Genomic DNA, 144,179 nt, shown 5'->3' with positions numbered 1-144,179 from the left:
CACAGGGCATGCTCTGAGATGTATTTTCTGGTTATCCAGTGAAGTAGACAGGACTTACAGTGTCTACTCCCTATCTATAAGTGAATATCAGGAAGCATATACAATTTGAAAAACTACTGTTTTCTTCGGAATATATATGTCTCCAGTACTTAGAAAAATCAATAATGAAAAGTTTATAAATCTGAACAGTTCAGTAATGGGAATAGAAATAAATTTCCTGCTGTGTGATAAAGAGATAAAACTACCACTGCTTTGTGTCTATGGATGGGGAAGATTATTGGTATCTCTTGTTCTGTTTTGGGCAGTTTCAAGCAGCTCTGCTGTAGGAGGAAGGTGGCCCTGATCAGTGCTCATGTGACTCCATCAAGGTCACTTTGTAGGCCAGTCCTCAGGCCTCTTTCATTTAGCAGTATAAGCACAGATTCTAGATATAATGCCACCTCTGACTTGAAATTGCTGCTAGGCTCAGTAATGACATTAGTCTAATTATACAGAGACAAAAAAGTCTGATGCAAACCCTAGTCTAAAGAACAGCTCCAAATGATTCTATTATTGAAATACTGAATCAGCAATAGCAATAGTGATAAACATATGGAGGCAAAGTGTATGGTAGACAAATGACAAAGACATTTTACATAGTCTAAAAGTACTTGCCAACTAAAAATAGGCCCAGACACTGCACTTGGATCTCTTTGGGCTGACTCTGGCATCCATGCGGAATAAAACTGTCTTCAGATGCCTCCAAATTACATCCATATAAGTTCTCTTTCTTTCTGAGAACTGTTTGCAAATTCAATGGGGACTACTCAAGCACATAAATTATGGCAGAGATGGAACATACTGCAGAAAAGAATGCTCCCCAAAATGCCTTGCAATGCTCAATGATACTCAGAAGCTGTGGGAAAAAAAATTGTGAAGAAAAGACAAAACAGATGTGGGGCTGTGATCCAAACTGCAGTGAAGATCTGGGGAGCACCTTCTTTCATACAGAAGAAAATCTGTAGGAAGGAACAAAACAGGGGGCACTGCTTTACAAGCAGAGATCTCCAACTATTTTTTATTCACCTTTATTAATTCTGTGCTCAGTCCAAACCACTTTCACTAGAAAATGAAATGCAGTATCTGTACATTTGGTGTTGTCATATACATTTTATTTTTATATTTGATAAATACTGTTGGAAGAATGATTTTTAAGATCTCTCTCACAACAGACTTGATTGACAGCCCCTAAGTGCTGTGCCTTTTACAGCATAACATAAGTGACAACCCTCAGGTACCTAGTGCATGCACTATACAGAATGGAGTGTATTCACTCAACATTTGAAGAAAAGTAGGTGAAATCAAACAGCTGTTCTTATTATTAGCTTTTAAAAATAAAATTGTTTGCATTTAAGAAAGCATGACTTCTGTATACGTCTGCCTCAAGGTTTTCATTAGTGATAAAAAAAATCAATTCAATACAATTTTTATGTCAGAAAGCACACATATGCCATAAAATATCTAGAAATCACTTAACTGGAACAGAGTTAAAATACTGCAGAATTCTCTTCATTTTAACATGCATTTTGTTTTATTTTCAACCACATACTGATCAGCTTCTGAAAGACAAAGCTTTCTGCCAAGTTACCCTTCTCCAGTGGTCTCTTGAGCTGAAACCTCCATTTTTTTGCTGAACACCGGATCTGGGTGCTCCTAAACTTCACTGGGTCTAAAGAGAAAGATTAGGCTCTGAGGAATGTTCCCACCATGCAGACTCTGATGCCAAACCACTCAGTCCCTGGACGAGTGTTGGTGATGTCTGTCCCTTTTGGTACAGGTGCCCCAGTACTTCAGCCTAAGGAAGAAAGGTACAGGTGAAAGAGAACACAAAGTAGTTTCTAAGAATAACTTTACTTTAGAATTTGAAAACAAATCTCCTCTTTTGTTTCTGTTTAGGGAAAAGCACTAAAAAAAATGTAGGCATTTCTTCAGAAGTGGATTTAGATTATAGCATCCTGAGTTTTAACTCTTCTACAACTATTTGCTTTGTCTTCCAATTCATAGTCCCACCCTCTCTGCTGCAGATCAGCTTGCTCTGTTGCAAGGCAGCATATCCTACCACACCTTCCATGAAGTCCTGCCTTCTTCAGTTTTTTGTAGATCTAAGCCTAAGATACTGCTTTCAGCTCGTTGCAGGTCAGGACACATTATCAGGAAAGTATCTCTGTATGTCTGCCCTTTCTACTCTTCCATAAGCATCTGTCATTGCCCAGTGGTAGAATGAAGCCATCAGGCTAAACAGACCAAATTTGGTCTGACCAAATACTGCCATTCTTGCCATCTTTTTGTCTGCATCTATGAAGCAGTGAGATGGAGATTCATACATCTCCATCGCTTACACTAGGATACCTGTTCCTCAAGCAATTTGTATTCACGCTATTCACAGGAGTAACCTGAACACATCTATCTACATTCCCACCTCTGATTACAAAAGGACATTCCAAATCTCACTGCAGGACTGTCTGCATGTAGGTTGGTAATGTGAGAAATAACAAATTTGGAGTGAGGCTCAGCCTTAGGTTTGTGCTCAAGAGTTTGCACACACTACAGATGGGTCCCTCAGGCTGTCCCCTGACCCATGCACGTGGCAGGCACAGCCTGGCTTCCTTATTTTGCATTCAACAATTTTTCACTTCAGAAGCACCATTTTCTTAATGTCTGGCCATCCTTCAAAGACAGCACTCCAAAGCTTTTTATCATCCCAAACTACACGCTTTACCCTCATTACCTAAGTCTCAAAACAAAAGCAGGTAATGCACCACAGGCAATAGTCCCCAGTTATGTGACTACATACAGCATGATTGGGAAGTTACTTGAGTATGTGAGTAATTAGGTTCACAATTTGATCACATTCTCAGAGTTGAACATTGCCCAGCTAGGTTCAGGAGGACATTCCTGCCACACAAGAGACTAAAGATCTGCAGAGGGCTTAGCAAAGCATCAGGATAGTTTGCATGGATTAGGTAAGCATCTACAGTCTGTCAACTAAATGCAGAGATAGAAAGAGAAGCCCTTTGGAGTTAATCTTGGGATAAGAAGATTAAACACAGTTTTCTTGCATTTCGCTCCACCTCAGTCTTAATAAACTTTTGACAGAGGGATGGGGATGCAAGGGGTTGAGCATGTAAATATCTTCCACTTATTTTTATCTTACCTTGGCTTGTGCCAAAAACTGATTTTGAACTGGCAAACCCAGACTTCTCCTATTTGAGGAAAGGTGGCAATTCTTCCACTAAAATGAACCTTTCTGGGACACATTAGCTGCACCCACCATAGAAGTATCTTTTCTTCAAAGTATCCCAACTAGTAACTACATGCACTCACATTCAGATATAGGATCAGTCTAAAAATCAGTCACCCAGGCATCTCTGTGGAAGTGTCTTCCAGTGACAAGCAAGTCCAGGTAAACTCTTTGGCGGCAGCAGCAGGATGGTTGGGAAACATAACTAAATGAAACGTGTACAAAAATCTTCCACCTTGAACGGGCAGCCATTAATTTCTAAGGAAAAAAATCTGAAGACCCAAGAGAGACACAACATGGTCCTTGTCATTAAATGCTGAACTTCACCTATACCATAGTCTCCATTCAACAATTTTTGAGAACAACTTTGTACCCTCAGACATGAACTCTCATGTCATTGAAAACATGCTTCAGACTGCAAAAGTGCTTAGGATTTTTTTCACAGTGGGTACAGGAGCAGACAAATTTAGGGAGTCAAGTGAGCTGGATTTACATCAGTTTCCAAGTGTAAGTGGATGGCATTTTATAGGTGGTCCTGCTCCTCAAGTTTAATTGACAATTAATTATATGTGGGGAATGAAAACTGTTCACTTCAGAGGCACTTTGTTTCTGTAGAGCTCACAAGGATGAGAGATAACAATTGCTCAGAGCGGTGAGGACTGAGGAGTTCCTCCACTACTGAATAAAGCCAAGGTGTGGGGCAACAGATGGCAGATGAGATTCACCACGGGCCTTGGAGCAGGCCATACCATCTCCGGCTTTCTCTGCTGCTTCAGCTCTGCTGGCTGCTCCAGGAGGTGGGTCAGTGGGACTGTGACCCTAACCAAGTCTTCCTTCTCTTTTGGAGAAACAGCTGGTAATCAAATGCCACCTCTATGCATTCTGTGCATGAAAGCATGGCTGTAGTTCCCAGTAATGGGCCAGATGTACACAGGACAGAGCAGCTCACTGCTCTCATTTGATGCAGCATTGCTTGCATTCACTTTTATGTATCCATGCGAATAAAACTACCGATGTTTTCATTTTCACTGTTAGTAACTGTGAGAATAAATGCACCTTTCTAGGCAGCTTCTCCTTGACCTCCCCCCAAGGGGGACTTCCCTTCCCATAGCCAGTTTTCTTATACCTTATTTTATATGCTAGGGAGGAAATGCTATTTACATGTGGGGAAGAAGCAAGAGCACCTGTGAAAAAATGAAAAGAAAAAAAAAATCCAGAAAACAAGAGATTTACTTTCTGACTTTCCTCTCAATTAATAACTGCTCCTAGAGAGAATAAGGTCCAAGTAAGTCTGAAGTAGAACGTCTAGAAATTAAGTTTTAATTTAATTTTCACTTTTCCCGTGGTAGAAAACACTACTACCAAAATCTGATCACCTCTAAGGGCATATATTATGTAACTTGGGGGAATGATGAAAATTCTCAAGTTGTGAAGGTTCAGCATCCAGACTCATGACACCTTGGAAGGTGACAGTATAGATACCAACACCCCCTAGCAAAAGACAACAGCTGCACCTACATGAAAGGAGATTGTAGAGGGGGTTGCATAGGTCTCTTCTCCCAAGTAACAAGTAACAGGACAAGAGTAAACGGTCTCAAGCTGCACCAAGCGAAGTTTAGGTGTCATATTACCAAAAGTTTGTTCACTGAAAGGGTTATTAAGCATTGGAACAAGCTGCATGAAAAAGTGGTTAAGCCACCATCCATGGAAGTATTTAAAAGATGCGTAGATGTGGTTTAGCAGTGACCTTGGCAGTGCTAGGTTAATAGTTGGACTTGATCTTGAAGGTCTTTTCCAACCTAAATGATTTTATGACTCTATTTCTAAAAATTTTTTTCCCCACTGATAAAACCCCTAGTGCTAGCATGAAACATACTTTTTGCTGCAGCTATCTAGGGTAGTGATGTTGCACGAGAAACAGAATCATAGAATGGCTGGTTCCAATCTGCCTGCAGTGAGGTGGGACATCTTTAACCACATCATATTGCGAAGGGGCCCGTCCAGCCTGACCTCGAATGTTTCCAGGAATACCTGCAATTTCCAATGCTACCTGTGTAAGCACGAATAACAACTTTAGCCTTTTCCTTCAGAGGCGTGTTCTACCGGAGTAAGAGTCCATCTCTGGCGTCAGGCACACGCTCGGGGCCTACTGCTGACCTGGTCCATGGTGCGACCATACTGCAAGTTATAAAACGTAGTTTTAAAGATTAGTGTGCATTTTAACAGCACCGCTGTGATTTACGTCCGCGACCAGCCACCCTCCCAAAACACGCCCCCACGGCGCCAAGAGCCAGCCCAGCTGCTGGGCCAGGCGCAGCGGCACCGCGCACAGCACAGTGGGGGTGAGCGCAGCGCGCAAGCGCGCCTCCGGCTCCGCCCCTCTAGTCTCCCTCGCCAATCGGCGGCGCCGGGGCCTTCGGTGGCGAGCTGCCCTGCCCTGGTGGCCGGGGCGGACAGCTGAGGGCATGGCGGTGGCCGTGGCGCGCGTGCTGCGGCTGGGCGGCCGCTGGAGTGCGTTGGCACCGCCCGGCGGCCTGCGCGCCCAGGTGAGAGCCAGGCTTGGCCCTTTCTCTATGGCCCTCCGTGGTCCAGGTCCGCGGGCTCCGCTCTGGGGCGGGGGAGTGGTTCTCGTGCGGTGGCAGGACGCAAGCGCGGAGGCTGCGGGAGGTGGAGGAGCGGGCAGCTATGGGGCGGATTCGCGTGTCCGCAGCTGCTGCGGAGCAGGGATGTTCATGACGAATTGACAGCGCGCTCGTTTCGGAGTCCCGGGTTGTGGTGCCGCTTCTGGGCGGCCGGGCCGACGGAGCGGAGGCCTACCGGGTGCCGGCGGTGTGTGCGCGGGGCTGGCGCCGAGAAGGGGCAGCACTGGGACGGGGAATGTAAGAGCCGCGTTCAAGTCAGCACGTTTTTGAGCAGCGTTTAATGTAACGAAAACGCGTAATTAAACTCTGATTTATTGTATATGTATCACTAGAACAGAGTCCGCCTTGGTGAGATCACTGGGAATACTGGGGCTGCTCTGGAGCCCTCAGCACAAGAAAGACAAGGACCTGTTGGAGCAAGTTCTAGAGGAGGGCCACAAAAACGATCAGAGAGCTGGAAACATATATGTGAGGAAAGGCTGAGAGTGTTGGGGTTGCTCTGCTTGGAGAAGAGAAGGTTCCAGGGAGACTTTATAGTGACCTTTATACGTAAAGAGGGCCTGTAAGAAAGATGTGGACAGCCTTTTTAGCAGGACCTGTTGTGCTAGAACAAGAGTTAATGGTTTTAAACTGAAAGAAGATAGATTTAGACTAGATATAAGGGGAGAAATATTTTACAGTCAGAGTGGTGAAACACTGGCACAGGTTTCTCAGAGAGGTGGAAGATGTCCCCTTCCTGGAAACATTCATGGTCAGAATTCTGAGCAACTTGATCTAGTTGAAGATGTCTCTGCTTACTGTAGGGAGTTGAACTAATGACCCTTAAACGTCTGTTCCAACCCAAATTATTCTGTGATTCTACTTTAAGATATTTTTCTAGGTAGATCGTCTTAAATTGTGTTTCATCAGCAGGTAAGTAGATAATGAAATCTCCCAGTTCCTGCAGTGGAGAAAGAAACGTGCTCCACAAGTGCTGTAACTTCTGATTGAAGAGAATTACCAGTTTGTTTTGAGAGATACTGGTGTTCAGCTGATTGCTGTTTAATTAAAATGCTTAGCTGCTGCCAGTATTGAGGACAGCCACTGTTTGTGGAGTGGTATTTGATACACCTGTATGTATATTTAATCAGTGAGCAGCAAGTGAATAAAAAGGCATTCTAGTAACACTTTTAAGTTACAAAGTAATTTAGGATAATAAGGACTGAAGAACTGTTCAGTGACTGAACTAAACCAAACCACGAGGTAAGGGAAGATAGATGTAGCAAAGAAGTGAAAGGTAATACTGGAAGGGGCAGTTGGAACTGTTCATAATGGTTACTTGTAGATTAACTTTACCCATCAGGGATAAAGAAAGACCTGGTGCCCGTGTGAGCAGTTCTTTTTGCAGCAGCCCGAAATAAGTTGTCCAAGGAATGAGAATAAGTCTGAAAATAGTTGTAATGCTTGAATTCATGTTCTCAGTTGGAATAGTTTCTGTTGCTTTGATTATACTGTATCAAAGGTGTGATTATGACTGTGACTTAGCTTTCCTAGCCAGGAACTTTCTTGAGTTTGAACTCAAAAATTGATCTTGAAGGAGGAGCCATTGTAGATGGTAAGGTTGGAAGAGGCCTTGAGAGATCTGTCATCAGTAACTAAGTCTATAGCTATATATTAATCATCTAACTGTCTGAACCAAAGGATATGTAGGGAACTAGTGGAAGCAGGGCTCAGGAAACTTAGAGACTCCTCTTTCCATAAGTTGCAGTTAACCTGTAAGACTGTTTGATGAGGATATTCAGGATACTAACCACTTATGTGAATTCAAAAAGAAATTTAAAAACCTTGGAAGGCAATTCCACTGAGGACTGTTAAGAGCAAGGTGTCAGCATGTCTCTGAACCACAGACTGCTGGAAACCCGGGAAGCGTCCCTTGAAAATTATCACTACTTGTTTGTACTCTTCTTGTGCCTTTGAGACTGGCAGCTGATGAGGACAGAGTACTAAGTTGATGTATCATTGTTCTGACCTGCTATAACAATTTCTTACATCAAGCACTTACCTGTCCTTACTGTAAGGGAACTTCTTTTATGATGCCTGCCCTAGAAATCTCTTTCTAGAATTTAATTCATTACTTCTTGTCTGTCTTTGTCAGAGAAACAGTTTTATTTCTTGGATTGTTTTAATGTATTTGAAAGTATCTCACGTTGAGATTGTAAATGAGAGAGAAGCTTTGTAATTCCAGTACCTCTTAGCTTTGACTGAAAAACAGGTTTAGTTTCTTGTTCTTCTGATAAGCAAACTGCAGAGACCAGAATTTAGAAATTAAAAAAGATCTAGCTACTGTCAATCACTTATGTGACTGAGTATCTGGTATCAACAGAAGAGTTCAGAGTACTGTGTATGCTATTTAATTTGCTTGGGTTGGGTACCTTTTCTAAATCCCTGAGGATGATGTTAATACTGATATCAGAAGGTGATGATAGCACTTCGGTGAATCAGAGCTAAATGCTTGGGAGCAGCTTTTTTGTGCAGTTGAAGAGCCTGTTGTTATTCAGTAACTTGTGTCTCAAAGCAACAGGGTCTAAATTTTCTGTTTCCTGTTACACTTACCTGGCACTCGCCACGTATCTGTACATTTAGAGCTATCTTTTATTTGCGTAGTATACAGTGTGAACAAAATTTGATATGCAAGTGTGGTCCAATATGCACAGAAAGTAGATTTTTCTGGGTGGGGGAGATGCAGTTTTAGAGCTACCTGTCAAGAGACTTTGTTTTGGCAAATTTATAGCTGATTTCATGAAGTATTTAATCAGAAGAAAAAGTAGTATAAAAATCACTTATGTTTGTTTGCTGACACCTTGTGATACTTTCTGAGATGTTTTACAAATTGCTTCTTACATCATAAACCTGATACTGGTTCACCTAATTAGTTGGTAGGCCAATTGAAACCTGAGGTAACATAAATGTTGAGTAAAGTAATTAAAACACGTTTTTGTAACCCAGCACATTATAAAGCCAAAACTTGCCTGTTGAACAGAAAGTAATTCTGTAGAAACTTGGGATGGGTTCGAGCACTTGCATTCTGTATGACTATGACGTGTGTTTTCTTGTGTGACAAGTCACCAGAGGACAGTTGTCTGTCTTGTACATCTGTGGGGTTCAGTAGCACTAGCTGTGCCAATAATCTGATCAAGGAAGACAGGGCAGCTTTAGTCCTTCATGCTGATGTGGTTATACAGCTCGAGGTCCACGTGTCCTAGTGAAGTTCTATTGTGAAGATAACTTTTTAATACAAATTTGTTTATGCGCTGCGTGATTTCAGAAAAAGAGGTGGTTCAAGTCTGCCAGCTTAAAGCCATGGAAGCAGCATGAAAATGGTGTAACCATGCATGCCACATCATTTGGTGTCTTCTTCAATCCCTGTAATTGTCATGTTGTCAAACAGACAATATTTTCTCTTGAATTTAAGCCTCCTGTTGTTGATTCTGCTTCTCTCCCATTCCAGAAGTACCAGAAGCTTGATTCCTCAGTTAATGACCTGTGTTGATTTCATATCTGTATAACTCCAGTGAAGCAAATAAACAGGATGAGTTAACAGAGGTGTTCTTTTTTCCTTTTTTTTTTTGTTGTTGTTTAGTTGTGGTTTTCTTTTTTTTTTTTTTTTTTTCCCTGCTGAAGGAAAATATGCCAGAGAAGTTGAAGTTGTCTAAAAATGCCCTCCTCCCCCTGCATTTTTAATGAGGCAAACTTTACATAAGCTGATTTCCTATAAATTTAAGATCCCCCTGGAAAGTCAGGATTTGCCAAACAGCATTTTAGTACTAGGTTTCCTGGGAAGGAGTTGGGAGGGGATGGTTAAGACCAAGGAATTGTGTCCAGAGATAAAGGCTTTCCTTTCTCCCTTGTCCTAGTGGAAGAGTCTGTTATTTCAGGAGTACTGCTAACCATTATTCTGTACAAAAACTGGTGAGGCTCCTATCTGCAGTAATGCTTTCAGAAATGTGTATAGAAGGAAATGCAAACCTTGGTGGTTTCCTCTAGGAAGCAGAAGAGTGTGCTTTCTTGATTGGCTGAAATGCTAGAAGCATTTAGCTGTGCTTTGCAGTTCTTGCCTGTATCACCCATGAAATGGTACTCTTATCCCAGAAGAGGTACCAATACAGTAGATAATAATTTGCATAAGAGGCTGTTTTCTAATTATGAACAGTTTGTGTGTCCAGGGACTTTTGATTAGTGCCAAACTGAAGCTAGGGAGGAATATGAATAGCTTGAGGGAAGAAGGACAAAAATGAGAAAATTACAATAGAAATTGACAGAAATAACATGGAAGGTTAGTGGGGGTTCTTTTTTGTTTGTTTGTTTTGTTTTGTTTTTTAAAAAGTTCTGTTTAAAGCATATCAGAGAGAAAGCAATTTTGGCCAAGTAATAAGGAATCATATGTTCGTTACTATTAGTACTATTAAGTAAGACAGGAGATATTTTTTTTTTTCTGAGGAGTAACTAGGAGAGACTATGCAGTTACCTCTGCTTTCCTTAGTGTTAGATTCTAAGAAATCACCAGAGCACTGACTATGGAAAATGTGTACATTTAACATTTTGATTGTCTTTTAATTCTGTATGTGTCAATGTAACCTCGCAGAAAATAGGAATGTTTTATAAATAGACAAAAAAAGGGAGGACAGACCAGGACTAGCATTGCATATGATACATACAAACTGTGTAGACTACAAACCAACAACAGATTTTTCAACACCAAATTCTACTTTGGAGTTGGTTTTAGATCTTTCTTGGGAGAGGTATTGGTGGTCTTTCTGAGGTACGTACCCTGGAAGGCATATCTTTATGCCACATTGTAAAAGGAAAGAGGGTCAGTTCTTTCCATCTCAAGTGAGTTTGTTATTCAGAGATTATCTTGCCTTCTGTATCGAACCATATTGAATTCATAGGACCTGTAGTGCATCACAGGCATGTGCTATACATAAGCTTAAGGCACAGTACTGTAATCTTTATTCCAAATAAGTAAGTGGAGGTGTTATACGTTGAAACTTGAGACAGCCATGGACAGGTAAATTGATCATGAATAGCTTTACAAATTGGTGAAGAAAATTGGATGTGTTGCACTGGTCCATACTAGGCTGCCAGATGTCAAGAATACCAGCTAGGCTCTGAAATTATAAGAAAAGCTGTGTTTCATTTCCAGTTCATGTAGGACTTGACCATGTAATATAGAACATCCAAACCTTCTAGTCACAAGAGTTTGTGTAAGCCAACTCCTGTTAAGTAACAGAATGTGGAACACTCTTGTGTTTGTCTTGCATCTTGTCAGCTTGTTTTGATGAGATGTGTGTTTCTGTCTTTGTGGTTATAACTGTCTTTGTGGTTTTGAAGGTTAGTGTTGTATTAGTTACAGAAAGATAGCAAGTATTTTATGCTATTCATTACCTCACCTTTGACTGGTAAAATCCATCAAAATAGTCAGCATGTCTAAATTGTAGTTGCGAGAAGACAGTTGTTTTCTCTTGGACATTTAATCATTTCAATCATGTTAGCTTTATTCCATTGCTCATAATAAGAATGCTAACTAGTTCACTTCGCTATGCATGTTTGAGTTTTAATGTTTGGGTAAAGGTAGACTGAGGCTGCAGCCCCAGGAGCAGCGGATGCAATTTAATAATTTGCTCAAACAAATGAAGATAAAAAGAGGACTTTGTTTCTACTTCCCCACTCCCGGTTGTGTGGTTCAGATACCTTTTCAGGTCACTTTTGGCTCTTTTCACTGTCAAGTTACTTGGGCTTACCAGTTCAGGTTATAACTGCCCACTTGTTGGGAGGATGCAGAAGCTAGTGTTTTGCATTTCAGGATCTGAGCTAGCTTGCAGAAGGGTCTGGTGCCAGAGTTAGCACTGGACAAATGAAGGAGGTGGAGGAAAAAGGAATTGCAGGGCTGGACTGTGAGATATGCTTGCTCTGCCTTGTGAAACTGCACTGTCTACTCACAAACCCAAACTGTGGCATGTTGAAGAGACCAGAGAGAAGTGTCTTGATGAATAGAACTGGGTATTTTTCTGATTCAGAAATTATTCTTTTTCTGTCTTTGTTTTTCTGGCTCACACACCCTTTTTTCTTGTAATTCCATCCCTCCTCCCACCCACAAAGACCAGACAAATAATTGGTTCTCATTCAGTTTCTGGAATAATTAAGATGTAGATTTCTGTGATACTAATGTTGGAGAGACAAAATAGTGCATAATATTGGCACTAGGCCAGATCTGGGACATTTGACTCTGTCAGTGAAGCTCCAATTTGTATGGCAGAGAATTTGATGGAAATCAGTCATCTTAACTCCTGCTTGTCTTAATAGAAATAGAAGCCAAAGCTGTATCCCACAAAACTCAAAAGGTAACTGTACACTGAGTTATGACTTCTGAGCATTGGCTCAGTAGTACTGGCTGGTGAGAACCACCTTACCAAGTTTCTAATTATTCTACCTGAGTCAGGAAAGTAGCTTAAGAACCATTCTGGCACTGTGAACAAGGAAGGAGTGCACCATAGTCTTTCCAGACAGAGCCTTTAGTGGTATTTGTGCAGCCACATGTTTCTGAAAGTCTCTAGAGAGCTGCCCCGCAGATCATTCTTACACTTTGTTGTGGGATACCTTTAGGTGAAGGGAAAACCTGCTTATATGCTGATAGATTTATTTATTTATTATAAATTAAAAATAAAATCTTTTAAGAATGCATCAGTTGGGTCAGTGCTGTTTTGCTTTTGCCGGATGTGCCTGATATGATACTACATTGCTTTCCATCAGAAAAATCATCTGAATTAATTGTACTGTGAGAAAATGCTCATCTTTTAGAATATGTTTATCTGTTTATGGGAATTACGAGATTGGAAGATAATGGTTTCATGCATAATGCTGTCTTTTCTAATTTATTACAATCATGTGTTCAATCTTGTAATAGGTATGAATGGTTTATTATATTATTCATTTTATTTAGAGCTCACTGTGCCAAAAATACAAAATAAATCTCTTGCTTTTCTCTCTTTTGTTCTGGTTAGAAGTTAAGGCTAATCTATACCACTACAGCAGTGCAGAGGAAAAATATAGGAGCCTCAGGACCTGAGAAGTACACAGAAGAATTTATTGAAAAACAGATTGAAGAGTTCAACCTAGGAAAGAGACATTTAGCCAACATGATGGGAGAAGATCCAGAAACTTTTACCCAAGAGGATATTGATGTAAGTACAGTTGCTCTGTTGGAGAAGTAATTTACTGTAGAGTTTCAGATATTGAAAGCACTTTACTTCAGCATGAGCCCCTCAGCTCTCTGTGAATTTTAATCAAACTGTCAGAATAAGAAAGAGTGCAACTATACATTGCAAACATTCAACTGTGACTGTGAATAGAGATTCTAACCCTGGTACCATGTGAGGTCAAACATTACGGTATAGACCTGTATACCGTATCTTGCTAGAGCACAGTAGGTTGTTTTTAAAAGTACTAATGGATAATCTCCTTGATCTGAGGTTTTAAGAGGCACTGTAAAGCTTTGTGTAGCACTTTGAAATGTTTACCCACAATTTGACCTGCTGTGTATATTTAAGTCAGGTTTTCTTGTGTGATACTGTGATTGCTGGTAATGGAAATTAAATTTTATAGATAGTTTTATAACTAGTGCTGTGGTTTAACTTATGGATTTTAATACAGATGTGAATTTAAGCTTGTATCAGTAGCTCCATTTCCTCTGATAATTGACAGATGAGTGGCCTCCTCTTTCTCTGTGTCATTTAGGCTCATGTATAGATACGCTCCCTTTCACTCAGCAAAATGTTTTGTTGCATGTATATATTTTTTTAATGTCCCACCTGGTCTTCACTTCTGTCATTTCTGTCTTATTTTATCATGTCAGAGGTAGGGAGAAGAAATGTCATTTGGTGACATTCATTTAGGTGAAGCTGTGTGAAGTCTCATAGCTGAAGTGTTCTCTGTGCAACAGCAGCACTATTACTATAGGCATGGCAGCACAGTGTATCAGCAGGGCCCTAAGGGCAGATGAAGTAATGTGGTATGTGCCAAAAGAGATGTGGGTTTAGTTTTTTTTCAGGGCAAGATGATTGTTTGTTACCCTTCTCAATAGCAAAATTCTGTCAGTGTAGCTATGTCCACATAAGAGGTCTTGACAGCGTGCTTATGCCAAGAAAGCACTGCATCTGTAGGTGGTGATACAGGCTGATTTCAAACACATTTGACAGGCTTCAAAACTAAGTTCTGAAAACTTCTCTGAAAATAGCTAGCAAAGTAGAGGAGAGACTCACAGTAAATGGCCTGCTGAGAAAAAGGCTGAAATAAAACTTGATTTCAGGTATCAGAAAATCCATAAGGGAAGCTTGAGTTCGAGTCACAAATCCATAGGAAATCAAGCTTTGGGTACAAAGCTATGCACTGATACCATGACTACTTTCATTCAAAATATTAAATACCACCACATTGCTCTTCTACAGACAAGTGCTAACACTGAGACCCTGCCAGTGCCAGTGTAGAGGGGATAAGGTCCTGACAGCAGTGCAAGTATTCATCAAGGCATCTGGGTCAGCACTAATAGTGGCTTGTTTCTTTACATTGGCTTTCTTATTTCTGTACAGACTATAGAATTTCCTCCTTAATGTACTTTTCAGATTTTTTTTCCTTACATTTAGTGACCTTTGTTTTGGAGTTACTTCTTTGTATTCATGCATTGGCCTGCGATTAGAATACCTCTCAGGTTAGTGATGATGCTAATTTCCAGTTTACCCAAAAGGTTAATTGTGGGAGAATGCATTAGTCTGCAGTCTGGCTTCCTTCCTTGATAGGTTCTAGGGTGAAGGCTTACAGACAGTAAGACTGCAAGAAATGGAAAACAACCATACCTAAATAGTGGTTTATGTGTGAATCCACAGTACTATGATAGTTTGCACAGATTAACTGAGCTGCATCATTAGTAAAAATAGATTCATTCTGAAAATTAGCATTTACACATGCAATGCAGGGGACTCTGTCTTGCAGGCTGTTTCTGAAAGGAATGAGAACTGGAGTCAGAAGAGCAGTGTTCTGTTTGGTGACACCAAGTATCTCTGGTACATTTGATTTTTTTTTTTTCCCTATTTCATCAGGTGTTGGAAAATACTTAAGAGTGTGTAATAATGTCTGCTATGCATAATTAAATTTCTGTTATAAAAATATAAAAGCTGCTTAAGCACTGGCAGGAGAATTATCAAGCTTTACATTTCGAGCAGTAATAATTCTTTCTGATGAGTGCTTATATACCTCCATGTCTTCTACCGTTAATCAGTCTGCAAAGTGTATTTCAAAAGTAGACATCATGGGATTCTGTCCTTCACTGGAGTCTTAGGTATAGTTTAATAAAAGCTAAACCTTGTGAAATTTCAAACAGGAAAATAAGTTGACTTACTTGCTAATCCTTCTGGATGTTGTGGAAGCAAAATTGCCTCTTACTGATGCTTTTATTTAGGAATGAAAAGTTAAGCTGTGCATTACAACTGTATTTCTAGAGGAGAAAAAAAAATCCAGCAAATTGATATATAACTCTTCAGAAGTCTACCAATTGCTTTTTAATTGGTATTATAGACCTCACTCTGAAGCTAGGATGTTTTATTTCTCCTATGCGTGCATATGTGCTATGAAGTTTTTCTAATTGATTTGCTTTGCCCATTCCATTTGATGTATCATTTTTCACAATATTTCATAATTTGTGCTCATTTCTAATGAACAGAGTCGTTAGGACAGGCATGTCTAAGTACAACTGACAGCTAACATTAGGTGCCAGATGCAGTTTATAAAGCTATGTAGAACTGCAGAGAACAGTTTAAATAAATTAGCACCTGTACATTAGTCTCACTTGCTGGTAATTTATAAGCGAATCAGTAGAGATGACATTTAGGTAAGTCATTGATCAAGTTAACAGCTGCATACCCACTGCCCAGCTGGGATACCTAATTAATAGAGATTGCAGTCCTGACCTAGTGCTTTTTCCCGGTTGAGTCTGTAATCCTTTTATTTGGTGATTTAACTTTAACTTATGGTTGTGGTAAACAACCCAGCTTCATTTTCCACTGTCAGTTCTGTGATATTCTGCTTTAAAGCCCAGAAATCTAAGTAAGATTAATATAAGAAAAGCATCTTAATCTTCATGACCTATTTATATACCAGTATTTTTATTTTTCATTTTTATGCAGTCTCTAAATGCTTTCCCAGATATGAGCTCCTCACAAAGCGATACTCATTCCCCATAAGAGTTAGTAAAACTTAAAAGCTAGAGACCTATGTTATTGTTCTCTTGTTGTCTGCCTTGTGACCTAATAGGTTGTTGTCAAGCAGATGAAATAATTTGAATCTAAAATAACACATTTGTCTTCACTAGCATAATATAGTTGTAAAAGTACCAGTGAGGTTCTTGGCTATGAAAATTTTAAATGTGGAAAAACTTCATTCCTCATAGGGTATAGTTTTTTTTTCAGTAAGTTAAGACTACTTTAATAAAAAATAGGATGTATTCAGTTGCTTTTAAAAGTGCCTCAGCATATTTGATTCTAAATAACATTCAAATTTTAGCAACACAAAGTGTGAGAAATGAGTGAATATTGGCATATGTAAAATGTCAGGAATGTTATTCAGAACAAAATGAACTTCTGAACTTTGTTGTCTGCAAGAAGAGTGTGCTGTCCAGCATTGTTCTTACATGAAATACTCAATTTTATATTGTCTTTTTTAAATAGCTGAAGCTGGAATTTAAAAAAAAAAACTTTTTTTTTTTCCCCCTGAACTCTGTATCAGTGTTTTTTGTGGTCCATCTGAACTAAAAACTGTTGGTGTGTTTCTGTGGTGTGGCATTTTTTTTTCTTTGGGGGGTGTGTGTGCAATGTTAACTCAGTATTTGGTAATGTTTTGGAAAGTTGAAATGAACATAGAAATTATGACTTTCATAGTTTTTTGGATTTTCTTTTTGCTCCACAAGATGACATAACTTTTAGATACTTTTTAAAAAAAATTAATATTAAAAAGGCAGTTTTCTTCATATAATGCTAGTGGGTGGCTTGGGTTTTTTTGCCCAAGTGGTGAGGTTAAAATGCTTCTATCACTGTGAGCTTGAAGTTTCTTTTTTGTCTAAGCTAAAATTCAGCTTTAGTTAAACACTGACAAATGATGGGGGTGGTTTCAATAAATTGTAGTATTTAGTTGTTAGAGGAGGATTTTGGTTTACAAGGTAAACTTAGGTGTGTCTTTTTTTTTAATTATGTGGTTTTGTTAGCTTTTCTGTCTTGATTAAAAAAAAATATTTCAGAGTTAACATTTCACATCCCATTTTCTGTTTCCTTCATTCCTGGTTCTACCTCAAATATTCTGAATTTTGAATGCTGAAAACTTTTGAAGAATAAGTATCACTTCTCACCTCAGTGTTTTGGTGATTAAAGTTTAGTGTATATTTTAAAAGGAATGATTTAGATTCTTGAGCCCTCTGACAAAAAGAATGCTGCTGCAAGAGAACCCCAAGGTAAAGGTATTTTATATTGTATTTTAAATTTTTTTATTATTACTGTTTTCTACAAATTACCTTTTCTCCCTGGTTGTTACTTTTTGCACATGATTCAAGGAAGCAAAATTAGTGTAATGTTTTGTTTGAGCTATGGATTCAGCAAAAGTGTGGGAATACACATGGGCAACGTTGATTTGGCCTGCCAAACCTCTCTCATTTAGGGCAGGTTAAGGACTGAATTGTCTCAGTCTCTTTCCCCTATCCCAGTATGACTCAACTCTATTTGAATTGATGTACTGAATTCTTCTCAATACAGTGGGGAAAAAAAAATCCTTGTGGAGATAGCTGATTGCTTGATTCAGTTAGCCTTTGATGCTTGAGAAAGTGAGTGAACAAAATGTCTTGGCTCGTAGATAGATAGGAAGGGAAGGAGGGTCAAAAGTCAGCATGTGCAACATATACAATGAAGAGGGAAAATCAGTGTGTCGGAAATATGCTGAATTTGCATGACATGCCACATGGATTGCTGGACAGGTTATTTTTAATGAATTGGTTTGCATGTTTGAAGATCTGCCGTGTATGAGGGCTTCTTTTAATAAGGATGGAAGCTTGTTCTCTACTCCAGCTGGCTAGAATTCAAACTTACAGCTGCAATTGAAAGATACTGTGGTCCTATGAGTAGTATGTTGAATCATCTGATCCCTCAACAAGTGATGATATAACAGAATTCCTTCTAGTTTGTTATAGGAATGTTAAGCTTGCCACCACAGTTCAAGAAATAACCTGATATAAACTATTTTGTTGTTAACACATTTGTGATGGTCTGCTATTTTTTTAAAATGTGATTACTGTGTGGGATTTTTTTCTTTCCTGTGTGGATCAACAGTAGAGCTTAAAAACAAACACTTCCAAATCCTGGAATGAAATGGCTAATTTTTTTTTTTTTAAGGAACTCATAGCAGAAGCAGGTTGTATCCATTTCATCTTTTTTGAATAGCTTAGGTAATTATTTTTTTGGAAATACCATTGTGTTATTAGGTACCAGGGATTTTTAATTGTTTCTGCTGAAAATAATTACAGGATTCAGAAAGCTGTGTTTTATGCTGTTGCCATTGTCTTCGGAAATGATTTCACAAATAGCAGTGAATAGTAGCCCAGAACCTATGGAGGCTAGAGTGGGGTGAATGAATCCTGTATAGCCAAGATGATGGCCTGAAGAAAATAGTTCGTGGTCATATTCAGCATATTCCCTTTCTCATCTAGAATTCAAGTCGAATTAGGCACTAGAAGGAAGATATAGACTATGATCCTTAAGCTGAAAACCACATCTGGAATGGAAAACTGTGATTAAATCTTCGGAGTTCTTGGGAACTCTACTTCTATCATTTGAACTTTGATTATAAAGTTTTAAAGATATTCTACCTGTTCAGGAAAATGTAGAATGTGCAGTTAATTCTCTCCAGGATTTTGACATAAGAGACATGGAGATTCCTGAAATGAAGCCTGTGTTCCAAATCTGAAGGCATTGTCAAAAGATTGCAGGAAAATATTTCATGGTTATTCATGTGCTCCAGCTACAGTATGGAGAGCCTAATTCTGATGTCATTCCTAAGGCTGATGTGCCATCTTTATCACTTGTACACAGCAGTGCTGAGAATTACAGCTTTTCTGAAGGACTCCTTTTCCACAAGAGTGAAATACTTGTTTAGACAAAATCAGCTTCTATAAAATTCTGAGAAGGTGACTGACTTACTGGGCTAAAAGTAGTCTGAGAACACAGCTATTTAAAATTTATCAGAAACTTGTGAATGAAGTTGGATACAGTTGCATCCCAGTATAGTTGGTATCAATGTAAAGCAAAGTACCCCATCCTTGATTACATTGTCACAAAAAAAGGGAGATGGCAGGAAGACTATTTCTATTTTGGAACAACAGAAAAAGCAAACTTACAATGTGAACTGTTATTCTTTGTCTATTTGTTGTGTGGAGAGCTAGAAACAGGTATTAGGATTTCTTAGTGCAGAGTTTGTTTATGCTTTAGCGTGAAAGACAATAGAAAATAAACTTCTAGAAGTAGGTCTCAGCAGCCACTATTCACTATAAATGTTATATTTGGCATTAAGGTGTCATAGTTACAGTAATGGACTGAGAATCTGGGAATGCTTGTAGAAAGACTGTCTTAAGTATATATGCAGTCAGTATCCTGTAATAAATTATTTTAATATATTATATAATGTGTTTGTTTAACATCATTTGGCTCACAGCAGATTTCTGTTGTCATCATAATTAATCCCCATTTGTTCATAAATAGGTGTTCACCTACTGTGTGTATGCATAAAATGCCCATTGACTAACAAATGGGAATACAATAGTCACTAAGAGAAACAAAATTACCATTTCATAAAATCAAGTTAAGCCTTTTGTTTGCTTCAGAATTCTCAAAATTTCTGTTCAGAATGCCAGTAGGGGATTAATGAAAGTAATAGGTTAGGTCTTTTTACACTCCATGCATATTAAATCAGTTGAAGCACTGACAAACCACTCCATGTCCATGGAAAAAAATATCAGCAAGTAATAGCCCTGAGGTAGCCTAAGCAACGAAGAGCCATTTTTCTTAAGAGAAGATTTTAAACCCTGATTTTATTGTAATTCTACTGTCCCATACTGTCTAATGGAAATATAAATGAGACCACTGCCAGAGGGGTTTATTTGGTTCATCCATGTTACTGTGCAAGCACAAGATTTCTACCATAAGCTCTGCTACCCATAGTGTGAAACTGACCACACTTGCCAGACCCTTAAATCTGGGGGATTTTGATGGCTGGGTTTTTCTGGTTTGTTTTTGAAAACAAATGGAAATAACTCCCATAAATGCATATTTTTGCTTTATTAAATTATGGGTTAGTCATACTGAAGTGGGAGAGGAAGAAGATGTTGAACAGAAACATATGTCATTTGGCTTAACTTTTTTTTTTTTCCAAAATGCTCTGTAATGTTGGTGTACCTTCTTTTTGTGGGAGGCAAATGATAGTAACTTTATACATTGCATGAATAGTGGTAGGTAGTTTGCTTTTACTTCTGTGTATCTTGTACTTAGTAAAAAGAGTGATAAACGTTGAGTGTATAATGAATGTCACCTTCTAAATTGTTTTAGCAAACCCTTAGGTATCAAAGGAGAAGAAAGATGGCATTTGAGAGACCTTCTCTCTTGAGTGGTTACTTCAAGTTCATCAAGGATTGTAGTGATTCACAGTTGTTTTCAAAAACAGTGATGAATGAAATTCTTGTTTAGGCTGTGTAAAATATCTTCTGCTGCCACAACAAACATTGCTTTAGCATATAAAACTGGGATTCTAAATATTTAAAATTCTGCTTTGTCCATTTGCTTTAAATAAAATTTCCGTGCTTGGTCTGTCAATAGGCACTTAACAAACACTGACATTTTCAGAAAGATAACTTAGATGTAGTTTCTTCTAGAAGTCACAGCACTTGAAATTTTAGGGGGAAGATCACTATGTATAAAGGTGGTCTTTGTGCTCGAGTAGTTTTGGTAGGTTATGTTAAATGCATACCATAAAAACTAAACTTCACAGAAGAAAGTTCACTCATTCTGGTATAGTGGAGTAGAGGCTTCAAAGTGAGATTTTTGCCTTTTCTTATGATTCCTGTGGAAATGATCTGCTTTTCTGCACAGCACCTGTAGCGCTCTTTCTTACTGGTTTGATTGCGTACTGTACAAGTGTTATGCTGTTTTTCTCTACATGGAAGTACTTCCAATGTTTTGATGATGCTTTTGTGGAAAAAGTTACATATATGATCTCTCTTTTTGTTTTCAGAAAGCTATTGCCTATCTCTTTCCTTCTGGCTTATTTGATGAACAAGCCAGGCCCATGATGAAGGTAGGATTTTTTTTTTTTGGTTGTTACATTTCTGAATAGCTGTAGCATGATATTTAAAGTAACGTTTTCCTTTTGCTGATACTTATTTGTTTATTTACAGCATCCTACTCAAATTTTTCCAGAGCAGAGGAGTAAGTATTCATAGATAATTTTTAAAATTTTTTTGGAGTTCTAGATTTTTTGCCTATTTAAAAATGCTTATTTTTACAGTTTTTGTCCCTGTGTTCCTATTAAGTACTAAGACATAAGCAGTGAAAGCCTGGTCTGATAATCTAGTTTTCAGAAAAAAAATACTGATGGATTCTGGAATATCAGTGGTGTCTTTTCAGGCATATTCTTAACTAGCTACAGATAAATGTTTTTCATTGTTTAAAAATAAACAATAGGTAGGATGACGTGCAGAATCTGTTGAAGTCATGGGAAAACCTTTTGTTGAATTCAATAGTTTTTTTGTCAGAGCTGTCTATCTCAGCCATAAAATATTCATTAATACTATTTTAAACTAAAAATTTCCATTGTAACTTAATTGCTCTAAAAGCTTGGAAAGTACAGCTTTGAAATTGCTAGCAGAGTGAATAGGGAGAGTGAAAAGTCCCCTAATCATGCTTCAATTTTGATCTGAAAGCCCTAGTTCTGCACTTGTCCATACTCTCTTCGGTGTTGCTCCTAAGACACTGTGTGAAGTCCCAGTTCATACACTGTTGGTCAGTGAGAACTTCATTGAAATTGCTAAATTAATTTTAAATAGGATATTTAAAAGATCTGTCAAAGTGTTTTGTCCACTTTTACTCACATTTAGTATGAACTGGTAATATGAGTATGAAATTTTAAATTCACTGAACTGTCAAATCCCAGTTATGGTTATCAGTGAAATCTTAGGATTTGCCATCCTTTGTCCTTCCTTTTTCTGTTCCCGGAATTAATTGTTACTTGATGTTTTTAGGGCTTTGTGCCTGTTACAAAGCTGTCTTTTACAAAGCTGCCTTTTACAAAGCTGTCTAAATTAATCTGAAATTTTGGAATTTCGGCTTTCAAATGGTATCATGCCTTATTTTTAAGTTCACAGTATTCTGAAATGAAAAGGAGAAAGTGAAAACATAGGACAAAGTTAATCATTATGCAATTTTAAAATCCAAGGGCTGTTTTATGTCACAACTAAGATACTGTTCTATGTGCTTTCAGGAGTAAAGAATTCTTTGAAAAGCTAGCTGTGTCTTGGGGAGTTTAAGAACTAATTAGTATAAATGCGTATCTTTGTATTTACATCTAAAAGTAACATTTTCAATAAGTTAATCTTTTAAGGCATCTTTATTTTTTCTATAAATTACATCTTTGATAACTTTGAAGTACAAAACCATACATTTAAACTTCAGAGTGTTTCCTGAACATTTCAACAAAATACACTTTCACAGCTGTGTACATGGAAATTCACACATTCCACTACTAGTATGCATAGGTAAAAGCCCTGTATATTACTTTTGTTCTAGTAAGTTTTGCATCTTTACATTCAGCTCCTGCTGCATTATGTCTCAATGTTCCAATGTATTACATTTTGTGCTTAGCAGACAGGTTTTTGGAGTCATATTTTTGTCTAAGTCTTAGCCTTATTCGAATTTCAATGGATAAAATGGCTGGTAGTTCCTCAGCATTTCAGCTTGTAAAATGCTCTCAGGGTTTTATTGTCGTCACTGTTCTTATTTGGAAAAGATACTTTTCATGTTATATTTAAGTCTTGACCCCTCCCCCTGTTCCCCCCTCAAGTAGAAATGTATTTGTCCTTAAATATTTTTTTTTAATTAATAAAATAAACTGCATGTATTGAATTACATGCAACTTACGTTTTCTTGTAAACTATAGCATTAGTCTTTGTATTTAAATGTCACAAATGTATCAATAAGAACAAGTCCTAACATCACCCAAGTTCTGAATACAGAAAATTGTACGAATACTTGTTTCTTTAGTAATAGTATGTCTAAACTAAATGTTTCCTCAAGGTTTAAAGCACTATTTTTCAGAGCTGTTAATCTTTAATCTTTCACAATCATTATGTAGATTTCTGTTGTCTCTTAATTAATACTTCTTTCTATTCTAAAATGGATGCTTCTACCTGTAATACCAACTGTACAGTCTTAGAAAGTTTATTTAAGGTGTGTATAAGCAATTGCCTTGTGTAAACAATATTTAGACACATTATATTAAACTTTGGGTTTTAATTGCAGATGGAGCTGGGTTTTAACAATGTAGTCTCGTTCATTAGGTTTGCAGATAGGTTGAACATCCATAAAATGTCTTTGTTCTCTGGTATTAAAAAAGGTAATCAGTATTGTGAAAGAAGTTTATAACTGCTATTAAATACAAGGGTTTTTTTCAGTGACTGTGTATTGCTTTCCTGTCTAATCTTGCCTCTCATTAGAAATCCAGTGGGGAGAAGATGGCCGACCGTTTCACTTTCTCTTTTATACTGGCAAGCAGTCATATTATTCATTAATGCATGTAAGTATGTTTGTTCCCAACCAACTACATGTCATTCTAGAGCGTATCAAGAGCTCCTGAGTTTTTTACTCGTGTTTTCACAGTAGGCTGTAATGCCACCACGGAAGCTAAATGCAATAGATATTGTTATGTGACCAAATCTATTACTGGGGGCATTTTTATGTGGTATTTAGAGAACAGACCACATAATAGCTCTTGCTTTAATTATTGTCCTATTTTACAATTTTGGTGCTGGACAGGGTTTGAATAGTCTGAATGCCTTCTTGTAGGCTGAATCTGGTTAGTAGTGTAAGTTGAGAATGCATTTATAACAAGAATGACTAGTTCTAAGAAAATTCATTGTAGAATAAAACAGGATTTTTTTTTTCTTGAAGGGCAAAGCTATAGGAAATGTTATTTGTGCTGACATTTAGTGCGAAGAAAATTTGCATTTAAACTGCTTAATTGATTTTTCTAAGACTGTTCCATTCATGCAAAGTTAAGGCTTTTTCTGATTAGAATGGTTCCAGGAATAAAGGATCTGTATCTATTTACCTGTATGAAAAAAGCTGTGTCCAATAGAACATCACTATTGCTAGGCCCTGAGTTTTAACATGGATTATGAGCAGGTGTTTCATATTTATGACCATTAATGGTGCAAACATTATCTTACTCTTTAGAAGAATTTATAGATATGCCTGTTTCTTAGGTGTTCTTAGAGTAAGAAGACAAAAGCATCAATAACGTGTGCAGAAATATTTAATAGGATACTCATGTCAGATTTTGTTTCCTCAATAGTTCATCTTAAAAAGTTAGTTCCATGATTAGTCTGTCAGAAAAAATATCTGATGCTATCAAGTTGAGTGCACAGCTTTACTAAGTGTGCAGTGTTTTTACTAGACTTACCTGATATTTATTTGCGTTCTGCGTGTCCAGAGGACAAAATCCCCACTTGTCAGGTACATTTATTTCTTTGGGAGAATAAAAAACACACACCCCTCTTTTTTTTTTTGTTGTTGACCTTGGGCAAATGAGCTTCTTGCCCTGGCAGAAATGAAATGAATGATAAATGTAGAGTGTGTCTTTGCTGAGTAATGGAGCTGCAGCATAGGCTTTCCACAGAGGTTTTCTCCTGTGCAGCCTGAGGCAGCCCGAGGACCCCTGCTGTTCATTTAAATAGGTATGTCAAATCTGCCTCGAAACGCCGCTGGTTTGATCTGTGGTAATATTTGTGAAGGTTCCATATGGACTTGAGCCCCCTGCAGTGCTAAGAAATAATGTACAACGCTTCATGGTGCAGACGCAAATTTTCTCTGAAAAGGGATGCAATGCTGCGTTTTAGCTGTCGGAGAGGATGATGGAGCTGACGCGCTAGGCCTGTCAACTTGTTACACGGATGGGCTGCACGCAGCGAGGCTGTGGAAAATCTGTGCCTTTTAACTTTTCTACTTAATCACGGTTGTAGCATTGCCTTTAGACTGTATGCTACATTAATTCTCTTCCTGCCTTCTGCCTTTCATCCCAAGTTTCACGGAAAAAAGTAAAGCATGCAGGTCTTGTAGAGGAGCCTTATCAAACAGCTGTCATCTGACAAGCCATTTGCATTTGTTTTGGCTGAAACAGAGCAACCCAAGGGCAAGATGTTTTGTTGCATTCCATCATAATGAAGAAATTACAAATTTTACAAGTTTATTTTTAGCTCTTCCTCGCAGTTGGAGTATGCAACCTTGCCTTGGAAATCTCTGAAACAATAGGGTGCATCTTTTTTCTAACAGTGTGGCAACCACCTTCAAACAAATTGGTTTGACAAATGCATTTTTCATTAGTATAGAATACTTCAGTGTTCTGCAACGGTTTCTGAATATTTTCATAAAATAGGTTTCTGTAAACCTAAATCCATTAAGTGAGGTTTAACAGGGCTTTTTTTAGTCTGCCAAAATCCGCATGAAATTCCCAACATTTGTTTTAACAACTCTTATTAAACTAATGTGTGTTTAAGAGCTTTGAGACTTAAAAAACACGTTTCATTTTATTTGGCTGCGGAAGAAAAAGACAACTTGTATGTTAATATAGTGTAAGTAATAGTCCCGTTTGAGGATGTCCATTAAATTGCTACTTCATTGAGTCAGATAAACATAATATTTAGCTTAAACTTGTATGTCATTAATTACCACATGCTCACGTGGAACTTTAAGTCTATTAATTGCTGGTAATATAACTGGTCACAGCATTATTTGTTCAGTTAATGCTAATAAATAATATTATCCACTTAAACTGTGCTCGTATGTATTAAAACAGCCTATACATATGTAGTTAGGATAACTTGAATAGTAAGTGAATTTTTGTAAAGTGTATTTGCTTTATACTCCGTTGTTGTCTTTGTTCTGCTTGTTGAATAGTAGGGAAATGGAAAATTTATTTTTCTTCTGATACAGGAAAGAATGTTTATTGCATGAAACATCATTTCACAGATATTGATAGTATATTTAATCATAATTTAAGTTAAAAGTTGTTCAGAATAATATTTTTGTAATGTTCAGAACAAAACAAAGTGGTCTCTTTATACGATTTTAATTGTGCTTCTTACATTTTTCAACATATCAGAGTTTGTAGATCAGCAGTAGCACATAACAATAAATCATTTTCACTCCTAAAACCCCTAGAAATCTAAAAAACCCCAAAGATTATGCTGAAGTCAAAACTCCATAGGAAGCAAAGAAAAACACAACCTGCAATGTAAAGTATTGGCTCTGCAGCATATTTTAAACAAAATATTTTTTCCCCCCATAAAAGCCTCTTCTAGTGTTTCATTTGCTAATATTTTATGCAGGATAAGAGATTTTTTTTTTCTTGAATCTTTAAAAGAGAGCATCCTTTAGAGATCCAAAATTTGATCTCTCCATTAGGAATGGAAGCATTTCAGTGCATAGCCAATCCTGTAAAATCAGCTATTTTGATTGTGTAATAGCTGAGCTTACAAGACACACAGATGTTTACATTCATGAATTTGACCATTGAATCCTGAAGTGATTAGTAAAATCCTCACCTGCCAGCTTTGAAAAAGCAAGTGTGTTTTCAGAAGCTTTCTTCAGCCATTGGGGAGTGAAGATTTGTCAGATAAATTATTGTGCATTACATGTGATTCCCAATTTTTGCAAAGGCTCATCCACATACTGTACGTCACATGTGAGTGGTTCTTTTAATCTGTTGACTTCATCACTCTACAGGGATTAAATACATACATTAATTTTTCTTTTAATGCTTCAGACTAAAATTTTAGTTCATAAGAGATGCAAGTCCACTTTCATTGCCAGAAATATGCAGGAAATTATATTTAGTGTGTCTCTTACACTTGGAAGTATTTTAAAATATGATTTTTTAATGTTGTTTGACTTCATCTCAGTAAAGGGTTCTTTGTATAAATGGACATGATTACTGTAATTTAACTAGAACAGTTTAAAGAGGTCATTTTAACTCTTAGAAGTGTGCATTGTTAGAACTTAGGCCGTGGAGTGTGAGTGTTCTTTTGGAGCACCTCGAGTCTTCAGTAGAATTTTGCTATTTCAATTATTGTAAAGCTTTCTTTGTCATTGTAACAATGAATTTCCAAGGCTAAAAACTAGTGATTGGCAACGCATATCTCATTTTATTTGCCAGTGCTTATCAGTAGTTTCTGAATATGATGACAAAAATCCTTAAGTCATATTAGCTGAAAATACTTTGATTGCTGCTTAGAAGCAATTCTGACAGTAGCCAATCTGTCCTAAGGTAACACTTGTGATTCTCTTCCCCATCCCTTCTTTTAAGACCTGTGATATAGTTGTGTTTTTGATGAGCTCCTGGTTCATGTGTGTTTTGCTCACTCTTCCAATACATAAATGTATATGGCAGAGTGTCATGAAGGTGATGGGTATTTCTGAGGAGGCAGACTGGAGACTGCTTTTGCCAGGTAGGAAGGTGACACTCTGTGCCTGATGAAGCTAGGAGGCTAGCAGTAAAGTGAAGTATCTCCTTATGTGTCTGTATTATCTAGTAACCCAGTAGGTCTGATCATCTAACACCAAAATACCTCCTTAATGCTTGGTTTGGCTTTTTCCAAGTACAGGAACTTGTGGCTCATGGAAATGTCTAAGTTTGTTGAGCTTATTGCAGCTGAGCTCTCCCCAGATAGCTGAGGGGCGTTCACAGCCCTCCTTCCCCTTCACTTTCCTTGCTCTGCAGTCCAGAGCAGAAGCCTCTGTACTGATTGTTGTTTGTGTCTAAATACAGATGCCTAAAAATGGCTTGTTATCGGGCACACCTCATGCCCTCTAACCCAAACCACGTTTATGCTCTTAAAGTATAGTCAACAATTTTTGCAGCCAACAGTCAGCTCTGTATGGAGTCGTTAAGGTGATTAGTGACACGAATCATGCCCAAAGTAGTGCTACCATGTCTTCTTATCTTGGAGATCTACAGATTTGTGAGGCTTGGAAATACTTAAAACTGTGATCTATTGTGCTCTTTTGCGTGATGTGTCCTGTGTTTGAAGATAAGTAGACATTTGTAAGTTGAAAAAAAATTCCTTGTTCCTATCAGATACAATTATCAGTATCAAAAATAAAGGATTTCTGAAAGGCATACTACTATAATATGTGAGTGTTTATGCTGTCTAAAAGAAAATTGGACAAGTTTGTACTGCAGGATTTTATACTGTCGACTTACTACAAAAATACTTTTGTTCCACTGTCCTGTTAGAAATGGCACCAATGACCTGCATTGAAGACTTCAGTGAATTTCTTCTATTTAAATGCTTTGAGTGCAGCTCAGTTATCAATCTGTTCATAGTTCATAGACTTGTGCATTTTTATATTAGTGGATAGGTCAGCTTGAACAGTTGGTGTTTATAACTGAGCAAAGTTTTCTGTTGGTTTGGGGGTTTTTCAGAATGTAAATTGCTGCAGAAATTTTATTGCATACTGTTGCAATTCCCAATATTGTGTTGAGAATTGGTGTTTCTTTGGTTAATTTCTGACAATTCGTTCTGGGTTTTTTTTGTAAGTAATACAAAAATCATTTGTTTTTGATTGTCCCCACTATTTCTTACAGTTTCTCCCTAATACTCAGAGTATATGAAAGTGGTTATAAGCTTTCTATTTTCAGTTGTCAATGGAAGTAAATTATGTGGCATATAAGTACTTTGTAGTGTAGCCATCTTGTTTCAGTATAACTATTTCTCCAAATATTCCTATTTAACCTGTGAATTGGGTCATTGTTGTAGTTCAGAGTATTAGTTGTTGTATTTTAGAGCCAAATACTGTCAGAAAGTTTCTGAACTGAAAGAAACAGCCCTGAAAATACTTGATTAAAAGTGTTTCTTTTGTAATATTGTCAGTATGACTTTTTGGAATATCTTTATCCTTTTGTTTTTCTGAAGTGATAAATCACTGTCACAGCATTGTTTAAAAATAAAATAGCATAGCTAAGACTTATGAGAAAACTGCTTAAAAAAATACTGAAAACTCAGAGTAAATATATCTGTAATGTCTGTTAGAACATGAATTCTGATTATGGTAAATGTACAACTTTGTGTGTCCCTGAAGACAGGCTTAGATAAGAGGAAGTTCTGGCTGATAAAGACTATCAATAAAGCTGACACTCTAAATGTCCAAAAACCTAACTCAATTAAATTACTTAGTCTTAAACCTTGTCAGTAGCTTGAGGAAGTCAAACTGAAATGTGGATGCACTGATGAAATTATTGTGCAGTATGTTTTGGAGTTACATCTGTTATACTAAAGTAGTTGCTTTTCTGTATACAGTTGAGAATTTCTTTTTTTTACAAGCATATGTCAGAAGATGACAAACGCTGTTGAACTAAAATAGCAGAAGTCAAAATGAATTACTTGAAGCTGCATATGAAAATACACTGTCTAAATGTCTGGTTAGATTTAACTTCTTTTTTTTAATTGTCATTGCTGTACTTATGTACAGTATGTATGTCATCATACAATAATCAGTATCTCTGCATTTTAAGAGTTTAGAGAGTAAAACCACATAAAATGTGTTTTTATAAATACAATTTAAATAGTAAAAGGAAAAATGCATTTATGTACTTTTTCTATATATGTTTTAGGAAACATATGAAAAATTCCTGAATGTTCAGAAATACCAAGACCAACTGTTAGCTCAAGACCTTCTTCCTCAGAAGGCAAAAAGGTAAGCTTCCATTTAGAATGAATTTTGATACTACTTTTCTTAAAATGCTTCAGTACGTTGTTTTGGAACTTCTTGTAGTTCCCCACCCTATCTGCCTTTTATTTCACAAACATTTTCAGGCATTTTCCTTATTGCTTGTCTAACATTTGTGTGGTAATTTCAGGTTGAAAAGTCTTACCAGTGTTAAATACCTGTGGAGTGCTCACTTCTCATTACTAAAACAGGAAAACCCAACCTGTTCCTCTTGCTCTTTAATCTTTCCCTGCTCTTTTCAATATTCACTCCTACATAAAAATTTTGAAGTGTAATTTGAATATAAGTAGAATATTCAGCATTCTGTTTCTGAATATAAAGCTTTCTAATTATTTAATTAATAAAGGTTTTTGAAAAAGGAGCTAAACTCTTTGTAAGAAAACAGGACCTTTTAAATACCAAATAAATTGCTTATCTGTTGAAAAACCCTGAGGTCTAAAGCTGACCTCTAGTAGTCTTTTATTAATTGCAGTTTTAAAATATTTTTACTTAGAAACATTTAAGGTAAAGAATATTAAAATACTTCATTTTGTTATTTTCCTTTATGGGTTTCAAACAGGTAAATAATAAAAAAACTAATAATTTTAGAAAAGTTTATTTGGTTGGATTTTTAAAAGATATCATCATTAATAGTAATTGAATTTAGTTTCTTTAATTTTTCCTCTAACTTCTGTGACATGCACAGCAAGCTATTCAGCCAGTTGGCCACTGGACAGAAATGGTACCTGTCAAACAGAAGAAGCTACGGGAGATGCTACTACGGTTGTCAGTTTCGTAGTTTGTACAGTCAGGATTATTTTTGAAGTGGGTATATGCTGTAAGAGCTGTTCACTTGGGCTGGATTTTTGATTTCCCATTTTGAGATTTTAGCAAGGAATTTGATACGTTGGATTATTAAATGTAACAAGTCTATGAAACAAATTGATAGAGCTGGGAAGTTTGGGTTTTGGCATTTAATACTTTTCCATATGGCTACATCTTACTGTCCAAGTTGTTCTTATCTTTGTTCTTAATGTATATTTTCTAGCCAAATTTATGTGCTGTTCCAGTTGCCCATCATGTTGGTTTGTCATTTTGTAATTTCAGCCATTTGTTTTTGTTAGGAACAGAAAGGATTCATTTGCTGAGATTATTTCAACTTATTTAATAACAAAAGTTTGTTTCTTCATAATACAAATAGTGTCCTATGACCCATGGAATGTTTTATCATTGATTCGTGTTAGCTTTTTAGCAGACGAGAAAAAAATGTATTTAGTTTCTTGGTGTATGCTGCTGAAAATAACCTCACTCCTTACAGAGTGCAGCGAGTGGATTTACTGATATGAAAAATGACCTAAAACTAGGCAGAGTTAAAAGGTTTTTTTGTCTGTCAAATTTGTGAAAGCCCAGAGAACTTAAAGGATTTATGAGACTTAGTATTTTCCATCCTCTGAGTATGATACTTCCTCTGATATTAGCCTGGATAGTTTATTTCCAAAGTGTAGGTAAAGGGTGGGTGGGAAGGACTGTAGGTTGGGTTGTTTTGTTTTTTGTTTTGTTGTTTGTGGTTTTTTTTTTGTTTGTTTTTGGTTTTTTTTTTGGTATTTTGTTTAGTGGTTTGTTTAGGTTGGTTTGTTATTTAGGTTGTTTGGGGACTTTTTTTGGTATGCGTGTGTATTTGTTTTGGTGGGGTGTTTTTTTGTGTGTGTTGCTTGATTGTTTTTTGTTGGGTTTTTTTGTGTTAGGTGGTGGGGTTTTTTGATTGGTTTGGTGGTGGTTTTTTGTTGTTGTTTGCTTTTATTTCTTGTTTTGTTTGGGTTTGTCCCCCCCACTCCCCGAGAAAATCTATTGTGCTATTGTGTGCAGGTGCATATTAACTGTAGGGTTTTAACCTAATCTTGAACTACTTCAAGTTTATAGTTCTTTAAGTTCATTGACTTGAAGTAGCAGTTTGTAAATGTAAGTATAAATTTAATTCTGTCAGGATTGGAAGGTCTATAAAATTACTGTTAAAACTGGCACTGTTTCTAAATAAATGTTTCTCGTACCCTGACTCAGAAAAGCATTAAAATACATACTTAAGAAGTACTACTTTAAAATCACTTTAAGAAGTGATTTTCTGAATCACAGCTTCCTTAATGCTGCTGAAAACATTCATTAAAATTGTTTCTAAAAAAAAAAAAGAAGAGGTAAGAAACTACTTAGTTTTGCCTTGAATTTACCTGATTATGTTGGCATGTGTATTTATGGTGGTGTTTTGTTTAGTTGGCTGCTTTATGTAATACATATTTCACAAAGATTTATTTCAAATACTGTTATTTCTTTGTGCTAGCATCTCAATGTAACTGTTTTCTTCGAAATGTCTGCTTTTGCTGTCATCAGTGCTCTTTCTGTGCAGAGTGGATCAGGATTACACAGCAGATAGAATACAGTGTATCATTGCTGCATTAGAACTTGGACTATGCTTACTGCTAGTGGAATTTTGTGTATCAATCAGAAAAGTAAAGACCAGAGGCAAAATTCTGTTATTGTAGACTTTGATTTTAAAATTCTGCCTTTGGTACAATTCTTTGCTGCTTGTAAACCAAATTTTTTTAGCAGCAGGCTTTTAAAATTAAGTCCTAAGTTGTGGGGAAGATTGCTTACTGTTACAGTATTACTCTAGATCAATCTCAGACTTCAATAATATGAATAATGCATAATTGATACTCATAAATTTCAGGTGGTTAATTCAATACATGAAGTTACCATCCCTTTCAAAAGTTAAATCCTTTAAATCAGCGTAGGCCTTCTTATGTTTACTGTAGGAATATGATCTACATTCATTTGTAATGGAAAATGTATTTCTGAATGAAGACTGACTTTGTGTGATCCTTTGTGATGTAACTCTAATTGCATGGTTAATTAAAGGCAGAATATATGTGATATTTTAAACAGAAACCTGGCTGGCTGCAGATGGCTGACTAAGATTGAATTGGAAGAAATGTTGTTAGAAAAACTGTCAGATGATGATGTAAGTAATTAATCTTTCTAATCTTAAGGAGACTTGTGTCTTAAAAATATGGACTTGGGGTGCATTTTTGGATACTGAAAAGGTACTATATAGAAGCAGGTGCTCTTCAAAAGAATTTTCAGCGTTCTCATAAAGTCTAAACATGCTCACAGTACTGTCACATTCACGTCTTGGGAAGTGACCTGTGTTGTGTTTTTCATCTAGCGCAGTACAGAACTACTAAGGGTTTTCCATTGTAACTGACATGGCTTAGTTTGTCTCCTGGTAGCATTGTGAGGCCTAGAGATCTTGTTCCTTGTCATCTAATGACATAGTCAAGAATCGAGTATAGAAACACTTGATAATAGAAATAAATAGTCATGTATTCTCATTACAGATGAAAACCAGACAGGGCTAGAAACTCTGTTGCTGATTGTAGAGAAGGGGTATATGTTCAAGATGGGAAACATGATGGATTTGTGTAATGGTAAACCATAGAATTTGAGTATTTAATCTTAAGGAGGACATAATAATGATAGAGAAGTCACAGAGAAGACTGATCAGAAATAAGGAGTCCTTTTTCTTATCAATTGGCTACAGAATCAAATATCAGAAGCAAGATACAAAGCTACATAGATCTGTGGTCTGATACAGGTATCTCATGTTATATTTTTGATATGAATGTGGTGGGAGTGGAGGGTTTTGTATTTTCCCCAGTATCTGCAAACTGTCACTGCCTAGTCCTCCTTTATCTCTGGGAGTAATACTATTCATCCTGGTAGTTGTACACTTTTCTTCTCACTCAGAGCTTTTTCCTACAGCCCCCTAAATAGCATTAGGTTTGTGATAGCAGATTCAGGCCAGCTTCAGTTTTCTTTTGGGAGTTTAAGCCTGAATATGATAGTACCGGAGAAAATTAGACTATTTGTCTAATCAACCCAGATATTTTCTTCCATAGAAACAGTGTTCTTCAATATTGTGGACAGTGTCGTTGCAAAAATACTGTAGCAGCAGCAGCAGCAAACATGCCCTTTGCTCACTTGCTGTCCAGCACAGTAACATGTGGTGGCTTCCTTGTCTGTGGGCAATGTGAAAAGGTCTTCAGCAGATTGTGGTTTGTAAGCGTAAGTTAAAAACGCTTGTTGTAAATTCTCCATCCTGGTACAGGCAGAGGAAACTTCCTGTACCTTGCTTGCAGTAGCAGCAGTTGTGACTTCAGTGTTTTCAGGAGCTCCTGCACACAAAATGGCTGGTTTTCCTTTCAGAGTGACAGGAACTGGTCTAGTTACACAACCAAACGGTTTGGTGGTGCTCACTGCTTTGGTTTCATACACTCTTAACATCTGTAAAAACAGAGTGCAGTTGACTAAAAACCAAACCACAAGAAAAAAGCACTCCTAAAACCCCAACAACAACAGCAAAATAATCAAACAAAAAAACCCCTAACAAAACCAAACAAAACTCCAGACTGTTTTACGTCCTGGCCTTTCACATGTGAAACCACAAAGCTGCAGCCTAGGAGCAAACATTGTTTCAGAATATTTGAAATATCTAAGTATAAGCTACCAGTTTTACCTGTTCAAATTCTTACATTGTTCCACTGCAGAAGAATTTTATGTGATGTTTGCATTATTAAACAAAATCAGAGCTGTTGATTATTTTGAATCCTTTTGGTTTTTCGTTCTGCAAAACTGTTGGAAGTTTTCTTCACACATAGCCTCTATAAAGTTTTTCTTTTTTATATTTGTGCTCTTCAAAGCCTTTACCACACATCTGTGTGGTATCGTATTGTTAGAAGTAGCTGTCTTAGCGATGTTGGAGTTCCAGGGGCTATTGCTAGCTTACAAGGAAAATACTAATTTTGTGCAGAAGGTGCTGGTACCAAAGAGACAAAGCTACTTTTAATAACAGCTTGTAAGTAATGGTTATGATCAAAAATAAGGTTATGATGTCTACATATAAAATCCATTTTGGATGATAGCACACCTGGTGACCAGGTAGTCTAGTGCTGCTGCCAGTAACCTCTCATAACAGGACATCGCAGCTTTTAGCACAAATGGGTTAACGTGGTGGTGTTTACTCTTTAATCACATGTTAAAGAACTTTGAAGGAGGGGTGTAAGGGGGAAGGAGAACCACACAGTAGCAAAGGATAATTTATTTCAAGAGGTTGCCCTTTAAGTCAAGTATCACTTGAATTTTTAAATAGCTTGATTGTTCGGTTTTAAAGGAAATCATAAACATTAAAATAACTCGGCTTGAACAGCCAAAGATAGATAGATAGGTATTTCCTGTATATATTATGAAATATAATCATTTGAGAGGTTCAGTTTAGTGAAATAAAATTATTTCCAAGTCAATGAACATGCTGACTTACTGAAAATGAGTTGAAAATCATTTCCTTTTGCCATTTTATTGAAACAGTAATAAAAGAATGAAGACCCCCTCAATGTTTTCTTTTTAAAAACGAAATGATCTTCCTTCCAATACAATAACCCCATATTACAAAGGAGGTGGCTCTGTTTTGAATTAAAATTTCATTGTTCCTTGAAGACAGAACCAGGTATCTTTAGTCACACAAAAAAAGATGCATCTGCATGGTGTTCTTAAATCAGCATGTAGGTGCAAAAGTGTCATCTTGTCAGAAATCATCAATAAAAGTGAAGTAGGAAGGATCGTTTATACAAAATTAGAAAGTCCTAGCAAATGCAATTACACCTGCATCCTTTAAGGAAGTCTTGTTGTCTACAGTATTCAAGATTTATTCAACTCTTACAAAAACTGGCGACGCTGCCGTGTGGTGACATCGAGGAGAAGCATATACAAAAGTTTTCCAAAGAAGTTCCTGCACAGTTGCAAAAGGTAGTTATTGAGCCCTTGAAGTATGATGAGCGAGGAGTGGCTTTCAGCACTGGTGAAGGTAAGAATTTCAAGTTGGTTTATAATGAGGCAGAGATTTTTTTTTTCCTCTTCACACTACTTTCTTCATAGCAGGTGCAACACTGTTGAATGTGTCACTATATCTTATATGTTTATGTGCGTATCACATGTATCATTGTTAATTTATGGCATGCTAAGTTATGAGATGAACTGATAGTAAAATGGAGGTTCGTGGCACAAGGTCTATCAATTGTTAGTTTTTATCTGTGTTTTTATGGAGTAGGATCTTGGCAGAGGATCCTCTTGTGCTAAATGTAGGATATAAAAAAGGACTTCCATTGCTGGCAAGAGTTTACTGCTCGACATAAAGAGCAGAGGACTGGGAAATCATAAATGCATAAGGAGAATTCTATGGATGTTGCTCAATATAAAAGTGGCACACTTAGGCAACTAGATAACCTTTATCATCACTGTTGTAGGCAGTCCAGCAAAGGAGAATTTTGAAGATGCAAAGCAAAGAACAGCAAGGCATTTTGGTGTTTACAAACAGCCTAGGAAAATGGAAAGAGGGAATTCCTTTTTTTTTTTTTTTTTCTTTTTTTAAACAAATGGACAAAAGATAGCATTACGGGGCAGAGACAGGAATCAGTCATTGGTACTGAGGCAAAAGGGATGTTAGAAAGAAGCCATGAAGGTCCCTGTATCTTCTAAACACAGGCTGCTTACATTTTTAGATGGAGGGACGCTTAGTGGAAGAATGATATGATGTATATGTTGTTTAGAAGAAATAATGTAGCAACAGCACACATAGGAAAGTCTGCAGTTCTGGACAAAGCATATGGGCATGCACACACAGTGCTGTGTATTTAAGAGGAATCTTAGTCAGAAATTACTTGTGTTCTTAGGCAGCAAGCAGCAGGTAAGAACAAAGCTCACAGAGAATTTAAGGGGCAAAATGGCTAGAGACTTTGGTTTCTACTTTGACTGGTTTCCAGATGATGTGAGAGCACCAAACTGGGATTTAATCCACACTTTTTTTTAAATACTGTTTTCAGAACAGTGGTTATTGAAGTCTGATAAACTTGAAGTCTGTGCTATTTGAGATTTTTTAAGTTTAAGAACAGTCTTGATTTAACTTGAAGCTAAATAAACTTCCAGAGAAGTAAGTAGTAATTTCTGAGGAAACTATGCTAAATGATGCATAGGCATTGCTTATACCAATATAATTGAAGTGTTAACCTTTTCCAGGTGAATATCTTGAACTGTACTTCTTCTATAATTTCATTCAGTATTTTAGTATTGCTAGAAATCGAACTTATGGTAAACGTAGGTTTTTGCAGGTAACAGACTGCTTATTTTTCATACACTGTGACATCACATTTCTATAGGTGTTGATCTGTTAGAAGGTAGAAGGGATCTCCAGAGGGACCTTGACAGACTGGACAGATGGGCAGAGTCCAACATGATGGCATTCAACAAGTCCAAGTGCCGGGTGCTGCACTTTGGCTACAGCAACCCCATGCAGAGCTACAGGCTGGGGTCAGAGTGGCTGGAGAGCAGCGAGGTGGAAAGGGACCTGGGGGTACTGGTTGACAGTAGGCTGAACATGAGCCAGCAGTGTGCCCAGGTGGCCAAGAAGGCAAATGGCGTCCTGGCCTGCATCAGGCATAGTGTGGCCAGCAGGAGCAAGGAAGTCATTGTGCCCCTGTACACAGCACTGGTTAGGCCACACCTTGAGTACTGTGTCCAGTTCTGGGCTCCTCAATTTAAGAAGGATATTGAGATACTTGAACATGTCCAGAGAAGGGCAACGAGGCTGGGGAGAGGTCTCGAACACAAACGCTATGAGGAGAGGCTGAAGGAGCTGGGGTTGTTTAGCCTGGAGAAGAGGAGGCTCAGAGGAGACCTTATTGCTCTCTACAACTACCTGAAAGGAGGCTGTAGACAAGTGGGGGTTGGTCTCTTCTCCTAGGCAACCAACACCAGAACAAGAGGACACACTCTCAAGCTGCACCAGGGAAGTTTAGGCTCGAGGTGAGGAGAAAGTTCTTCATAGAAAGAGCGATCTGCCATTGGAACGTGCTGCCCAGGGAGGTAGTGGAGTCACTGTCCCTGGAGGTGTTCAAAAAAGGATTGGATGTGGCATTTGAAGCCATGGTTTAGTTAGTCATCAGGTGCTGGGTGATAAATTGGACTTGATGATCTCTGAGGTCTTTTACAACCTTGTTGTTGATTCTATGATCACTAGGTCAAGAAAGGCCCTGATCTGCTAACATTACGGGGAGTAGACTTCTACATCTGTCTTCTCCCAACAGCCCTCCCACCCCCAACATGGATTAAAATGTATCAAAAACTAGTAATTAATTGTATTTATTTCCTCTTAATTTTTAACTTATTTTCCCAAGGAGAAACAGCTGGTACTGTATGAAATGTTGAGATTTGCCTAACCTCTTGGGCAGTTGAAGTTCTGTAGAATGTTGAAGGCTCATAACAGATTGGTTTTAATTATTTTAAGGTAAAAGACAAACTGCAAGAGCTACTGCAGTAGTTTATGACAATGGGACTGGAAAAATTACGGTGAATGGAATAGATGTTTTACATTATTTCCCAGTGCTGCAGGACAGGTGAGAGCGCCATGAAATGTATTGTTACTGTATGTAAATTATCCACTAAAAGTTGTGTTGTGAGTCGATGCTGTGTTCTTATTTCTCTGTAACTGTTTTGTGAAAATTTGGTCTTGCTTTTTTTCCGAGTTTTCAGGAGTCATTAGTTTAAGAGCTGATAGGGAAGCCTTCCTCTGTGTTTCTTGTTTCTCCTTTTCTGAAGGGATGCAAAACCGAAGTGCACAGATTATTTGGATAGCTCAAATTTTGATCCCCTTAGAAAGGGCTTGCAGTTATTAAAAAAAAAAAAACCAACAACACAAAAAAGCAAAACCACAAACAAACAAAAACCAAACCAGTTTGTGTTTTAAGAGTTTCTGGAGAGATTTGCAGATTGTATGCAGGTGTAATTACTCTGGCATACATTAACACAGTGGAAACAAACCAGGTGAGACTCTTTATATAAAAAGCTTGAGATTTTGGAGCTATAATTTTTGCAGATGTGATCTTTATTTTGTATTACACTTCGAGTTCAGGAACAAAGTGAGGGATTGCTTAGTTTGAATACCCAGAACTGAGGGATCTTCTTGTCAACAAATAAGCAGTGAAACAAAAGCAATTGAAAAACTGAAATTGAAATACATACCACTGGTAGCTAGTTTCCCATTCATTTAGTTGATATCAGTAGGAAATTAGAGATATGAATGCCTTTTTGGATCTCTGCCTGAAAGTTAACCTTGGTTTTGTCTATATATTGTGGTAAGAAATATACATACATGTGTATAAAATTACATGCTATATATTCTTACTGTTATGATTTTTTTTTTTTTTTTTTTTTTTAGGGAACAGTTGTTCTTCCCTTTCCAGTTTCTTGGTAGGGTTGGAAAACATGATATGATTTGCACAGTCTCTGGTGGAGGAAGATCTTCACAGGCTGGAGCAATACGTTTAGCGTCTGCAAAAGCCTTAAAGAGTTTTGTGACAGAAAAGGAGGTGGAGTTCATGAGGCAAGGTAGGAATTGACATTATTTCAGTGTTTAATGCATCTCTGGTAATTAGTGGAACTAATACAAGGATCGTTAAGGATCAGATAGATTATTTACTCAAATGTGTACTCAGTGAAACCTTGTATGCTGTGTGAAAGGGATCTGCATTTATTTATTTCACTGGTTTCCTAGCATCCTTTGTGTACATCTCTGGTGACTTGAGCATTTTTTCCATCTCTTCCTGACCTCTCTTTGGTCTATTTATCAGCTTATATTGCCTTGGCATAGAATCACAAAACATGCATGTATGTTCTTTATAACAAATATCTCTCTATCACACATTAGTGAACTGTGAGGTACTAAGATTGTATTTTGTTTTACTTGGTTAATCTCAGCTTCTTCATGTTGAAAAATGTTTTAAACACTACTGGAGGGTTAGCTTTGGAGGGGTAGTAGTGAGTGTGAACATATCACTCACAACAAGCCAGACTGAAGGAGCTTGCTTTGTATAGTGTTCCCCAGTTGCCTAAGGTAAAGTAGAATTAATCTGAAGAACTGGAGCACTCGATGCTTCTCAGTGATTAGATGCCATCCATACTGTTTCAGCAAATACAGAATTGCAGTGAGCTGTTAACAGTGTGCTTTCTGGACTAGCAGGGAAAATACCTGCATGTATGACTCGCACAACTGTCATTTTTTTTGTCTTGTCTCTTGCCATCTGTAGAAGTAGAGCTATCTTCATGCTAGTATCTTTGCAACAAGTTTTTGGCTTTTTTCAGTATTGATAAGTAAGACCTGCCAGGAATGCCCATGTAAACCGCAATTGAAATGTGTTGTGTGTCTGTAATGAGATTTGCATAATTCTGAACATGTCTGGGCATTGCCAAATATACTTTGAGAACACTAAGTGCACTTCAGAGCAAGGGTCTCAAGTGGGGTGTGTGCCTCCTGGTGTTGTGCAAGATGATCTGTTGGGTTGCAAGAAGACAGTCTTAGAATTTCACTAGTGAATAGAATTATAAATTAATTATGCATCTATTGGGAGTGTATGCTCAGAAGTATTTTACTAGTAGGAGTGTACAACCAGAAAATGTTTTGGGACCACTGCTGTAGAGACTTAAGAAATATAAAACAACGTGGAATTGTTTTAGTGGTTAGTTAAGTTAAATGCAACGAAAGTTCCATTAGTAAAGAAAAGTTAAAATATTAGAGGGGAATCTGAAATTCCTTTTGGTGTATTATACCAAATCCTTCTAGATATTACAATTCATATTCAAAGTTAATTGGCTATGTTGAATCTACCATATGTAGTATTTCTGTACTGTTTAACATCCATTAAACAAATAGATGTTCTTTTATGTTTTGTAGCTGGACTACTAACCTATGACCCACGTGTGAGGGAACGAAAAAAGCCTGGTCAAGAGGGAGCCAGACGGAAATTTACATGGAAAAAGCGCTGAGGATTTAGAGAATGACAGAATGCTCTGGGAATTTCGAAGCATAATGAATTGTGATTTAAAACTACTGTATAAATGTATTTAGTAATAAAGACTTTTACAACCACTGTTTTGTCTGTTTAAAAAGCAACTACTTCCTTTAAATTTATTTAAAATTGTGGGATGTTGGGCTGTCATTTCACAAAATGCTAAAGTAGTCACTTGTGTGCCAGCTTTGCATCTTAGCTCCACTGAAGTCAAAAACAATTTATAAAACTGTCCATGGATTACAACTTTCAAAAATCAGTGTGTTTATTTAGTGGCTTCACTGTCTAAATTCTGGAATTGGGCAGCTCCCGAATAGGTGTTAGGACAACTTTGGTGTACCTCTCTTTTTGCCTCACTGGTATGAGAGGGTAAGTGACAACTTCCTGTTGTTCTGCACAATAGTGCAGAAATGAGTGAGAATGGCACTGGCAATTGAGCGATGTTGAGAGAGGAACAGTCACAGGGAATAACCTTTGCCTGTGGAATCAGTTGTCTTCAGGATGCCTCCCTGGGTTAAGCTGAGTGATTCAGAGCAAATACCTAAATTTAGGTGCTCTGAATCACCCTCTGGAGGAGTTTTTCTCTTCCCCCAACTGCAGAAAGAGCTGGAGGGATTAAGCTGAAGTTAATCTTTTAGAATACTTGTCTCCACCCCCTAAATCTCCAGAGGCTTGATGAAGGAGGCACGTTCTGAATATGGCTAATTCACAAAGATAGCATTGGACTCTTTGCCAAATACAGTCATATCTTTTCTTTTTTGAAATCAGAAGCAGGAGGTGATGACAGTGCTGCCCACCTCCTGTCTATAATTATAGCCATCCAAAATAGATGAGTGCTTACAGCACTCACCCAAAAGCATAAGGTTTTGGTTTACTGCTAACTTCCTGGGACAGGTCAAATACATACAGCTTCCAAGGAAAAGCATATCCTTCATCTTCCCTGTAGAAACTGGGCTAGAGCAAAAAAGAGTATAAGGTTCATATCACCAGGATAAAGTGGTTAAGAAAAAAATTCAACTCAGTAATTTTAACAACAGGACACATTCCAACTTTCCCTTTCCCTTAGAAGACTTCAATACTTGGATTTTTTTCCTCCTCAGATACTGTTTTTCTAAGTGCTAGAGTACCTGCCTTGCTTCTTATTTGCTGTACCAAAAATACTACACCTCAGAGGTAACAAAGTAAGCTATCAGGTCATTGTAGGTGGTTTGTATGGCTCATTATTTTCCTAACTGCCATTAAAGGGGAGGGAGCAAATAAATTAACCTCTGGAGCTGAGTGAAACAGAAAACATTTGAAACTGGGTATGCGTTCTTGACTGTCTTCTGATTCCTTACTCCCCCAAACCATGCTGTTCTTTTTAACTTGTTTCATGAGCACACTCAGTAAACTTGGGCAAGATTTTCCCATGCTAAGTTAGTTTCAATCAAAATACGTGACTCCAGCTACTGAAGGTTGTAGCATGGTGGGGATAGGACAAGAGGAAATGGCCTCAAGTTGTGACAGAGGAGTTTTAGGTTAGGAAAAATTTCTTCACAGGCTGCCTACAGAAGTGGTGAAATCATCTTCCCTGGAAGGTGCTTAGGGACATGGTTTAGTAGTGAACTTGGCAGTGCTGGGGTAAATATCGGACTTGATAATCTTTGAAAAACAAATGAGATTACATGAGACATGTTTTACACTAAGGTAAATACAGAATGGCTTATTTAGCATTTCTTATAATTGAGATTGTGTGTAGCCAAATAACTCCGTATCATGTTTCACAGCAATAGCTGTGACTTGTAATAAAAGTAATTGGTAAATCCCCATGCTGGGACAGGTACCTTAGGGTTCTTGTGTTGTGCTTACATAACAAAATGTATGTAAGCAGATGGACTTAAAGGAAGCTGCTGGCTGAAGAAGGTACAAGAAGATTAAATAGAGTTTTTATCTTGAACAAAAATTGATCAGTTTGATCATATTAGTTTTCCTACCTCACTGTTAGACAATAAAGCTATAGGAGTGCAACAATGTATCAATACTTAAAAAACACACTTTATTTTTTTTAAAGGATTTCTTAACATTTTATGTTCCAAAAAAGTATAGGCACAGCCTTAAGTGTTTCGACCCAGCAAAAATTCTGGGTAGGGTACTTTTAGATTTTTATCACAACATTTCAGGGAAGTTCCTGGAAATACTAGTGAATCTTGTGCACCCAGGTTACTTGTTTCCTAGCTACATGCTCAGTTTTCCAGTTAATTCTGAAAATGAGCCAAAAGAGAAGTGGTTTTTGAAAAGAAAACCAAAACCAGAGCTGTATGTTTTTGGGTTTGGGATTTCCCCACACACACACTTGTATGAAGTTCTCATCATCTGCAATGCATGTCAACATTTAGGAGTCAGGAGATCAAATCTCTTAGGAAGGGCTGGTTTTGTAGTGTTAAAGCTGATCAAAAGCAGAAACTACCACTTTTTCACAGTCGTTTTTTACAGATTCATCAGAACTGAAGTATCTTATGGAAGAACCAAGCAAAGAATTTGAGGCTGTTAATTTTGGTTTGTGACAGCAGGGGCAGAATCAATTTATCATGTTGAATAACCTGTTTTAGGTTCCCATTCTGGCCATTGCTTTGCATTCCCAGGGTGGTTGAAAAGATACAGTTCTGAACACCTACAGTAGCTGTAAGCCAGGCTCTTCAAGTTTTAATTTTGAACCACTTGCAGTGGTTCAACTGCAAGTGATCTTGCCAACAGTATTTCAGAAAGGTGTCCTGAATGTGACAGGTGCTTATGCTTTAAGTATTAAAATATTTTGTGAATGTGAATAAAGAGAAATAATTAAGCTTTCTAAGCTTTCTGCTCACTGCATGTAGTGATTCATCCACGCTCTTTTTTTTTTTTTTTTTTTTAATGCACCACACTGAAGTTCTGCTTTGAGTTAAAAGAGGCAATTTTGTCATAAGACAAGTGGAACACATATATATGCCATCGATTTCTGGCAATTGAGACATTTCTTGAGTGCAAACCAGCTAGTCAGCCAGAAGGGCAAAGCTGCCAGGGTGTTTCTGTGTTGTATTAATGCTGCTGTATTACCACAAGATGGAGCAGTTTGCAATCTAATGATCGAGCTATTTTCAGAAGTGGTATGTAGATACTTGGGGGGGTAAAAGGTACAAATCTTCCATATAAGCAGGATTTTTAAAAAAAAATTAAACAGTAAATTAATATGAAAATAAATGTATTTCGTTTCCAAAGGGTAGATAAAGATTGTGTTTCCAGATTTTTTTTTTTCCTGAGGAGAAATATTATTTTATTGGGAAACAATGTCACAGAATCACGGAAACATCAGGTTGGAAAAGACCCTTATGATCTCCAAGTCCAAGCGACAACTCTACAAGGTTCACCCCTAAAGCATATCCCCAAGCACCACATTTAAGTGACCCTTAAACACATCCAGGGTTGGTGAGTCATCCACCTCCCTGGGCAGCCTATTCCAATGCCTGGCCACTCTTTCCATGAAATATTTTTTCCTAATGTCCAATCTAAATAAACCCAGTCATAGTTTGAGGCCATTCCCTCTTGTTCTATCACTAATGTCCTGTGAGAAGAGACCAGCACCAGCCTCTCTACAATGACAAAGACAGCAATGACGGGTCCCCTCAGCCTCCTCTTTTTCAAACTAAACAGACCCAGCTCCTTCAGTCACTCTTTGTAAGGTTTAATCTCCAGGCCCTTCACCAGCTTCCTTGCCCTCCTCTGCGCTCACTCCAGCACCTTGACTCCTCTCTTGTACTGAGGTGCTTGAAACTGGACACAATACTCAAGGTGTGGCCTCACCAGAGCTGAGTACAAGCGGACAGTTCCCTCCCTACTCCTGCTGGACACAGCATTTCTATTACAGGCCAGGATGCCATTGGCTTTCTTGGCAACCTGGGCATACTGCTCATATTGTTTGCCAGTTAGAACCCCCAGGTTCCTTTCTGCCAAACAGCTTTCCAGCCACACTTCCTCAAGCCTGTAGCACTGGTCGGGGTTTTTTTGACCCAAGTGCAGGACCTGGCATGTGGCCTTGTTGAGGCTCATCCCATTAACACTGGCCCATTGATGCAATCTATTCACATCCCTCTCTAGAGCCTCCCTACCCTTGTGCTGATCAAAACTCCCAACAAACTTGGTGTCATCTGTGAACTTACTGATGACACACTCTGTCATCATGGTCATCAATAAAAGTGTTAAACAGAAGTGGTCCCCACACTGAACCCTGTCAGTTAATGCTTTTTTTTAGCAGTCTAATTTTAATGTATAAGTAACACCTTCAAATTAGTATTGCAGTGTTATGCTAAGAAAAGCCAGCTGATGTGTGAGGCTTGGAAATGGTACAGTCATCACAAAGTTAAAATCATACAATCACAGAATGGTTTGGTTTGGAATAGACCTTCAAAAACTGTGTAGTTTCAACCTTCCTGCTATGGACACCTTCCCCTTGACCAGGTTGCTCAAAGCCCCATCCAACCTGGCTTTGAACACTTCCAGGGATGGGGCATCCGCAGCTTTTTTGGGTGACCTGTTCCAGTGTCTTACCACCCTCACTGTAAAGAATTTCTGCCATATATCCAATGTAAACTAATTCTTAGCAACCTCATTGTATACATAACAAATATTTACCTAAGATGCCAGAAACTGATTTTGGTCAAGGGGAGGGGGATTTGTTATTGAAACTACTTTTTATCTGTGCTGTTTCATAAAGTTGTGTTTGAGGCAAACGTACTTTTTGTGCTCTGCTAGCACCCAGTGTGTGTTGGTTGTATCAGCTTACTAAATGCCCTGTAAAACATTTGATCACAAATCACTGCCCATGTACCTGCCCACAAAAGCAGTGTGAGAGAAAAACAAAACATGCAAACAAATGCTTAGCATCTCCCCTCAACCCTTGTTAGCAAGCATATTCACTGAAGATTTCAATATTGAATAACTGAATATTGAGGTCTTTCTGGTGGGCAATTCCATCCCTACCTTCCATTTCTCTCCTAGTTACTAGCCATGTCAGCAGTAATGGGTACTTCTCTAGCTGGCTTTTTTGGAAGGGAGAAAGTCTTGGGTGCTCTACAGAGGAACTCTGCATTTCAGTAAGCTAAATCGCAGAATAACAGAATGGTAGGGGTTGGAAGGGACCTCCAAAGATCATCTAGTCCAAATCCCCTGCCAGAGCAGGTTCACCTAGAGTAGATCACACAGGAACATGTTCAGGTGGGTTTTGAATGTCTCCAGAGAAGGAGACTCCACAACCTCTCAGGGCAGCCTTTACCAATGTTTTGTCACCCTCACAGTGAAAAAAGTTTTTCCTTATGTTCACATGGAACCTTCCATGCTCCAGCTTGCACCCATTGCCCCTTGTCCTATCATTGGGCATCTCTGAGAAAAGCCTGACTCCATCCTCCTGCCAATCACCCTTTACATATTTATAAACATCAATAAGGTCACCTCTCAGTCTCTTCCTCTCCAAACTAAAGAGCTCCAGCTCCCTCAGCCTTTCCTCATAAGGAAGATGTTCCACTCTCTTAATCATCTTTGTGGTTCTGTGCTGGACTCCTTCAAGCAGTTCCCTGAGGTCCTTCTTGAACTGAGGGGCCCAGAATCTTTAGGGCATTCAAAATGTGTGCTGACTATTTATATTTCCAATAAATGTCATTTTCAGATGGACAATACCGACCTCATAGATCAAGTAAGCAGCATGGGGTGCTCTTGCCACAGGTCCTGAGCAGGACAGTACATCATGGAAGCAATTTCAGATTAATGGATGACTAGCAGGAGACCCACTAACACTTCCTTCTGAAAGCGTGACTTGCATCCAAGACCAACAAAAGCAGATTTTCCTCTGTTCCAAGACTGTTTTCTGATACTTCCTGCTTTCCTGGTTACTGCTGTTTCTCATAAGACATAATGATGTCAAGATAAAGATGATTGCACCAGTGGTGCAAAATTCCAGCATGCCTTGGTACAGTTCTTTCAAGTCTCAGAGCAGCGCTGCAGGATTTGGGTTGGTGGTGCCAAAATGTTGACCTTACATACCTTCCACCCTGAGTGCTGGATCAATACAGGCATTGGCAGCTGGAGTTCTTTCTAGCTGGTGGAGGTATCAATGGGAATTGTTTTGTTTAAACCTATGTTCATACAATGTGACTGATTTTAGACTGTGCAAAGCAAGAGAAGTGTAAATGAATCATTGTGGACAGTAAGAACATTATTATAGACAGTAAGAATATTGTTATACATGGCTTAACAGAGGAAGAAGAGATTGTTGCTTTATAAAGGACCTTTGTGAGTTTTATATACTGCTTTTCACACTGTGGCTGAGCATCACCTACCCATCTCTGCATGTGTGGTTAGCCATCAAAATCCCCACTGAGTGCTCTTACGCAGTGTCACCAATGCTTGAGAAGGCTGTGATGTGTACTGAAAATACCATGTGAGACAAAACGTCTGCTTCATTCGACTTCATCACCAAAAGGAGAACACAAGCACAGGGCTGGACAATATTTTCCTTGCTCAGCCCACATAGAAAATCATAGGGCAGCTGCAGGGTCAAGATCTTCCAACTTTCTGCTGCCTGCCACCTTTCACACTGGAACTGGACATCCTCATTTCATTAAGCAACTTTGCGGACAACTAAGGAAACTGCACTAGCAGCTGTCACAGTGGTGCGTTGCAGTGCCAGGCACTGTGCTGTCTGTTTACTGCAAGAGGGAAGAGAAACCAAAAGATCTCTCTGAGGCTGTCAAGTTGTGGTGGGTATAGACCCCAGCATTGCTAAAGTGCAAGGGCTGCACTTGCTCAAATAGGTGTGACAGCTAGGATATGTTATTTCATGTCAGTTCACCCATGGATTCTATCACCTGCACGGCAGAGAGGAATTTGATTTTCTCCTCCTCAGCTGCTGTTAAATTCCTAGGAAATGAAGACTTGTTCTTTAGTGAGACCTTGACACGAGTGCTGACATCTCTTGAATGTTTATGAGCCAAGGTGTTCCTCCTGTAACTCTCACCTGAGACTGCTCTTTAGTGGCTTTTGCTTTTGACAAGAACTAATGAGACACATGGGTTTAACAGTTCGCTTCCCTCATAAGAGGTTTGGTTTTTTTTCTTGCCTGTGGAAAAGTTGCTCTGAGACCTATTCTAAATCCTACTCCCATCTTTACCTCTGAACTCTGTTTAATTTCAGAAGTTAAGCAAACAGGCAGATGAGTTTCTCCTCTAAATGCATGGTTCCAAGGCTGAAGGAGTCATTTGTACTCAGGTTGTGAAGAACACTTAATGATTTTATTTGACTAAAGGAAAATGAGAAAGGAAAACGATATATAGAAAATTTCATTAGAAAAACATTTGCTGCTTTGTTTCTATAACAGCAAGATTACTGGGCAATCTCTGCCTTAACTCACCAGGGATAGCTGATTGCATCAGGTGCACTGATGGAGCTGATATCGACAGGCTGAGCGTGCAGAGCATACATATCACCCTCTGGAAGGCTCAAAAGATGCCTCAGACCAGGAATGTGCAAAACAGCAGCCCCATAAGGATATCCCAAGGTACAAAACAAAAACTAGTCAGGAGGCAAACCAGCTCAGAGTGGCAGCAGAGAGTCAAGGGCAACTGTACTTGATAGACCATCAAGCCAACCCTGCTGGCTGCTGAAGGCTGGGGAGGTCCTGGGAGAGGATTCAGCTCAGGCAGTTAATTGCTGTTCAGCGTGGAGGCTGTGGCACTGACTGATGCAGTGATGGTCTCTAGCACTCCAGCCATCTGGGATGTCACTTTTCATTCATGAGGGATGGGGTCCTGGGTTTTCCCCACTGACACACTTGATGGCAGGTAAGTAGGATGCAGACAGCTGGACTGCCCTCAGATGGGCAGGGCAGAGGTTGGGAAGGGCTGTACCAATGGATGGAGGAACCACTGGCCAGAGGTCTCAATGCTTTCCATGGGCAGAGGATGTGCCCCTTCCCTACCTCAGCGCAGCCAGTTTGAATCCTGTTATTTGCCAGTAAAAAGGGGGCACTGGCTGTGTCTCATAATCCACTTGTTTTTACCTTAAGGAGCTTATAATTTACAAATATGGTGCTTTATACTAAAATCTATCAGATACTTAACATCAAAAGTCAAGACTTCCTCTGCTGCCTGAATTTGGCATAAATCTGATTGGTTTCTTTTGTAGAAAGGCAATTTAGGAATCAATTATGTGTTGTAACGAATGTGAAAACAGCTCCTCTTTGGTCACTGCATAGATTACAGTTTGTAGTCTGACATCACTTAACTGCATAGCAAATTGTCTGCAAATGAAAACTCCTACTAGGACACTTCAGAATTTTCTGTTTCAAAGTGACTGCTTAACAACCATTAAAGCATCTTTATAGAAATGTCACTACCCTCCTTACATCTGTACCTTTGGTTAGTTTCTTTCCTTCTTTCCAATTTTCTCCCAGCATCTTGCAGCTTGCCTATTATTTGGATGTATAATTAGAAATCCATTATTATGCTTTATGGAGATGTAAAGAGTAGGAAGAAAGCTGCATAACTACTTTTTACATGCAGCATGCAAATTATCCACCTTGTGTATTTTGGCTCTGAATGTTCTGCAGATGTAGTTTCATTTCCCTCGGATCTCTGTTTACCCATTTTTATTGCTAGTCATCAAGTATAGCAGCAGAAAACTCAAAATATGGGGGTGGGTAGGGACATTCCCATAGAAGCAGCTTAGCATGCCCCCATTGCAGAATGGTATCAACGTTAATGTACTTCACCTACGCAGTTCTGTGCATGGCCATTATTCATAATACATGGTCATGGAAATGGTCAGGGGTAATCAGCGTCTGTGGTGGGTTGAAAATCCCCCCCAGCATTAGAAAATGGTCAAAGCTAAATAGTTGGGAAAGTGCTCTGAAGGATACAATTTAAAACGTTCTCTCCAGATACTAGGTGTCCTGAGAAAGGACGCAGGATGAGGCTTGGACTATACTCCCCAGCTCACAGTAAGCAAGTATCACTTTCTTCAGCCCTGACACTTCCAACTGGCATTTGCTCTGGTTTCGCCTAAGGGTAATACGTGATGCACTCAGGACCTGATCTGAAGTCAGTGAAGATCTTACAGACTTACTGGCCTTTCACATCAGGCCCTTATTTATTTAAGATCTGACCTTTATTCTCTGTGGAATCTCATTAATGCATTTGGCACAGTGTGATTTATGGCTTGCACTCCTGCCATGGCTTCTTCAGACTGTCCAATCCACCAGAGAGTGAATAAGGTGGAGGTTTGTCACTTCTCCCTCTCCCTCCCACCAGACAGAAATGTCCAGAGTCAAGAGGTTCCTTCCATTCTCTGTAGTTTGTGATGAGAAAGCTCTGGTAAGGCTCCTAAACCTCTGGAGCTGTGACTACCCCTTTCAGCATGGCATTAAAGGCTGTATGCCCTGAGAGCTGCAAGCTGTGCTATGCCTTCTGGTGGTCCTTTGTTGGATCCCTTATGGTGTTTCCTGAAATGACACAACATTTCTAAATGGGGAGAGGCCTCATTGCCATGGCCTTGAAGCAAAAATTACTTTAAACTGGTATTGGATGTTAGGCCTGATATCAGTGTACAGAAGTGGTCCTTGGAGAATGGATAAAAGCAAATCTTTCTGTTTTGGGGATGTAGAAAGAGAATTTGAGTGTCTGAGGCTTCATGGAAAAGAAGAAGCCTCCTTAATAGGGGTCTGGCAGAGCTATGGTAGGGGAATTATGATTGCACATAGTGCATGGTGTTGTTCTATAGTTTAGTGGCTCAGTGTAACTTTCAGAATATTAAATTTTAAAAATAAGAATGGGTATTGTGCATCAAACATGGTATAAAGGGAGAACTTCGCTGAAGAGAGGAGAGTGTCCTGTTAGAGTTTCTTGCCTATGTCTCCTCCTGGTCCCTTTTCCTGAGGGCTGACTTCCTGGATATTGTGATTGCTGCACTTTTTCTGAAATGAGTACAACTTTATATACTTTATGTTGATGTTGGTACCAGTTTGGTTGTTTCATTAAATCCCTTTTTCATTTCAGCCTGTGGTTCTTCTCTCCTTTTCCTGATTCCCCTTCTCTTCTGGGGAGGGGCTGATAGAGTAGCTACTGTAGTTTAGCCCCAGGTATGGGCTAAATGTAGACTGCGGTGAAAAGGAGAAAGGTGGGGCAGGAGAGCAGCTCAGATCTTTTGTTTCTGCTGCCATTAGCAGTTCTGGAGAGGTATGATGAATGATGGCTGCTTCAGAATCCTAGAATGGCTCAGGTTGGAAGGGACCTTAGAAATCATCTACTCCAACCTCCCTACCATGAGCAGGGAGACCTCTCAACTAGACTCATTTGCTCAAGGTTTCATACAATCTGGCCCTGAACACCCTCAGGGAGGGGGCATTTACAGCCTCCCTAGGCAGCCTTTTCCAGTATCTTACCACCCTTGTACTGAAGAACTCCTTCTAAGATCCAGTCTAAACCTATTCTCCCTTAGCTTAAAAACCATTCCCGCTTGTCCCATCACTAGACATCCTTCTGAAAAGTCCCTCCCCAGCCTTCCTGTAGGTTTCCTCAAAAGCATGTGATACTCTGTGCCTTCATCTCCTCCTTGACGGCAGCAGTGGCAGCCACACTGGCTCTCCAGGAGCCTTATGTGCATGAAAGAGGTGGTGATGCCACAGCCATTTTGTTGCACTAAGGAGTTTCTTCCCACAGGTGAGCTGTGCCTAAGCTAAGGTTGCTCACCAAGTGGGAGAGGGAGATGTCACAACTGAGTGTTTGCCAAGGTTATTTCCAGGCATGACCAGTGAGTGACAAGGCTGCATTTGTGCAATCCTACATACATTTGTCATTCAGACAGGGAGGATTGCTGTAACGATTTAGCCTTCCTTGAGGGAGGGGGTGGGATTCGAGAACATCGGCATTGTTGCTCGTGTGTCACCATGGCTGATGACAGCTTTGTCTGAACCTGTTGCTGGGAACTTGAATCAATGCAGTGATGCAGTTCAGTCAGGTACAGATCAAAAAGTTGCCAGCTCAGTCCTGTCCCATTTATAGGTCTTGTCTTGCAGGCCCAGCAGCTGTAGAAACTTTTATTTTAATCACTAGTTTAAGAAGATATATCTCTGGATACATCCAGGGAGTAAATCTGTTGAGGAAGCAGGTGCCAGTTTTTCGCAGCTACTTTTAAGAGCCAAATTGTGCCTTAGTGCTGATTTTTAGTTTTAAGGCAATACTGAGTTGGGTTTTTTTTATTTCTTATTTGATCCAGCTGGAGCTTGTACTTCCTCTTTAACTTTTTCTTTTATTATTTAAAATCCTTAATTATCTGAGACAAAATTGGTAAGGAAATCTGCAGAATCTAGGGATTCCACATAGCTCTCTCTATAAACACTCAGGCTATTCACTGTTGCCAAATAGACATGTGGCAACTCTGAAACACCCACCCACTCCCTCCTTCTGCCGCAGCAAACTAATAAGCACATTGATTACATTCATTTAAAGAAAAACACTGCTCTTTTAATCTTTACATTCCGTGTGCTTTAGATTTCTGATTACGTGAGATATCCTGTTTATCACACATCATGTGGTGAAAAAGCTACTTGACACACCTCAACGCATTAGATGCTTTAAAAGAATATTTTATAGGGTACCAGCAAGTGGTAGTAAGAGATAATTATCATTTCCTGCAAGCTGTTGTTGTACTAGTCGCGAGATGAACAAGAGGTCTCTTAGAGTTTTTGTAAAGGTCCCTTAAATGCCTCCAATTCCCCCAAACAAAAATGTTCATGCACAGTTTCTCCCTTCCTCCTCTCTTCTCTCCCCATTCTCCCCTCCTCGAATCTGCAAGAACTTTGTTATAGTGATACAAAACAGCCAAATGAAGCAGCTATTAAGAGTGACAATTATATAGTTATATATAGGTGTGTGTCTGCATGTGTATATATATATATATATGTATGTGTGTATATATACAAACCAAAAAACATATGTCTGTGTTGAACATACATTGATAAAATACATGAAGCATATTTAAACCAAACTTGAAAGTCACCTTCTTTAAAGAGCTGAACAACTTCTTTGATTTCAAGACTGGTAGGTAGGTGTGAAATCCTTTACAAATGTCCCATGCAGGTATATGTATGTACATAGATAAGCTTGCTTTTCTCCAGTGAACCATTGTGGAAGTCACCCACCAAACCCCATGGCCTCAGAGTAAGCCACTGGTGCCTCCTGGGGTCTGTCCCCAGCCAGGTCTCCCAGAGGTGCCAGCACAGGAAGGGGAGGCAGGCAGGGAGGTTCCCATTGGGGTAGCTGGTGCTGGTTACCACCTCTGAGCAGCTCAGAAATCACAGGATCACAGGATGTCAGGGGTTGGAAAGGACCCAAATAGATCAAGTCCAACCTCCCTGCCAGAGCAGGACCATGCAATCTAGCTCAGGTCACAGAGGAATGCATCCAGACAGGCCTTGAAAGTCTCCAGAGAAGGAGACTCCACAACCTCTCTGGGGAGCCTGTTCCACTGCTCTGTGACCCTTACAGTAAGGTTGAGGTGGAACCTCCTGTGCTGCAGCTTACATCCGTTGCTCCTTGTCCTATCTCCCTCCTGACATGCAGCCCTCAGATATTTATAAAGGTTTATTAAATCCCCTCTAAGTCTTCTCTTTTCCAGACTAAAAAGCCCCAGGTCCCTCAGCCTCTCCTCATAAGGCACAAGCTCCAGTCCCCTAATCATCCTCATAGCCCTCCATTGGACCCTCTCCAGCAGGTCCTGTCCCTCCTAAACTGGGTAGCCCAAAACTGAATGCAGTACTCAAGGTGAGGTCTCACCAGGGCAGAGTAGAGGGGAAGGAGAACCTCCCTCAATCTGCTGGCCACACTCTTCTTAATACACCCTAGGATTCCATTGGCCTTCCTGGCCACAAGGGCACATTGCTGTCCCATGGATAACTTTTTATCTACCAGGACACCCAGGTCCCTCTCCATGGGGCTGCTCTCCATCAGATCTGTACTGGTGCAGTTCATTATTTCTCCCCAGATGCAGGACTCTGCACTTGTCCTTGATGAACCTCATTAGGTTCCTCTGTGCCCAGCTCTCCAGTCTGTCCAAGTCTTGCTGGATGGCCACACAGCCTTCAGCTGTATCAGCCAAGCCTCCCAGTTTGTTCCCATCAGCAAACTTGCTGAGCAGACTCTCTGTACCCTCATCAATGTCATTGATGAAGATGTTGAACAGCACTGGACTCAGCACTGATCCCTGGGGTATTCCACTAGTTACAGCTCTCCAGCTGGACCTGGTACCATTGATCACCACTCTTCTTGTAACTCTATCTTGTAACCAGTTCCTAATCCTGATTCAGACCCTTCACTTGAAATAACATACTTCTAAAGAGGTGTGATGGTAGGACACCAGCTGCACTTGCTAACCAGTAATGTCCCACAGCAGTGTTGGTAATGGCACTCTGCCATGATAGTGCCATGTTTAGTTTCCATGTCTCAGTATTTCACACTCCTGAAGGTCCCTGACCAGACTTTAACCATTAGCCTGGCAGTGTCCCCTGAGAGCTCACCAAGGAATTAAATTGTTGGTAATGATGCAAATGGATGTTGTCTGTAGCTTCCCTGGAAATCATCTCTGCAGCCCTCCTGCACCCAAGAACCATCTTGTGCTGGCTTTGAACCTATAGCTTTGCTTTTCTTTTTTTGCAGAAAGGAGAAGATATCTGCAGGTGGCAGAGAAATCTGCAGAGATCTGAGTTGTCTTTGGCAATGAACTTCAAAATCTGAGATTCTGAATTTGTTACCCTGTGTGATAGCCACAGAATGCAGATACTCCTGCATCTGTAAAACCAGTTGCCATAGCCCCAGTAACTTGCAGGCATGAAGCAATGTGACTTCTTCAGACCAGCTCTGCTCCTCCGTCGTGTTCAGGCTGTGCTCCAGTGCAGCCTTTAGGATTACAATTTGTGTGAGGTCAGAAGCTGTGTCTTCACACCAGACAACTGTACTGCTACAGCTGGAGTAGGATTGGTGTTTCCACAGCTTCTCATTCTTGAGGCTAGTGCTTGTTCATATTTCTCAGTACAAGCAAGTATCCTCAGTTACTGATACGTTTTGCTAGTTACCTTCAACACAACTATTTATTATTGGCCAAAACCACATACTTCTAAAAAAACGTGTCTCTTCAGCACTTTGCTTTGTTGGCCTACAAATTACTGATGAAGACTGAATTTTTTAGTTAAACTCAGTTAAAGAGGGTTATTAGAATAAAACTGTTTGGGTTTTTATTCCATATACGTGCAATTTCAATAGCTATTCTGGCAGACTTATAAAGGCAACATTTACCAAGAATTCTTCCTAGTATTTTGACTGCTAAGCTTTTTTTTTTTTTTTCCCCAAGAATAGCTTTTGTAATGGAACAATTCAGAAGAAAGCACTATCATCATGTCATAATGTACTGTGACAAGAAATGTTTAGCTTTACATTTTGGTATTTAATATATTCTCAGCACTTCACTGTGGTTGGCAAGGGTGACTTTAAGCAGCCTGTATTGTAGAGAAGTAGTTAAAAAAAGTAAGTTGTAGTAACAGGTCCAGGATAAGTTGTAGCAAGTCTTGTCTCGTTTTTCAATTATTTTTAACATGTGTGTGTCCGTCTGGCATCTTCCAGCAGTAGAAGACACCAGCTGAAGACTCCTGTGATTCAAATATGCAAAATTTCTGTAGACTTTACAAGATTTCATAGAGATTGTCTCTGTCCTTGGAAAGAAGGGAGCAACTAGCTCACACAGGAGCCCAAAACATGAGGAAATCATTGCTCACAGCAGAGGGATTTTGGTTCCAGAAACTTAATTGTGTTGTCCAAATATGAACTGCTTTGTTATGGGCTTGGATATATGTCACAAATAAGGAACTTGAAAAGCCAAGGAATTCCCTGAATTTTGAAGTGCTGATGAGAAGCCCTCTTTAGGACTCCAAAGAAATTATAAATGCATCTATCTAGAGCCTAAAGGGCCTGGAAATAACTGAAAATACAGTTTTATGCTGTAGAAGCTTGCTTCTCTTGCTATATGTTTTCATTGCTATTCCTATTGAGACTTTCTGCCATAGTGATCTTTACAAGGAGGATTCCCAGAAGGCCTGAAACCTTTCAGATCATCTTGCTTATACATTTTCTTTTCTTGACAGAGCAATATGAAATTGCTGACCTTGCCCAGAGCGGTATCATTAAAGCTAAACAAGACAGCACTTGTACTGTGTCTTGGTCAGGAGCCATCTAAAGCACTATCTGAGTTCTTGTGGAACAAGAAGAACAATTCCAGGCAATCAAAATATATGTGAAGCTAGCTCAATAAGAAATGCTATTTTAGCATGAATTTATGGGTATCTTTACATGTGCTTTTTAAAATTAAGAAATGCAGTCTTTTGTAGGTCAGAAGCTCATCTTGAAATTTTTATTTATTATATAGTAAATGAAATTCAGAATCAGATATTTTGAATTCCCTTTGAGGATCTATTTACGTGCTCTGGGTTAACATCTGTGCTGTCAGGTGACTGTTGGGGTTCTGTCAGGACATTTTATTCCCTTGTTTCCCCGCTGACATTAGCTACCACCTAGCAACTGTACTTCAGTTAAGGTGAATGGGGAGCAAGTAAAGGCCAGCAGGGAAGGGGAGTACATGGCAAATTTCTGGACTGAATACAAGAATATAAAAATGAATTTTTGATAGGCAATAAATTTAGTCTTAATTTTCTTCCTAGGAACTTGGCACACTTTACATATAGCCCCACTCATGCAGCCTTTGTGTCCACCTGCTTAATTGGGCAGGTATTTTAAGGTCACTACTCTCTTTGTTGCCTTTTCCTCAGTGTGCCTGAGTCAATGCTTCAGGAACTTAAGCAAGCATTACTCCTGGTGGCTTGTGCCACCCAGTGATCTAGGTGGCTAGCGTGGGGCAAGCCAAGGGAACTGTAACTGTTAATTCGAGGAGTGAGACGCTGCAGCCCATTGTCATAGTTTAAAGCAGGAGAGATTGCTCTTTTACACCTTCCAAAAGGGGCAAAAGAAAACCACTCACACAAAGGACTGGATAGTATTGGAAAGTTTAAATGGAAAGACTATTTAGAAATGACAATGCTACAGTGGTATAGTACAAAGCATAGCAAAGCATATAAAATACAAAGAAACCCATAGTCTGGACTTTACACAGAAGATCATCAAGCCGAAACTTCACAAAAGCCTTCCCCTATACTAGGCCAACAAAATCCAGGCTTCTATGCCCCCCATTCCCTACTAGACCTCTCTACCCTCCATACCACCATTGGGACGCAGTACAAAATTCAACTTGGTAGTCCTGGGCCCCGGTTATGCTTGTGCCAAGCCTATTTGGCAGCATTGCCAAAGCCAACCAGGCCCTTACTCCCCCACCAGGGAGATAAGAACCTGCTCGTCCTTCCCAGGAGGAGAAAGGGAGGGAAAAGGGAAGAAAGTTTCATAGGGGTGCAGGACTCATTGGTATGAAATACAAAGATTACACTTTCTGGTACACCTCCTGGATCTTTCTAGCTTCTGTGGGTCTGTAACTGTGGTTTTCTTAAAGGCAGCTAGCTTCACACTGCCACACTCATTCACAAAACCATGCAGATGGCAGCACGAGCAACACGCTGCTCTGGGCAGAGTTTTCCTTGTTTGCTGTCTAGCCAGGTGGGGCTCTTCAGTTCTCCTCCATGCTTGCACAGGACAGATAGCATTGAGGAGGGTTGAATCATAGAATCATGGAATTATTTAGGTTGGAAAAGTCTTCTAAGATCATCGAGTCCAGCTGTAAACCTAACACTGCCAAGTACATCACTAAACCACATCCCAAACTGCCACACTTACACATCTTTTAAATACTTCCCTGGATGGTCACTCCATCACTTCCCTGGGTAGCCTGATCCAGTGCTTGATAACCATTTCAGTAATGAAATAACCTCATAAACAGGATTATTCTCCTTTCAGGATCACTTTTTTTTTCCCCATGATGTATTGGCTGTTGTATATTTTTCTCCATAAATCAGAGCTTTACTAGGCTGGAGTACCATTCACCACACACTTCCCGTCCTGGAGATTGTAAGTCAACACAGATGGCTCTTTGTAGCTAAGTATGCATGAGTGCTACATTGAATGCATGCTCTTGTCTAATATTTAACAAAGCACATTGAGTTAATGACTAACGTTTCATTATTACAGGAAGCTTTTAGTACCAAAAGGTTAAGTGGTTCATTTGAATATTGCCCGAGTATCTTTGTCCTGTCAGGGTTTTTTTCCTCCCTGAAGTTAATTTGCTATTGTTCTGATCATGTCTGACAAGTGGCGGGTAAAAGCAAAGGCAGGTTATGGAGGTCTGTTTCCATGACATAATTTTACTGGTATTTAGCAAGTTGAATTTTACTCAGCTAAGCATCTAATTTGCATGGACCCTTATTCAGGGATGAAAAGCCAGTTTTGAGCACAGGCCATCTTCCACTGGGAATTATTTGCAATCAGGGGCAAAGGACTTGGGGGAAAGTGATAGAAAAGTGAACAAAGTTAATGGAGCTGGAAGAGGTTACCAGAGCTACCAAAAGAGACAGCTGTGCATTCACACAGGTAGAGGAATAGGCTTAGGAATTACTGTTCAATATAAAATGGCAGTGGCTGAGCAGCAGTAATGCACCATAGAAACAAGTTTTGATACACTAACATTAATGATGCTTGTGACGTATGGTTATAACAATGGGAAAAACTCCCAAGTTTTCCAAGACAAACAAGCCTCCATGATACTTTGGTTATGCTGAACTTTCAGTTCTTCAAATGAGTTTTTTTTAAAGTGAAAAGCAGATTTCTAGAAAACTGGTTCACCACCCCTCTTTCTGTTTAGCTTGTTGAAGAGGGGAAGACACAAACACATCAAGCCCAGACTGTCCTGTTTTGCTTTCAGCACTGGAACAGCTTGTGAATTTTACTTCTGAACCTTGCAGTCAAACATTGTTGTTGAAATTAATCAGTCTTTTTTTTTTTTTTTCCATAGTCACTGCTAGTGAATTTGCCACCCTATGGCAGAATGTAACATTGAATGTTGTGACATTTTAACATTGTTGGTTTTTAGTGTAATTTCTTCTCAGGTTTGTGTGTTCGGATTGTCTTTTGATTAAATTTAGATACCTTTACCCCACCTGAATCTTCAAAATCTTTTTCTGCTTTTGATTAATGATAACCCCCTATAGCTCCACTTCTCTGGAAAAGAGATCTAGCTTAGTACAGCAATGCTAATACTAAGAAAAAAAGCAATCAGAGAGGTTTGGCTTCTGAGGTAGATATGTGTGGGAATTTTTTTTTAAAACTAGTCATTATTATAGTTTCTCTGTAAAACTCTTTAAATTGGGGCAGATTTTTTTTATCTAAATGATTTTTTTTCTGAATAATTTTTCTAAAGTCATCTAAGTTAAGATGGCTATTTAAGTAAAGCTTACTTACAACTGAAACTGAAATGTTGATAAATTCAGGTACCTCCTTGTAACATGTTATTTTTCAATATTGTACTGGAGATGAATACAGGGATCTAGTCAGATTGTGCAGAGAGAACACCAGAAACTCAGAAGTCCAACTAGAACTCAGCCAGGCCACTGCCATGAAGGATAACAAAAATGTTTTTTACAAATACATTAATAACAAAAAGAAAGCCGAGGAGAATGTCCACCTGTAACAGTGTGAGAGCTGAAATACCCCCCACCAAGAGTAACCAGGCTAACTCAGTCTGGAAGCAAATGAAAGCAAATCTACAATCTATGATGAAATGCAATGAGTATGTACAAATATACATAATTCACAACATTTACAAATATGTACAATCAACAGAAAAGCACAACCAAGCTCCCTTTGCTTCCCCCCAAAAGGGGCCTCCCCCCTCAGACCAGAGAGTCCCCCAGACCCCCCTGGCAGAAGGCAGAGAAGTTAAGAAGCAGAGAGGCTGTTAACTTAGCTTGCCAAGGTCAGTGTGTTATCTCCATCCAGAAGAGAAGACGCAGCAGTGGACAGCCCAGCAAGCTGTGAACTCAGACCCCAACTGCCCCAACTTTGTTTTGAGTAGTGGTTCTTAAACATTTCTACCTATCCAATGGAAGTGTTTAGAACAATCATTATTTTGCTTTCTTACACCCAATAGTGGCTTATTTACATTCTTTTGCTTTATCTGCTTGAACTTTGCAAAGAAAAATTAAAAGGACAGTTTCAAACCATCACACCACCCTTTATTTGATGCAGGGGGCAACACTGGTATCCAAGATAAGGAAAAGGCTGAACCACTTAATGCCTTCTTTGCCTCAGTCTCTCATAGTTAGACCTATTACCCTCAGGGTATTCAGCCTCCTGATAGGGCTGGAGAGCAGCATCAACTCACCATAATTCAGGAGGAAGCAGTTAACAGCTTGTTATGGCACCTGGACACTCACAGATCTATGGGACTGGATGGGATTCACCTGAGAGTGCTGAGGGATCTGGCAGAGGAGCTTGGCAGGCCACTCTCCATCATTTCTCAGCAGTCCTGGTTAACAGAGAACATGCCAGACAATTGGAGGATTGCCAATGTGACACCCCTCCACAAAAAGGGCCGAAAGGAGGATTCAGGGAACTCCAGGCCTGTCAGCCTGACCTCAGTACTGGGGAAGATTATGGAGTCTTTCATCTTGGGTGCGCTCACATGGAAAGTGCAGGGTAACAGTGGGATCAGGCCCAGACAGCATGGATTCATTAAAGGCATGTTCTGCTTGACCAACCTGGTCTCCTTCTAGGACCAGGTGACCTGCCTAGTGGGTGAGGGAAAGGCTATGGATGTTGTCTACCTGGACTTTAGTAAAGCCTTTGACACCACCTCCCATAGCATTCTCCTTGAGATATTTACAGCCCATGGCATAGACAGGTGGAGTCTTTGCTGGGTTAAAACTGTCTGGGTCCAAAGAGTTGGGGTAAATGGAGTTAAATCCGGTTGGCAGCTGGTCACAAGCAGTGTCCCCCAGGACTTGGTACTGGGCCCAGTTCTGTTTAATGTATTTTTTAATGATTTGGATGAGGGAATTGAGGGCATCCTCATCAAGTTTGCAGACAACACTAAATTGAGCAGGAGTGTTGATCTGCTCAAGGGTAGGAAGGCAGTGCAGAGAGATCTGGACAGATTAAATTGATGGGCTGAAGTCAGCAGAATGAGGTTTAACAAAACCAGGCACCAGGTCCTGCGCTTTGGTCACAACAACCCCACGCAACACTACAGGAATGGGGAAGACTGGATGGAAAACAACACAGTGGAAAAGGATCTGAGGGTGCTGGTGGACAGCCAGCTGAACATGAGCCAGCAGTGTGCCCAGGTGGCCAAGAAGGTAAACGGCATCCTGGTTGTATCAAAAAAAATGTGTCCAGCAGGAGTAGGAAAGTGACCTGGCTCCTGTACCTGGCCCTGGTGAGGCCACAGCTTGAGTACTATGTACTGTGCCATAGCATAAGAAGGATATTGAGGTCCTGAAGTGTTCAGAGCAATGAGGTTGGTGAGGGGTTTGGAGGGCATGTCACACGAGGAACAACTGAGGGAGCTGGGGTTGTTTAGTCTGGAGAAGAGAAGGCTAAAGGGAGATCTTATTGCTCTCTACAACTACCCGAAAGGAGGCTGCAGTGAGGCCAATGTTGGTCTTTTCTCCCAGGTAACTAGAGATAGGACAGAGAAAAGGGGCTTAAGATGTACCAGTGGAGGTTTAGATTGGATATCAGGAAAAATTTCTTTAATTGAAGAGTGGCAAGGCATAGAAATAGGCTGTTCAGAGAGGTGGTGGAGTTGCCATCCATGGAGGTGTTCAAGAAGGGTGTAGATGTGACACTTTAGGGTAGAGTTTAGTGGTCATGGTAGTTGGATTATGGTTGGACTCAATGATCTTAAAGGTCTTTTCCAACCTTAATGATTCTATTCTTCTAGGAGAAAAATGAGGCTTCTTTGCAGTGTTCTATTTCAACAGCCATACCTGCCACAAGCACTGGTAGGGAGGCTACCCAGGAGCTAGACTGAGAACAACTACATCAATGCACTAGTGTGTAGGATCTAAATTAACTGTCACCATTCCTTTGACACACTTGCAGTCTTCTTTGTCCTACCACCAAAAAGTTTAAGGTTCTTTTAAAAATGCTTTGTTGGGCCTTCAAACAGCTTGTTGGGCGTTCTTGCAGTGGAGTGATGCTTCTCTCCAGGAATGTCTCTCTGCAGTGTTAGAGTTAAGGGGGAATTACTAAACTTCTTCCCTCAAAAGCAGACACGATTCTTCCTTTGTTGACTTTGCAGTCTAAAGCTGGAAATGTTCCCTCAAGTGGTTCTCAGTAGCTCCATACATGTCTTTCAAGCACAGTAACTATTTTGAAAATCAGCTTCACATTTTTCATGTTTTAAGAGTCCAGAGAATTTAGGGATAGAAAATGTTTTATCTTGCATTGCTCAAAGTACTTGAAGGGACTACTCTCTGCAGGAATGAACACTGACTGCTCTTACGCCAAAGACCTTCACTTCCCAAGCCCAGATCTTCACATCCCATAGGGTAAAATCTCCATGACCAGTATCAGGTATGATACTGCTTTTCTGTGTAAGTGTTTTGCTAAATCAGGGCTCCCTGTGCAATTTAGTATTCAGATCCTGTAAAGGGATCAGCCCTCTTTTTCACTTTAGAACAAAATCAGGCATGAGGAAGTAATTTTGTCTATGTGCTCCAATGCATCCAAAGGAATTACTCTCTAAGATCCAGTGAACAAGATCTTATGGGATTAGTCTAAAGGCAATAATGAGAAACACGAATCCTAAGTGAGTGAAAGTAAGATTCAGTGCTAGCCTGAGATGGATTTTCACAGAATCACAGAATATACCTGGTTGGAAGAGACCTCGATGGTCATCCAGTCCAACTGTAGACCTAGAACTGAAGGGTCAACACTAGACCATGTCCCTAAGTGCCAGGTCCACATGCTGTTTTTGACTTCTCCAGTGCTAAAACTGTGTGGCCTCAACAGCAAAGACCTACAGTCCCAGGTCCACTCATGTTTTCTTTCTCGTCTTCAATTACTGCAGAGATACAACAGCCATTCTATATGGTGTGTACTCTGCATTTTCAAGGTCCTGTAAGGACTGCTGCCCCAGGTTTGTTTTGCTCTGGCATGTGTTAAGTTCATAAGGTTCTAATATTGTGAATACAGAAGACTGGTCCTTATCTGTGTAGGAGCTCAAAGGAACTGCTGCTGTCTCTCCCTCATTCTCTAAAACAAACACAACAATAGGTGCCTGTGTGGTAGTTTTAGGCTGTACCTTCAAAATTTTCCATGGATCTTGAGCAGAAAGTAGTAGAATGTAAATAAATCACTATTGGATGTAAAAAGGAAAATAAGGATAAATTCTAAATAATCCCATTGGACAGATGTCTGCCACAAAAGTTAGTTTGGTAAACTAACATTCTCTCTTTTTGCTAAATTCGCTCTAGCAGATACTAGTTCTGGCTTCTGCTGACTTTGCTGACCTTGGCTGCATTTTTTGTTGTGGCTGAGTATTAACAAACAACTCTCTGCTCTTTTCTCTCCTTTATTTTGTACAGGGGGGAAGGGAGCAGGGAGGGGGAAGCCATTGGTAGCCCCCTGGTTTGTCCAGGGGGGGTTCTTGTGTTGTTCATAAATTGTACCTATATGTAAATATTGTATGTTTTATACATGTTCATTGCATTTAATTTCTAGATTGTAGTTTTGCTTGTAAATACAGCTTCACTTGCTTCCACTGAGCTGGTCTGCCAGTTTCCTGTTGGGAGGGAATTTTCAACCCACCACAGCCTGGCAGCACCTCGCAAAGGCAAGGCTTGCACATTGTGAGCCATCACTTCTCGCAGAATCAGGCTGATGTATTGGCTGGCTAAAACTGCACACCCACTGGAGGTCAAACCTCAGCCATATTCTGAAGAACTAAAAGCATTTTGGTCATTAACTGTCTGTACAGATTTAAAAAGCAGACTTATCCAAAGCAACTGCTGCAAGCTGCCTTAAAGCACAAACCTCAATGTAAAAACAACATCCTTCTTTTCCCTGCACTTTAAGGCCATCAATGCTATTTGCGAGAAGGAAGCTGAAAAGGTGGAGCTGTAGTGCCAGTGGTTACAAGGCTGGCTAATGCTCCTTTGCCTACAGCTTTACCCATTGCAGTCATGTTTGATCTTCTACAGGCTTGTGTCTAGCTGTAAAACTTACTGGTTTTTTTTCTCTTACCGTGGCCTCTCCCCTTGAAGCACAGCATTTCCTACAGGAACTGTGTCCACTGCAGATTTTAGATGACTATTTCTGTGGTCTTTTCTGGTAGCAGGCGATGGACCAGGCTGCCGTAGGCAAAAAGGCACTCATGGGGCAGGGCTGGATGAGCTGGCTGCTGCCAGTGTCACCTTCACTTCTCTGCAGCCTCACAAGCATCCTGCTTGCTCAGTCATTTCAGCAGATGTGCATGATTAATGGATTATTTACCTTTTGCTGCCTGATTATTATCTTTTCTACCTCTAACCTTTTCACTTTTACAAATTTATTTTGACTTTGAAAATCTGGGGATTCAACTTATAACCTTTATGTTTATTGGTGAAGTAGCTATTATTAGACTGTTTTTCCCCTCTCTTTTTAATTCTGGAGTTTAATTATATTTTTGCTTCTGCCTTTTGGTACAGGTGCAGTAATTAAATGGCATTAAGTCTGTTTCATGATCATTAAGTAGGCTCGTTATTGTCCTTTTTGTATATATTTGAAGTTATGAATACGTCACCTTTCTAATGGATCTGGCTGGTAAAACTTTGATATGTCCTTGAGATGGTGCCACTGTGATTGCATGAAGAAATGTCTTGGAGGTAGGTATAGTCTCTGGCACTTGCCAGTAACCAGCACAGAGAAGTGGGAGTGAAAAGAGACATGCTGCATTTGAGGGTGCACCATAAAATTCGGACGCAGGATGAGCCAGGAGAGGAGGAAAGCAGCAGGACAGAGATTTCATTTGACTCTTAGGGCCACCAGGGGCACATAAGAGTGTCTAGAGCCAGAAAGGTAGTCCTAAAAGCTGAGTGGGTCCTGAGGCTACTTGCATAATCTTATTTTTCCTTTGCCTTTCCTTTTCTCTGCCTTGGCTTTTGTTCATTTGCCCATTCTGACAGTCCCCTCCAGCCTTACCTCTGGATTTTTTGATGCCATTTCTAGAGTTTATCTGCTAAGGCACGCAGTGCTGATTCTTTCCTTAGTTTTCCTTTGGAATGTTTCTCCTCGTCCCTGTCTCCTGGGGCTCTTGCTCTCTTGTAGCTGTCCTCCTGCATTCTCCCTGTAAAAGCCAATCTGAGTTGTGCAGAACCTTAGATAATAAATGCAATGGCCTGGGTTTATTCCATCCTAGAACTCCTTTTTCAGCAGTCTCCTTCCCTGGAGCTGCTCTGAGGCTGTCCCAGCATCTGGGAAACAGCACTGGCAACAACCCCCATTTTCCAAGTTATTAAACCAAAGCATGTCTGAATATTAGGAGGAAGTTCTTCACAGAGAGAGTGATTTGCTATTGGAATGGGCTGCCCAGAGAGGTGATGGAGTCACTGTCCCTGGAGATGTTCAAGAAAAGACTGGATGGGGCACTTAGTGCCGTGGTCTAGTTGATTGAATAGGGCTGGGTGATGGGTTGGACTGGATGATCTTGGAGGTCTCTTCCAACCTGGTTGATTTTATGAATCTATGATAAACTACTTAAACCACTGAAAGTACTCAGGTAGGAGTTTGTTTTTAAACTCTGGCTTGTGAGCTCAGGCCCCTTGGATGAGATCCCTGACATTTTCTGCGAACATGAAGGTTTTTTTAGTGTTTCTGAAGTACTATTAATGGGACAATATAACATGACCTGTTTAAAAACACTCTTTAAGTGGTGAAACATTAGATACCATATTGATGCAGTGTGCATCACTTTAATTCATCCTTTCTAATCAGCTTTATGTGATGGGTGCACAGAAATGGGGCTTGCATGAATGCAGAGGAGTCTCCCCCTCTGGAGATACCCAAAACCCACCTGGATGCATTCCTGAGTGATCTGGTATAGATGATCCTGCTCTGGTAGGAGGGTTGGATGTGGTGATCTTTCAAGGTTCCTTCCAGCCCTTAACATTCTGTGATTCAGACCACACACTTTAAAATATTGTAATGGGAGAGAGTAAATGGAACAGAAGTCTCCCAAAGGTGAACTAGGGTAAGGAGCAAGGAAGAAGAGAGGCTTCTTAGTAGTGTAACCCCATGGTGTTAACATTTTTTCCAGTGTAGGAGAAGCTACATGATTAAAGTAGAGGAAAAACGTACCCATCTTTTGGAAGGCACATACATAAACGTTAGAATTTTCTGGTAAGAAAGCATACAGTGACAACGAACATGGATATGAATAAATATTGCCTGCGTGGTATGTGCCTCTCTATGCTGTGAAAGATAAATTTGCCAGTCTTTTTGTTTGGTGACCTTCACTGGTGCCATCAGAACTATGAGAAACGTGTTGCTCCTGAGGCCAGGCTGCGTAATTTGATGGAGCAAACAGGTCAAGTGCAACAGCACTTGTTTAGGGGCATCACCAAATAGGCTGGGTGCTGCAAAACAATCTTTATTTTTACACTACCATTATTGTTCTGCTGTAGGACACAGGGGACTCTAAAGCATGTATTTGTTTTCAGAGCATCTCTCTTTGTGCTTTGAGAAGTGCAGTGTATCTGTTGTATGGGTCTCAGGTGCCCAGCTGTTCGACTTGGCTGAAAGAAAACTCTGTCGGGAAAGGCCACAGAAGAACAGCCTTATAAAAATTCTTCTCAAGGTAAAAAAAGGCATGTTTTGCTCTGCAGCTGAGGATGCAGAAAGGTTATCTACTACTTACATGCCCATCACAGTGCTGGAGCTGGTTCTCTCTCTGCAGCACTGAGGATGAGGTTATAGTAACAAGGTCTCGTGCCGATACTGGTGCAGCCAAGCAAAGGAAGCAAGGAAGCAAGGTAGTGAAGGACCAACAAGACCCTGTGGGCACAGCAGAGACCATCAGTCCATGAGAGCAGAAGCACAGGAGCTTATCTCTAAGGGAGGAAGAAGGGGCTGGGTGGAGGGGACTTTGCAATTTAGAAAGGCACTGAAGTTTGTTCTGAAGCCCATCATAAAGTCAAAACCTGACCTGACAAGCCATAAGGTGAGCAATTTGCTTGCAAACCTTCCAAACTTTCTCCCTACCCAATTTTTGAACTTGTAAAATTGTTCTAGCTCACAATCTTCTGAAGCCTAGCTTTGGCATTCAGAGCCCTCTTGGTGCTTTTCAGGATATTCTCTTTGAAAAAAGGCCCTGGTAGAGCTTTTTGGCTGCCTTCAAATCCTGCCACTGCATGGTGTCAAGCAAGAAAGCCATTCTGTTTTTCCTTCCACAGGCAAGAGTTATCAGTGCAAGTGATTGTATGAAACACTGTGCACACTTGTAGGTGGTTGGTTATCAGGTAGAAGGGAAAACAAAATGCATGTTGAGGTGTCAGTAATGAACAGCAGCTTAACAGGAGAATTCCTCCTGCCTCTGGGATTGAGATTTCTTTAGTTTGTACGTTTTAGTTTTGACTGTCACGTTACTATGGGTATTCAGCATCACAGAATGAGCAACTGTTGTCAGAAATGCTCCTGGCACACTGCCTGGAGTATCTAGGGGGGATGTACTGAGCAGCTGCTGTCCAGAACAAGAGCTTTTGGGAAGGTTTTAAAGGAGGAACACTAAGCCTCCTTGACAAATCAGTGTGTCACAACAGGCTACAGAGATACTTTGAGATAACAAGTTAAAACCTAAAGATGGATCAAACAAGTACAGAAATTAAAGCCTCCTTTTTGCTTTGCAAATATAAATCCCCAGTGCATAACATGTTGTGAAAAAAGCAGATAAAAATCCATCCTGTGCTCCTCCCTCTCAGCTTCAACTGCCTGTGGCTCAAATAGAAAACCTCATACTTATGTCAAACTCTGAAGCTTTCTGTCATGACACTGCAGAGTAACCCTGCCTGTTACAAGGACTAATGAAACTGAATCATCTTTGCATGCAGTCTGACTTTCAAACAGATCATGCTTTTTTATAACACATTTATTCTCCAGGTCAGAAAAGCAGCACATAGACATGGTTGAAGCTATCACCAGTAGCTTATTTTCTAGAAATTCCTCGTTTATTCAGTTCTTCTGTAATATTTGAATAAAAAAATAATAATCCCACACAGTTCCTCCAAGACAGATGCTCTTTTAAGCTTTTATGCACCAGAATCTTGTGGATGCTTAAGCACTGCTTTCCTCTGGCAAAGAGCTGATCAGAAGATACCTGGCCCCTTCCCAATCTGATTTCAATCTTGTCAGCACTAGTCTAAAACAAGACAACTAACCAGACACATGTTGACCTTGCTTTGAGTTGGGCTCTAACAAGACCATCTCTGGAGAACACAGTGAGCCTAGACTTTTCTAGGATTTTAACACCCATGGAGGTGGTCAGCCTCACTTGATACCAGTAGTATGTTCTCAAGGCAGGATCTTCAGAGGGTTACTGGCAATTACAGGCAATGGTAATGTTGTTCATAACTGCTGTTGGATTTGTAGACACTATTATTAGCCTTGTTACCACTGAAACCCACTCTGTGTTCAGCCATCAGCTTTCTGTTGGCAATCCTGGCCTCTTTGACCCCATGCTGTCCTGCAGCTATGGTTGTTGGACCTTAGGGGCTCATTTCTGCCAAAATCCGGGTATGCTTTATTGATTATTTGTCTAGGAAGGAGTTGCCATTTGGATAATTAGCATGGCCCATTTTCTAACCACTGTCTAGAGGCAAAACTAGCTGAAATCCCACTGTGTCAAAGCTGCAACTGCTTTTGTCGATGTTTTCTGTGTTGCCTTTCTGCTACTGACTGGATGGTTGGGGAAATGCCAACCAGGATTCTCCAGGGTGTATTTCCTGATGGCTGAGCTCATGAAGTGATGCTTGTTGCAGTAATGTTTTTTCATTACTTTACATGTCATGCTGCACTCTGACATTTGCAACCCAAACACCCTCTGCAGGAGCATGCTAAGCATCCACCATCTTGCCTACAGACTCTGCTTTAGCCAGAGGAACAAACTTGACCTTACAGGCCTGTAGAAACCTTGCCAAATGACCATAGACCTGATCTTCAAAACAAGAGCCCTTCACTGTAGTTCTTGCTCTGTAAAATTTTTCACTCTGCCAGCTTCCCAGCCATGCAATGCACATCCTGCCTTCAGCATCCAGTAGATGTCTGCAGCATTGCTAGTGGCTACACTGCCTTGCTCAAGGGCTTAGCCTGTCCTCTACTGCCTGAGCACCAAGATGCTTCAAGAGATTTGGGCAGAGCTCAAGCATAAGACAACCAGGACTTGGTCAGAACAAGGCAAAACCAATACAACCCATGCTCTGACTACCTGCAAGGGGCCTACAAGAAAGCTGGGAAGGGACATGTTACAGAGGCTTGTAGTTACAGGACAAGAAAGAATGGATTCAAGCTTGAGAAGGGCAGATTTAGACAGGATATTAGGAAGAAATTCTTTCCAGTAAGGGTCGTGAGACACTGGAAGAGGTTGCCGAGGGAGGTCATAGATGCCCCCTCCCTGGAGATATTAAAGGCCAGGTTGGATGAGGCCTTCAGCAACCTGGTCTAGCAGAAGGTGTTCTTGCAATGCCAGGACAGTCAGAACTAGTTGATATTTAAGGTCCCTTCCAACCCAAACCATTCCATGAATCTATGATGGGAGCCACTCAATCATCTAACCAGCAGTGTCAGAGAAGGAGCTGAACGTTAGGGAAGAACTGTGGAAGTCCTCCTTCTGCATCTTTCTTTCTGACCAGCCCATGAGTTCTTAATGCACCAATCAGACTGGAGAACAAGCACATTCCCATTCTTTTTTTGGTTTTAAGACATCAAGTAAAACCACAACAGCGCAATATTGTCAAGGCCACACTTGCAGCTAAACCCAAGTTGACCAAATGGCACATGGCCAAGGCTCAGTGGTATTATTTCTTGATATAAACTTACTTTTGGCTAAAAAGTGTGGTAGCAAAAGTTGAACATATCGTTTGCACAAACTTGAAACAAACAGCGCATCCTGATGATTCAAAAGCATATGCAAAGAATCAAGTGATTTTAAGCTCAGGAGCAGTGAAACATTGAGGTGACAGATTCACTCACACCGAATTAACTGCAGTTTCAGTGAAGCCTGCCCATTTTAGAGTTTGCCAGGACAACCATTACATCCACAAATGGCATGTGAGAGAGAGTGATGTAGCAGGCAAAGGGCATACTGCCCTTTCATGGTGTGCAACTCCATGACAATACACAGACCTAGTTGTCACCACTTCTCCCCCTAACTGGATACTGCCACATTCTATTAAGATTCTTCCAGCAATGTGCTTTTTAGGGTGGAGTCACATTTCACCCAGTTTTCCCATTTCTCATTGCCCAAAGGCCACCACTTGCCTAACACTTTCTAGCCAGCATCCTCAGTACACTTTGGTCATGTGCACAATTTCCACTGTATCATGGGCAGGGAAGACGCAGGGTGAAAAGACCCAAGCACTTACAGAGTGGGGTTGGAGAGCAGCTGAATTAGGTCCTAAACACAGATCTCTCCCTTTTCTATACTTGCCATCTGCTTCCCCCCTCCCCCCCCCCCACCTTGCTGCCTCTCCTTGGAGGTAACAGTGGTTTCCTTGGTTTACCACTGCTTCCTTGTCATCCTCCCTTTCCTCAAGTTTCCTCACCAGTGGCCTCTTCTGTTGGAATTCAGGGGCACCTGGCCCTTTGGTCCTGAAGACTTCTCCCAGTTAGGGTTGCTGCTCCTGAGCAGCAAGGAGGAAGATGAGGAACACCAGCGCCCTGCTGTAGAGTATAAAAGTTTCAGCCTTATTTCCACATTGCAGGGATATAATAATCTCCTTTTTCTGGGACCATGTGCTAGGCTCTGGCAGTAACTTTGCTTTTGGCCTCCTAGGGAGAGGAGGATCTCTAGTAATAACAATAGATATCATCCAAGTGTGGCAGTGTGGTAGTTTTTCACAGATCTTGAACAGACAAGTAGTAAAATGTAAATAAATCACTATTGGGTGCAAAAAGGAAAACAATAATTCTAAACAATCTCATTGGAGAGATATTTACATTAGATTTGGTTCCCAAAACAATCTCTCTCCTCACTTCCTTGGGCTGGGAGATACTAACTTTGTGCTTCTGCTGGCTTCTGCTTGACCTTGGCTGCATTGTTTTGGCTAAGTCTAACACAACATCTCTCTTGCTCTTTCTCTTGTCCCTTTTGTACAGGGAGTAAGGGGGAGGCAGGGAGGGAGAAGCTATTAGCTTTTATTAGCCAAAGACCAGGGGGCTCCTTGTGCAGTTTATTAATTGTAAATACCTGTAAATATTGTAAACATGGTATATGTTGTACATATTCATTGCATTCCACTGTAGATTGGAGTTTTGCTTGTAAATACAGCTTTCATTTGCTTCCAACTGAGCTGGTCTGGCAAATTTAATGTTGGGAGGGAATTTTCAACCCACCACAGGCAGCACTTACACCTTTGTTTTCCTCTAATTTAAACTCACTTTCTACCTGGTCCCTAAGGTCTCCTCAAACAGATTCTGCTTTTACTGCTCTCAACCACCTGCCTATGCCCCTAGATCAACACTGGTGAGGTTTTGAGGTCTTCCTCTCAAAACTCGTGCATACTCCTGTTTGTATTGCTCCATGCAGCCAGTGCTGTTCAGACCCACCATGGAACTGTTGGCTTCAATCATGGAAGAGATTGCATTGACTACACAGAGGCAAAGATCAAGATCTTCCCAATCTGTAATGGCAGTAGCTGCTTGCACCTGAATCTTGAAAAACCCAGATTCAGCTAAGGAAGAGGTAAAAATGAAGTAAAAACTTCTTCCCCAAAGTGAAATTCACTATTTTTTAAGAACACTGACTGATGTCCATTAACACCCTGCACTTGCTTGATGCAGCTTTTTTCATGTGACCACCTCTGTCAATTACCTGGATGAATCCTCTATCTGCCACTGAAGAATCTTTGACCCTCCTTCACTTGGCCACTCACATCCCAGGGTTTATATATCTAGGAACCAGTGACAAACATAATTAAAAGATTTTTTTATTAAAAATCAACATATTTATACATTTGTACATTCTGCATACTGCTGTGTACGTTCACCAACATAACCATTAAGTCAGAAAGCATTAACAGTATAAATTTCCATCTGAACAAATTTACTGCAGGGGAACTTCAGTGTTGTCATCAATCAGACATCACAGAATGTCATTAAACTTTTTTATCTTCCCCCTCCACCCCCCTTTAAAAGTAGCAGCACATTTAATTATCAGTGTTCATAAGGCATAAGCCCCAAAGTGTTTTACAGCAAAAGAAAAATTAATTAGTAAATACAGGCAGTAAGAGAGCTCACAATGAAAGTGTATTACCTGCTGCCTATTATAAACAGCAGGATGTTAATAAAACACTCCAGAGTTATGCTGAATAGAGACTACAGCAAATTGGGAAGAGTAATAAAACCAAAAGTTACTTTTTGATACAACTGGTATAAAATATTTTTTAATGCATTTAGAATAGTAGTTCTGCAAAAACAGATGTTATAAAGATTCAGCAGTCAGGCTAATGCTTCTGTGATCAAACACTTAATAAAGGTCTTGGAAAACGTATGCATACTCCCTCCCTCCCAGCACTTTCCATAGCTGGACTTTGTTAGGGCTGGCTTTTTAGGTTGATATAACAAAGTGACCTTTTATTAAACAAAGACAGAAGTGCTCAGGTGTCTACCCAGATTTACGCTCATCTCAATCTCACGATTTACGCTCGTGTCAGTGAAGTGTTAGAGAATGGCATTTAATCAGGTGACAAAGGTTGGAAAGTTTTTGGAGACTGGGAGCAGGGGGAGCAAAGTGAGAACTTCTCATTGTCACCCAGACTCCTGCACACACCTAGGCAACCTCAGTGTGGGTTCTCTGAAGAGGTCAGTTCACAGGTACCTGTGTGACAAAGCCCAATGGCTTTTCTCTAGATTTTGATATCAGTACTTTTGTAATATTACAAATGTCACAACATATCCCTTTACATCACAGAAATAAAGACCTACCAATTTTTTCTCAGAAATGTACAGCCATTAATCTTATTTCTAGCAGAGTGCCAGATTCTGGGCAATTTTTTCTCACCGGTATTTTATCTCTCTTTTTGACTTGGGGGAAAAACTGCATATGATGGCATACACAACATCACAGGTAATTCTTATCTGATAAGGCATGGGGATACTGAAGAGCAGAAAAGGATTCGAGTGGTTTTTTTTATATGCATTAGTGACTATAGCAGAGGATGACCAAAAGGCAAAGCTGCAGTACTTCTGCAATTAGAAGCTTTGCATTAAGCAAACATGCCTCAAGATCTGCAAAAACATCTATGTGAGAGACTAATCTCCTATATTATGTCCTGAATCATAGACACACTGTCACACTAAAAACAAAACAAAAACCCCCACCACCAAAAAAAAAAAAAAAACTGCTCAGGTTTTCACATATCCGAGTTTGGAGGAAACTCACCAAAAAAAAAAAAAAAGTGACAGAAAAATTAAAAACACAAAAAAAATTAGCAAGTTAAGAAGCAATACACCGATGGAATCTCCTCTCTCCAACGACAGGTCTAAGATCCTACAGTCCCTAACCAACAAAAAGATTTCTCCCAGAATCCATTTAATTTCCAAACTAGAAGGATCATCAAAGGAATACTCCTCTTCTCTGACTCTCCTCCTTCACGTATCCCATCAGCAGCTAATACCCAGATCACCATTCATTCCCTCCTTGCAGCTGCAGCCATAGCAGAACAATTTCCCCCAGTAGCAGTGCTGTCCCAGGACTTCAGGTGTATAAACCAAGAATAAGCAAACTGACAGTGCCAAAGTAAAAGGAGGAATGAACTTGGGTTCTCCTAAATGAAGTCCCCTTACCCAAGGAGTGCTGTAGTTGTCCTACCTAAGAGTTTCAGTGCAGAGACCTTTGATAAACATTTTGGTGATATAATACAGAATACCACACAACACTCTGATGTAGGCTGTGATCTCCTCTGGTTGTCCTAATGTTGTCATAACTGCTCAAGCATGGTGTGCACACTGGAAGAGCATCCTCCACCAGCCACCTTCCTCCTGAGCTCTTCTCTACCTCAGCCTCAGGGTGGGTTTGTTACCACAAGATTTCCATACTGATTAATCCAAATGAGGTCTAGTATAAAACTTAACAAAGCACCAGCTAACACTGCATGAATCAAATGTCAGTACTTTTCCCGTCCACAGTCCATGGGGACTAAAAGAATTTGATCCTCCAGCTTTAATATTAATCACCCTTTTGGCCATCTATGGCTGCAAATATGTTACCTTGCATTACTTGGATTTCTGTGTTTGTTCTGTATGTACAATTACTGTTACTGGTGCATTTGAGCCAAAGTACCAACCTGAGAAAATATTGAATCTTAATAAAGAAATATTTAATTGTTTGTTTGGTGTGGGTTTTTTTTTGTTTTGTTTACAGACATACTTTTTCATGCAGTAATAACGAAACTTTCTTGTGGTCTGGAATATGAGCTCTGTTCATTGTAACAGTAGTTGACAAGACTAAGTTCATCACTACCTAGTAGCTAAAATTAGTCTTGATCATGGAGCAGTCTTTGATGTAGTAGCGCCTTAGTAGTTAGGAACAAAGAGAGTACTGAGAATGCTTGCAGCAGAAGGAAGTATTTCTTATGAACTGCATGCTACTGCATGTGAGAGGCTGGGCAGAGCTTTGCCTCTTCCTCTCTATCAGCAAACATTTTGAGGACAGGGAACTACAAATATGTCTATGTCATCACTGCCAGTTATATACACAATGTTTGAAAGCCATGAATACAAAATACAGAAGAATCTGCTCATACCAGTACAACTCAAAATAATCACTCATGCCAGAATTAAGTAAAATATGCTCATGTTTAGATGCCTTCCACAAAGTGTGGCAAATATGTCTTAGTAGAAAGAGCCACAAAATTTCTTACTTGGATTTTGATTTTTTTTTTCAACTCTAACCAACAGCTATACTTTGCTAATGTCACACTCAGGAAACAAAGACCCAAAGGTCTTTTGCTTCAAAGACAAAGAAATGTGTTTTTTCTTTTTTTTCCCCCCTGTCTGGATGTAGTCTGGTTGCCCATTCCTGGAAGCTGCACTATGCTTACAAGGCTGTTTCATAAACCAGCTTTTCTGTATCAGGAGACCTCTGCCAAGACTGCATCTAGAAGATACCATGGGGATATCCATTTTTGCTGAAAAGCTCCACTCCAATTTGGAATGCTGAGACAGTGAGCTGTTGTACTACCTCAGTTGCACGCTGGCCAGTAAGCAAGGTATTTACTGGAGCACTAAAAAAAATTAAAAGAAATGTTTTGACTTTGAAATACTTCACTTTTATTTCAATTCATAATTTTTGAATCTTTCTTGTAGGGAGCTGCTCCTTTTAAATCGACAGCTTTAACATGGTTAAACAGCAATGTGAATGCTTAAAGGCAGCAAAAGGTTTCTGTTATTTGTAAAACCTTAGTATACAGAATGTTTTATGGAATATAACAGACCCAGTACTCCTGTAGTGCACCTTTGTAGATTTCTTCCCAATTATACCTTCTTTTCGTGATTGATTGCACAGTCAGTCACAAGAACTAAACCTTATTCTTGCAGAGTTCCAATCTGCCTGTGTTATGTTACAGCAAACATTTATCGCATAACCTATACACTTCTGTATCAGCTACATCTTTATCCTCTAAAGAAATTCTAGAATGCTATAAGATCAATTTATTCAACTGTATGTACATGTATTTGCATATTAATAAATAAATCAAAGTTAAGGTCTCTTCCCCCATATAAAAGTGACTACAATCTGACTTCTTTTTTTTTTCTTCCAAGCACAGCTGTCTGACTGAGGTTATTAGTTTCCACTCTGTTTAGGACAGTAACTGTAAGAGTAGAAACCTAACGGACCAGTGCTTACACTTAAATTCTATATAGCAGAGGAGGGGGAGGAAGTACACAAAAGTGCATTGAAACCAAACAATCTGTAGAGAACAAAACAAGTTCATAATGTGATCCCGGGAAAGATAATCCAGCCTAGAAGAGGACATGCTGCAGCAAACATTATAACCAACACTCAGATTTGTCTTGATAGTAAGCTGCATGATGCCAGCCTTGCCATGTAACGTTCAAAGAATTCCAGATACCATCTCCACCTCTACAAATTTATCAACACCACGTTCAGTGCAAAGTGACATTTCTTAAAATAACTGTATGCCTTGACTCTGTAACATTCATTCCTTGCTCTGAAGAAAAAGCTCATTTTCTTTAACTGTTTATTAGTATGTACAGTAGAGCCCATATTTGCACCTCTCCGTTCCTTGTAGTGATTTTTCTATCTACATTCATTAGAAATAATAAAAGATAAGTGGTGATATTTCATATTTACTGGAAGTCTTCCCATTAGCCCAAGGACTAGCTGTTTATCTTGATTTATACCAAAAGTAGCTGCACTTTGTTCTTTTTTCCAGCCCATTTTCAATGGGATACAAGTCATAGGAACCTGTGGGACTGGAATAGGTTTCAAGTCTGATTGCTGGAGCTGGAAGAGTGATGAGACATGTTTGAATTCAGATGTCTGTTTGCAGCACAGTGTGCGTGGACCATACCCCCATTTGGGTATCTTACGAATACAGGCTCGCAGAAAGGACTTTGGCACACTTGACAGACCTTTTTGTCCGAAAGAAGAATTGGGGTTCCTTTATGTTTAACCTAAAGATAGGAGAGAAAAATCTAAATGTGAATCTAGCAAGAAAGGAAATGAAATTACAAGGACTAATATTTCAGCTGTACCAAATGAACAAACCTGGACAGAGGTGGTAGTAAAGGACAGCTCAAACTAATCAATTTGACTTTAATTTCCACAGTCATAGATACTCATTTTCATGTTTCCTCTTAAATACTGCTTGCTTGTTGTTGTTGTTCTTTCTCCTTCCCTCCCCAGCTCCTTTGTTTAATAAAGAACAGCACACACACTTAACACAGCTGAAAACCCAACACAGTTTCCTAAACAAGTTCACAGGGTAACTCCACAGCAAACTGAGCACTGATACATTTTTATTCTAGACAGATCTTGCTGGATATACCATAGTCATTACAACTAAACAGATGTAATAATTTGCTGGAAGCATTAAGCAGCACAGCTCTACTTTTCTAGCTAGAGCACTTGTGAAAAAAGCTTCACAAGAGAATTTACCACTAACACAAGTTACTAACAAGCTTCAATTATAATGCTATGTAGGTACTAGGTAAACCTTTTTGTAAATTCCAACAGATCTCAGTTCCAGAGGAAAAAAAAAAATCCAATTCCTGTTAATTCACATTTGTTAGTTTCTGCAAGAACTTCATTAACCTGCAAATCCCAGATTAATTTTCGTTCAGCCCAGAAATTCACCAAAGGCCTTCACCTTTCTTTTTGTTTTACAGAGAAAGTATAACATTAAGTCTGAATCTAGTAGTCATGGTAAAAAGTAATAGATGCAGCAAGTAAAATTGCCAAGGACATGAAGACAACTTTGAATTCTTCAAACTTCTTCTCATTATTATATACCAAAGGACTTCATTGTAAAGCTCCAAAGTGCCTCTATTAAAAACAAACATCAAATTCAGAAACTCAAAAAAAATTCCCCAAACCACAAACCAAAACCAAGCAACCAACCTTCTCGTATTTGTAGATTAAGTTTTCAGCTTGTGCTAACCCAAGTGCAGTCTGAGTCATTCTTTTTGTATGAATGCTTTGCCTCACTGCTCCAGTCAGGAACGGGGAGAGGAGCTGCACTGACCAGTTGTCAGGCACCACCTGCAAAACTAGAGCTGCATCAAATTCAGCAGCGTGGTTATTCAAGAGATCCACAGCAGCCATGACCAGGGCACAATCTGAAGAGCCTGGATTTAGATACACTGACAGCAGCATATGGAAAAGCCTCCGCCTGTACTGCACACCTCTATTCTCAGAGTTCCACATACAATATTCTTCAGCAGCATGGAAGTCCTTTAACTCATGGACAAGGATATGCAAAGCTTTCTCATGTTCTTCCAGCTTTCCATATAAAATTGCACTTTCCATATGGAGATCTGTGCCCTGGATTTTGTCTGTGAAATAAGAAACAAAGCAGTATTTGCTCAGTGGAGAACACTATTCTCTCTCCCAGAGTCAACACAAACAAATACACCACAAAACACAGGAGAAAGATCTTTCAGACCTTTTTCAAATTCTAGCATATGTCAGTCTTACACATTCCTATCCACACTGATACCATCTATGATGCACAGTAAGATGAAGCTGACCTATTTTAAACCTCTGCCTCTCACACTATTATTAAAATTACAGAATAGATTTAAGTCTATAAAAGACAATAAACATCAAGTAGTAATTCCCTTTAGGAAAAGGGCACTATAAACACTTAATCCAATATGACAGAGACAGGCAGGGGAAAATTGCAGGCTCATCTAGCATTTCAAGATAAAGTAGAAAATCCTGTACTTATTGTACAGATAATAAAGGATTGGCATACACTTCTGTAAAAGGTATGGAAATACAATGTGGTTCTCCACCACCAAGTACTGCAGTTATTAAGAAGGAATACACTAGCAAGCACCGATCTCACATTTATGTAAGACAAGAATTGTCATGTAAGAAAACCTGTGCTTTGGAGTACATGGGTTGCAAGAGAATCCATCTTGTAACTCTTGCTCTCAAAAATGTAGTTTAAAAAAAGATAAAAAAAAGGAAGAATTTCAATGGCTATGTTATACCTGTACATTATTTGCCAACGGCTGACTGGAAAGCCAAAGCGGCACTAAATGATAAATTATTTCTGTTGTTGCTCAGCTATTTCTACATTCCCTGGATTTTTCTACTAATTTCAGAAAAGTATTTCACACCTTCCAGTACAATAACAAGTAATTTCCCCTTCATCCATTTGAAAGTATATTAAAAATAGCCATTACAAGCATTGACCAAGAAAAAAAGAATTTAGCTCAGCTGTTGCTTGCCTTATACCAACAGCAAGCTGGATGTTGCACTTTTCACTCCAAAAGATGTTCATATTTTTGCTTAGCTTGAACCCCAGCTCTCGAGAGAGACTGGGTTATGGACAACAAACAAGTCCTCAGTAGTCAAGCTCATAAAAGATTTGCTTCAGTTTACTGAGAACCAGAAAGCTTACCAAAAAACCCAAACAATTGTAACCCTTCTCTTTGCAAAAGGTTATCACAAGTTACATGCTCATCATTGAAATGCAACTGAACATAAATTGAGAAGATAATTGTATAAAGGCTTTTTCCTAGCTGGTTATGGTATGGTGTCTTTGATGCAGTGGAAAAGACACCACTCTACTGAATGAACTATGGGAGATCAAAGACAATACCCATAGACAGGCAGGCTTTCTAAATTAACTTGTGTCTGTTAGAAATACTGATGGGTAAGCCTGTCAACCAAGTAACACCTAGAAACCTCAGATCTTTTGGTTTTCTATCCTGATGAGAACTTCGGTTTTCTGCTGGAACTGACATACATTTACAAGAATTTATAAGAATTTATGTAATTATATAATTTGTAAGAATTTATAAGCATTCATAAGAAACAACATGCATCTTACCCAAAATAAAGTGAATTCTATAAAGATCAGATTTCTGAAGAAGACTGCGTAGTTTAAACAGCAGCTCAGTTGTTTCTGTAAAATTATCTGTGGTCAGAGATTTTAGCTGAATTATTGCCTCCAAGTACAAGACAGCTAGATGAGTATGGTACTTTTCTTTCTACAGATGAAAAGAACAATGTTAGCTCAGTTTACAAAGTCAACCCATTCTCCCCACCAGTTAGATTGGTGAATATTTACACAATTACATAGAAATGTATTGACATTTATTTATTTAATTTGAATTAATCAGAAAGTCTTTTATTCATGAAAATAGACAACTTATTCAGACCAGCTTCCCAAGATAAACTATACCTACCATATAGGATTCTCTATTTCATTAATACAGATAGTTTCAAAATGTAGATATGAAGCATCTTATTCCTAAACCCATTTTCACCTTATATAAACAAGCTCTATCATTAGCTTTTCTTGTGCAAAAGTTATTTCCTTTAACAAGCTCACCTAATGGAAGTCAATGCAGTAAAGCAAGTCTTTTTCCCTTTGAGTACAAGTATGATCTCCACTGTGTCCTCTCCTTTTGTTTCCCTTGTAAATCTTTTATCTAACTCATTATTCCTCATTTTCATGTATTCTATTTCTATTTCTGCAGTAAGATTCGTGAAAGCCACTAGAGGTCGACAAGTGCCTCGAAGGCACAGTACTTTTTTGTTACCCACTACTCAATGTCCACCAAAACAAGTTAATGATTTGACCTAACAAACCTCTGAAGGAGGTAAGCAACTGTCTTGTCATCACCAGAGTTGAAAAGTTGTATTTCGGATATACATTCTTTATCTTCTTAAAAACCACTCCTTCCCTTCTCCAAGTACATCTGAAAGCTTTCAAATGATGCTTATTTGTTCTAGACTTTGGCTTTTTCCTCAGAGAGGTGCTCACGGCCTGCATTCTGAATCCTACACCTATTTTTAGTATTCTTGTAGGACTCACCTGTATTTTTCTTTCCAATACTAGATGTTCTAGATACTTAACACGTGCTTTAGGGTATTTGTTAAGGCAATTGATGATGTCATCTGGATTAATGTTGTTTTTCTCCTGTTCTTCCAAAGGCCTTTTAGTGAAAATCTGTATGCCAACCTAGAAAGAGTTAATTGCATTTAGGAACTTTTATATTTCAAATACTTCTTTAATAGCACTATCAGATTGGTTAGTACATTATTCAGGAAGATAGCACAAAGCCCTGCTTAATGCCACCAAGATTCCACCATTCTTGTGCTTACTGTGATCTCACTCCTCTCTCCATTACCCCAGTTTCACTACACAGTCTGTGTGTGTCAAGCCTATAAAACTTGTGTTGGGCACAGCGTCCAGCAGCCACAAAAAGTACTGAACAGATGTGCATAACAGCAGAACGAGAGACCTCAGCCTCTGCAGCACGAAAGCTCAAGTTAGAGACCACAATGTTTACAGCCTTATCAAATGTGATGATAATACAAAGACTTCCACAATGACCAGAAATTGCATGTAATAACTGAGCTTTAAATTAATATAAATTAAGCAGTGATACATTCCAACAGCACAGACTGTCTGCTACTGCATCAAGCATTCCATTTTACAGCATATCACACTAATAGATGTTAAAAAAACCTTTTTTTTTTAATTCTGATGGATTAGGTTAATTCCTAACAACAAAGATTTTGTCTTGAATGAAAGCTATTTATTCCATATCCTAGTGTACACAGCTATCACACATCCCTTGAATCCTTCTGAGAAAGAAACAGTAACAGCAGTTAACCTGTTAGGTGATTTATTTATATAAAGATCTCAAAACTATCATGCTTAATATCAAGAAAAGCAGAAGACATGCTGCATCTTTCATTGTACAGAATGATATACACTTTGTTTATGGAAAAGAGGCAATTATTACTAGCATTTGTTAAGAGAGACTCAGAAGGATTGAGAAATCTGAAAGTTTTCTTCTGTTGATCATACATATAACTGGCATTAAATATTCTGCAAAAATGGCCCGGTGAGCTATCAAGATGGAACAACATTAATAAACAGCCAAACACCACTACAGAGAAATACTGATTTTCTGTGAAAAGTAATCCAACCACAAACCTCTTCATTTTTTTGTAAAACCCATTCAGAGTATTTCCACACTAGATCTTGGTCTGAGCAGAATGTAAGGAAGTCTACTATATATTCATAGAGATCTGAACGTGTAGAATCTTGAATGTCTCCGTCAACTATTTTCACCCATAACTGCAACAAAAAACACACACAGTTTAAAGTGCTTAAAACATGTACTAGCTCTTCCAACTCAAAATTTATGTGAGCTGCTATAACAGTTAGTACTAGCCGCTGGTACTAGTGGAATTAAAAAGAGCTCCTAAAAACACAAATTGTGAGTGACCTCACTGGTTATTAAATTTGCTTTTCATGCACTTGTCATATTTGACTAATTCAGACCCCATATCACATGGGTTCTCATTCAGAGTGGAGGAGGTACACTAATCACAAAGAAATCTTTTGATAGAAGTCCTTTTCTCCAATGCATGGGATACTGCTGCTGCATTGTGTGTGCAAGATTAAAACCAAATGATAAACAATTTAGAAGAAAACCTATTTTTTGCTCTTTCATTTTGGCTGAAGAACATTAAGTACTATGTGTGATTATCTTTATATAAGTTATAGTCAGAATTTAAAAGGTGCTAACATCTAGAAGACCAGCTTAGCGATAAACCTTGTTCCTTTAAGCATAAAAATCTTGCGCATGACAAAAGCACATATTTTTGCTGTGCTTACTGATTTTCTGCTCAGGAAATTACTGTTTATACAACTGACATTAACGCATGAACATACTCAAAAAGCCACATGGTACGGTAAACAAGTTATTGAATATGGTTTGAGACATACATACTATTTATTGATCAAGAATATATTAAATTTTCTTATTAAATTTTTCTTATTAATTAAGTTTTGCATCCAGGTATCCAAAAATTGTTTAGTCTGCACTCTACAAACCACTGCTAGTCTTGGTGACATCAAGAAGTCAGTACCCAGAAGGATTACTAACCCAGGTGAAACCCACAGATCTGATAGAACATGTTCACTGTGCATCATCAGACAAGAATATAAACTCTTAGTTGCTGCCAGTGTCTGACATAAGACTGTAATACAGCTTTGCTGTGTGTATACAGACTACTCAGCACATATGTTAGTGAAGTCCCTCAAACGCCTTTTCAAGGGATCTTTTGATTATTTTAGTACTTCTCTCTGTCCCTGTTCTTCTGGTACTTAGTTACACTTAAAAAATGCATGCAAGTGTCTAAATATAGAGTTGTCATCTTCAGTAAGCTCTTCAGGTTTTTCACATCTAGCATATTAAATTTATTCAAGGAGACTTAGCATAGGTTTCTCTTGCACAAACACACCACTAATTTTTGTACAGATAAACAGGCACCTCACATTTTTATCTTAAAGGTAAACTGGTGTTTTGAAATGGTTTACAGATGACACTAAAAGCTTTATTCTAACCTGAAGTGCTGCAGCATCCTGACCATTGTAGTGATACAGGAGACCAAGGGCAAAATACCTGTACAAAAAGAGAAAATAATTAAAATCACTAGATCTGTCCTACCAATTTCAAATCGAAATTTTAAGATGCTTTTACTGTCTATCAGAAATTTTGTTTTCATGGTGCAGCACAGCAAAACAAGTCAGGCAAGTAAGAGCTTTGTACAGTGTAATTATAGAGGATTTTGTGTGTACTGCAATAAAAATACAGCTAAAATTCTGTAATGGCTGCTCTCATGAAATGATGTTCTACCGTTCACATTTGCAAAAGTTTGTAGGCATGGTTTGCATGGCAAAGAGGATTTAACAAAACACCTGAAATAGCTGAAAACTCCCCACCAATAAAGACTCCCCCTCACCACTGTAGTTGCTATTACTGTATCGCCAAGTTTAAAGAAATTAAATCCAAGACACTCCCTACTACTGGAATTTGTAGTTTCCACATTTACTATCTAGTGTTTCCTGCTTAATGACAATTCTCCACCTGCTAGCATTTCAAAGTTGAAGTCACTTACAGTCATCTTAAGGAACCTTCTTTTGGTGAATTAATGGGAGCACAGAAAGTACACAATTTTAAAGCCATTAGCTGGTAAGCACATTCTACCTGATGGGATGCATGCTTTAAAGCATCTTTTCATTCTGTATGGCTACTGTGTCCATTTAACTCTCACACTGTCAAAAGGGCAAATAATTCCTTCCCCCCCCCCCCAAATTTGTACCAATCCTTTATTTTTGTGTTGGGACACAAAAACTTTCAGGGAAACTCTGTATTCATCAGCATAAGACAGATACTCAAAAAAGCCACTCACTTTTTGTGTTTTTCCAGCCAGGCAGCACTATCTGTTAAAAGACAAAAGTTCTCTGAAACTAGCAGATCCAGCAGGCTTTCATGATTTGCCTCTGCATATAGCTTGAGTAAAGCTGTGTCAATATCTTCCTTGTAGCCATTTGCGACCTCAGTGCTGCGGACTTCATTCAAGTAACTCATGAGGAATCGTTTGCATTTTGTCATCTTCTCCTGGTCCCCTTGGGTCAGCTGGTTTAGGTCCGCATACTCATGAAGAGGGGGATGAGACCGTATAAATGAAGAGGAAGTAGGCAACAGGAAGGGGTAGAGAGAGATCAGCTCCCGGACATCAAGCTGGCCGCTTCTGCAATTACAGTGTCAAACTAGATGAAGCAAAAAGAAAGAAAAAGTATACATAGGCACAAAAAATAACATACTGAGAGTGTGTGCTCATATATGCTTAGAGTCAGGCCACTAACAGGTTGTCAGTTTCTGAAAATATTGGAGAAAATACATTCAGAACAAATCTGGATTTTTTTCTCCTGCTGTTTCAAATCAGAACTTGCTTATATTCCTTTTCTCTTCTAGATATTGAAAGCTCTGAGAATTCAGACTGGCCAGTCTTTTGCTTTGAACATCCCACAGCTGTTCTGCAACATATACGAAAATCAGCTGAATAGCCTCAGTGAAGTTCCTAGGAGAGTCCTAGACCTCACCAATACATTACAGGGGCTAGTCGTCTTATGGAGATAAAAAAAAAAAAAAAAATGGAAAGTGTGAACTCTTTCAGGTAAGCCAAAGAGACTATTGAGGTGTCATTCTGTATAAAATAGCAATTTCCTATAGGAACGCAAAGCTTTCAGAACATGCTTGGATGATGAAAACATTTTCCCCAATCCTGAAATGTCCCAATTACTCCTTCATGGTTCCAAAACCGAACCATGGACATGATTATGTATCTGTCTAACCATTAAGTAGTAGTCTGACATAACATGCCAAAGCCTTGGGTGTACATCTATGACAGATACTATGGAGTAACTTTCCACTTTGCATGTGAAGGGCATCTATATGTTATCCAGGAGCAAGATGCTACAAAACCTACTTATTTTTCAGCCTAGATTGAACGAATTCCTCAAGCATTTGAGGAATTCATGTTGTGACAGGAGAATAAAATTAGAAGATTTTTCATGTATGACAAAAAAACTCCCCAATTTTCACAGCTAGAACAACTCCTCCTCCCAGGCCTTGCTTTAGAAAATCATCATGAAATCAGGATTTATATTTTATTTCACTGTCGAAGTAATTTTTCAGAATTAATTTTTAACAATGAGCATTCCTGAAATAGAGGAGATACTGTTGCGACGAAAATAAAAATGAATTGGCTGTTCTCTACAAGAAACTCTGGTTACTCTACTGTTTTAGTTCTTATCTATCCAGTGATCAGCAACCTCAAAAAGACCTTCCCTTCACAGAAAGAAACAAGTTCTAACCCTGGGTGTATATGAAAAAAGCAGATTTCTCCAGACAATACACCATAAAAGACCTTCACAAGTGAGCTCATCTCTTCTGTACTACTGTAACTGAAGTAGGGGAACATACCCTGCTTGCCAGAGACACAGTTCCAAAACCATCCAGGAAATATGAACTAATGGAAAGTATTACTGCAGTGACACCTGCTTTGAACATTTTTTAAAAAGTAAATACTGTCCTTTGGGTCAAAAATCTACACAAGAATGACATTCTAGGAAACAGCAGCAATAAGCAAACTCAAAAGCAGCAAGAAACCTGCTCCAGAACTTAGTGACAGCAAAGCATGGGAACAGCAACAGGAGCAAGAGGACAGCAGTGGAGAAAAATCTGAACATGGGAAGCCTTCCTGTGAGACGAGGTTTGCATAGAAAGTTTTTTTGATCAGTACACAAAGCTTCTACTGCTTACACCCCACCTCTACATTAGAAAGGCCAGCTTCTAACTCAGTGTTCATGCCTACTCTGCAGATTTCTGCAGTTGTAATTTCCTTTTAATTCTTCTTTTCAAACTTGGTATTTGGTTTTGAAATTCTTAGTATCTGCATTGTAACAGATTTGACAAGTAGATGAGGACTTTTTGTTAAGAGGCCAAATAACCAAAAAGTAGCAACTTCTGTCAGTAGCATGACCTGATGGTTCACTTGGGTTTTCAGCATGAACTTAAGAGTATACCTAAAAGCAGCACTGACTAGTCTAACTACTAGTGAAAGTCTAAGACTTGAAGACCCCCAGAAAAAATATATTACAGGAGATATATTACACTACAAAATTAACCCTATTTAAAGAAAGAAACAATTTATTTTTTTCCCTCCAATGTTCTTCACTGATTTTTTCAGAACAAACGCTAGCTTGTAACTTGAGTTACATCGACAGGCTACTTAAAATAGCGCAGAAGCAAGGAGCAATTCACAGAAATTCAAATTTAAACATTGGTTCCTTCGCTGGCTATGCTACCAAGTGTTTGGACATGGCCTAAGGTTGAGATGAAGACTATGACCATGGAGATGAAGGAAGAAGCTAAAAATGGTATAATTTAACATACCATTTTTAGTGAGTTGATCTAAGACATTTTGAACTTCTATGGCAGCTTATCTTTCATCCAGTTTTTCCTAGATGAGGAAGTGGTCAGCTAGTTCACCTCTGAACATCATGGATTACAGCCTTAATGACCATTAGTTTTCAAAAGGAAAATCAAAACCAGCTTCCAGCTCAGGCTAGTACAAACCCTGGGCTTTGAATCATCAGTGGCTCTCTTAGCAGGATTGACTCAAGCTCATGTTATGCAGTTCTGCTCTCCTCATAGCAATAAAGCAGCCTCCTTAAAAGCACAGTATGAACCAGAACAAACTCCTTGAGAAAAACACCAAATACTAAAGAATGACCTCACCTGCATGAATGGTTAACATTGATATCAAGACTTACAGCTCCTGGGATCTGTGGATGTCTTGTGGCTCTTTCCACCACATTTAGAGGAAACAGTTTAGGAGCAGCTACAAAGGACCTCATCTCTCTTCAAAAAACATACCTGAGTCTTTTGCTTCTAGCATCTCAGGTTTAGCAGAATATTATTATTATTCAGACTCTTAAATTTACATATATCAGAGACGTCAAAGAAGCCTATATGATTTAGCTGTTTTGCCTAGGTCCCACAGTCTCAACAGAAATGTATATTCTTGAATCACATTTAAGATGCAAGTATCTCATTGATTTCTACCTCTTATGTCTGTAGGTGTAAGTACCAGCAATTTTTTAACCTTTCCAGTACAGGAACGCCTTTACCAGATGAGAAAATACTGTAAAATTTAGAGTTAACATTTTGATTTATTAAAAATAGTAAACTTTAGAAAACTTCCAGCTCAATATTCAGAAGTGTCTGCAAAACCAGAAGGAACTCATTAGGAAAGCATTCCTCTTGAAAGTTTCAGTATTTATAACTCTGAAGCAGAAGATTTTACTGAATCTTGACAAGTTTATCCAACAAGGATTTTTGATGCAAGAAAATTAGACCTTAGTCCAGTATAATCATTTTCTCTCATAGCCTCTAACTGATATATTTTCTGAGGAGTGAGACACTATCCCTTCATTTTTGGCCAGAAGCAGGCCCACGTCACACCAGGATCTTGGAGATACTGTGCCATTGTTCCACTGCTAAAAACCACCCAAGACTGAAGTTATTTCCGGCTAACACTAGCTGAAAAACATGGAACCTGGATTCCATAAGGAGATTTTCAGTCACCAAAATACTCTAAATAGCCTACGTACAGCTAGTCAGAAGAAAAGCACAGCAAACTTATCTTTGCTTGCTTCCCTCAGCAGACTTCAGCAATTCATGAACAACTGTGAAATGCTGTTCAGAAGTTGTTGTTCTTTGGAGTTGCAACTTCTAGAGGATGAAAACACGCTGGGATGCTGATTCAGCTTCTAAATACATGCCTGGAAAGCATGTTTTCTTCTGAAGCATGTTTATTTCTATAGAGAAGCTCCCACCATCCTGTTCATTAAAGCTCATTTGTCAGATGGCTTGCTAGTTGGATGGAGGCTGCATAACTTGGCTCCTTCCAAAGGTGCTGGAGCTTCCTACAGGAAGCATTTTCCCCTTTCTACTGCTTTTAAAAGACGCTTGGGCCACTACCAGCAAGGTGAGGCCCCCACACTAGACCCCACAGGCATGGAAGAATCAAGTGCTAGAAAAAATTTCGAAGTGTTGTAGTTAAGACAGCTGCAAAGCTATACAAGTCTTGCTACCTAACCACACTTAGACAATGAATACACTTCATAGACAGTACACTCTCAACAAGCTATTTTACCAAAAGCAGGCTGCACTGAAAAACCAGTCCATTGGAAAGCCACACAGAAGGGATTTGTGGGAATCTTGTTAAGGATTCCTCACTATATACAGTTTGTACTTCTATTTAAGATATACAATACAGAAGTGATTCAGTCTAGTGTTTGGATGATTACAGAAAGGAGAACGATTGTAAGTTGTTCACTAATGCCAGACGTTACAACGTAATATAGAAAGTAGTTATGGCCAAAGCTAATTGCCACTAAATGCTGTTCAGGCCTGGTGAGCAGGAGGCAAAACGACAAAGTCCATTATCAGTAGTAACATTCCTGAGAGCTTTACTTTCCTTCATACACTTCCATAAACCCAAGGACTTTTTTTTCCTGTACTGTACACACAATATACAGCAAATTGTCTAGCCTTAATCCTATTCTACAGGCTCTAAATTGATTTACATTTTTACATGGTCAGCATGGATTACACTAACTCTGGACAGTGACCCACCACAGAATGAGGCACAGCTAGCAGAAATGAAATTATCAGGTAAAACAGAGATAACAAGTAGCATTTTTTAAATGAAAGCGGACTACCAAGGTTAATTCATAAACGAGTGCTGAAACAGCTATACTGGAAGGTTAATATAGCCTTCAAGAACAAATAATTGTGTCTTCTGGAAAAGGCCTAGCAGAGCCAGTGTTAAATTCTGTATCAACATTTTCCCAAAAAATTAGTGCAACCATGTCAATAATTTTAACTATGTTTAGCACTGTAAGGTTTTGTTAAAAGGTTTTATTAAAAAAACCCCACCAACCAACCAGCAACAAAAAACCCCAAACAAAACAACCCCCCCCAAAACAAAACAAAAAACCCAACCAAAAGCAAAACCAACCAACCAACCAAAGAACCCCAAGCAAAGCTCATGCTGTAAAGTCACAGCACAAGCTCAATAATAAATCCTTGACCCTCATAGGCATAAGGTAAAAGAAGTCTCCACGCAATACAAGAGCCACATTACAGGATCATGCCTTACTGTTACTATATTAGCATACCAAAAAATCAGTTTGGTTGTACAGCCAATTCAATGCTACTCTGCTCTTAACTCCAACAAAACTATTTTATCACAGTGAATTCACATCTGCATCAAAAAGCATTCAAGTGACTAAGTTTTTAAACCCCAAAACAGTAACTCATCATAAAAGAAGACAAATTAATAAATATCTTGTCACACAATTACCTGAAGAGTTCTTTTGCTTCAAGGAACTGAAGTTGTGCAAACTGTATAAAACCTGCTTGCTGCAGAATTCGTTTGTACATTACCTATAAAAGAGAAGGTGGGAAAAGGTTCATTATATTTGTAAGGGATTATGTAGTGCTAGTCACTAGTGCAATAATTTCTTGCCAAAACCACTCAACATGTGATCTTCAGCCAGACCTTACATGCAAAATAAAGCCTTGATCCTCTATGTTTTAAACTGTATGTACCTGAATACACTGAACCTGCTGTCCAAACTCAGTTCCCTACGTAAGTGTTAACACAATGCTGTTCATGTGCACTTACTAACAGCAAAGTCAATAAATATCAAGTTTAAGTCTTGTTCAAAAAGTTACTTATCTGACATCAGACTGACTAGTCTCAAGCTTTTGCTCATGTTTATTTGCAAACGTAAATGCCAATGGTTACTTTTTAAGTTGATTCAGCAGGTAGAAAAAAACTTGACCACACACAGCCAACTTTCTCCCCACCTCACCTCACTTCTGCAGCAATCTTGCTGCTAATTCTCATAGTCTCATTCCCAGCTGGTGACATTACTTCTGACCTTCTGTCAGCTTGTTTTAGTTTTGTGTTCCTACTTTTTTAAAAATAAAAATACTTCCAAAGCAGTTCAGCTTATCCAATGTGTGGTACGTTATGCAAGGTACACAAAAATACGATTAAAAAGAGCAGCACAAGTAAACCGTATGAAATGCTACGTATTATGAACCATACAAAAAAGCTATGTGTTATGAAGTTTAACTTTCAAGATCATGGCTAGAGAAAAAAAAAAAAAAAAACAAAAAAGCTTTAAAAGAAGTTCAGTAGAAAAGGAACACAAAACTACTTTCAATGCTAGGTATATAGTTAGCCTAAACGGTCAATTAGTCACTATGAGATTAAGTGGCACCCTCATGCCCGGAATACTTCCAGTGACAAAAGAGAATTACTAAAAGCAAAGAACCTGACCTGTGCTCTGCAATGCATTCCCTGCTGTTGCAACACTGATATTTTGCAAATGGATCTAACTACATCAACATGCCCTCGGTTTTTCCCTTCACCTTTCAAGGAACACACAGCTTTCTAATGTTTAACAGTGTACATGCATGCTGTTATTAATATCAGACTCCCATTTTCAATGAAAATACTCAGAGAAACTGCAATACCTAAGCAATGTACTCCAGGCAGGAATTGCTAGTGTCAGGTCTCAAGCAAGGGTGGACTTATATTCTAATTGGTGATTTTTCACCTTGATTAAAGATTGCAGATTTACCAGAGAAAAGCCTGGCTTTAGTCTGTTTAATCTGAGTATGCTTTATTAATGGATTATCTTCAGGAAATAAGTAAACTTGATCATTAGCAAGCTATTAAAACCTTTTGATTGGTAAGGATGAAGGACTTTTCTGGTCTCCACAGTGTTGGGGAGAGAAGGGGAAATTGAAAGAAATTCTTTCTGGCACACCTTTTCAGACAAATGTACCAATATAAAAATAAACAAACAATACTTCTTGACGTCACTATATGAATCAATGTTACTGTGCTTTGCATCCAAGTGTATTAATTCCAAACACAGTTATCTAAAGCTAAAAGAGAATTTAATTACAATAATCAAGTAAAAATGCCTCAGGTAACTAAGAAAACATCAAAAATATTTTTCATCTACAAATTGCGTTATTACATCAATAAACAGTAATCTGTGAACTGATGAATGCCCATCTGGTCAATATTTTTAAGGATGCTGGTATAGGATTTCAATCTGCAACTATCTGCATGTTGTGGAACCAACTAAAAAACGTCAAATTCCAGCCTCAGACCTGCCAGGCAGAGTTGAAATACAAACACTTCTCACTCTGCTATCTAGTATCAAAAGTAGGTTGTGGAGCGCTTTCTTGTTTGTTTGTTTTTTTAAAGTCCATTTTCAGTCTTCCCAATGCAGTGACCACTTACTAATTCACTAAATATGTAAACATACGTTGGAATTAAGTTTGATCTAAGTTAAAATACTGCTTTAATTGGAGACTTTAGTCTGTACAGCAATCTTTTCAACTAGAAGTAAGTTTTTCAACTAGAAGTAAGTTTTTCAACTAGAAGTAAGTTTTTCAACTAGAAGTAAGTTTTTCAACTAGAAGTAAGTTTTTCAACTAGAAGTAAGTTTTTCAACGAGATGTTGACAAGAGCTTGTTGATAGTGTAAGTATAGGCCTAAATAATCAGATTAATAATTAGATTTGAAATGATTAAGCCAAACAAAGGATGGAGAATGTTTATGAACAGATGCTTTCCAAATGTTTTAAGGATGCAGTGATGGGATGGGGAATATCCAGGTTGATTTTTAGCCAACACAATAAACACCAGACATTAAGATGCCCTGACGTAAAGATTATAGAAGCAACAGACTAGACTGGGGAAAATTCAATATTCCCTCTTTCCCACAAGTTTTTTTAAAAAAGGCTAAACCTAGACACCAACCCATAAAGTTAACTTTTGTTTAGGATAGAAAAAACAAGATCTTGAGTTGTTCCAGACCCATTTGCCAGAATACCACAACAAACTTCTATTAAAAAGGTTCTAAGTTACACGCAGTAAAAATTTAACAGGTTTATTCTCCTATCATACTGAAGATCCACCATAGGAGATTATGTGGTTTAGGCAAATTCTGTATCAATTTTGCATTCACTTGTATCTGAAAAAGTGCTAGGAGAAAAAAAGGAGATGACTGTTGAAGCTGTGATAGCTATGAGGAAGCCTTAATTCTATCAATTGCTAGAAAAATCCTTTTTAAAATGGTCAGAATTACAAACTAGATTACCAAAAAAGATTTTTTTTTCCTTTGGATTTTAATCAGGTTTGGGTGAAGTTAATATGATTTTTAAAGCTAAAAAGAAATTAGGGAAAAAAAAAAAAAAAAGAGAGATACCTATGTAAGATGTGTGTCAATCTAACCAAGGTCTTCACTACCATCAACCATGATTTCTGCAAACTTCAGCTGTCCTGAAAAATTAAGTAGTATTCAGTCATTTCATGGTAGCATGGTAGAAAGGCCTTTGTATTCTTCTACCAAAAATGATATCCAGAAAAGACATTTCCTTGCAACACTTTTGCTTAGCTTTTTTTCACCCAGCAGTAATTCTTAATGATCAAAGACAAAGGAATTTTCATCTAATATGGCAAGAGATAAATTTGCAGTCTTCAGGGTCCATGGGTTAAATGACAAGGCTACTAATGCAAGATCTCCTTCTTTCCAGTAACTAAATATTGGTTGTACAAACAATTATGAGAGTATAGAGTACAGCACTTCACTGTTTCGATCTCACTATCACACTGGCTTACCAGCATATATGTTTATGCTGATGCAGTACTGCTGATGTAAAGAGAGAAGGCATACACCTGTGAACGCACACAAGCACAACGCAGTACTGAACTGCAGAGAAGACCCCATGTTGTTAAGAACTGTCCTACAATGCCGTTCAACCCCGAGTTCAAGCCACACATAAGATGTCAAGAGACACTGGAAACCGTAGAAACTAAAGCAGTATGTGTAAAAGATCACTATACTACATGTACCAGACAACTACTATCACTCTCTTCTGTATGGATAAATCACAGTGGTCGGATCAAGTAATGCCAAACACGTGCATTCCTTCTAATTGCTTATATAAAATGGTAAAATAAGGCCTTAAAAGTGTCATTAAACAGTGAAGCTTACAAAACAGATATCCTAACAGGTATGTATTAGAAGATACCTATTATCTTTCTAATGTCTAGTATCCAAGAATATCCCTTGGACAGGAGTTAGAAAGGAGTGACTGTGATCAGTTAAAGCATGCCAAAGAAACGTAGCAAAGAACACATGTAAGGCATGTAATTTGCCTGAATCCAATCAGATTTATATTATGCAAGACTACAGCACAAGAAGTCTGATGTGCTTGCAACAAACCTATAATGACAGCATTAAGTATCAGAGGCATGTTAGAAAGTAAGCTTGGCGTGTTGCATTTCCAACTACAGATAAGCACTGAAAAATTGGGTTGATGTCTCAACGACTAAGCCAAGTTGAGTCATTATAATACGAGTCAGTGGGAAAATCCATCAGTTTAAGCTGGTTCATACCAGTTTGCAAATGCAGTCCAGAACTAGAACAGGCTGTTTTACTTACAAGTCATGTTTTCTGGTTTTCAGCTGTAGCATTGACTCAAAAGTAACTACACACCCTTAAAAACATGTTAAATTAGAAAAACCTTCCAAATGATAATTTCAGGAAGATAGAGTGAACATAAGATACACGTGAACAGAAAGTACCTTATTGTAAAGACAGAAAAATCCTAAATGCAAGAAAACTTTAGAGGAATGAGATTCTACCTCACAGTTCATCTTGTGGCACAACACAGAAAGACATCTCTCACACAAAACTCACAAACTGGAAAGAAATAATCATAGAATCAGAGGTGTTCAACATATGATTGAGGACATCGATTAGATCATTGATTCTGTTCTCACAGCAGGATTTTAGTTCGCTTCTTTAAACAGATTGCAAAGTTGCAAGTGAAGATGAAAAGCAAGGCAGGCTGGAAGCTGAAATCTATTTGCCTAAATACTTTTCAGATTCAAGTACATCCAGAGAGTCGTACCCTTAGCAAAAGGATGGAAACACTTTTCCCCACAAGCTTTTCACTTCCAACAGCCTGCCAGCTGTTCATTTAATGTGAGACTTAAGAATCAAACTGGAAGTTGATACAAATTTCTTTTAATCTAATGTCTGCCTTTCAAGGGCCTTGACCAAAATTTAAAGGACAAAGAATTAGAATCTTCTTAAAATCAGAAAACCCCCAAACTGGACAGACTTGATCATTTTGGACCACCACAATTCTGTGACTTCCACAATCATGTTCTAAACTTTGCATCTTCCTTAACAAACCAGCAGCAACACAAAAGAATCCTATTTTAATGGTAACTAAATGCTCCAAAGTATATTAAAAAAGCTTAAACCACCAGATTTTCTGCAGGTTGCAGATAAATTTTTGCTTTTATGAAAGAAAAGAAGTTAAATATTTATTCCCCTACTTGTTGAGCAAAGATTTCATGTTACTTTTTCCAAGTTTCAGTCTCTAAATAAAAAATATGAACAAATACAGCAGAATATGGATTGCAATAGATACCAGATGTAGAAGGAAATAAGTACAAATCTCAAATCAACACTCTGTAATCAAAGAGTGACTAAGATTCTTTATCAGAAAACAATATTAAATATTCAGTAACACAATAGTACAAGTACTACTTGTGTGAGTTTGAAGTAGGATCTATTTGGTTTAGATTCCCCATCACTTTACTTCACAGCCGTACTAGTATGGAGTTTAGGATACAGTGACAATGTCCAATAATTAGACCTAGTAGCATCACAGGAAACATCACAGCTGATTTTCTATCACTAGGTTTTCAGTGTTGTTTTCAATTTTTTCAAGTCACATACTTCAAAATAAACCAGCACCAAAACTACAGCAAAATAACAGCATTGAACACGGCTAATATCATAGCCCTTACAAGAGGAAGACAATGCAGCAGCACATTTATTTCCTCAGGCTGAAGCAATAAAAGGTATCTGATTTTGCTTCAAAGCAAGTCTCTTCAGTCACTTGACTATTGGTACACACGGGCCCAGTGTAAAAGTTGTATTTTCATGAGAATTGAAGAAGGACAGACCTGAAATTTCTCTTTTGGAATATTCCTTCGAGCTCCTTTTGCCAGAACAAGGGCTTCTTCCACTCTGTGGCTAGCTAGAAGATCCTGAATCTGTTTTTCCAAAGGTAATGGCACCAAGATATACACACCCTTATTAGTAGCAACAATTACCTTTCCTGGACAGAGCAAACAGACATGTTCAGTTTACATGATAACCCACACATTTCAGAAATAAGATTTCAGATTAACTATTCAAGATACAAGAACCTAAGCAGTTTTAAAGTTTCAAAACTCATCTTTGTTTTCACCATATTTAGTAGATAGTTTAGTTTACCTGTAAATTACACCTCAGAAATACAGGTATAATAGTGAATACATTTACAGCAGATTTTGTCCACTCTGAATAAATGAAATTTGCTATAATTTCTCATTAAGAGAAAGTTGTAAAGACAACCACTATAACTATTGCCAAAATTCTATAGAATAGGAACTTTTAACTGCCAGTATTTCCACAGGCTTACTTTAGAAAATTGCAAGCTGTACATCAAGGGTAGCAAATAACATAGTGCTAGAGTTACTCTGGGGGAAAAAAATATAGCAATGTAATGTATTCCACACTTCCAAGTTCTTAATTGAAGAACAGATCAAAGGATTTTTTTTGTTTACAATTCTTTATGACATATTCCATTTTAAGCCTCTTACACACATATTTTATAAAATAACACAAAAATAATGATTTTTAGGATTTTTGTCTGTTGGCTATCCCCACAAAGTTCTACCATCTGTAGCTCACAGTAACTCACTTGTAGCATTAAATTAACATTGATCCTTCCAAAGAAATAAACAAGTAACAAGGAAAGGATCTAAGCCCACTCAGCTCAATTTCGATTCAACAATTAACTTGATAATTAGAGCACATTTAATGAGTACACATTTTGTTAGAAGCATGGAATCTTGGATGACTGAAGCTTTCCTATCATAGTTTGCAGGAACCTAATCAGAAAAGCCTTTGCAATAAAAGTTTCAACAGGTAATGGGCTTGCTAGATATTTTCTTCAAAAAAACCAACTGAAGTGATTGTGCCCACAGCAGCAGCTATTCCACAAATACTGACACAGAAGTGTTGTTTTATAATACCTTCAAAGTCCTGTAGAATGTGACCTTCTTTAAAAGACAGGGTTTGCTTTTGCTGCTGGTCCAGCATGCTGTGTACTGTAATGAACTCATCATCGAGAGCAACCACGTAAGGAAAGCACAAAGCTGCTCCAATCACGTTCTCTGACCAGTGCACCGGGGCACGCTGTGAAATGCCATCTACAGTTGCAAACATGCCTACAAAAAGGAGGGGAAAAAAAAAAAAGCCTGAGCGTCATGCCAATTGAAGACTGTCATTTTCACAGTATGAAGCATGGGTACCAAGGTACAGAAATAGTCTCAGAAGAACAGATGCAGTACATTAGCACATCACACCACCCTGGGCCTTACAGACCTGTTGGTTAGTTCAGTTAAATTTTATTCTCTTTCCTTCTTCACCACATAAAGGGACAACCCCAAAAATGGAGAGGAATGCCCAAAGAAACTAGCAAGAATTATTCAAGTTTAGTAAGTTTCACATCTTTTAAATAAGAATTACATCATGTTCAAATTCATTTCAAAACATGAGTGTTTCGTGAGTGTCAGCATTCAAACAATACTGCTTTGGCAGGAACTGCAGATCTGCACTGCCTGACCCATCTGGCAATGCAGGCACATTTGTGCCTTGTAGTGTCAAATGCCTGAAGTGAATTTTAGCTGACAGTAACAACAATTTGCTTATACTTCTTCACTTTTGCTACAGCAAAATTTTCACAGAACATGAATCCAGCTCCTTGGAACGAGTCATTTCCTGTGCTTTCAATCATGAAAAAAAAAAAATGCAGAGGTTGCCTATAAAGCATATTTTCCCCAAAGCCAAGCACAGAGTAAAGACTTCTTAAATACAGAATCATAGAATCATTCAGGTTGGAAAAGATCCCTGGGATCATCAAGTCCAACCATTGACCCTACTTTACAAAGTTCACCCCTAAACATATCCCCAAGCACCACATCTAAACAATCTTTAAACACATCCAGGATTGGTAACTCAACCACCTCCCTGGGCAGCCCATTCCAATGTCTGACCACTTTCTGTAAAAAAATTTTTCCTAATGTCCAATCTAAACCTACTCTGTTGCAGGTTGAGGCCATTCCCTTTTGTTCTATCACTAATTACCTGTGAGAAGAGACCAGCACCAACACCTCTACAATGTCCTTTCAGGTTATATCATACCCCAATGACATGCTGTCTTCAAAACAACTGTATTAAATCTTACTTAATTTGCGTTTCTTTGCCACTATCTTTCCTCCTGTCTATTCTCTGCTCCTCCTTCTAGCTTAAACAGAAGTCTGACTTCCTTTTGGACCACATGCCGCTGGCTCTATTTATGCTACTTGCCATGTTCCAGTTCTTCCAGTCAAAGTTTTCAGATTCAGTTCAGTAACCCTTTGCCAGATGAGCTTTACTGAAGCATGACATAAACCTCTGTTCTAGACATGAACGCCTCCCTGTTCAGCCCAGTACTCTCACGACATTAAAAGGGCATGCCCATAAAAACTGCTCTTCTGCAGGAATGAGCCACTTGACAGCTGAGCGCTAAAAGACAGGGGAGATTAAAAGATTATGTTGTTCAATTTACAAAATCCCTTCCAAACAGCAGATAATGAGGCAAGGGTAGCCAAGCAGGAATATAAGAAAAAAAAAAAAGACAAAAAAAAAAAAAGGAAGGCAGAAAGCTGTAGATTTTGAGAGAACTACAGTGTAGAAACTAAACTTCTGGATCCTTTGCAGCAGCTTTGACATGATCAGCCTTTCCCCTTGACTAAGGATGCAACACAAAATTAAAAATTCACATGTGACTATTTGCAAGTAATGCTGTTTGCTTTTCGACTATATAATGATCAGCGTTTCAATTGCAGCAATCTTACAGAAAATACTTCATCCCCCAAATATGTGATTTACTCTATAAATCTTGATATTCTTATGGATCAGAAGTGGAATTTTTGTATCAGGCATATTGTGTTACTCATTTTTAATGTGTCCCAGTTGTTACTTTGTACTATAATGCCATTTTAAAAAATGGAAGAATTTTGAGTTAAATATATATTAACCTATTGTAACTCAGAGCTAATTATATTTGAAACATTAATTCTTAGAATGTTCTATTTGTCTGACAGTCTTAAAAAAAAAAAGTTAGAAAAATCTAATTTTAAAGACTTTTTTTTCCCCTCAGTGACATAGCTCTTTTTTAGGTAATTGAAAAAAAAATCCTTCATGGAAGTGAAATGTTATGCAGAGCAATGGACCATACTTTTCCAAGTCACTGTCTCTCTAAATCCCTCTTCCTTCAATAGCTAAGGCTTTTGTGGTAGAATGATGAATTTTCTGTCTTTATCCAGTTCTCACCTAAAGATAACCATAAACATGAAAACTACAGTCAGAAACCACAGGCTTTTTATAGTAAATGTGTCTGATGAAACTGAGATGAAGCCAGCACTTAAGTCTGTATTAAATATGCACATGCTGTCCAAAGGTTACAAGAGCTACCCAAAACACAGCTACACCTGTTTTCAACACCAAGAGACCTGGAAACTTACAGAATCACAGAATAATTTATGTCAGAGGGGGTTTCTGAAGGATATTCAGTCCAGTTTGCACACAGTCAAGGAAGGACCAACTTAGAACAGGTTACTTAGGACTTTGTGCAACAGACTGTAGATTTTGTTTGTTTTAAAATAAAAACAGAGCAGGTCCAGAGGAGGGCCACAAAAATGATCAGGAGGTTGGAGCACCTCTGCTACAAAGACAGGCTGAGAGACCTGGGGTTATTCAGCCCGGAGAAGGCTCCGGGGAGACCTGATAGCAGCCTCCCAGTTCCTGAAAGGGGCCTACAAGAAGGATGGAGAGAGAATGCTTACAAAGGCCTGTAGTGATAGGATGAGGGGCAACGGCTTCAAGCTAGGGAAGAGCAGATTTAGATTGGAACAAGTTCTTTACCATAAGGGTAGTGGAACACTGGAACAGGTTGCCCAGGGAGGTGGTTGGGGCCCCATTCCTGGAGATATTCAAGATGAGGCTCAACAGGCTCTGGGCAACCTGATCTCATTTAGAATGCCCCTGCTTATTGCAGAGAAGGTTCGACTAGATGACCTTTGTAGAATCATAGAATCAGTCAAGGTTGGAAGGGACCTCAAGGATCATCTAGTTCCAACCCCCCTGCCATGGGCAGGGACACCTCACACTACATCAGGCTGGCCAGAGCCTCATCCAGCCTGGCCTTAAACACCTCCAGGGATGGGGCCTCAACCACCTCCCTGGACAACCCATTCCAGGCTCTCACCACTCTCATGGGGAAGAACTTCTTCCTCATGTCCAGTCCGAATCTCCCCACTTCCAGCTTTTTCCATTCCCTCTAGTCCTATCACTACCTGATATCCTAAAAAGTCCCTCCCCAGCATTCTTGCAGGCCCCCTTTAGATACTGGAAGGCCACAATAAAGTCAACCTCAGAGCCTTCTCTTCTCCAGACTGAACAGCCTCAACTCTTTCAGTCCGTCCTCACAGGAGAGGTGCTCCAGCCCTCTGATCATCCTCATGGCCCTCCTCTGGACACATTCCAGCATGTCCATATCCCTCTTGTAATAGGGGCTCCAGAACTAGACGCAGTACTCCAGGTGGGGTCTCACCAGAGCTGAGTAGAAGGGGAGAATCATCTCCCTTGACCTGCAAGGGGGACTTGTAGGTCCCTTCCAACCCAGACCATTCTGTGAAAAAGCTTCTTTATGAAAACACCTGTGAAATACAACTTCTTTAGTAGTATTATTATTTGCTTATCAAGAAATACAAAAATTTTCTGCTATCATAAAAGATAACAGCAAGAGGAACACTATGAGTGGGTGAAAACAAGAAGGGAACATACTGGTTACTGCTGACTACCCTGCAGCATTATCAGCTGTGAGAAAAGGCATTTCTATGAATCATTCTGCCTAGTACTTGTGTGCTTGTTATGTCAGTTCTGCAACTCCATTTGGAGTCCGCTCAGTCGCTATAAAACTATCCAAATTATGCACCACTGAAAAGTGTTTATTCTGGAAAATTAATAAACTAAAATTAGGTATTTAAATTTTGTAATTTTTCGCTTATTGAAGCAGTGAAATAGTTGATGCAGGAAATTGAAGTCTAGAGACTGCCAGTTCAGCTTCCTTGCTCAAAGCAGGGTCAGCTACAGCAGGCGGCTCAAGAATTTGCACCGTCAGGTTCTGAGTATCTCTTAAGAACAGAGACTCCACATCCTCTTTAAGACTGGTTTCCTGGTTTGATGACCATCACAATGAGGAATTTGTCCTACGTTTAAGCAGAATTTCCTGTATTTCAGTTTGTACTGAGACTCTCTCTCATCCTCTTTCACTGGATAAAATACCACTGTGCAGTCTGGCTCTGTTTTCTTTACCCCTCCCCTAAACACATTGATAAGATCTCTCCAAGCCTATTCTTCAAACTGACCAGACTTAGCTTTCTCAGCCTCTCCACACAAGCTACTCAAATCATTTTGTCATCCTTCTAGCTTCTAACCCATGATCCAAGCTGATAATGAATATGTTAGTACTGACCTCACTATCAGCCTCCTGTTCCATAACTGAATCCTTCTCTATTGAAGGCAGAATTTTGTTGCTCTAGATTTTGCTTCTGATCCCAGGGGTGGAGGATTCCTGAAGGCAGGTCATACCAGTAACAACCAAGGTAACAGCAGAATTTTCCACTTCAGCCTCTTCCATGCCTTTTGGCACCACATGCTCTAACCCATTCAGCAGTGGGTATCCATTTCCCTTGGCCTTCCTTTGCTGCTGATATATTTGTACAAGCTCATTTTGTGGCCCTTTGCAGTGCTCACTGGACTCAGTACCAGATAGACTTAGGCTTCCCTAACCCCATCCAACGTGCTTGGATAGCACCATTCTATCTCCCCAGCTCCTCCCTGGTCACCTGTCACTGATAGTTTGTTTCCTTCTTATATATGTGTTTTGTCAAGAGCTGCTTGTTCATTAACGCAAACCTCCTGCCATCTTTGCTTATTATGCTGCTCACTGGGATGCACCATTCTTGAACCTGGAGGAGGTAGTCCTCTCCAGGACCATATCCCATGGGATTCTTTTAATTTGGTTTCCGAACAAATCGAAGACTGTTATCCTGAAGTCCCAGCTTGTGTTCTTTTTGCCTTGTTCCCTTCTCTGAGGATCCTGAAATTCACCACATCCCTAGCCATGTTCAACAGAGCACATCCCCTCATCATCTCCCTAGTCACCATCAGTGCATCCCAGAAATCTCCTGTGCTGTCCCTCTAGCAGGTCCTGGAGTCCCCCCTCAGAAGCACAGCTTGCAAATGAAGGTTTCTTCCTGTTATGTGGAGAAAGCCTTATCTACATCTTCCTGATAGGGTAGTCTGTAGCAGACACCCACCACAACATCACCCAAGTTAGCCTGCCTTCTAGCCCTAATTCAGAAACTCTCAGCTGCCTCCTGCTTTGTCTCAGTGCACACCACATCTTTCTGATGCTCTTGCGTCAAGAGTAACTCCTCGCCTGAGCTGCTAACATGTAGCTGTGCTGTTTTCCAAGAAAAAAAAAAAGAGCTTTCATCATTACGTTATTTTGTACAGAATTCTTTGTGTGCCTGTTCAGCACACAAGAAGCCAGGCCCCTTCTGCCCTGTCTATTGATTACAAAGCCTTTTATCGTCATCACTATGCACTCCTTGTTTGCCAACTCAGCCTATCACCAAGATTCTTAGTTTAAATCCTCCTCATCAGGTCAGTCAGTCTGTTGACAAAACCACTTTTACCTCACTTGGTCTGGTGGACCCCATCTCTTCCTTAAATAGGAATCCACAGTCATAAAAGCCAAATCCCTTGTCAGGGTAAGCTGTGCAACCAGTTAGTGACCTGCACAATTTGCTCACTCCTCCTCAAGTTGTTCTTCCTCACCAGCAGGACTGATGAGAAAACCTCCATCTCCAAGATGAGGAAGTTTCCCCACTACTATTACTCACTAATCTCTCCTGGTGTTACTGCACAGTACAGGCTTAGATCATTTGTTGGACAGAGCTTCCTGCTTCTGCTACTGTTGAGCACCAAACACATTCTATAGATGCAGACCTACATGCAGAAAAGTTCTTCCTTTTACAGAAGTCACAAGTGTCCAGCCTTTACCATCACAGAAACCTCAGTACAGTTGGGGGTTCAGGATCATGCCTGGAGAAGATTCTATTTCTTTTTTTGTCATCCCTGATGCCATTGCAGTCTACCGAGCTCCTCTGCATCTCCTTTACTTGGCAGTGGAAATCCTGAACCAAGCATGCATCTCTTGCAGGCAAGGGAAAAAATTCCCCTTGACCCAGTCTCAGCAAGAGGCACTAGGTGCACTCTTCAGCTCATGACCTGAAGAACTGCACCCTCCCTCAGAAGCTTGATCCAAGTCAAGGCCTATGATTTTTTAGAAGAGTTGCTCCAGCTAGTGCTAGGAAGCTTGCTCTGTGCTAAAATCCAAGAAGTGTTTGCTGAAATTAAAACAAACAAACAAAAAGACTGATTAGCAACACACAACAAGAGCTTCAAGAAATTTAAAAATTAATTTTGGTAAGCATAGTTTCATATATAATCAGAAAGAATTGATCTTCAATCCTGAATGAACTAATTTACTGGACAGAAGGAAGACATATCAAAAATGAAGTTTGTCCTCCCTTTGAAAGAATGAACTACATACTAACTCGAAGCAGAACCAGGAAGTACCAAATATATATGGATCAGTTATAAACAATTCTAACAATCTGATTTAGATGCAGAGAGTCCAGGTAAAGAAAAGGTTCCATACTTAAAAAACAAAACAAAGACATTTTACTTTATGATTAACATTTTAAGCAGTTACTTTCTGCCATTCTGAATTCTAGTCTTAACTCAAAAGCAAAGTAGTCTAGATAAATGTCACTTCAAATGCTATAAAGTCAAATATTAATGTGGAATACATCCACCCCAGTAAAAGAGGCTGAATTTAGCATAGGTGCTCTATGAAGTGCCAAACAAACATGCCTTCACCAATGAGACATACAAAAGCAAACCAAAATCAGAACTGACAACTGATATTGAGTCTTTTCAAGTCATTTTGCTTTACATCTTTATATCAGATAGCAAGATATACAGTATTTATATATTATAAAGGCATTCAGCCACCTTCACAACAAAGAGACAAGTGTTAAAGACACTAAGAATTTTACCAAGGAAGAAGAGCAAGATAGATAGTATTAATCAAAACAATAGTGGGAAGGGAACAGAGAACAGATGATTAAAACCACCCAAACAAAACATAAGCTGAATTAGGTTAGGAAAAAAACTATGTAATAAATAAAACTTTGTAAAGTGTCTGAGCTAGTATAAGGTAAGAGTCTCTTCCTGGATATCAGATAAAAGTGGAAGTTAGACTAAATAAGTGTCTGCTTTAACTAAACACAATTATACTTTTGAAAGTGTATCTATTATTTTCAAACCAAAAAAGTAATGAACCACCTAAGCAGGATCTGATTTGACATTCCTAAAAACACAAATAAAGACTAAAGTAAGAACGGGATCTCTTTAGAAAGTTGTCAGAAAGGAATACTTTCTGATAGCCAAGTCACAAATTTTAACCACTTTAGTAGTGCTATGAAAGCTAAGGTCCACAAATACTCATCCACATTTAAAGTAACTAACACTTTCAATATGAAGCAGGCAACCAAGATGACTTAGAAAAGCCCTATGTCATCTTTAATTTGCATCAACTAGTATGTCAATGATCCTCTACTTCTATCAAGAAAAAGCGGTGAGTTGATGTACATGTCACATCTGGTCACAAGACAGAACTTCAATATAAACAACTGACTGTACTCTTTTCTTTGGATTTTATATTAAAAAGCCCAAACCGACACATATGCTTGAATCAAGGACCTAAACAGTTGTCATCTTTTTGTTGTGCTCTTCCCAGTGTGTCAGGGAAGATACATAAACTGCATCTACTAAATGGAGAGTCATATGGTAAACAGCATGAAAGCCTTCTGCCTGTGGTCTGTCTGCTCTGACATACTGCAGCTTTCCAAACAAAAAAAGCTCTAGATTACAGACTTCACAGCATATTGATGATTTAGATTAAAGCAGCAGTATTTTAATAGACAAATGACTGTAAGGACAAAAACATTACTTCACATGACCTAGCTTTGGGTTTGCGATAGCTACACAATCATTTTCTGTAATATTGAGCTGAAAAACATTATTTTAAAGCAAATGGGTAGTATAAAAACTGGGTAGTATCTGACAACATCTAGTTAGGGCAGAGTTGTCTATAGAAGTTAGGATACAGTTTATATTTCTTACTAGCACTGTAGTATACTAGCACCCTAGTACAACAACCAATTTGTGAACCTGTTACAACCTGTTATAAAATGTATTTCATATGAACTCTTCTGAATAGCAACTGCGAAAAAAATTAACTTGTCTACATTAATTTAAATTTTTTTACAGCAATGTGGGGCTCCTCAAACCCAGTCCAGCTAGTCCTTATAGAAAAGCTAACAGCCACCGAAGCTTTGCTTGGTACCAATTTTGGTTTTTTTTTTTACTCTAGGCTGCAAAACACTACTACTGCTAGCTGCTTATATAGAACTGAAGCTTTCAACAGATACGATGAAATAACCAGATTTTTGTGCGTTTTTTTAAATGTAGGAGAGTTATCATAATATTTAGAATGAAAAATTCACCATCTACCTTTTAATCTCAACATTCCAGTACAGCCCTGTGAAGCAAATTATCATTATGTACACAACATTTAATTAGTTATGCTTTGCTTCCCAAATTGAGAGAAACTCAAAGAAGTTTAAAAAATGAAACAACACAAAAAAAGAAAGGGAAAAATACTATGATCCATAGTCTCACCTAGGCCTCCAGGACCAGCCAACAGAAACTCTTGTCTGCCTATCCTTTTCACAATTGGCCGTTTCTCATCACTGCAGTAAGGAAATAGATCCTGGGAGACGCCAGTATTATAATTCAAAATGATATACTGTGTAGTAAGTGCAACACACAAGTAATAACCATCTACAGCCACAGCACAGGGCTGCTCAGGAGTAAACACTTCCTTCACTATCTGTACTCTGTCTTCAAACACCATGAACATCTGAATGGTCCGCCGCTTGACTGAGATAATGCAGACTTCGACACAGAAAGGATCTCCACTCACAGGGTTTTCATTTAATGTGAATGTCACAGCTCCTTTGATTCTAGCGCCAGTGGGGACAGGTTCTAAGTTCATCATGTTAACCAGTGTTATTGTGTTGTCGCAAAGCACAAGAAGCCTAGTGAGGGCAGAGGCTGCTTTTAACTCGCTCACAGGCTTCTTCAAACCCAGGTATTTATGCAGTTGCTTGGTGGCAGCAAAAGTTATTTTTCCAGCTGTTGATATCTTTTCGTCCAACAGAAAGTGATAGATAAAGCAGTCATTGGTTCCAATATAGAGGTTCTTTCCGCAACACTCAATGCATTCGATGTTGATGTGATTTTTGTCTCCCATTAACATCTCCCGCTCAACAGCGGAAACAAGCTTGAAAGCTTTAACACTCATCGTGTCTTCTGGGTGATCTGATTAAAGAGAAAAAGAACACCATTTACCTCTACACATATAATGAAATGAGGTAGCAATCTAATATTCACCAATACAGAAACTTCAGTGTTACTTCATTTCCCACCTGACTGCAGAAGTCAGAATGAGTACATCAGTAACCACAGAAATTAATCAAATTGTGTGCTTTCACTTCCAGGTCTGTTCTAAAGCAGATTCACAACAGCACTCACCGATTTTTAAGTGATGCGTTCTCCATGAGTAATCAGCATATTACTGGCTCTCTTGGACACTTTGGCACTACAAGTGGCTCCTGCTAGTGCTTAGTGTTTTATAAACCTGTCATATAAAGGTTTCTGTTGCCTGTACATGAAGGGATACAAGCTTTGCCTCTCATTTCTAGAGAATCCACAAGGTATTTAGTGCTACATGTTGTTGTTTTATTAATATGCTAAAATTGACTGTAAACAGTTTCTTAGCAAAATATCATAGGCATATTTCATTTTAACATATACTTTACATTCTCTAGCAATCGGATATATCTAAACTTCCAAACCAGTTATGTAATAATTTACACAAGGCATCATCCAACTCATAATGAGTTGTTGGCTTGTATTTAAAAAAAAAATACTGTCAGTGTCTGTTTTATTCAGTGCTACTTAATGCGTTCTCTGTAAGACTACATGCATGAGCAATTACAAATTTGGAAGTGTGGTCCATAAAGCATTCAATTAAGCTCAAGACGCAATAGCACAGAAATTAAGTTTCTGTTCTCTACTGTCACAACTACCTCACAAGTCTGTCTTTAAGTGCTAAGCATCACTTCTAATACTCATTCTATGAACTACACCTACCTTCCTTTTGCAATCAAGCACTGTCAAGGGACAAATACAATTTATGAAACCATGACTAGTGTTTTACAACCAGATAATGTAATTTTGCTGTAATCCAAAGTACTATTTTTATAAGAAACCACCAGACTGCTGTGCTCAACACTCCAAAATACAGCAGACTATTGACCTCACTTAATCATGTTTTAATTTGTCATGACTGGCCTGTAACGACTGCTCTGCCAACACAGGGAAGACAAAACACTGAATATCTTGAATGGATTTAAGAAATAACATATGTGATTACTAATAGTCCATGTGTACAACGGAGATATAAAACATCAAATGAAATTTCTGTGGAACAGAGAGATCAACATCAACAAAATGCTTTCAAACTATTAGAGCTAAGAAACCCCGCTGCTTTTGCAAGACAACATTGAAACCCACACCAAACGTTTTCAAAACTGAGAAAAGGTACATAACTCACATGTAACCACTTAAAACTAAATCAAAGTAAGAATATAGCCAGAAGCAAAGAATGTTACAAAGAGATAGTAGTGATCTTTTTTTGCAAAGAACGTCCTATTTTTTCAGAAGTTAAGATTTTTGTTTGACCTTCCATCACATTCTCAAATTGCATCCCCACCTGGGGTGTAAATTAGTGTTCTGATCTTAACAAACCCCCGCACACCCCTGGAAATACTATAGCAACAGCCTAAAGTAAAATGATAATGCAAGTCTCAGACAAAACACAGCCACGTTACCCTCCAAGTTATCAAAAGAAACACAGTGCATTAAGTTAGAGGGTTGTTCAAAGGTTGACTGCCAAAAGAACTCTAACCATTTTAAAGAGCCTGTGTGTAGCCTGAAGTGATATAACTATCATCTGGAGAGGTTAGACAGCTTTTGTACCTGAAACTGTCAACTTAACCTGTAGCCAAAGGTAAAAATGTTGATCTATTCCTCCCAGAGAACTACAGAATTTTGCTCCTGATAAAAAGCAATTAAAATCTTCCAAAAACCATGCTAAAGTAGAAGTATTTAAAAAAAATAAAAATATATACACAATCTTTGAGCAGGAAAACAAAACCCCCACAAAGAACAACAGAGTACTATGTAAGTCTGGTAGCCAAGAAATTAGAATGTTCATGAGAGGAAAAAAAGCTGTGAAAAGGCTTTTAAGAACAACTACTGACAACACACATAAACTGCATGCGATTTTTTTTTAATATTTCTAAGTAAGAGCTATGGGGCCTATGTGCACTGCAAAGAAACAGGGTCTGCTGAACATGTCATTGCCTTAAAGCGTAAAAGGCCATCCCAGAGTTACAAATAGAAGCCACTATGCTACTTTTAGTATTCAGAACTCTGGAAAACAACAAAATGGGGATGTTTGCTGTCAAAAAATAATCAATAGACAAGCAAATTATCAGTCTATTACATCCGATTTTCTTAAGGGCAATAATAATCCCTTATGCACTCATTTCCGGTAAAAATTAGGCAGCAGCCCTCCTGTACTTTTGTTAATACCTTGCTTTGCGTTGACATTTCATTTGCTGCTACCCTGCAAACCAGCATCCTACCTACCCCTAACATGCGCAATACTCAGTCATGTACACATACTCTTACATCCTGTGTAATTAACTCCATGCAAGCTCTAAACAACCCTTGGTCACGATTCCACAGATCCGAGCTGCTGGCCTACTCCAGCGCTAGGGGCGGCCGCCCCGGCCGCGGGAGGACGCAGATGCGCCTGAGCCGAAGCGCGCCCGCACGGCTGTTCATTTCACCCCCATCCCCTCACACGCCCGCAGCCTGACCGAGCGGAGCAAACCAGGCCTGAGAGAGACCAGCTCCAAGGCCCCCGAGCCGCCCCGGCCCCGGAAAGCCCGTCTCCACCGCAACAGTGGATAGAGTCTCCCGTTTGTCCTCCCTCAGCACCTGCCAGCGCCAGCGCTACTGCCACTGCCACACCAGGAACAGGGCCTGCCGCTTCGAGGCCTTGCGGTGCGGTGCCGGCGGCCGGGGCCGGGCCGGGCGCCGCCTCAGGCCGCGCTGTCAGCGCCCGAGCCTCTCGGCGCACTCGGGTCCGCCGCTAGGCGGAGAGGAGAGACTAGGGGGGACGACACGACAAGCCGCTTCCGGTGTCGCACAGGCCCCGCCTTGCGGTAGCGTCAGCACTTCCCAGCGGGGCGAGTTAAGGCGAGGGAAGCCGGCGCCTCGCCGGGAGCGGCCGGAGCTCTTCCGGTCACGTGTGGGAGACGCAGCCTTCGTCTCGGCGCCACTGGCTGGGGTGGAACGTCAGCCAACCCCGCCCGTAGAGGCGGGGCCGGAGCGGTGAGGGCGGCTACTCTGCAGGAGGGCTTGCGATGGCGGTTGGTGGTGGTAGGAGTCGATGGGCGTAACAGCTCTTGTCTCGGCTTCCTCGCTTCCGGACGCGGAGAGACCGACCCGCCTAGCTCTTTGGTCCTCGTTTCCCTGGGGCCGCCAGACAAAGGAGAGTGTAATGGGAGACCTCTTCTCGGCCATTGAGCTCCAGCCGACACAGAATGTCGTCTGAGAGATAGGTGCTGAGTATGAGGGATTGCATCCAAACCGTACATGTTTCTACACAGCAGAAAATCTGAAGAAAGGCAGTGAAGCTGGTGAAGGGGCTAGGAAACCAGTCGCAAAAGTTGCTGAGGGAACAGGGGTTGTTCAGTCTGGAGAAAGGTTGCTTATGAGAGACATTATCATTCTCTACTAATGACCTGAAAGGAGGTAGTGGCAAGGCAAAGGTCCGTCTCCTCCTAAGCAACAAGCAATAGGACAAGAGGAAAGGGCCTCAAGTAGCAAATCCCAACAATGCAAGCAATATATGTGCTGCTAGTGATGTGGGCTGGTCCAGAGGTTTACTATTTCCAAATGCTGTAGCTGTGTTAGTGATAGTAGTTTTAGACATACAGAGGAGAAACGTTGATGGAAAAAGCATCTCTTTCAAGAAAAACTAAGAAATAACAGTACTTATGGCTGGTTCGGGAAGAGCTTCATCCCCATCTCCCAAGGAAAGCACATGGAAACCCAATTGCATAAACTGTCAGAAGACAATTCTGTAGACACCATATGAAATAATAGCCATGCCTGTTGTTACACTGTTGTTTATGTATCTTTAAATATTCACAATTTGAATTAATATTCCTTGAAGTGCTGCCTACATATGTCAGTAACATCACAGTCACATATATACCACTTCTCCCACGTGCATGTATTTTGTTACTCATGTGACATTTACTTATTCCCTGTGCCTCTTGATGTTATGAAATGCATCACATACTTCATGTAACATTGCAATTTTCTTCTGTAACGAAAAGATGCTTAATTTACTAACATAATGGTTTGTCATTTTCATGTTCTGCTTTAAAACATATAAGCAGATTACTAATGCGAGTAAGATAAAATAAGCAGCTTTAGAATTACAAAGCAACTTTCGTCACCGCAGCTCAAGAAGCATTAACTGGCAGTTCTCACTTTTATGGGCAAGATTTCGAGGTTATTTAATTCAGTAGCAAAGCTTCTGCACGCAGCAGAAGCACTGGGTACTTTCGTATGCTAACAGAATTCTTTGTTTTCCTTATTCAGCAATATCAGTTGGAGTATGACTTCGCCTTACCAGCAACTCACTCCTCCCAACCCGCCTGCCGGATGAGCTGCCCGAAGGAGCAAGCCGACCCGGCGGGGCGCACTCCCAGGTTTCCCCGTCCCTGAGCCAGGCTGTGCACGTCGCAGGCCACCGCCCATCCCACAACATAACGCCAAAGTAGTTTTTGGCGCAGCATGGCTACTCTGGAAGCCCGTTCCCAGCCGCACCGCCCAGGAAGCCCCCACTCCTTGACGCTCCCCACAGCTCGCGCCATCCTGACGTCACTTCCTGCGCTAGTCCCCTCCCGCGAGTCCGTGCAGCATTGTGGGAGGCCGGAAGGAGGTCGCCGGGCGAAGAAGATGGCGGCGCAGCGAAGGGGTAGGGTGGATGGTGGCAAGGAGGAGCTGGGTTCGGGGCACCAGGAGTCGGAGCTACTGTTGCACCCGGAGCTACTCTCGGAAGAGTTCCTGCTGCTCACCCTGGAGCAGGTGCGCCCGGGCTCTCTGAGGAGCGAGCCGGCCCTGAAGCGGTGGCCCCTGAGGCGAGGTGGGGAGGGGGGAGGGTGCTGCGCCTGTCCCGCGCTGCGGGAAGGGAGGCCTCCCGGGCCTGCGGCTCAGCTTGTCATCGTGTTCCGCCTCCGCGTTAGAAACACCCTGTTTGTTTATCCGCTTTACTCCGCAGGGAAGCTCCCACCGTCAGTCACCTGCATGGGACGTTTGCTCCCATTTATCTTGAGGTTTCCAATCTTTTTATCTTCCTTAACGGATGCTCAAGAAGCGTTCAGGAAAAAACAGCAAACAAATTAAATCCAAGTCGTTGCTCCGTGGGCTCGTAGTGTAAGAGATATCTGTGTGTTTACTGAGGGACTGTAACTGTTAAAGAATAATTTACCAAATCAGCTGTCCCACTATGGGACAGTGTCTGTAAGACAGATTATCTGTGGAAGCATGACCATCACTGCTGAAAGTTACCACGTTAGTGGCAGTAAATGAAGGAAATGCATCCCATGTAATCAGTAAAGCTAATGCTTAAGTATGCATAATTGCAAAAAAAAAAAAAAAAGAGTTTGAAAGTGAGTTATAAACAGTTTCGGACTGTAGGAAGCTTCAGTTGGTGTGGTTTGGAGCACTTGTTACTGCTTTTCCTGAAAATTATAGGTGTACGAAGCAGTACCAGTCAAAGTTTTATGTTTGGGTTTTTTGTTGTTGTTTGTTGATTTTTTTTAAATGTTCTTGTCCGTGTACTTTATATGGATATATGCAAGTTATACACCCACATCAGAAGTCATGAAATGTTGACTAAAAAACTAATAGTGGCAGAGACTTGGCATAATTTTAACGATCTCTAGTTTGTAGGATGTCACTGGAGGTTTTTCTTTTAATAACTTTGGCGTGGGGTACTAAAAAGTTTCTCTTTCACATCCCAATACGAGATTAGAAAGAACACTGATGTTGTTCTCTAACTGACAGTTACTAGAAATCTTGCTTCTCAACTTACTTGGTGATGGGGAAAAGAGAGCATGGCTCTACATCTGTAATAGAAGTGTGAAGAAGAGCTCTGTTGTTGTAATTAGATTCAGGGAAGTGTGTTTAAGAGTACATGAAAACATCAGTTATCAATAGTATGTCTATTAGAAATTCCCCCCCACCTTTTTTCTCCCCCCCTCACTGTTATTATTGGGAAAAACTGCAGGGTTTTTGATAACAAGGGGCTACAGAGTTGACCTCTGTAGGCTAAAGTGATCTACCCAGTACTGGCTGCAGCTGGATCCAGCTGTCTGACACAGATGAATACAGCCCATCACACACCAAACTTCAAGCAGAGGAGCCTCATGGCACATGTGCTTAAAGGCACTTAAGAAAGAAGGTCAACTATGAGGGTCTAGAGGCACAAAAGGAGATACATGAAAAAATGCACTTGCAGGTGGTGGAAAAGGAAGCCAGTGTGCATTGACCCAAATGTCCCATGTTTCTTATTGCCTTGCTGAAGGGAGTCACTGAGTGTAATCCATACTGAAAGCAAGGGAAGTTGAAAATAGGAAGGCAGGAAACCAGGCTTGTCATTGGCACTAGGCAATTTGTGGCCTTTCCACACTGGTCATCCCTGGAGCCCTCTCAATTCTGAAACCCTGGAATTTATGCCCAATAATAATATTTTTTTTAATACCTTACAGTGGCTTTTGGAAAAACAGAAATTACGCTACTAAGATGCTTCTGTTTTGAGTGTATCATAATAACAACTTTGTTCCTGTTCCCTACAGAAAAATATACTAGTTGAAAATGATGTCAAGATGGACAAAGATGGTCTCACTGATCTCTATATTCAACATGCCATTCCTCTGCCTCAGCGTGACTTGCCAAAAAGTAGATGGGGAAAAATGATGGAAAAGAAAAGACAGCAAAATGAGTTGAAAAGTGAGAACAAAAGGTAATCTAGCTTTTACTGGGCCAGACATGGAAAATTTAGGACAATGCATTTAGTTTAATCTTTGTTTGCCTGATTAATGAAATTTGTACAACTTTTGGACATTGTTGCAGTTTACAGGGAATGCTGTGTCACATCTTATCAGAAGTATTAGATTATGCCACTGCAATATTAGGAAAGTGGGAAAGAATTTTTTTGTCATCTAAATGATATTAATGCCATTTAGATTTTTGTAGAGTGATAGAATGCTTTGGGCTGAAAGGGACCTTTAAAAGTCACCTAGTCCCACACCCCTGCAATAAGCAGGGACATCTCTAACTAGATCAGGTTTCTCAGAGCCCTGTCCAACTTGACTGTGATTGTTTCCTAGGATGGGGCATTTACCATGTCTCTGGGCAACCTGTTCCAGTGTTTCACCACCCTCATTGTAAAAAAACTTTGATCTAAATCTACCTTCTTAGAATTTAAAACCATTACCCCTTGTCCTGTTTCTACAGGCACTACTTAAAACTTTGTCCTCATCTTTTTTTGCAAGCCTCAAGTACTGAAAGGGGACAATAATGTCTCTCCAGAGCTTTCTTTTCTCCAGGCTGAAGAACCCAAATTCTCTCAGCCTTTCCCCATTCACCAGCTCTCTGATCATCTTTGTGGGCCTTCTCTGGACTCACTTGAGCAGATCTGTATCTTTCTTACTCTGAGGATCCCAGAGCTGAAAGCGGTACTGCAGGCTGAGATTGGAGCAGAAGGGTAGAATCACCTCTCTCAACTGCTGGTCATGTTGCATTTGATGCAGCCTGGGATATAATTTACTTTCTGGGCTGCAAGTGCACAGTGCTATCTCATGTCAAATTTTTTATCTGCCAGTACTCCCAAGTACTTCTCTGCAGGGCTGCTCTCAGTGCCTTCATTTCCCAGCCTGTATTGATACCAGGTTATTGGTATATTTCAAGGTACCTTATAATGAAGAAAAAAAAATTAAGTTTTGCTTCATCATCTAATTGTTAAATATTAATCATATTTACAGTGTTTAAGAAAAGTACCAAAAGCATGTTTAATTATGCATGCTTCCTGGACAGAGTTCTAGAGTCAGGGATGTATGCTGTGTGTCCAGTTCAAAACTAATGTCTGCATTCTGAAAGAAACCTTCTGCTTTGGTTTTAGAGTCTTTGTATTTGGTCACAAAGCAAAATCTTCGTCAGAAATTTATTTTACTGAGTCTCTTATCCTCATGACCTTCCCCTTGCCCAAGTCTTCGCTGCATAATGTGCATGAGTGGCGTTCTGATTTAGCTTTAACAGTAAATCCTAAGGAAATGGGTAGAAATTCTCATTATGGCTTTGCAGTGTTACAGCCTGATGATTTCATGAATCTAGTTTAGCTTTAATGAGTCTTCTGACTGTGAAGAGCTCAACAGAATATTTTGAGGGGTTATTTTTTGTTCTTATTAAAAAAATTAGTAGTAGCTAGGACATTGAGTTGCTTTTTTTTTTTTTTCCATGTGTATGAAAGATTATAGTACCTCTGCTACTGGAGAACGAAAGCATGAGGTTAGTGTTTGAACAATAAAAAAAACTGTTGATGTGGTGAAGTAGGTAGGTGCAGGAGAATTTTTAATCAAAATAAAGATTGGATGGATGTTTTTGAGAGGAGGTGGCAATGATAGTTTTCAGATGTGAGAATTACTTCATCTAGAGTTTACATGTAGAATAAGTGTAGGGGCTCTTATTTGGTACACAAAAAATGAGTAATGGTGAAACCTATGTTGTATTTGCTGGGAAAGTACTGAAAGGAGATATGCTTAATCTACTAGTCTGCTCTTCTTATCTGTTAGCACTTAACATCTAGAATATTAGGCTAAGTCTTTTTGCTTTAAGATTTTTCTGTCAGTTTCTGTTTTCATTTGTGTTATATATTCAGACATAACAAATCCGTTAGAAAATACTGTCTGGTGAGCTTATCTTTTACTGCTAGTATTACTAACCCCAGAGAAATTGGAGGAACAGACTTTCAACACTTTGAACAAGTAACAGTTGCACAGAGAACACTTCAGTTTTAGCATATTGACATAAAGAATCAAGGGAGGTCAGTCATCTTTTTGGGTATTAAAATATCAGTTTTCCTCATTGTGTGTGCCACTTAAGTAGAACAGGCATAATGCTGTCGTGCAGAGGAGGAAGTAAAACTTGGCATTTTTATTTTTAAAAGCAAACCAAAATTCTTAGGTATGTGAGGCTGTAAGTTTTGTGCAAGTCATAGGTGGGAGCTAAGCATGCTCTTACTTTTGTTTACAAGTTAGATAAACTGATTGATCAAATCGACAGGACCTTTCTGATGAATTCCTCTGTGGAAACTACAGCCTTACAGCATGTACTGGAATTAATGAGTCTCGGAGACTTGATCTGCACAGCTCAGTGTTTGCATGCCTCTACTAGTTACAGATAGGAGGTAAAAATGCGTTTGAAATGTTGAAATCAGTGTTGAATATTGTGTTTAGTCTTACAGCATGTGATTGATGGCATTATCCTAAAAGACTTGCTGTGTATCAGCCGAGCTGCAGTAACCTGTTATACCTCAATAACAGGATCATACATCTCAGATCATAGATGATGATTTATACTTATTGCTGAATATTTGAGGTTGCAGAAAATAACACCAAATAAGAAAACCCAATGCAGTCTATCCAGCTGCAAGTATTTGTGTTTAGGGACGGTTACCTTTGTGAATGATCATCTTGCTTACTGGGAGAAACAGTATGGCATGAATCTCAGAGTGTATATGTAGTTTCTGAAGTGCCATCGAGTCTGAAGGCTCACCTTCAATTCTCAGTCTCCAGGAGCACTGTGGCTGTGCACGCTTAGAGCTGTGGCCTTGGCAGAGCTCGTTGTTGCCACTGTCATATGAGACATCCTCTGAGAGCTGCTAACGTGCTGATAATACTGAGTTCAGTATAAACATGGTACTTTGGACTGCTTTCAGACATTCATAGAAGAGGTGATCACCTGTCCGTTTTGATAACAGGAGATTGTTTAGGATAACCATGGGGAGCATTTTGTCATTAACTTGTCCTTATAATTGAGAATTGGTTGAAGGCCATGCTGGCCACATGGGTAATGATATGAAACAGTGGAAACCCAGATTGCTCCTGTACAGAAGCTTTTACTTCCCCTAGTAAATCTTGTGTTCTTTACTGTGTGCCACAAAATAAACTGCAGGATTAGAGCATGTTCTCCTTCCAGCCTGGCCCAAAGAATGACTAGAACATTTCTCTAGGAGATGTATATTGAAATCTAGGTTTCAGCAAGTGTCCTGCAGGAGGGGACATGACATTCTAAAATGTTTCCTTACAGTTGTTAGCTAGCATCAGTGTTGTCCCTCAGAAGAGTGCTGCCTAACAAGTCCTACTCTGAAGCTTTTAAGATGACTGTACTTTATATAAATAAAATGAAGCTCATACCCAAGGGTCCTGTGAGCTGTGTATGTAAAAAGCCTATGAGACAGTTCTTGAAGTTCTTTTGGAACTTTCACGAAGTGTTTCCCTGGGAATATTTCCTGGATGTGGTCATTTGTACAAGTGCTGTAATTCTAAAATTCAGTTTAGCATACATAATCCTGCTAGTATTGTAGTTAGCTTCTGCTTGCTGGTCTTCATCAGACTGAATTTAAAAAAAGCTTCCATAGGAAGGTGACTAAAAAAAAAAAAGATATAGAATCTTTTCTTTCACATAGTTTGTAAACTTATTTTTCCAAAAAGGCTACTGGGGAATAATCCTTTTCAGGAGTGTTGATTAAATTCTTGGACAAAGCCACAGTGAACAGAAAGTATGTGGGTTTTTTCAAGTGTACATCAGGTTTTTAGGCTTTTCAGATGAATTTATACCCTTCATTTCACAAATGTGTTAATGGAATCAACATGTCTGACTGAACAGTCCTGGTCTTGGAAGCTAATTTTGTTTTGTAGCAGCTGCCTTAGAAACCACACCTACTGTAGATATAAACCAAAGAGTAGTGTCTGATCTCTGCTGCCAAATAATTGAAGGTCTCTCTTTGTCTCTGTCAGTTCTGGGAACCCATGAATAGAAAAAAAAGATTATGTTGACGTGTTGTTATGAACTGATAGTAACATAGAAGCAAATCAGAATGATAGCTGAACTGTCTTTTAATATATGAGCTCTTAAATTGTAACTTCTTTCATTTTTTTTTTAAAGAAACTTTTGTGCAAGCAGTGTCTCATTTCTTAATAAGTTTATCAGCAGCTACAGATTTAATATTGTTGCAAGTTAAATGGATTGAGGCTCTGCTTCCGGCATGTTTTGAAGTCCGTTGAAATACCTAACACCAGTGTTGTCAAATCCATTAATTGCAAATGAATGAATATATTTCATTGTCAGGAACACTGTTGTTCAACTTTAATTGCTCTGTTTAATCATGATTAAGCAGTAAGTGTATTGATGTCCAAAGCTTCTAAACAGAAATATTATATAATGTAATGGTGGTTTCATTTTTTAAAGTTGGTAAATGTGTGCCTCCCAAACACTGTCACTGTCCTTGTTGAGCATTGCTTTTTTTAAAACTCTAAATTCATGTAGCATGAACTATGAAAATTTTGTGGGGTTTTTTGTTTATTTGTTTTGGCTTGGTGGTGTTTTTTTTTTGTTGTTGTTTGGGGTTTTTTGCTGTTGTTTGTTTGTTTTTTGTCAGGATGTTTTCTGGTACTACTGCTTTGATATTAGCCTTGGTAGTATTCCTTTTTCATTAATTCAGTTGTTACTGAATTGTCCAGCTTTGACTGCATATAGGCTTAGAGACACAAACTATTAAAAGCAAAAAGTCCTTAAATCATCTTAGGGTTCTTGTTTCAGGACAGCTTATTTCAGAAACCGGTGTGCTTTTTTTTTTTCTTTCTTTGTTTAATGTTCTTATTCCTTGTTCAACAGTCTTTTAGACTGTCTTAACATTATGTTTTTGTACAAGAGTGGAAACAGGAAGATTCAGAAGCACAAAATATTAGATGCTGTTCTTGTAGGTAAGGTGGCACCCACTTTCTCAAACATTCAACTTTTGAAATACTGAAAGCTATTATGTTTTTAGTTATTTTGGAATAGCTACAGTGGTATAATCATACAGTCTTTGATTGTACAACTGTAATTGTCTGCCTATAAAGTTCCTCGCACTACCCTCTTTGCTGAGGAACACAGTTCATCACACAACTTCCTGACCCCCTTCCCCCTTTATCCCTTTATATTTTGTAATTATTGCCTAAATTCAGAGCAGCTAAGAGTTTAAGGTTAGTATTTTGGGATATATTTTTACTTTAGGCAAGATTTATTAATTTGTGCTAATCATGTCTTAGATATGCTTTCAGTCATCTAGCTTGTATTTCTGAGAATTTTGCAATTTGTGTTTTCAGTGTTACAACAGTAGAAGGTTTAAGGAAGCGGCCACTAATTGTATTTGATGGCAATTCAACAAGTACAAGCATAAAGGTGAAGAAGACAGAGAATGGAGCTGCAGATCGCCTAAAGCCTCCGCCAGCTGGAAGCACCACCAACACTGTTAGAAGATTATCAGTTCCTTCAAACGCCTCCACATACATTTCTGCTTCCAGTTTATCAGAGGACACTAAACCAGGAATGAGGAATAATGAGGCTAAGCAGAACAATATTTCAAAGACTAACAGCAATGTGTTGAATAGTCTGAAAGCTTATCCTTTGTCTCCAGTAGCAGGAACTACTGTTGTGAAGTTAAAGAGAGCTGTTCCAAAAGAAGAATCTGATCTGCCGGTATGTACATTCAGTATCTTGTTTTGTAGGTTTTTGTAACTGAAACTTGTAGGAGCCAAAGAGAGACTTGTGAGAGTTTTCAGAATTACTTTATTTTGGATTAATAGTAGAGTTTTTGTTTAGAAACAGACAAAAGAGCAGCTGGTTTGGGAAAGATAAGGAAAGAAATTAAGTACTTTGCTGTGTGAGAGAGGCAGCTTGGTAGAAAACATACATGTAATTTTAGTGAGGAAATAATATGTAAGGTGGTGCTGGTGGCAGCCAAATAAAACACACAAAATAATCCTCTGGGTAGGTCTGAGAGAAAGAACAGGTATCACAGAACAACAGGAATGGTCTTAAAAGGAAGTCAAATGGTCTGTTTTCTGTAGTATGGAATTAAAAGTTGGAACGTAAACATTTGTAAGAACCACTCTTGAATGGTTGAGTAGAACAAGCTTTCATTTGTCAAAGTGAAGGAAGAGATGCTACAGGAACTTAAATGAGATGCTGAGACATGTAGAATATATCCTTAGAGGAAGAACACCATCTGTTTAAAATCTCACATAGGAATTGGCAGGCTATGGCAGGAACTGAATGTGAAAATTGGGAGTGCTGCATAGATTGTGGGTCTGAATGAGAAGCCGTAACAGCAGATTGTACTAGTGGAAGTGAGAGGCCAAAGGTCAAGTGCTCATTTTGAGCCATGGTGATCTTAATCAGGTACCTGAGCTTTTGGAAGGCAATGAGAAAGACATTCTGAGATCTTGAACAGAAGTGCACTGTTCTCAAGTAGGGGACTGATGACTGAGCCGTTAACCGTAAAGGTAGATAGTTACCTTTCTGCAAGTTAGATTTGGCTGCAAACAAATTTCCTGTACAGAAGTGAACTGTATTACAGATGGGGGCAGAATGAGCCTAATGAGCTGAAGTGATGAGAGAAAAACTAGGGCAGGATATATGAACTCATATAGGGCATATATGGGCATATAGTGCATATCTCTGAAAATCTAGGTAATGGTAGTTGCCCCATGGGGAGAAAGAGTAGTAGTTGTTATTGACAAAGGTGTGATTAGGCTTTAAGAGCTTGTCGGTGAGCAAGGAGCAATGGGCCTTATTCTCCTTAAAACACACTGTGAGGCAAAGATATGTCTTACATTCATATTGTATTCATGATACAAGTGAAGAAGTTTCCACTGGAATATAGGAATATCTGCAGTAAGTTTGGACTTCAAAGGAAGAGATGGAAATACCTGTTCTCCACTGGACAACAGAGGGAGCTTTAGATATACAGCATGTGATTACACTGATTACACTTTTTCTAGGACTTTAGACCTAACTTCTGTTTTCTCAGTGTTGCTTCATGAAAATATTGAGGGAAAAAAAAAAAAAACCAAACCTTCCATGAAAGAATGCAGGAAGTGTGCTTGCTTTGTGGATTGGTAGGTTCCATCAGACTTCTGGTAAACATGAGCACCTGTTGTGAAAGACAACTTTAGCAACTTCTACAAAAATAATTGCTGAAGCCCTGTTTCAAATTTGTGCTGGAGAAGTGTTTCCTATTACCAGTATCACTAAGTTATTCTAATGGTCAGAACTGTTCCAAGTATTGGTCAGATCTGAACCTGTGGTGGTTTTGAAACTTGTCTAGTATACACATCATGACTTCTTTAAATATTTTTGTAGACACAGTGATGAAATCTTTTAAGTGACACTGTATGACTGACACTCAGAAGCTACCACCTCTGACACTTGACTTTCTCCCTTAGCCACAGTTTATGCTTTTCCAGTTAATAATGGTAAGTTCATTCATAGAATCACAGAATTGTTTAGTCTGGAAAAGACCTTTAAGATCATAGAGTTCAACCATTTACCTCACACTGCCTTGTTTAATGCTGGCCCGAGACATGTGAAGTTAGGTGTGTTGTATGGATGTAACTTTACTGTCCGAAACGAAAGACTGTGGTATTGAACAATAAACGGTGCAGCTAGGGAGGATCAGTGTACTTGGCAGATGGGTATGGAATGTAAAGCCTAGTACAATTTTATTACAGTGACAGGAATGACAAGTGCCTTTCCAAGCAAGTGGTTGTTCTTGTGCTGAACAGCAGAGAACTATCCCTCTGATCTTTAGGTCTAATTTCCTTAGACTTTTCAGTGGTTGCAGTCCACAGGATTACTGTAAATAAACTAACACTGAAACTTCTAAGGAGAAGAGATTTCCACTGGCTCTCCAAACCAGTGTGTTGCAGAATATTCTTGAAAACTCATTCACCTGTCTCTACTCTGCTTGTGTGAACTGTTAAAGCTCTAACTTCCCAGATATTTTTTTTTCTTATTTTAGGTAGTGAAAGGTAATTATTTCTGTCCCCCATTGTTTTACTTTGGGCTTACTGGATACTTTTTTCTGGTTTCTTCAGACAGGCTTTGAGAAATGATTCATCTGAGAGTGGCAATTATTTAACTTTTTTATACAGGTCATTACAAAGGAAGATCAGCTTTTCCTTTTCTAATATTTTTACTATTTGACAAAGGTAATTTTTGAATTCATAGTTCTATGCTTTTATTTTTCTTACACAATCCCATTTCAACAAATGTTTTAAGAAGGAAGTCTGAAAAAACTTCAGAAGCATACTTTGTAACTCAAATATGTATCTGTTTCTGAGCTGCATAATGGAAAGATATTTTTGCATAACTAATGGTGGGATTAATAAAAAACAAAAGACATGTATGATTTGCAGATGGTTAAAATGAATTTTATCTTCTCTATATAAGGTCTGTGATGTTTAACTTTCTCCACAGGATGGCAGTAGAAAGCTGTTGCAAGAGTAGAATAACTGGATACTTGATTTGGATATGGCAGGTTAATTACTGACTTCTACTTGTGTGACATATCTAAGAGTGGTTATGTATTTTCTTCTATTCCAGAATGATCTAAAGCCTACAGAAGCGAAGAAGAAAATCCAGCATGTTACATGGCCATGAAGTAGCTAATGGTGCTTGAAACATAAATGTCACTTCCATATTTTCAAACAGATAAGTCATATTTAAACAGTATACGTACAATTATTTTTAAACTTTACAGGGATACAGATTGCTGTGAAGTTTTAACAAGTTTAAAAGTTCCCTGTTGTAAATCTCGATGGTCAATATCACCACCTTAAGAGTGTCTACTCTTACACACCAGGTAGTTCATTACTTCTTTAAAAAGTGGTAATATTACAATATACTAAAATCCTCACTTCCAGTTTTTGAGATTATTCTAGTTCATCTCCTGCATGTCATTATGATTCACACATAAATTTTTTGTTTGTTTGTTTCAGTAAGACTCAGTTTTATTCCACTGATTAAATAAATTTAACCCTAAATTTAGGTTAGACGTTAGGAAGAAGTTCTTCACTGTAAGGGTGGTGAGATGCTGGAACAGGTTGTCCAAAGAGGTGGTGGAAGCCCCATCTCTGGAAGTTTTTAAGGCCAGGCTGGATGTGGCTCTGGACAACCTGTCTGCGCCCACTTCAGGGAGGTTGGAACTAGATAATCCTTGAGGTTCCTTCTAACCCTGACAATTCTGTGAAATAGTTAAAAACGTTGTTGAGATTCAGAGCAATCCCAAGAGCCTTTTTGGGTCTAAAAAGATAATTTAGATGAAAAAACTTGACCATTCTGCTGATAAAATAGTCTGAGAGAAATTTTTTTCTTTTTTGTTGCACAAAACAGGAGTGTAGAATTTACAGTGCAAGTTAAGATGGTAATAAGAGATGAACTTTTAACAGCATTACTTCAAATTGAAGTTTCTCTTATTGATGTATGAAATAAACACAGATGGAAACGTTACTAGACTGCTTGATATGAATCTTTGAGAGGAAGTAGTGAATGGAAAAGTGCCATGTTCTCTTGAGGTACACAGGCATAAAAATGTGCTGGCCTAGCAAACTTGCCTGTTTGCCTGGTTACAGTCGTGTTTATAAAATATGGAGAAAACCTTTGGAATGCAGGCCAGTACTTTCTCAACTTACTAACAGTTGGAGAGGGACAGGGATAGGAAGACAAAGACGTACCTTGAGAGCATTAGTGTATGTAGTTGCACTCTCAAAGAAACCCCCAACCTGTTTTTCCATCCTTTGGTAATTTAAGATGGATTTTGGTTTTGTGTGAAACTTGGTGTTTCATCTGGATTACTGGTAGTGCCTTGTAAGGCAGCAATCCAGTTGAGTTGGTGAAAACATTTTTATTAAATCTCAGTGACTCAGAGTGAAGCCAGTTTAGATACATTTTTGATGTGGATGGTAAATAATAATAACACTCCCAGACTTAGTAAAACAAAACAAGAAGAATCAGCTTCTGAATCTGCTTAGTTAACTCACTAAGAGAAGCTGTCAGTAGTGATCTGAAAGCTTGTTTACATTTTTAACACTGGTTAATACTGAAACCAAAAAACCTGTAGCTTAATTCATTACTGACAATTTTTCATTCACTGTAACAAGATAAAAGGCACTTCTTGAATGCTGTAAAGTGTTAAGAATGTGTGTTTTGAAGTATTGTGTGCTGTTTCCCTTTTACTAAACGTGCAGTTTTTGTACTTGAGTACAGCAAACTTTAACATAATGTACATTTTGTATGTAAAGAGTTGTCTTTTAAGTAGCCTTATCCTATTTAAATAAACTCAGTTGAAAGCAAACAAAGTAGTGCTGACTTATTTTTGTGGTGTAATTAAGCTAGTTAATTTTATACAGATATATTTCAGTGGATTTGAAATGAAGTTAAGCGGAAGCTTACAGGGTAAAAAGCTCAGTAGTTACTTTGGAGTTTTAGCAGCAGTTAGTGTCACGTGAAGTGTTGTTCCTTGCACTAGTGCAAGGGATTGGTGGGAGTTCTGTTTTGTGAGTGGTTTCTTGGCTGTGGCCTAGGCTGTATTTTGTTGTAGTTCCAGTTGCAAGGAGCACGTTTGTGTTGGTATGTGTTAAGGAGCAATATGCAGAACTCTACTGCACCCATAGCATGCTGCCTCACCACTACACTTTCCAGCCTTGTCATGTTTCATCTGCCTTTCCCCAAAGCTGGGGCTATTTTGCAGTCTTGTAGTGTTTGGGGCAAGGTACAAACCATGCTGCTCTTCCTGCCTTCTACCACCCCCTTAGCTAATAGTAATCCTTCTTTCAGCAAAGCATTAGAGCAGAGCTGCTGTATGCTGGAGGATTGCAAGTCCTCAGAGAAGAGTAAATGAGGTGCGTGGCTTTCTTTGGGAAATGTGGATATACGAGGGATTTTTATGACTATTAGTTACTACAGCATTCATTGTAGAATGAATTCACCAAAGGATGGAATTTAGTCATTCAGTGAGAAAAGACTGGTATGATATACGCTTCAAAAACATCAGCCAGCCAAATTCTTCAAGTGGTTTAGAGTAAACCAAATCTGATACAATGCATCTATTCAGCTTGTTGAATTAATGAGAGGAATGACCTGTGAGCACTTCACATGCATTACAAAAAGAAAAATTCAAAAGTGGTGTGGCAGCAACTAGGAGCAAACTTTCCCTACCCAGAGTAAATATATCCTAATTGTTCTTTCTACATCTGAAGATTCCTGTTGGAAATGCAGCGTATTGCTTGTTTTCTTTTGCTGGTGACAAATGAATTCCATCTGGAAGGTGTACTGGGATATTATGTTGTATAACATGGCCATATTTCTTGAAGTTTGTTTTTCAAAGAGATTTATCTTCCTTTGGATTGTTTCCTCTTCATTGTCATACGTCCTGACAGCATACCGTTGCTGACTTTGCAGCAGGCATGTAGCAGAAATAATGCAAAGGGTATTACGTATTGTAGTACAGAAAAAAAAAATAAAGCATGCCCTAGTGTGGAAGTTCAACTTCTGACTTCTGCAAAGATGCATATCTTTTGAATTGTCTTGACCTCGTCGCTTGCTGAGAAAAACACTCTTTTGAGTTTGAGTTTAGAGCCTGCAAACACACTTTTTGTCAGCTGCAATTGACCTGGGCAGGCTGGAGAGTTGGGCAGAGTGGGTAACCTAATGAAGTTCAACTAGATTAAGTGTAGAGTCCTGCACCTGAGGAGGAATAACCCCATGCACCAGTACAGGTTAGAGGTTGACCTGCTGGGGGGCAGCTCTGCAGAGGAGGACCTGGGAGTACTGGTGGACCCCAAGTTAACAATGAGCTACCAGCAGTGTGCATTTGTGGCCAAGAAGGACAGTAATATCCTGGGGTGCATTGAGAAGAGTATGACCACCAGGTTGGGGGAGGTTCTTTTTCGCCCCTACTCTGCCTTGATGAGGCCACAGCTGGAGTATTATGTCCAGTTCTGGTCTATGTAGTTCAAGAGAGACAGGGTACTACTGGAGAGAATCCAACAGAGGTCTACAAAGATGGTCTGGGGACTGGAGCCTCTCTCCTGTGAGGAGAAGCTGAGATGCCTGCGGCTGTTTAGCCTGGAGAAGACTGAGAGTCAATCTTATCAATGCTTACAGATATCTAAAGGGTTGGGGTCAAGGCAACAGGGCCAAACTCTTCTTAGTGGTGCCCAGTGATAGGATAAGGGGCAATGGGCACAAACTACAACACAGAAAGTTCCATCTGAATATAAGGAAAAACTTCTTTCCTGTGAAGGTAGCAGGGTACTGCAACAGGCTGCCCAGAGAGGTTGTGAAGTCTCCTCTGGAGATTTTCAAAAGCTTCCTCGACATGTTTCTGTAAACCTGCTCTAGGTGAACCTGTGTTAGCAGGGAAGGGTTGGACTACATCTCCAGAGGTCCCTTCCAGCTCTTGCTATTTCGTGAATCAGAATTTTCATTTTCAATGACAGTTTTCCCACAGATTTCAGTTAGTAGATGACTATGTTGTATCAGCAGGGCCCATGTGAGGATTGTCTAAACTCCACAGTTTCAGGATAACTGAGTGCAAAAAGGGTTGTTTGTATGGCTCTTGCATTGTAGTTCTTCAGACTGTGAAAGCATTATATTTGTGAATCCTTAATCTGTAGATGCAATTAAACCACAATCACAATTTTGTTTTAAATGATTTTATTTTGAAAAATACAATGTGCAGTGTAATGTCGACTAACTGTAATACTGACACTGTCAGTCGGAACTTGTACTCCACACGATCAGCTAGTCATGCAATAAAATATGTACCTGTTATGAAGCAGTCCCACTTCAACTCTTTTATCATTATCTCTTTATGGCCTGGCACAAATTCTTGTACATTGAAACACCTTCTACACTTACAGTCTTCCTAGACACTTGACAGCACACACTAGTCACATAGCTCAAGAAACACTGAGGTGAGACCACAGCCTTGCTGAAATTGGATGGTGTTTGCCATTTTTATTTCAGTGGGCTGAGAGTTTCACCCTGAATATCCATCTATGAACGTATCATGTGTGACCATTATAATCCTGGAACTATATCGCTTGCTTGTAACTGGAATATTTAGTGGAAGGGAAAAACAAAACCCAAACCAAAAAAACCCAAACAAAATGAGTATGCTACTTCAATAATATCCAAATGGTTTTACAGCTCTGGTTTTGCTTTAGTTTTGGTTAGCTGTAGAAGTTTTAAACACCAGCACTGGTACTAGAGATTTTGAAGTCGTTTTCCCTCCAGATTTGGAGAGTTGAAGAAATAGGTTATGTAACGTTATTAGTACAGTGAAATGCTGAGTGGCAAAGCTAGTTCTGAACATCTGTGTACTTCAGACTATGTATTGCAAGCATGGCTTTCCTCTCCTCACCCCTTGTTTTGAGCCTTAAATATCCTTCCCACACTCAGGGCAAAGAATGTCATCCCTTTCTGTGAGGAAGCCACGACCCACTAATGAGAGTGAGCACTTCTTACAGTTAAAGCAATCGTTATGCCACTGCCGTTCTTCAAAGGAGATGTACTTGGTTCCTCCGAGTCCTATTTGAAAACAAAAACCATTGTGTTAGAAGAAAAGCACATGAGCTACCAAGTGATGCTGTTTCAGAGTCCCCTCATGTGTCACTGTGGAGATCTGACATACAGTAGTGGAAAAAAACGTCAGTGTGACAAATCTATTTGTTGCTGTGCTTAATTTGTTACCGTTATTCTGTATAAACTCAAATAGTTTTGTTGGTTTCAGCCATGTTTGTGAACTAGACTATTACCACTGGTGCTAATGGCAGGTAGGAACTTTAAAGGGCTGGCAGTATGATATGCACCAGAAGAAAAAGGAAGCAACTGCCTCTGTATGGAAGTCTTTGAGTTTTTTTACAGTATGCTTTATGGTATCTAAGTAAGTTAATTTTGTATTGTAAAATGCATTTAAACCATTAAGAAAGAAGTCTGGAGGTTGTGTCATGACCTGATTCATAGAGTTGAAGGAAGAGTGTCTCAAGAAAAGAAGCAAGTTAGCAAACTGCTAAAAGCATTTGAGATTTTGAAGCTATGTAGGTTATTATAAGGGGTATAGAAGTTGTACAGGGGAAAAAAACAAAAGGACCAAATGTCTCATAATAGTAATTGTCTTGTTTAACCTCAGAAATTGTAAGTGATTTGAATGTCATGTATTGGAATGACTAGCTGGAAGTCAATGAAAAGGCATAGTAAGTATTTAAATTTATCCATCTTGAATTGTATAGTATCTTGAGTCTCTCAAATTATTCAGAATTAATTATTTCACCATTTTATCTTCATTGAACATAAAACCAGAATTCAAAGGCACCAGTCATAAGAGACCTACCACTGATTGGGTTTGTGCACCCAGCACACTTTTTGGCGTAGAGGTTGCAGAAGCAGCTCAAGCAATATGCAAACTCATCCCTGGAGGTAAAACGCTGTCCAGACAACTGCTTCTTGCATCCAGTACAAACGAAGCATTCCTTGTGCCACGGCTGCTCCCGGTAAGTGACACCTCCTGTAGTGATAGCCTGTTTTATGGAAAGTGAAACAAAAGGATTTTCTTGAGGGTGGCAGGTTTGTATCTTGGTTTGGTAGAGAGAAAGGTTGATGAGGTTTTTGTGAGTGGAGGGGAAGAAGGCTAAACTGCAGCAAAATAATTTTGGCTGGAGTTGACCTTGAGAAAATAGTTTATGTGATTTATTATAATTTAAGTATTTACACAAAGTAGGCTCATCATAAAAGTACTTTTCATACATTATAGTATCTCTCAAAGTTGTCTTCTTTGTTTTTAAAACTAGTCTCTTTATGTTGCTTTTCATATGTATGTATATGTGTGTGTATGTGTATATATATATATATTCATCTCATCTCCGTTCTTCACCTGTCCCATTCTTCATGAAACACCTTAGGTGTTTCCACTTCTCTGTTACTTTCCTTGACAAATACCATTTTATCTCAAATGTTAGCTAAGATCTTTGCTTTCTACTTCTCTGGACTTTTATCTGGGGATTTTTTCCCAACAAGTCGTTGCCTCCTAAAACAGGTCCTCTGATATTTGACACGCTGAAGTTTTTTGATCCTTTGCGTATTGCTAAGAAGGCTGTAAAGTTGGACAGTTTATTTTTATTTCCTTTCTTTCACAAAGGGAGATTCTTTGAGAGTCAAGCTTGTATGTGGTCATGCTGCTTAATATGTAAATTCATCTGTGACTTTGCCTGTTTCCCAAGTATTTTTTGAGTTTGTTCTCAACTGTAGTTAACATTTTAAAATTGTGCGCTAGACAGAAATTTTAAGATACAAACCTCCTCAAAGCTTCAGAAAATTAATGGATGGGTACGAATTAGTAAAGGTAATGAGTATACTTCAGTCCAAAGGCTGAAAGAAAAATTTAGCTTTTATGTGTTCTGTTTTGCAAAGGTGCAGTTGTTTCTGGCCAGCTATTACCTCTGACCAGACTGCAGCTTTGCTTGGCTGAAAGGACAAGTGAGCACGTAGAAGAAAGTGAAGAAAGTCTGGGTAGTGTGGGCACAGGTGGTGGCAAAGGGAGACAAAAAGTAAACAGTGGCAGTGGGAGAGGGAATTTACTGCCAATATAGCCATAGTTTTCATTAGCTTTGCCTATGCATATGGTAGTTCTGTAAGTGTCAAGACTATTCTTTTTAGGGAAGAATTCTAAAATACTTAGCAGTGTCTATGCATAGAATTCAGGCTGTTCACAAACAAAAGGTCCTTAGCCTAGAAAGCCATTCTCCTGAGCATTTTGAGTTTAGTGGTGTTTATTTCAGGAACGGCATTTTCCCTGTGTAAAGCTTATCTCTCTGTCTTGAACTTGATTAGAATATTGAAACATCACTGATGTTAGCTCATCTTCCTCCCACTTGAAATGTTTAGATATATAATGTATGATGTTATATGGGTTATATTAGAATGAGAATATTCCACTGCAGTTTTTATTTTGTTTCATGGTGGGTTTTTTTTTTTTTAATAATGTGTTGACTGTGTTCTTTCAGTACAAAGGGGTCTTTAACCCTGAGTAAGAGGATTTTCATTGTAAATGCTGTGTCTGGTGCAGGATAGGAACTAAAATTGTATCATCTCGTAAAATCATTTGATTCTGAATATTTTAACACACAGGAAAATAAAATATTTTGCCTACTTGGATGTGAAATGGTGGGATGGACTTCAATCCCTTAGGTTTTTAGCTAAGTAAAATAAGATAATACCTTCTTGCACTGGACGCACTGCATGGCAAACTGCTTTTCATAGCAGGGTACACAAAAGTTTTGACTGTCCTTAGGGATGAAACTCTTCGTCCCGATAGGCTGTTGGCAGCGGTAGCAGATGAAGCAGGTCTCATGCCAGCTGTTGCCCTTGTATTCCATCTTCCGAGTACCTGTAATGAGATCAGAGGATCAGCTGAACTTCTTCTGGCTAAGATGGATGCAATTTGGAGCTCGTTTGCCTATTGTCACTCAATAAAACAGTGCAGCTAGGAGCTAGAGGCTACTTCATGTTCCTACCAGCTTTGCGTGGTATTTGGTACCATTTTAGATTTTCAGAGAAGGATTGGTTCTTTTCCTCCTATAAAGAACAGAAACATTTACTGCTAATAACGAGGACTTAGGTCACCTTTTTGTGGTGTTATTAGAGTTAATTAATTCTAATACACAGGAAGATTCTGAGATATTGGCAAGATACCAATAAAAGCTGCTGTTAGTGCTGAGTTAAGGTAAGGCTGTTACTTATTAAAGTTTGACTTGGGTCATTCCAAGTCCCTGTTTCTTTTTCAGTCAGCCGCAAGATACCTGGCTAATTACTGACAAGCTTCTTGCATCCCTTTCACAATAAAGTCACAAAGGATCATTTTGTGTCTGCTCTGTATCCTTATTCCTGTTCTTGTTGAGGTCCACTATAAATTTTCAATGGTTTCAGCTCTGCAACACCTATCCTAACTGTTTTTCTGTCTCTTGAAACTTTCAGTAAGAAGCTTTCTCTCTGTCTTCAGTTGTATTTAAGCCACAATGAAAACAGGAAAGGAAGAAAAATAATTTTAAACAATCCTTTACTGAAAAGCAGAGAAGTGGTATGGTAGTTAGGAGATTAATACACTTGTTTCGAATGGAGGTTTAGGGTACAGATACTGTACTTTGCAGATTCAGACCACTATAGACTCTGAGCCCTTTTAGGAAATTGGACATGCTTTATCCCATGGACAATTTTCATTGCACATTATACAATTTCCTGTGTACCAGTGTGAGTCAGAATATTTGATACTGTCCAGAAGGGAAAACAAACAAATGGTGCTTCTACAGTTCTGTGTTACTCTTGAAGCCTATAGCAACCTATGATATCAGGTGCTCAGAAGGCTGACAAGCTGATCATGTTGGCTAATGATGAAGAGCCATGCTAATTCCTTTGATGCTGACTCTCCCCACCCCCATTGCTGCAGGGTGCAGTTTTAGCATTTTTCCCTTCTCAAGCATTAATTCCTGTTTGTTTACTAGTCGCATGTTTTTCAGTTTCATTAAATTCTGCCCACAGGCATGCTTCAGGATTTATTTTTTTTGTTTTTTAAGAACTGATTTGCAGCAGCGTAGTAGGTGAACTGTTAGTTACCTTTCTGCCTGATGCTTATGTGCTTGAATGTTTTGGATCCATTTTATTAATGGACACTGTTTAAGAATTTTGCCTTCTCTCTGCTGGTAACTTTTTATATCATGCCAAGGAGTAAGTAAATCAGTCCTTGAAGGAATGATATTCTGAAAAAAGGAGATGTGGACAACTTTTAATAATCTAGCAAATTTTGTTTTCATATTTTTAGCAGTATGCTCTTTGGGATTGTGTTGTCACTGAAACTCAAGGCAGGGGGATCCCTGCTTGTTAGCTGCTGGACTGAAGTCAGTGGGAGTTCAGTTTGCAGAACGACTGAAAGATCAAGCTTATAATTAGTTTAGTATTTAATGGGCATGTCATAATAATGCTTTATTAAATCTAAATTGTACACTTAGTGGAGCAAAGCAAAGGGCAAGTGTAACATTAGCAGCCTCCATAAAGGGTATCCAACCACTTGCTGGTTCTTTCAGAATGAATTGTACTTCAATTAGTGATCATAGTACTCTGGTGTAGCTTCTTTACTAATGTGGTGTGCTGTGCAAGTAGAAAATACATGCTGAGTATACTGTTCTCTGAATGTGGTGACATCATGGCTATCTTGAGTAAGAAGCTGAAGACCAGTTGGTGGTTTTAAATTTTCATCAAAATTTCTTCTGTTTCATATTGTAAGAGTAGAAGGGATTCTCTGGGTTGCTGAATCTAGCTTCTATTACTAGTTATCAGTCTATAGCTGTAATAACAGATATAAGGAGACCCATTCAGTAAATAAGCACACTGGTCACGGGGGTGAATTTGATGAACGATCTAAAATACATATACATATATGGAGTTCAAGCTTTAATAGCACTAGCTATTCTGAGGCACATCAGTTGTTAGTGCTATATCAGTAAAAACAGGTGCACATGGACTAGTAGAAGGAGATGCTCACACACAGTCATGAATGAATGGATAGGGACATCTGCTTTTGAATATAATTTCTGTTTATACATTCTTTTTCATCATCAAGCCCTTATTTTTATGCCTTAGGTACACATTAGGTCCAACTTTGGTCCAAGATGGCCATTGTCAGAACCAGCCAAGAAAAGATTTTACCAGAAAAAGTAACAAGTAAGTGTTATGGGAGCATACACAAGCATTCTTCAAACTGCTTTCTGAACCAATATTCCTTCCACTTTAAGCTCTCAAATCATCATTGATTACTGTAGTATTGATATGAGCAGATGAGGCTTTAGTGATGTGTTACTATAACCTCATGTTTCATATTGAGAAAGAAAATAGCTCTTTCCTGTTTCTTCTTTTTGCTCAAGAAAGACCTTGTAGGCACTTCCACCAGTTTTTCATTTTTATGGGAGAAACTAAATTTAGAATAATTACAATAAAAGCTAAACAGTGAAATAAGTAAGCTTATAAATGCAGGCTGTTTCTGATTTTTCAAGTGGTGGAAGCCAATCAAAATAAAGTACAAAGTTTGGATTGGACAGAGAGACCAATTTTAGTTGTCCGGCCATCAAAAGCCTTTTAATGAATACTTGAAATGACTTAGGATGCACCTTCAACTGTATTGTACAAAGTTCAGAAGGACATAACAGAGATAGTCATGGAAAAGCATTTTTCGCAAATGTTGTTTGGTTTAGGTTTAGGTTTAGGTTTGATATTTGGCCTAATCTTTACGTAGTTCAAAAAGTGAGCATTCTAACCTGGCATAATAGTCTTCTTACACTCGTTACATTTGGAAGAGTATTCATTGGAGTAGCAATCAGTACAAAGTAGATGTTCCTCTTTTGCAGCAAAAGGTTTGTCCACCAATGAATTCTTGCATTGGAAGCAGTGGAAGCAGGTTTCATGCCAGTGACGGTCCTTGTAAGACAGATCCTGTAGAAATTCAAAACCATGGAGTAAGCAGAATGAATAATTCGCACAACTGGAAGCTCAGAGAATGCAAACATCGAAATCTGAACCACAGCCAGGAGCAGAGCCTGATTTGCATGGCTCAAGCAAACAAAATGTTTTGATGAAAGTGAATTTATTTTGCTATGATAGTCAAGAACAGCTTGTGACAACTATCAACCCTTTTTTCAGTTCAAGGTAACCTTTGTATTTTGATTGTGGCACAGGAACAAGTAATTTCATTGAAGTATTTCCTCTGAGAGTAAAGCCCTGTTTCCAACTCAGATTAAAACTTGTTAACCTTCTGTGTATAACAGACTTCCCCTATTTGTCTTTGCTATTGCTGATTTCTGGGTCATTTCATAGCTGTTCACTCCTGGGCAGAAATACTTTTCCCAATTACTTTCTGGCATTTTTTCAGTTCAGCAGATCTGCACCAAGGGTGGAATTGGTTTGATCTCCACTTCTTTTTTTTTTTTTTTTCTTTTCCCCACTGCTACTAATTTTTACTGACTCTTCTACTTTGGTTTACCTATGCTTCAAATGTGGATCAGACTGAAAGATAGAGACCATGTTGTACCTGCAGAACACTCTGTCCGAGGGAATATCATGGACACCTAAGTATTTAAAATACTCTCTGCAGTGGTACTTTTATCAATTGAAAAAACCACCAATCCTTCTAAAAATTGTGACATAAAGAAATGGATTGCGCCTTTTAAAATTTAAATTAAAGTGTCCTAATTATGTAAAGCTTGAACTTCAAACACAATGGAGCTTAGATGGTTACCCCTAAATATATAGTCTTGTGTTTGAGGTGTTAATGTGAAGAGCTGATATTGCGAGTTTATGAGTATAAAAATTGAGCAGAAATAACTTCTGTGGTAGGTCAAGATCCATCATGTATAAATTACAAGCACTGAAGAAAAAGAGTGAATTGTAGATTTTTTTAATCTATGTAGACTTTTTAATCTGTTGTAAACTTTGTAATCTATCACAAAGTGTTCAAACATAGTCTAGCCTAAGCTGCTCCATGTCAGTCAGTACAGTCACAGGTAATTTCAAGTGTGAAGTCTTAGCTCAGAGCAAACAAAAGATCCTGTGGATTTAGGTTAGCATAAAATAACCACACATTATGTCTGCAAGAGCATTGTTTTCATAAATAGCTAACAGGAAGCACTGAAATACTTTTGCCTACCTCAGCTGATGTGTGACAGCTTGTTAAACTACAGTAACTTCAATCAGAATTTGACTGTGCAATAAAGAGTTTCTGTTTGGTCTTGCCTAAATTTCTTAAATCACAATGAGTAACAAGTGATACCTTTCATCTTAGAGGTTACACTCTGTGTATCTAAGCCTCCTACTTTACAGCTTGTGGGCAGTTGGTTTTTCATCTTGCTTGGTCATTTCAGCTACCTCCTTTTGGAACAGCCCAAATTTCTGACTGTAAAATTTAAATCCTTTTTAATAGCAAAATGAGAGAAAACCCAGGTATTTACAGCATTGGTTTTGGGTTGGGGGGTATTGGCTTTTTGTTTGTGTTCTGTGTTTCTTTAAATGAAGTTGAATAGCTTAAATATGATCCCAGAGGAGAATAATATTTTCCATGGAATAGTACAAGATACAGCCAACAGTTTTCCAAAATGTGAAATTTGCCTGCTAGAAAGTAGAATGACAACAGATCTGGGGTTTTTTGTTTTCCTCTCTTATCTCTTCACCACTTGATGTTCTTCTCCTCTTTTTACAACATTCTGCAAGCTATTTTTCATCTCAAATTAATATGATATTAACTGCTTTTGTTTTTACCTTGTTTTATGAATAAAATTAGACTCTTGAGAAGGTGTGTGCTTTTTTAGAAGAGCAGTAATGAAGACAAAGATTAGGTTTCGATGGTGCAAGATTTGATCCTTCAGTTAATTACCATAGCAGCTTGTATAGATGCTAACTGGCTAGGTGAAAGTAACAGATATTTCATCATGGCAGCTACAACCTAAAGTGCACATGATACAGGCTGACATGAATAACCTGGAGAGATTGTAAGAGATATTGTCATCAAACGTAGAGAGAGTCAGTAAGATGTCTGTTTTGACATGCTTGCAACAGAATATTAGACTGATGAAATGGATATTGCTTTCTATCTCTGAATCTGTCACATCCCAAGCAAGGAAGTTCAAGGTACTGTTCAAACCATTTCTTCATCATGATTGTTCTTAGGTCAGCATAATAAAGTCACCAGAAATCAAATTTATTCTACTTCAGTTGTTGCATTTCAGACTGGAGGCCTTGGCTTGCCCATAAGATGTGGCTCTATTGATCTGGAGCAGATGCTATGTTGGGGAAGTTGTGTGTGCAAAACCAACTTCAAGCTTGTCAGACTGCTAGGCTGGTCCTCTGTTAAGTTGAAAGATACTAGGCTTAGTCTAAGGATGTGAACTCAGATTATGCTAGCTGATTGTGACCCAAATAAATATGTTCCAGCAGAAGGTACAAGTGATACATATACAGATGATTCCAGGGGGATCAGAACTGGAGTCTATCCTTAAAATATTAAAGCACATGGCTTCTCAGCTGCTTTATACAGCCTGAATGAAATGAGTCCCTGGTGCTACGTATTTGAATTGTGGGTTTTAATGCAGCCTTCTATGTTGGTTAAAAAAACAGAGAATGACTCTTTTTGCCATCAATTTGTGCATCTGTCTATGCAGGCTGATGGCCACCAAGCTCTTAGAATCATAGAATCATAGAATCAACCAGGTTGGGAGAGACCTCCAAGATCATCTAGTCCAACCTATCACCCAGGCCTAAGCAATCAACTAGACCATGGCACTAAGTGCCTCATCCAGTCTCCTCTTGAATGTCTCCAGTGACGGCAACTCCACCACCTCCCTGGGCAGCCCACTCCAATGGGCAATCACTCTCTCTGTGAAGAACTTCCTCCCAACATCCTTTACCTCCCCCAGCACAACTTGAGACTGTGTCCTCTTGTCCTGCTGCTGGTTGCCTGGGAGAAGAGACCAACCCCCACCTGGCTACAACCTCCCTTCAGGTAGTTGTAGACAGCAATGAGGTCACCCCTGAGCCTTCTCTTCTCCAGGCTAAACAACCCCAGCTCCCTCAGCCTCTCCTCATAGGGTTTGTGTTCCAGGCCTCTCACCAGCTTTGTTGCCCTTCTCTGGACATGTTCTGGTACCTCAACATCTTATTAGATAAAGCACACATAAGCACAGGTAAGATACTTACTACATAAAGCACAGAAGACTGGAGAATTCCCACAGATTGACTTTTGAGAAGTAGAATGGCATTTACATATACAGATATGCATGCATCACAGATGCTCATGCATGTGGTCTGTCTTCTATGAGTGCTTTGCAGCTGAAGTGCAGAGAGCACCAGAACAGTTCTAGGTGTGCTGCTAGTAAAAAGAGCCAAGGAGAGGAGGGTGATGCCTGTATCTGTAGAGCTGTGATAAATCCTGCAGCAGAATTTGCGAGGAAAATTATTTAACACTTCATTCAGTTACATTTCTGAACATGGAAAGTAGTCATTCCCTTGTCTGGTTTCATTTGAAGACAAAAAAGTAACCAATTATCAATACCTGAAACTACTCAAATTTTAATGGATACTGTTCTCATGCTGATCTGAGATTCAGCCTCAGCTGAAAATGTCAGCTCAGTGTTCCTTTGGACAACCAAATGAATGATGGATGTTTCTCAAACAGATGTCAGAAAGTGGGCCAAGTGGACGTCCTTTATATGCACTCAGGTGACTGCAAGAATATACAGCAAGCAAAACTTAATGTTTGTATTTGTATCCAAAACTTTTTAGAGTGATCCCACGCAAAATAAGTTTGAAAAGTCATTGTGTACTTTGCAAGCAATTTTATTTCCACTAATTTTCATTATTATGTCCCCCTGAAAAACTTCAAGATAACTGTTTTCAACATTCCAGATGATGTCTTACAGCTCCTCCATAGTTCTGTGTAGTTTTGACCCAGCGTGGTTTATTCAGCCTCTAGATTGGGACTTCAGGCGACTTTTTAAAAAAAAACTAGAAAAGTTATGTTTTGTTGTTTGGGGTTTTTTGTTTGCTTGTTTGTTTGGTTGTTTTTTTTTAACTAGAAGAGCCCCACAATTGGAGTTACCAGGTAGCTGGCTTAGGCATAGACTCATTGTATCCTGCAGCTGTATTGTCTTCTACTCTGGCTTTCTAAATGGAAGTAAACTGAAGCCATTATGTATTAGCTTTTCTCCAGAACTGGCTTTCAACAGAGGCACAATAGGAAGAAGGAGTTTAGAAAGTCTATTACCAGAAGAGTAACCATGTAGGTTTGTTCACAGGTGAAGACTACATCAAACTTTTTTTGCTTGCTGCAATGCCCTTTTCAGAAGGTTGAGAAGGGGTATGCCAACAAATTGCTGTACAGATTTTAGCCATGCACACCCTGCATCATCACACTGGAGTACGTCAGGCTTGCAGATGTATATCAAAAGCATGTTTAAAAAGCAGGTAAAAGCAAGCAATATTGTGTTGAATCCAACCCCTAGAGATATGAGAAAAGATGAAGGTATCTGCCTCTTTTACTATTCCACTTCACAACTAGCCTGATATTCAGTAATGCACTGAAAAACTGTTACAACTCAGGACAGGGTTTAAACATATGAAAAATTAGAAAAACAACTATTTCCACCCTTTCCTGATCCACATTACTAGAGGCTTTGTTTTTTGTTTAGTTTATATGTAAGATTGACCTTTTTGATTAATTTTTGGCCTGCATGCTGACACAGTGGCTTTATCTCACAATCCACTTTTAATTTTATCCTTGCATTTTGCAGAAAAAGTTTTGACCCCCTCCTACTTGCCAAGGCCAACTTGTGGACTGCATTAAACACTGGATTACTGTAAGTATTTCCTGTATTTGTGGTGGTTTCTGTGCCACAGGGCCTGCAAGAAAACTTAAGAAAAATAGCTCAAATCAACCAAAAGTCACACTTTGGCAGTTTTCAAATGAGAACCTAATGGATGGATTTCCAGAAAGAAGTGTGAAACTGTAGCTGTGGTGAGGGCTCACCAGAAACATAGGCAATGAAATACCAATTCTTTTTAGATAGAGCAAATTTCCACTAGAACCTGTTGGCATATGGATAATCTGTCATAACTGCAAGAGGGATGGCATTGTGCTCTTCTACTGCCAACAGCACCTCCTACCACTCAGTATATGAAGCTTTTAATCTGCCTCTGAAAGCTTCATAAACATCAGCTAGAATTTTTTACAGTTAATGAAATGTCCACAGTCCAAAGGTGTTATTCAGACATATGTTGTCATTTAGGGGTTATCTGCTGGGGGGAAAAGAAATTAAGAACAAATTACTCAGTTACATTCACGATTACCCATAAATTACCACAGGAAGATGGCAAAGCAAATTCTCCCCTGATTTGAATTCAAAGAAAGCTTCTCTTCAGGATAATTGTCTTCTGGGCTCTGTGCCACAACTAATGCACAGGGTGAAAAGCTGGCATCAGTTTTATCCTCTCAGAGCCCAGTGCTGTCAAAGTTGGACTATTCCCAGTCTCTTAGCAGGCTGAAGTTCAACTCAGGTGAGCTGATACTATGCATTGGTGCTGATACACCACAGTAACGTCAGAGATGAAGAACTGGCCATCCTTTTGTCTACCTGTTTTACTTTGCTGTAACCCTTTCAGAGATAGGAGGGTTGCTTTCATTTGGGAGGGTGGGTGGGAGGGAAACAGAGATTTTGACTGCAGCTGGGTTCTCAGTTCATCTTCTCTTAGTGTAGAAAAACAGTGGTGGACAAAAAGGGACTTGCAAAGGAAGATCTGAGGTGAGAGCTATTAAGAACTTCTCATGTTGTAATGTGGATGTGAGGATGGGTGCCCCTGCCAGATGCAGAGCTGTGGATGTCACCCAAGACTGTCACTCCATTAGGTTTTAGATCCTAATTTTACAGCTGTGTAAAAAGGCTAAGTGAGAACATACAAATAAATATGGATCCTGTTTTCTACATGCATTGAACACACTGGTTTTATTCCCATTTTGTCTTCTTTGCTCAGAGGAAAATGCAAATGCAATATGTAACAATGTATATTAAAATATGTATGTTTGTATACCTATATGTCTATATACAGCTTAACAAGGAGCAGAATCATGATTTTTTGTGACTTTGTGTTTCATGGCTGAATTATACTCAGTCATACAGTACACAAGCTCAAACTGAAACTTAACATGTGGCTGAGGCACTTTGCATGGGCTATCTCGAATGTATTCTCTGTCACTGGAAAAACCTACTTCCATTTTCCTCAGTGAGAACATTAGTAGAATCTCTTTCTACTCAACCACAGTTTTTTTCCAGAAAATTTGTAGGATTTAAGTTTGCCACTTTCGTCTGTCAGAATTTGGTTGAAATTCGTCAACATTTTCAAAACCTAAAGCATAAAGCATGAGCAGGCACAAACAATAGTCACAGAAACAAAAAAGGACACATTTGTTTCTGCTACACTTTATAGCTTTTTAAGAACTCTTTATTTACTATCCTGTAGTTCTGTTTTCCACATATAGTTTTATTTCTTTACATTATAAAATATTCTTATATTGCAGATAGTTAGGGCTCTTTCTTCTACCTACTGTTAGTGTGTCTTGCTTAAAAGTACAGAAGGGCAGTATATCAGATAACACCCACACTCCCTAAATCCATAAATCTGGGTTGAAAAGTTCAGCCTGATTAATTCCTGAATACTTTGTCCAAGATTTGTTGAAGCTGGTCCAAGTTTTTAAATTCTTGAATATCAACACATGGAAATATATTCTCAGGGGATTAGAAAGAGACCTTAAAACAAAAGCACATTCTGGAATGGGGCAGAAGTATTTTGCTTTTTTCAGGTCAGGCCAGCTGTATCTCTTCTCTAATCTGAATATTTATGAGTTGTAGGAAAGCTGGCAGTTTTATGCCCTCTTACAGATATTTGCCAGTTCCCTCTCATGAGGGTGAAACATTCTCACCTTTTTAAGTCTTCTCCAAGGGGCTTTCCTACTGATTTGCCAATAGAGAATAGAAGAATTTAGAAGATATGAGACACTGATTTTTACCAGTCTGACTAGTGATAGACTGGTAGTATCAGTAATAGGGACTAATTGGTACTTCTTGAAGTATGGCTCAGCAACATAGGAAATCAAGTGCCAGACCTCCTTCTACCAGTCAGGAATCCCAAGGCTATGCAAGGCAAATTGCTGTGTAAACTCACTCTGTCAGTGAAACTCTTGGTCAACTTTGAATGGCTTAATTTTGTGCAAAGACAATGAATATTAACTAAGTCTGTCTGTAGCAGTCCAACAGACGTTTCACTGGATGGCTCAGATATTGTCTATGGTCATTCAGTCACAGTAAAACTGGCCCAAACTCCAGTTTTGGTTAATTTAAAAGAAATGCAGGTGGTCACACATTATTTGTACCAGGTAAGTGTTTGCACAGCAGTGCATAGCTCAAGCAAGCAAGGGCTCTTCTGTGTCCTTTAAAATCTTTAGTTAGACTCCACTGTCATCATTCTATACTTAAAAAGCTAATTATACTGCATTCCAATGGGTTTATTACTTAGGTCAACATTAGCTGGATTTTTGTGGTCCATGAGTTGGCACCTCTTCTTAAGGATGTTTTGTCATCTTGATGATAACTGAGTTGTGGCAGCTTCAAAGCCAGCAGCAGCTTAGCTCCCTCTGACCCAGAGGTAGGCAAAATCAGCTTCTGTCAGCATTCCAGACCCCAGATGGCCCCAAGGACAGCAGAGGCAGATACAGGGGTCTAGAAAGCGCCGTTTCCCACCAGAAGAAACTACTAGGTAGCTGTTATGCTGGATCCTACCAGATAATAGCTCCATGCCTAAAAGCTGTATATCCAGGCTACTCTGCCAAGATTACTGTAACAAGACACATATCTGGCATACCTTGCAGTCAGCACCAATAGGTTTTTTGCACTCGTCACAGGTGTTGGAATAAAGGTTTTCATAGCATTTCACGCAGTAGGGGCTGTCCTCCTTCAGGATGTACTTCTTACCAAAGAGGGACTCTTTGCAGTGGTGGCAGTCAAAGCGTTCAGTCATGTTGGTGTCTGAGAGTCCAGCTGTCCTGTCATGAAGACAGAAATAAGCATGTCAGACTGCGTTACACCTAGCCCAATCATCCCTGAAAGGTCCATCAGTTCTGGTTTATCGCATCATACCTCCATTGTAATTCAACTTTCAGTCAGATAAATCAGCACAATAGGAAGAAAATGAGCTATAAATTTTGCAGTGCTGGGTAATGACAGTGCCTCACCTATTTTAGCCATCCATTGACCTCTTTTTGAGCTAGTGGTAGAGACAAGAGAGAAGAGTCACTTCTGAGTTTGAAGAATCAATACGGAATTTGTGAATAAGATTTGACCCAATATGTCCAAAGCAAGAAAGTCTTTCTGTAGCCGATGGAGAGAGACAAGTACTTTAAGAGGATGAGTCAGATAATCTTCAGAAGGAGCAAAATCTCCTCTTTGAAGACGGAAGAAGGTTTGCATTGCTGGTACACTTTAGTCATGCACCAGCTATCAGGCATCACCGTTGTGTACTTCTGCTCCTTCATTCTCTACATTCTTAGTGAGCCAGTATCTGGCAATCACTGCCCTGCAAGGAAACACCAACCCTCCATCTCTACTTGTGCATGGGACTATGGGCACTGTTAACAGCAGGAGATGAGGGGTTGGTGATTGTATATCTGATTGTTCCCTGATGCAGCTGAATGAGTTATCCAACAGCTGTGGTGCACTGGGACACAAGTGAGACCTAGCTACCCTGATTCAGGCAAATGTCAAACAATGATTACAGACATAGAGAAGCAAGTAGAAGGAACTGCAAATGGATACACCAGCTTGTCTCAATTAGTGCCAACTGCTATTTGCTCCTCAGCTCTTGTTATGTCTTCAGCATTTTCTGGATGCACACACAAGCAGTTATGACTTGATTACTTGTATGGATGTTCTTTATTCAGTGGGACAATATATATTGGGGTTTATTGGAGTCATCAGCTTCTTTCTTAACCTGAGGCTAGCTATTACGTGTTGTGCCTGAACTCTGGAGGTTACAGCTGGAGTAGGGCACAGATCACTGCTTAGGAAGAGAATTTCCTGGGCAGAAAGTACATTCCACCCGGATTTCATGATCTTCACTGCCTGCCAGGCTTTGTCTTCTCTTTAAGCCATATTTGATCTATAAAGCCTTAAATGTTTTGCGTACTAATGGCTTAATTGGCTAACTCTGTCTTTCACACACAAGTGACATTTACAGCAGCTGCAGTCCTTTTGCCAACTTCAGCTCTGAGTTTTAAACAAACTGTTGTTACTTGCTGAGTGTTCTTGATGCAGGTTGCTTGATCTTGGATTTTGTCCTCTACTTCTGGTAGTGGGAGTCACTCTTAGGCCATTCTGAAATCCTGAGTTCTCCTCTGGCATTTCAGGTTTTATTATTATTTTTTATTCCACGTAGCTGGTGTTTGATTGAGATTTTAGGGCAGTCTGAATTGGCAAAGTTTGTCTTGATGGCTAGAAATATTTTTTCAGTTGGTTTAGGGTTTTTGTTTGTTTTTTTAAATAATTGTTTGTTTGGTTTTGTTTGACTTTTTTTTTTTTATTTAATAATGCTTGGTCAACTGCTGTGATTATAGCACAGACTAAGGGATGAATGCCTTTATATGTGTGTGATGAGGTAAGTGAGAGCTCATCAGCTAGGAACTCCAAGAAACTGCTGAAGGAGTCAAACTACCAAAACTTGCTTGGAAGAAAAACCCTGACAGCTGTTCATCTGTGCTGTGGACAGCCCAGAAAGAGTAGTAGTCCTGCTCTTTTGACCCTACAGATGCTGTAGGAACTGCTTATATAATCTAAGGGGGAGCTAGGAGTATATTGGGTGCTCTTGGTCCTTAAGGAGTAGAGAGGATCATAGGAACTGATAACAACAAGACAAGAAGTAGGGAGGCTTACACTGGAGAGAGAATTGCAATGACTACCCAGGGTTCCCCTGTAGTCTGTCACCAATAGCAGTGGTGAGCAATGACAGTATAAGGAAAAACAGGGACAGTCCAGAGTGACCTTTCCTTAATATTTGCTTGCACCAAGTAAGTCTCCTCTTGTAGCAGAGATGCAGTCTTTACCACATTTAAGAGGTGACGGTGGATTTATTTTCCCCTTCATTTTGAGTCTGTTTACACCCCTAATCTACATCATGCATTTGTACATGAAGGAACTAGAGATGACTTAATTTCTTTCAAGGAATAATTTCAGCAAAATGAATAGAGTCAGACTAGTATAAACTGGTGTGTGTAGGTATGACTGAGTCTGAAAGGAGTAACAGCTTTATCCAAGTAGTCTGTGTTTGGGACAGAAATCTGTACTTTTTACCAGGCTGGTATTTTTCCAAATGCCATTATTTGGTTGCACAGTTAATTTGCATTATTGTTAAGTTAAAGCATGAGCAGGAACCATTTGTGAACTTGTACATTTCACCTTTCTTCAGAAATAGTTCTTTCTAGCCCTTGGTTATAAGCAGATGTGTGATAACAGAGTGAAAAATTTGTCTGCAGTCAAGATGTGTAAATGCAAAATATATGAAGTGTGATTCCTTTACAGGTTTATACCATTTCTGTCCTTCATCCAAAGCTGCTGAATGTAAAATATAGAAGCAGTTTGTGACTGGAAGAAGGACTCAGAGGTGGATATAACAGTGTCTTTGTCACAGGAGGTTTCTTCAGTGATTTCTGGGTTGTTTTCACTATTTAATAGAATAGTGACTGCCACTATTTTAGACAATACCTGGGCATTTTCTTCCCTATCCTGAAAGGGATCTAGTTTTGTTAAATGTGCTCTGAGACTGTCATAGTGAATTGTCCCCCTTGCCCTGAGCAAGCAGAGGCAGACCTGATTTCTACGTCCCAAAGAGATTTTAAGGGTAAACTCTATGATCACACAAAAAGGGCAGCTCTGGATGAGATTTAAGGCATAATTTTGGAGATTTGATAAATTAAAAGACAAGAAAGGAAACTTTCCAAGATGTTTGCACTTTGGTTTTGGTTGTGTGAATCTTTTTTTTGGTCTGGCACTAATATCAGATCCAGTATATCTTAAAGTTGGGAATTTCACAGTATCACAGTATATCAGAGGCTGGAAGGGACCTCAAGAGATCATCCAGTCAAACTCCCCTGCCAAAGCAGGATCACTTAGGGTAGTCTGCACAGGAATGCATCTGGCTGCGTTTTGAAAGTCTCCAGAGAAGACTCCACAACCTCTCTGGCAACCTGTTCCAGTGCTCTGTCACTCTCACTGTAAAGAAGTTTCTTCTCATGTTGAGGTGACATCTTCTATGTTCAAGTCTGAACCCATTGTTCCTTATTACTATGATTGCTGTGAACCACTGAAAAGAGCCTGGCCCCATCCACTTGCCACCCACCCCTCAGATATTTATACACATTGATGAGATCCCCTCTCAGTCTTCTCAAGACTAAATAGCCCCAGGCTTCATGTGGTTTCATTCAGAAAGCTGGAATCAGGGT

General features: G+C 39.3%; 4 protein-coding genes across 4 annotated transcripts; 2 read left to right on the top strand and 2 right to left on the bottom strand.

The window, feature by feature from the left end:
- Positions 1-5,745: 5,745 nt before the first annotated feature.
- Positions 5,746-41,029, top strand: MRPS9 (mitochondrial ribosomal protein S9). Its single transcript, XM_054385105.1, has 11 exons — positions 5,746-5,826; positions 12,963-13,142; positions 21,271-21,333; positions 21,434-21,464; positions 23,747-23,826; positions 29,920-30,002; positions 32,952-33,027; positions 35,757-35,925; positions 38,401-38,509; positions 39,331-39,500; positions 40,843-41,029. The coding sequence occupies exons 1-11, from the start codon at positions 5,746-5,748 to the stop codon at positions 40,932-40,934; spliced, it is 1,134 nt and encodes a 377-aa protein (XP_054241080.1). The 3' UTR covers positions 40,935-41,029.
- Positions 41,030-76,251: 35,222 nt separating this feature from the next.
- Positions 76,252-106,340, bottom strand: TGFBRAP1 (transforming growth factor beta receptor associated protein 1). Its single transcript, XM_054382563.1, has 12 exons — positions 106,325-106,340; positions 105,410-106,111; positions 96,520-96,714; positions 95,404-95,558; positions 89,690-89,772; positions 84,164-84,505; positions 83,316-83,373; positions 81,897-82,040; positions 80,766-80,912; positions 79,776-79,935; positions 77,834-78,267; positions 76,252-76,887 (listed from the first exon to the last, which is right to left on the bottom strand). Exons 2-12 carry the CDS (start codon positions 106,092-106,094, stop codon positions 76,699-76,701), a joined length of 2,592 nt encoding a protein of 863 aa, XP_054238538.1. The 5' UTR covers positions 106,095-106,111; positions 106,325-106,340; the 3' UTR covers positions 76,252-76,698.
- A 4,559-nt stretch (positions 106,341-110,899) lies between these two features.
- C1H2orf49 (chromosome 1 C2orf49 homolog) lies at positions 110,900-123,314 on the top strand. The gene is made up of 4 exons (XM_054383719.1): positions 110,900-111,028; positions 112,801-112,967; positions 118,372-118,744; positions 121,652-123,314. The coding sequence occupies exons 1-4, from the start codon at positions 110,900-110,902 to the stop codon at positions 121,706-121,708; spliced, it is 726 nt and encodes a 241-aa protein (XP_054239694.1). The 3' UTR covers positions 121,709-123,314.
- A 3,174-nt stretch (positions 123,315-126,488) lies between these two features.
- FHL2 (four and a half LIM domains 2) lies at positions 126,489-140,707 on the bottom strand. The gene is made up of 5 exons (XM_054380998.1): positions 140,552-140,707; positions 132,412-132,586; positions 129,325-129,494; positions 127,443-127,629; positions 126,489-126,640 (listed from the first exon to the last, which is right to left on the bottom strand). Exons 1-5 carry the CDS (start codon positions 140,705-140,707, stop codon positions 126,489-126,491), a joined length of 840 nt encoding a protein of 279 aa, XP_054236973.1.
- Positions 140,708-144,179: the final 3,472 nt, after the last annotated feature.

This window comes from Indicator indicator, chromosome 1, assembly GCF_027791375.1.
Source record: "Indicator indicator isolate 239-I01 chromosome 1, UM_Iind_1.1, whole genome shotgun sequence".
Lineage (NCBI taxonomy): Eukaryota > Metazoa > Chordata > Aves > Piciformes > Indicatoridae > Indicator > Indicator indicator.
This window is presented reverse-complemented; position numbering and strand designations above follow the sequence as displayed.

Excerpts from the sequence above, each read along its gene's own strand:
- MRPS9 (XM_054385105.1), top strand. The coding sequence starts at position 5,746 with ATGGCGGTGGCCGTGGCGCGCGTGCTGCGGCTGGGCGGCCGCTGGAGT. Across the intron at positions 5,827-12,962 it reads CCGGCGGCCTGCGCGCCCAG|AAGTTAAGGCTAATCTATAC; the intron begins GTGAGAGCCAGG and ends TGTTCTGGTTAG. Across the intron at positions 33,028-35,756 it reads AAAAACTGTCAGATGATGAT|TATTCAAGATTTATTCAACT; the intron begins GTAAGTAATTAA and ends TGTTGTCTACAG.
- TGFBRAP1 (XM_054382563.1), bottom strand. The coding sequence starts at position 106,094 with ATGAGTGTTAAAGCTTTCAAGCTTGTTTCCGCTGTTGAGCGGGAGATG. Across the intron at positions 96,715-105,409 it reads GGCTGGTCCTGGAGGCCTAG|GCATGTTTGCAACTGTAGAT; the intron begins GTGAGACTATGG and ends TCCTTTTTGTAG. Across the intron at positions 83,374-84,163 it reads TGGCTGGAAAAACACAAAAA|GTATTTTGCCCTTGGTCTCC; the intron begins GTGAGTGGCTTT and ends CTTTTTGTACAG.
- C1H2orf49 (XM_054383719.1), top strand. The coding sequence starts at position 110,900 with ATGGCGGCGCAGCGAAGGGGTAGGGTGGATGGTGGCAAGGAGGAGCTG. Across the intron at positions 112,968-118,371 it reads TTGAAAAGTGAGAACAAAAG|TGTTACAACAGTAGAAGGTT; the intron begins GTAATCTAGCTT and ends TTGTGTTTTCAG. Across the intron at positions 118,745-121,651 it reads AAGAAGAATCTGATCTGCCG|AATGATCTAAAGCCTACAGA; the intron begins GTATGTACATTC and ends CTTCTATTCCAG.
- FHL2 (XM_054380998.1), bottom strand. The coding sequence starts at position 140,707 with ATGACTGAACGCTTTGACTGCCACCACTGCAAAGAGTCCCTCTTTGGT. Across the intron at positions 129,495-132,411 it reads TAAGAAGACTATTATGCCAG|GTACTCGGAAGATGGAATAC; the intron begins GTTAGAATGCTC and ends ATCTCATTACAG. Across the intron at positions 127,630-129,324 it reads AGTGCGTCCAGTGCAAGAAG|GCTATCACTACAGGAGGTGT; the intron begins GTATTATCTTAT and ends TCCATAAAACAG.